The 144,179-nt window shown below is 42.7% G+C and overlaps 3 protein-coding genes across 3 annotated transcripts; 2 read left to right on the forward strand and 1 right to left on the reverse strand.

Moving 5' to 3' along the window:
- The first annotated feature begins 27,573 nt into the window (after nt 1–27,573).
- On the forward strand, nt 27,574–91,740 carry LOC127049933 (regulator of microtubule dynamics protein 2-like). The gene is made up of 11 exons (XM_050951330.1): nt 27,574–27,764; nt 29,147–29,611; nt 35,486–35,681; nt 37,989–38,091; nt 40,314–40,374; nt 55,324–55,399; nt 58,712–58,789; nt 67,158–67,256; nt 72,017–72,070; nt 72,162–72,242; nt 91,023–91,740. Exons 2-11 carry the CDS (start codon nt 29,157–29,159, stop codon nt 91,074–91,076), a joined length of 1,257 nt encoding a protein of 418 aa, XP_050807287.1. The 5' UTR covers nt 27,574–27,764; nt 29,147–29,156; the 3' UTR covers nt 91,077–91,740.
- LOC127050052 (regulator of microtubule dynamics protein 2-like) lies at nt 29,196–91,076 on the forward strand. The gene is made up of 10 exons (XM_050951588.1): nt 29,196–29,611; nt 35,486–35,681; nt 37,989–38,091; nt 40,314–40,374; nt 55,324–55,399; nt 58,712–58,789; nt 67,158–67,256; nt 72,017–72,070; nt 72,162–72,242; nt 91,023–91,076. The coding sequence occupies exons 1-10, from the start codon at nt 29,196–29,198 to the stop codon at nt 91,074–91,076; spliced, it is 1,218 nt and encodes a 405-aa protein (XP_050807545.1).
- A 40,177-nt stretch (nt 91,741–131,917) lies between the features above and the next one.
- Nucleotides 131,918–143,900, reverse strand: LOC127049932 (cytochrome P450 1B1). The gene is made up of 3 exons (XM_050951328.1): nt 140,751–143,900; nt 138,949–139,944; nt 131,918–134,939 (listed from the first exon to the last, which is right to left on the reverse strand). Exons 1-3 carry the CDS (start codon nt 140,768–140,770, stop codon nt 134,348–134,350), a joined length of 1,608 nt encoding a protein of 535 aa, XP_050807285.1. The 5' UTR covers nt 140,771–143,900; the 3' UTR covers nt 131,918–134,347.
- Between the last annotated feature and the right edge of the window lie 279 nt (nt 143,901–144,179).

Here is a 144,179-nt window from a genome sequence, read left to right on the forward strand (position 1 = left end):
CTCCTCCCTTGGTTTTCACACCTCAACTGCTAGAACATGGTCTTATCCTCCCTGATTGAACTAACCTCGTTATCTCTAGCTTGCTTGCATATATATACCTGCCCCTGGAAATTTCCACTACATGCATCTGACGAAGTGGGCATTCACCCATGAAAGCTCATGCTCCAAAATGTCTGTTAGTCTATAAGGTGCCAGAGGATTCTTAGCTGCTTTTACAGATCCAGACTAACACGGCTACCCCTCTGATACTTGAGACTTCTGAAAGGTTGCTGACCCCTGCTCTAGATGCTCCATAACTTCAGAATCTGCTCTAGTGAGGTGGTGAGTACCCTCAGCTCCCTGTGATGTCAATGGAAGTTGATGTACACAATATTGTTGTAGACATGTTGGTCCCAGGATATTAGGGAGACCAACAGAAGTTGGTCCAAGAAATGATATTACCTTCCCCACCTTGTCTTTCTAATAGAAGTTGACATTCACCACCTCTCAAGAGGAGCTCATCACTTTGCAGAATTGGGCCCTAACTGTTAGCATTGGGCACTGCCACACCTCCAGTTAATGAATTACCATTACTATACTTTTGTTTTACAAACTTGTTTCCTATTCATTTAGCAAACTCAGTTATAATATTTCTTCTCATGTTAATGTCTGTAATGCTTAGAGCTAATTGACATTTTTAAAATGAAAAAAGTCCATTGAAAAATGACCATTTTCCAAAAAAGAAAAATCGTTGCAAAAACCTGTTGACAGGAGATCCCCTGCATCATGACCCCAAAGTACAAGGATCCACCCCTTAGTTAAAGAGCCAGTAGTCAAGCTCAGAAAACAACCAGTGCTTTGTGGGCATGGAGTTGAGCTCCATTTGGTCTTAAGTCTGTGGTAACTAAACTTTTCCTGTCATGCCCCCCCCCTTATCAGTAATGGAATCTGTCCAACCCTCCCCCCCATTACTGCATAGTTGGCTCAGCTCAGCAGAGGAGCTTGGACTGAAGGTGGAGCTGCGGGAAGCATTGGAGATGGAGGAGGATCTGGGGCTAGAGGCAGAGTTGGGCTGGGGGCAGAGCAGGGGATGAAGTGGAGCTGTGGCTGGTGCCAGAGCCAAGCTGGGGATGGAGCAGGTGGCAGAGCTGCGTTGTGGCTGGGGGGCAGAGCAGGGATGGGTTGCACTTCCGCCCTGCCTCCTGTGGGGGCAGGGAGGGGCCCAAACATTCCTCCATGCCCTCCTAGGGGGACGCGCCCCACAACTTGGGAACCACTGCCTTAAGTGTCTCAGTCAGACTAGTGCACATTGTAGCAAGCAGCCACTTAGAGCTAAATGTCCTGTACAGAAAAACTACATGAAAAGAATGTTAAGGTTGCAAAGTGAAGTATTCAGGTGTTAGGAAAAGAAAAGGCATAAGGCTGGCCTCTTCTCCATACGTGTTTTGATGCAGTCTTTCATTACACAGAATCTGATTATCCACTATACCCTAGAGGGGCAGCTGTAGGGAGCTAGTTAGGGCTCTATGATTCAGAGCTGGCATGTTCTGGTGCCAGTTATGGCTGCACAGGGGCAGCTGTAAATTATTCCATCAGAGGCTTGAGCATAGCAGACCTCTTCCATACCACCTCCTCCCTGTCCCACCCATGTCCTGAATCCAGAATGCTCGCAATAGGCCTAGGGTTGCCAATTTGGGTTGGATGTATTCCCGGAGGTTTCATCACATGACATAGTCTTTAATTAAAGATTTATCTTTAATTCCTGGAGAGTCCAGGACAATCCTGGAGGGTTGGCAATCCTAAACAGGCCCCCTTTTCACCTTACATCCAGAGTGGAGAGGGTAGGTAGATTTAAGATAGTTTGTCAGATTATTGCCAACAAAGAGTTCCTCTGCACAGGGGCCACTGTCGGCTTCTTTAAAGTCACTTTGTGCTGCGTATGATATATTGATTCTCCCACCGTATCCAGTCACCCCCACACATGCAGTTACACCTAAATATACAAACTGTCAGACAGTCAGACGACTGGTCATGGCTTTAGCAGGAACAGGAAAAGGCACAGTCTGTCGAGAACTACCAGCAGATGGGAGTATCCCCAACCAGGTAGCAATGTTGAGCAAGATGGGGTGGCTGCTTTCATTAGGAGCTTATATATCTGCCTCAGAGTGACCTGGTTAGATGCTTGCTTATGAATTGGCTGGACCATTAGGACTTGCAGAGAATTACTTCAGGTGACTCATCAGGCTTAGAGCACATCAGGTTCACACTCATCACACAGACTATTGTATAATTTAGTAGGAGGGGTACAAATTATAAACATAAAATAATCTCAGATCCCATTTAAATATAGCAGTAGTTCTGTCTGCCTCACTGGGAACTACTTGTGTTACTGGTTTTTGTTGTTTCCCTCATGTTGGTTGACTTTCCAATTCCACGGGTCAAAATGCTGATTTTAAGCTTTGGCAGTACACAAACAGGAGATGCTCTGGTTCTAATTTAGAATCAGCTCTGCAGAACCTATGGAACCAAAGAGGACTCCGTTTATTAAAAAAAACTCAACACTAAAAATGTATGGGAAAATATACCTTCATAGTAAACCCTTCTAGCTGTCCTTACACAACACTTTGAGTTATGTAATGTGGTTGTCTAGAACTGAGCACGTTTCAGATAGAAAAAGCAGTAACACTCTCCTAATGGCCAGAGGTGACAGAAGCTTTGGAAGATATTGATATACCTTTACTATATTGCTTTTACAGGCTTTAAAATTTCTTCAGGGCATTTCCTGCTCTTAAGGGTGAATTCAATTGAATAATACTGAATTCCTGTTTAAAAAAAACGCCAAACACTCCTTTCCTGTAAAGCTTTAGGAGATGAGATGGGTTCTCCTGTACAAAATTGAAGGAGAACTTGCAGTTTGTTGAAAGCCAGGTAGAGGCATTAAGTAAAGGGTAGAGGGGACAGAAATCTTCACTGCCCACCCCCATCCTCTGTTCAAAGTACAAACTGATTGAAAGGGGTCCTGTAGTAGTGGTGGGGGAATGGAATCCTTATCTCCGGACTTTGTTAAAGAGACATACTCTAAGTGTATCAGGGAAAATAAATTACTGGATATTTATCAATATACAATGTTTGCCATAGAATACATATAAATTAAATTAATTTAAAAGTTATAGGGTGGCTTTAGATTCTCAATGGCAACTTTAAAAGATGCAATAATTTTATAACTTTTTGTCCTGTGTCAAATATACTGTATATATATTCTGTTTTCTTTTCCCTTTTGTAATCAGGCAATTTTCAGAAACTGTAAATGTCCTCACTCACTCAGAACATGTCAGAGGCAAGAAATGTCTATATATGTGCTAGCTGGTTAACATCCAGTATTGCGCCACTAGTCATTAACTCTTAGGATTTGTGTAAATTTCAGGTAATGATGGTATTCTAGGATGGCATTTATGTAAACTGCTGGATACGATGTATAAAAGATTTAAAACGTAAAAATACATTGTGTGTATTTTTCCCCTTTTTCAGGAGCAGGGAATTAGCTATCCTTTCAAAAACTGGCTTGTGAGTCCTATTTCTCAATCCTAGAAATAAAATATACTTAAGTTCATCCAATTCATAGAGTGGTAATTGAAAGAACTTCTGGCATCTTAAAGCGAGATTTAAATGTCTAGATAAACTCAGGTGACACGTGAGAACATTATACTTCAAAAGCTTACCATATTGTCAAGCCAAAGTGTGTAAGATGTTCCTGCCTTGCTGCATGGCACACAAAGTAGCTATTAAACATGGATTATCTTTGAAAAGGCAGAAAGTATTGAGTCAAATGAAAATGATGGATGAAGTGATCTTGATGGGGTACAATTGTAAAAAGTTATGTGTAGAACCCAGGAATATCCAAGCTCCAATAAAAGAACAGAGTTTCTAAGGTACGTACTTTATATTTGATTCACTCAGTATTGCAAGGCTATATTGGTTGTGTTAAACTACTTAAAGATTGGAATAGATACTTATTTGTAAATACATTGAAATAAACCACTCAAATGACATGTATTTATGATCCAGCTATGTAAACGTTTCTTTTTTTACTTTTGTTACACACGGTGATGTTGCCTTGTTGGGAACTCTATTTCTGCAATTTCTCCACCTCAACGTAGCAGGTACTAAAATGCTGCTAAAAGCCTCTACTGCAGGCATATTACATTGGTAATTTATTGCATTACCGTATTGTATTACTAGTGTAAGCCCCATTTTAAACTAGTACAGTGTGCTTATATTAGGGTTTTGCACTGGTGTAAGTGCACTGAGGTATTTACACAACTGCAAATGTCACTAATCTAGATGAGCCCTGCTGACCCTAATCTTTCTCTTCCAATGTTTTCAAATTCCTGCCTGAATTCAACTGTGCCTCTGTTATGCATGGCAGAGAAGTGCTAGTCGATTGCATCATCTTCACAGCTGATGCTTAAAGCTGTGCGATTATACAATTTATATTAAGCTTTACTTGTTACAGATGGAAACAAGTTGCAAATTTAGGCCCTGATTCAGGCCTCAAATTAAAATTAAGCACATGCTGGAGCACCCTTCCTATATAGGGACATTTTCCTGAATCAGGGCCTAAGACAGTGGAACTGTTGACATAGCTATGTCATTTGCAGCACAGAACACTGCAGCCATGTCAAAAAAGTTCTTTTGACTTGGTGTGAGATATGTTCAGGGACCCAGTTGTGAATTCTGTGCACCTCTCAAAGTCCTGTTGATTTCAGTAGGAATTTTGGATGGATAAGGAATAGAGAATGGGAACCCATGGATTGCTTTACAACTTTAAAATTCTTCTAAATATTAAAAATGCAAGTTTTTGCAGCCACACAATTTACTGCATTTAAATGTTTTAATAAAATGTTTTGCATCCTTGAAACAATTGTAAAAAACAAAATAAAATAAAAAAAGTGAGATTTTATTATAGATAGAAAACAGTTTATATTACAGTGGAGTCGCATCTTACGCGGGGGTTAGGTTCTAACGTCAGCGCATAAGGCGAAAATCGCGTATAGTCAAAATTACCCTTGAAAGTCCCTTAAATCGCCCATAAATTACAGTATACTGTACATGGTTTTGTGTATACAACCCTGTACAGTAATATGTATAAATGTATAATGTATACAGTAATGTACAGTATATAATAAAGAGTACATATGCAAAATACAATTTTACAGTATTGTAATTTTAATTACAGGGGGTTGTCAGGGCTTGAGGTCGATCCAGGAAACGGAGGTGACGGAGAGCTTGGGTGATGGAGAGCGAGTCGTAGATGAAGTGGATGGCTCTGGTTCAGCTTGCGAAGTTGACTGTGTAAGCTTATCTGCTGCTGGCTGCTTTTCCTTGAAAAACATGGTGATTGGCACCTGTCACTGTTGTCTCTTGAGCTGCTCAAACATTTCTTGATATGGTATCAAATCATCCATAATACTACGTGTGATTTTGAGGCTTCATTCTATAGGATCGTATTCAGAAATTAAATCATTCAAGTGTTTTGCTGCTTGGAACACTTCAGCAAATTTATGAAGATTCCAACTTGCTGGCTCTTCCTGTTCGTTGTCATCATCTTTGTCTTCTGTAGATGATTTTATCAGTTCCTCTAACACTTCATTAGTCAATGTTTCTCTATGGCTCTCAATTAATTCTTCAATTTCTTCCTCAAGGATGTCGATGAAGCCATCACCACCCACTTGCCTGGCCACGTGAACAATGCGTTTCACTTCTTTGTCAATGGTCGGGAAACCCTTAAAATCATTCACACATTCTTTCCATAGGTATCGCCAACATGCATTGACTGTTTCAGGCTTGATTGCATCCATTGCCTGTTTAATATAAGTGATGCAATCGGCAATGTTGAAGGACTTCCAACACTCCATCACATTAAGATTGGGATCAGCATCCATAGTGCTACATATCCGTGAGAATGTAAGCCTCGTGTATGTGGCCTTGAAACAGCAAATCATGCCTTGGTTGAGAGGTTGGAGAATGGAGGTGGTATTAGGGGGGAGAAAGACGACTTCAGTGTCGTTATGTGCAAACCAGAGTGCTACAGGGTGGCCAGGAGCATTGTCTACAATCAGCAACACTTCAAAGTCAAGTTCTTTCTCTTTGAGGTACTGCTTGACCTCCGGAATGAAACACTTGTGGAACCAATCCAGAAATAATGCTGCCGTCACCCAAGCCTTTTTATTTGATTGCCAGAAATCAGGCAGAAGATTTTTGTTCTTGCCTTTTAGGGCATGGGGATTTGCAGCCCTGTAGAGCAAGCCCGGCTTTATTAAATGCCTAGCCGCATTGCCACAAAACAACACAGTAACATGGTCTTTAGCTGCTTTGAAGCCAGGGGCTTGTCTTTCTGATTTCAAAATTTAAATGCGGTTGGGCATTTTTTTCCAGAAGAGCCCAGTCTCGTCAGCATTAAAAACTTGTTCCGGAAGATAGCCCTTTTCTTCTATGATTTTCTTTAATTTTTCGGGGCAGGCTTTTGCCACCTCTTCATTGGCAGATGCAGCTTCACCACTAGTCTGCATGTTTTTGAGGTTGAAATGGTTCCTAAAACTGTTAAGCCAATCTTGGCCGGTTTTGAATTCTTTCTCATCAGAAGGCTGTCCCCCTTTGGCAGGAGGTTTGAACAGCGTAGAGGCTAAGAGCCTTTTCTCAGAATGTGTTGCCATATGATTCATGTCTTCCAGCCATGTCTTTTCAGTCTTCATTAAAGTCTTATCATACACCTGGCTCGTCACCTTAGCAGTTATTGGAGCACTTGATGCCACAGCTTGATGAACTTCTCTCTCTCAAATCTTGATGGCATAGATGCTAGATTCATTGCAGCCATATTTACGTGCCACGTTGGAGACTGACATACCATCTCTCAATAAGTCCAACACAGCCAGTTTTCCTCCAACATTGGAACAGATTGCTGTTTTTTCGGTTGAGCACTAGATGAAGTAGTTGGCTTGCATTTAGGGGCCATGCTGTACAAAAAATACGTATCTTTAAACACTAGAATCACACTCAGCGCAGTGAGATGCTCACACTATGAGAGGCACGCGGGAACTGAGACGGACTGAGGGAATAGCAGATTCACATCTCTCATCTCACGCTCACTCCGGTGCATACGCTCATTGGGTGGAATCGCCCACACTATTTACAGGTATCATGCTGTTTTTCTTTTTTTTGCCAACCGTGTATAGTTGAATTTGTGTAAATTAAATGTGCGTATGATGCGACTCACCTGTGTTTTTTAATCCTGAAGCAACTGTATAACTGAATTCAAAGCCTTCTTAAAAATCTTGAAACAACATTTAAAACAGCAGTGGATAAGCAGTTGCTCTAAAATTCACTACATATTGTGGTAACAGATATTGTCCCACTGAAATTAATACAATTTTGTCAAATTGCATTGAACAAATTATTAATTTTGCAGTCTGCAAGTCTAATCCTGCCATCGCTATCCATGCAGAACTCCAAGTGAAGTCAGTGACAGTTTTGTCTGTGTAATCTGCAGAAATAATCTCTATGATCCTAATTCAGCAATCAATCCCTATTCAGCAAAACACTAAGCATGTTTACTGAATAGAGATGGATTTAAGCATATGCTTAAATGCTTTCCCTAATTGAGTATGAATACTTTATAATATGTAATCACTATTTAATGTGCCTATTAAAGTGCAAAATAATATATTTGGGTATTTGAAAATTTGACAATATAAATTTGTTACTGATATTCCATTTATTATTGTCAGTAAATTTTCTTTTTGAGGTTGGCATCACTAGTCAATCTTCAGATGTGACAAAACTGTTGCTTCACTGAGTTGCTGTATAAGGGCAAAAATTAATGAAAACAAAGAAAACATACGGAGAAAAGCTATATTGCTTGTGTTCCTCCCACTTAATTCCAATACTGACCTCTGCACCAGAAAAGTGACAGCTAATATCACAATATCACAATGGCATTGATAGCACTATTGGGTAAGCAGTGTTACTAAGGCTAGGTGTACACTGGTGGGGGTCGACCTAAGATACCCAACTTCAGCTACGGCATATCTTAGGTCGATTTACCTGGCTGTGAGGACGGTGGCGAGTTGACGGCTGCCGCTCCCCTGTCGACTCCACTTCCGCCTCTCGCCAAGGTGGAGTTCCAGAGTCAATGGCAGAACGATGATGTGATAAATCGATCCTCGATAGATCGATCACTACTCACCAATCTGGCGGGTAGTGTAGACGTACCCTAAGACTGAGCAGCCCATTGAAGTTCAAGAAACTCTCGCTACTTTTTTCATCTTCTGGTAAAGAGTGGATCAGTTTAATTTGTAGCTCATAGTCACCCATGAAAAATGACACCAGAAGATAAAACTGGGTGCAAACGATGGAGGAAAAATAGAAGCCTGAATTTACACAGTGTGACCCTAAGCACCACTGTATTCACACGCTATTGCAATGATGTTTGTAAAAAAGATGCCTTGTAAGGTAACTTTGAAAACTAACAGCACACTGGTAGTTAATATAATTGCAAAATGCATGTGCTAACCTTATATGAGAAGTTATGAATTCCCTCTTTATAATGTTACTAGGCCAGTTTTAAGAAGACAGCCTAGCTTAGGTAAAGGCAATGAACAGGTCTGTCCTACTTCAGTTTACATATGAGCCATAAACAAAACTATTAAGCAAACCAGTGTGTGGTTGTCTTGAGCATGAACTCGAGAGACAGAGATTTAACATTGCACCCGCACCCCAGAAAGACATAAGATACTGAATCCCCAGGACATCTTCCTATCTCTATGAACAAAGACAGTTCTTTGGGAATATAAGGGACAGAGGGAGAGTCCACCTTTTTCTTTCACACCTAAGATAACAAAAGAAACCAACATCTTGTTCTTCTGTGGAAAGTCCTGATGGAGAGAGAGTCAGCCATGCTGGACCAACAGTAATTGGTGAGTAAAACTATCTTAAACAGAAATTGTGCCTTGCAGGATTAAGTTAAACTTTTAAGTGTGTGTTTTCACTTTTATTTGTTTGTAACCATCTCTAGCTTTATTTCTTCTACCTGGCAACACTTAACCTATGTCCTGCTGTTAATAAATAATCTAAGCCATCCCAGTGCTATGTTTGAATTGAAGTAATCGTTAACTCTACTTAATATGGCTAACTGATGGGTATTGTCTCTTTAAAAGAGCAAACGAACTGTATTATTTCTCTGAGTGGCCCAGGAGAGGGTCGGACACTTCCAGGAAGATGGTTTTGAAGAAATTTGGGACTGGAAGTATTTTGGGGTCATCTTGCCAGATGTAACCAAAGCTGGTGGAAACCTGGGGTGTCTGTTGTGTTGTAGCAGACTGCTGGGGTCAGAAGCACTTAACCAGGGCTGCACATCACATAGACACTTAGGATACTGAATGCTTGTCTGTTGGCTGTTGGCATTCAGGCTGTGAGCCGCAGCAGCAGAGCATTTAAGGCACCAGAGTGACTGAGCAGGCGGTGACACAGCCCCTTACAGGTTTGGATTGTACCCCAAAAGGTGACACACTGTACATTAGCACACCAGTCAACTGCTGAAAAATAAAACCCGAGGGACTTGCAACATCCAAAAGTGTCAGGTGCTTCCTTCTACAGAGCAGAGATGTTTTATAGAATTATTTTTGCTAGAAGCAACCTAAATCACAGATAAAAATTATGGTTGTATATAGCAAATATCCCATAACATATTGTGAATGACTTTTGTGACAGATCCAAACCAGTGGGGTACAGGAGTCTGGTAGAGGGCAAATATATAGGTCACTGGATGAGTAGTTTTCTGTTCCCTGAGTGACCAGAGCAGGGGCTGCACTAGAGTAATCAGGAACCTGCTAGAACCAATTAAGGCAGACAGGCTGATTAGAACACCTGCAGTCAATCAAGGCAGGCTAATCAGGGCACCTGGGTTTAAAAAGGAGCTCACTCCAGTCAGGAGAGGGGAAGCCAGAGGAGAGGAAGTGCATGTGAGGAGCTGGGAGCAAGAGGTGCAAGGAGCTGAGAGTGAGAGGGTGTGCTGCTGGAGGACTAAGGAGTACGAGCGTTATCAGACACCAGGCGGAAGGTCCTGTGGTGAGGAATAAAGAAGGTATTAGGAGGAGGCCATGGGGATGTAGCCCAGGGAGTTGTAGCTGTTATGCAGCTGTTACAGGAGGCACTATAGACAGTTGCAATCCACAGGGCCCTGGGCTGGAATCTGGAGTAGAGGGCGGGCTCGGGTTCCCCCTAAACCTCCCAACTCCTGATCAGACACAGGAGAAGTTGACCCAGACTGTGGGGAAGATCACTGAGGTAAGCAAATCTGCCAAATAAGTGCAGGACCCACCAAGGTAGAGGAGGAACTTTGTCACAACTGGTGTCAGAAGTGGGATCTGGTGTGCACAGTGCGGTAGAAGAAGGAGGGTGTTTAAAAAAAAAAGGCAGAGGGTTTTTTGTTCCACCACAATGGATGACTTAGTGCAGGCATTGATACAAGCTATGGCAGCCCAGCAGGAAGCTACCCGTGTCCAGGCAGCCGCCCAACAGGAGGCAGTGCAGCTGCAGCAAGAGACTAATCACCTGCCGATGGACCAGGCTTCTCAAGACTGAGCTATGTTGCGGGAACTGGTAAACCAGGTAAAGACCCCTACAGAGCTGAACCGCGGCCATGATGGGACGCAGATCATACGGGCCAGCCATTGGCTGCAGAAAATGACGCAGGAGGATGATGTAGAAGCATACCTCCTGGCCTTTGAGAGGACAGCCCTATGAGACACCTGGCCTCGAGATCAGTGATTTGGCATCCTTGCCCAATTCCTGTGTGGGGAGGCCCAGAAGGCCTACTATGATCTGCCTGAAGAGGCTGCAGCAGACTACCCCCAGCTGAAAGCAGAGATCCTGGCCAGATCTGGGGTAATGACTGCAGTGCAGGCCCAGCGGTATCACAAGTGGAGGTACCAGGAATACAAAACCCTGCAGTCCCAACTGTATGACCTCATCCATCTCGCATGAAAGTGGTTGCGAACGGAGTCCCGGAGTCCGGAAGAGATACTAGAGGTTCTGGTCATTGACTGATACATGAGGGGACTTCCTCCAGACCTTCGTGCCTGGATAAGCCAGAACGAACCCTCCACCTATGATGAGGTTGTTGCACTGGTAGAGAGGCAAAGGACAGCAAGGGAGCTGAGCCGACCAGTTAAGGAAGAGGCACCCTGGGTTAAACTAGCAGCACCAAGCCCTAGAGCTCGGGTGACTGGGCAACCAAGAGATCACAGGTGGAAAAAGAGAGGGGCTGAAGGCCCACCAGAAGCCACAAAGTGTCGGAGCGCTGAGGGAGAAGAGGATCGTGATGTTAGACTGCCCAAACCAAGAGACCGGGGAATGCCTAGGGCCCCATACAGATGTTATGCCTGCGGGGAGTGGGGACATATAGCTGCACAGTGTCCCAATGTGGAGGAGCCTATGCAGTGTAACCTGGGGAACTTGGCAGACCCATGCTCCCTAATCCACTTTGTGGGGGTCTCACTAACCCCACATATGTACACCAGACCAGTAAAGCTAAATGGGTTAGAGACCACGGCACTGGTTGATTCGGGGAGTGCTATCACGCTTGTTTCGGGGAAGCTCATGACGTGTAGTCAGTTGCTACAGGCTAAGGTATGGGGATAACATGTGTCCATGGGACAGTTGGTTATTACCCCACCATCCCAGTAAAAATCGAGATTCAGGGGAACACTACTGAGGTAGCAGCAGGTGTAGTCCCTAAACTCCCATACCCGGTGCTCATAGGGAGGGAATTCCCAGGGTTTGGAGACTTACTCCCAGTAAGAGGATTGGAGAAAGAGGGGAACCTTGAAGTTAGTGAGACATCCACAGTAGACTGTCAACCCCCAGTCTTCTCTGAAATATCCCCAGTTTTATTTTCTATACCCAGACAGGGTAGAAAGTCGAAAAGGGGGAGGAGGGCAGCTAAGGCCTTGGGAACCCAAGTACTGACTCAAAGCCAGAGGGTCACTCTCGTAGGTAGGCAGACCCGAGCAGCTGAAAAAGAGGCCACCCAGGAGGGAGATGCACCTGAGTCTGACCCCAACCCTAACACTTCTGAACCAGTAGAGGCAACAGAGACTGGGCCCCTAGATCTTGGGCAAATTAGCCTCGGGAGAGGAAATTTTGGACGAGACCAGGCTGAAGACCCAAGGTACGACAACATTAGAAAGGAGGTGACTGAAATAGATGGGGTTCCCATGGAAGGGAAAATCTAGGGACCAGGACCCTACTTCATAATGAAGAAGAATCTCTTATACTGGGTTGCACCAGTACAGGGGCAGAAGGTACAGCAGATCCTAGTACCTGAAAAACACTAGAACACTGTGTTAAGTCTTGCTCATAGTCATCTTTTTGTGGGGCATCTGGGGGTAGAGAAGACCCTGGCACGAATCCTACGACGGTTCTTCTGGCCCGGAGTACATGAAGAAGTGCGGAGGTACTGTGCGTCCTGCCCGGAGTGTCAGCTGCACAGTCCCCATCCCCACCTGAGGGCACCTCTAGTACCCCTTCCCATCACAGAGGTCCCCTTTGAGCGAATAGCCGTGGACCTAGTGGGACCCCTGGAGAAGACGGCTTGGGGCCACAAACATATACTTGTTGTTTTGGACTATGCTACTCGCTACCCAGAAGCCATCCCCCTGAGGAACATAGCCTCTAAAACAATAGCCAAATAGCTGGTGGGGATCTTTGCCCGAGTGGGGCTACTAAAGGAGATATTAACAGACCAAGGAACCCCATTTATGTCAAAGCTAATGAAATACCTCTGTACGCTGCTTCATATACATATCCTGAGAACATCAGTCTACCATCCGCAGACTGATGGGTTGGTAGAAAGGTTTAACTGAACCCTGAAGGCTACGATAAGGAAGGTGGTAAGTCGGGACGGGAAGGATTGGGACACCCTACTACTCTATCTTATGTTCGCTATCCGGGAGGTACCTCAGGCCTCAACTGGGTTTTCCCCCTTCGAGTTATTATACAGGCGTCACCCCCATGGCATACTAGATATCGCCAAAGAGATCTGAGAAGAGGAACCCAATGAGGGGAGAAATATAATAGAACATGTAATACAGATGTGAGACCGGATAGCCCGGGTCATCTCTATTGTACGGGAACATATGGAAAAGGCACAAGAGGCCCAGAAAACCCATTACAATCACCAGGCAAAATTCTGACAGTTCCAACCAGGGGATCGGGTGATGGTGTTGGTACCCACGACAGAAAGCAAGCTTCTGGCCCAATGGCAGGGGCCCCATGAGGTGGTTGAACCTGTGGGGGAAGTAACCTACAAGGTACGGCAGCCAGGACGCCAAAAGCAAGAACAGATTTATTACATCAACCTTCTGAAACCCTGGCATGCACAAGAGGCATGCAAAACTGTCCGAAAAGACTTAACCCAGGAAAACAAGCCTTCCAAACAGGTGAGAGTGTCTCCTGATTTAACACCAGACCAGAAGAATGAGGTGTTTGAGATGATCTTCCGGAACCAAGATGTGTTCTCAACAAAACCGGGTCGAACAATCGAGACATATCACCACATCGTCACATACTCTGGGGCCAATGAGGCCCTATCGGGTACCAGTGGCCAAAAGGGAGGAAACAAAAGCGGAACTAAAAAAAATGCTGGAGCTGGGGATCATCAAAGAATCCCACAGTCAGTGGTCCAGCATAATTGTGCTAGTGCCAAAACCTGATGGCACTACAAGGTTTTGCAATGACTTCTGGCAACTAAACTAAGTATCTAAGTTCGATGCATACCCCATACCTCACATAGATGAGCTAGTGGACCGTCTGGGTAATGCCCAGTACTTGACTACCCTAGACTTGACAAAGGGGTACCGGCAGATTCCCCTTGCAGAAGACGCAAAGGAAAAGATTGCATTCTCTACACCAGAGCGTCTTTTCCAATATACTGTCCTCCCTTTTGGACTACATGGGGCCCCGGCTACTTTCCAGCGCCTCATGGACAAGCGATTACGCCTGCATACCAGTTATGTTGCTGCCTACTTGGACGATGTGGTCATTCATACCCCAGACTGGGAAACCCACCTAGAAAAGGTGGAGGCAGTCCTTGATACTTTCAGGCGAGCTAGCCTTATAGCAAACCCTGCCAAGTGCGCTGTGGGGTTTACGGAGGCCAAATATCTTGGCTCCAATGTGGGAAAAGGTCTAGTAAAACCCCAAGTGAACAAATTGGAAGCCATCCAAAATTGGCCTCAGCCACTTTGCAAGAAACAAGTCTGGGCATTCCTAGGTGTAGTGGGGTATTACCGACAATTTATCCCCCACTTTGCCACAAGGGTGAGCCCCCTGACAGACCTAGTAAAAGCCCATGGATCTGATCTGGTAAGATGGTCTGACGCAGCAGAGGAAGCATTTGCAGACCTAAGGACTGCCCTCTGCAGTAACCCTGTACTGATAGCCCCTGATTTCACCAAGGAATTTATCCTGCAGACAGGTGCATCGGAAGTAGGGTTGGGGGCCATTCTATCACAGATGGTTGGGGAGGAGGAACACTCGATTCTCTACCTCAGTGGGAAACTCCTTCCGAGGGAACAAAAATATGCAGTGGTGGAGAGAGAGTGCCTTGCCGTAAAATGGGCCATGGAAGCATTGCGCTACTACTTGCTTGGGTGCAGATTCATCCTCGGGACCGACCATGCTCCTCTTCAATGGATGCAGTGGAACAAAGAGAAGAACACAAGGGTGACCAGGTGGTTCTTATCCCTCCAACCTTTCCAGTTCCGTGTGCAACCCAGAGCAGGGAGCTGTCACGGCAATGCCTATGGCTTGTCACATGTGCACTGTCTGGCATCCCAAGCTGCCCAACCCTTTGGTGTTGAGCAGGGGGAAGGGATATGTGACAGATCCAAACCAGTGGGGTACAGGAGTCTGGTAGAGGGCAAATATACTGGTCACTGGATGAATAGTTTTCTGTTCCCTGAGTGACCAGAGCAGGGGCTGCACTAGAGTAATCAGGAACCTGCTAGAACCAATTAAGGCAGACAGGCTGATTAGATCACCTGCAGCAAATCAAGGCAGGCTTATCAGGGCACCTGGGTTTAAAAAGGAGCTCACTCCGGTCAGGTGAGGAGGAGCCAGAGGAGAGGAATTGCGTGTGAGGAGCTGGGAGCAAGAGGCACAAGGAGCTGAGTGTGAGAGGGTATGCTGCTGGAGGACTGAGGAGTACAAGCATTATCAGACACCAGGCGGAAGGTCCTGTGGTGAGGATAAAGAAAGTATTTGGAGGAGGCCATGGGGAAGTAGCCCAGGGAGTTGTAGCTGTCATGCAGCTGTTACAGGAGGCACTATAGACAGCTGCAACCCACAGGGCCCTGGGCTGGAACTCGGAGTAGAGGGCAGGCCTGAGTTCCCCCCAAACCTCTCAACTCCTGATCAGACACAGGAGAAGTTGACCCAGACTGTGGGGAAGATCACTGAGGTAAGCAAATCTGCCAAATAAGCGCAGGACCCACCAAGGTAGAGGAGGAACTTTGTCACACTTCCTTCCCCTCAATTCTTCTCATTCCACCACTTTTCCTTCTGTATATTGATACGTTAAAAAGCTATGATTTGCCAACAGTGATCTTTTTCCGTGTCTGGTTATTTTCCCCCCATATCAAAAGCCTCCTGGAGGGGAGAGAGGGGTCTGAAGCCTCATCCCCCTCCCACAAGTTTCAAACCTCCACTCTGAACCACAACTTCAAAGCACTGTCTATACAGCTCTTTTTAGAGCAGTAGTGCAAATCCTGCTAGTCCAACTCTGTCAGCCTGGGCTTGGAGGCTCAATCCTGTGGGCTCCAAAATGCTGTGTAAACATAACCCTAGTCTCCAAGTACTGGACTGTGGCAGCCTTAGAGTAGGGCTACAAGAGGGAAGGGAGGAAATCGTTAGCTCAGTCCCTCTTCTGCATCAGCATAGGTGACAACCAGAATTCTGGTGCTTGCACTCCCTAACTGTTACACAGCTGGGTAAGTGGAGCCAGCAGTACTCCACACCCTAAATTGGGGGGTGGGAGCTGGAAGGTAGTATGGCCTGCTCCCATTGCTAGTGCTTAGAGGCTATTGCTGGAAGGACTGCATGCTGCTGATGAGACAGTTCCTGAGCGCACACCCCAGGACCAGTGGAGGCATTCTGCCTGCCTCAGCATTCCTCACCCAACAGCTTTGGCAACTGCCACTTATGTGGTAGAGCTCAACACCAGCCCTACTAGCTGAGTGAGAATTTAATTCCTTGGATGCAGCATTAACTATAGCCACTGGAAATTTCTGGAAGAAATTTTGCAAGCACAGTGGTAAAACATTCCTAACACATACACCCACCCACATATCTATATACTGGGCATAGAATGTTAGATTACCTCCCCATATAACAACTATGTAGGGTATTCAGAGGAAGCACTATAGCTTGTATTGTTTCTAAAGGTTGGAAACATTACACTTGGCTCTTGGCTGGTCCTATTTCAGCTGGAAGTGGACTAGATAGAGGAGTTGTTCAGGACAGGACTACCTAGTGCCCCTAACAAAGTTTGTTGGTGACATCCCTGTGCTTGGGACAATGAAAATATGTGAGCATATGATGGTACTCCATCTGAAGAACCTAGAGTCCTTGACTGCCAGTCTCATCATCTCACCAATAGACAATGCTGGAGAACCTGAAATACTTAAATGTATGTATTAGAATTAATGAAATAGTTAATAGTATTGTCATTGTTATACTTCATTTTGATGAATGGGGCAATTCATCCCCCTCAGCAAGTTATTGTTTTAGTTTGTCCAGAGAATTGAAAAGACTGCTTTGGTTTATATTCACTTCAAATTCTGAAGATCCTCACTGCAACTGGCTAGAAACTTTTGCATTTAAATAAAAGCATACATCCTTCAGGGACTGACAACTACTGCCACTGCCTAGTTGGAGACAGGCTGAGAACTGGCCTGGTAGTGCTTTAGGTGTCTTTCCAAAATTTTTGTAATTTATTACCTCTGAGTCCCAACATTCATTCCTCTGACTTGTTATTAACAACAGATCCAAGCCCTGCCAGCCCTCTAAGAGATATTTGCATCAGGAAGCCGAGCCAGAGGTCTAGTTGCATAAGAACCAAATGACACTACAACAGTCCAAGTCACACCTCCTAAGGGGTAGAAGCCAGCCCAGCCCAGATGGGAGGACAAGAGGCTAGATCAGACTCGCCTAAGAGAGAGTGGGGTTAATTAGATCAGATGGGTAAGAATGAGTTTGTGGGAGGAGGCAGGCAGGAAGGTGAGACTGGCTCAGCAGGAAACTGTAGTTTGGAATGGCTACCCAATATCAACATGAGCAACTGTCCTGAGTCTCGGAAGGCTCACTCACTTGTGGCTCCTGCAGAGAGATATTGTCACAGCCCTTTTAAATATTCTAAAATTGCACATCAGGGATAAAGGACAGATGGACATCCCATATCTAAGGGCTTGTCTATACTTGAAATACTATGGTGGTAGTGCTGTAGCACTTCAATGTAAACAGTACAGGAGGAGATCGCCTGTTAATCCACCTCCCTGAGAGGTGGTAGCTGGGTTGTTGAAGGAATTCTTCTGTCGACCTAGCGCCATCAACACCAGGAGTTAGGTCGACAACTGCATTGCTCAGGGGTGTGAATTTTTTACACCTGGGAGCAACATAGCTGGGTTGACCTAACTTTTTAGTGTAGACCAGCCCTAAGGGAAAAAGGCTTAGATAATGTGAAACCTTAATGTTATTTCAAAGTTTGAAGCCTTGGAAGATTTCCTGTAACAGATAAGTTCATATATAGCATAAAAAGCTTTCTTGGACTTCTGAAAGGCTATATAATTCTCATACTTGTATGCCATATTCTTAAATTTGTCTTCTGAATAAATCTGCTAATTCAGTCATTTGGAATGCATCCAAGTATTTGCAGCATGTTTTCTGAGTAAGGGTTATTTCTCTGTGCAGGAGGAAATTAGGCCAGCAGTATAGACTTACCCCTTACATTTTCTGTGCCCTGGCCAGCCTGTTAACTTTTTCTTCTCATTTTGAATACACTGTAGAAAATCTTCTATCTTCTGGACAGACAGCTCTTATCTCCTAGGTCAATGAAAATGAACCATGCACGGAGATAATACATTTTGACAAAGATGTCCTTGAGTATCCTGACAAGATGAAGAAATGTATGCAGACAGAAGAACATATTATTTCAAAATAAATACTGCCAAGGCATCAATAACCCTTTACAGATAGTTTCCAGTACTGCAATTTGAACTGTCAGTGCAAAAAAAAAAAGTGTTAATCTGAAGGTCAATGAGCAATCACTCAACCCCTTGTAATTTAGAGGGTTTTTTAAAATTAAGAAGTGCGCTTAGTACATATTTAGGGACATTTGCAGCTTAGATGGATGATGAAGGCAAGTGAGGAACATTCCCCACTAGATTCAAGATATAAAATAAATATTTGGTAATTTGTTAAAAAGGCTTACCTATATGCTTAAAAGACAGTTGCCAAAACAGCAATAGTTGATCAGCTGGCAAGAGAAAGCAGGACAAATGCCCACTTTTGTCAAAAAGTGGGGTCCAGAGGAACATGCGGGAGGTAGGGGAGAGCGGTGATGCCATCCCTGTGCTGGGGGGGAGGCAAGGCTTGAGCGAGCAGCGATGCCAGCCCCAGCCTCACGCGAGGGGCAGGCAGGGTTCAAGCAATCAGCAGGGGCAGGGCTTGGGCTAGCCCTATGTGGTATCCTGTTTTCCCTTTGGGAAATATGGTCATCTTAGTAAACCATCTCCTGTTTGTCACAAAGTGTTAAATTGTCTTGTCACACACAAAGAGGAGACGCTTTGGTCAAGAAAATTAGATAAGATGCTTCAGTCTGTGCTAAGTAGTTTCTCCTCTTAACATTTACAAATAATAAAATACAAATAAAATAGAATATTTCAGATATATTATGTCACAATCTGATATGACTCAACATGATGGGACACCTCATATTATGCATTGCTACTAGTGACACTCTCAAATGGATCCTAACAGCTCCTACCACAGTGAGGTAGAAAGGAGAGGCTTGTTATCCTTACTTGACCGAAGGAGAAACTAAGGCTGAGAAAGGTGAAGTGACTTGTCTTAGGCCATGAACTGCTCAGGGACAATTATTGGAGAGAATCAGCAAGATTAATCAGACACATGATTGGTTATGACTTATTTGCTTGGTCTTAAGTTAAAAGAGAACAAAAGGACCAGAGTCTCCTCCTCGTTACTAGCCTCCGCCCCGCTCGGCCAATCAGCATTCAGACTCTGGGAGCTGGGAGGCAGAGTCCCAAAGGATGGCCCACGTCACTCTTAGAGCACTATTCCAGCCCTACCTCTTTGTGAGGGTAACCTCATCACCCCACAAAACACAAACATTCTTTGGAGAGGGTGGGAAGAAGGGAAAAGGGAAAAAAGCAGCAAGAGAAGAAGAGAAAGGAGGGAGGGAAAGAGGAAAAGGACAAACACCAACATCCCCAGTGATTCTAGGGGACAAAGTCCTAGATAGGAAATCAAATTCTGCCACTTTAACCTAGTGTTTTCTGTGCCTAGAATTCAGCTGGCACCAGGTGGATCAGACTGAACAGATTCCAAACCTCTTGGAGACTCTTACCTTCTAGAAAGGGACGTTAGTTTTCTAGCAAAATGAGTTGTAGGAAAGGAGAAAGCTCTAAAAAAGTTCCTCCTCCCACTCAAGTACACCTCCACCCCGATATAACGCTGTTCTTGGGAGCCAAAGAATCTTACTGCGTTATAGGTGAAACCACGTTATATCGAACTTGCTTTGATCCCCTGGAGCACTGCTTTACTGTGTTATATTCGAATTCGTGTTATATCGGGTCATGTTATATCGAGGTAGAGGTGTACATGAATCCTAATTCTCTTTCAGTCCTCAACAAGAAACCCTGAGGAGACTTGCTGCAGCAAGGCCACAGGGGTCTCTGAGATTGCCCCTGCCCTGTACCTCTGTCCTGCCTGGCTGATGTCAGGGTCTCTCTGTGAGGTCACTGCCTCGCCACCACCTTTGCCCAATAGGCTGAGGTCCTGCAACAGGTCTTTGTGGTGTCACTGCCACACTCACCCCTTCCCTGCAAGGCTGATGTCTGCCCCTGGCCAGCCTCTCTGGATGTTTGGGATGCTCCCTGTGGATCACCCCACTCAATGACAGTTGAGTCTGGGGATCAAGCCGGCTACACAGTAAAGCTTCAGAAGCTGCTCCCTATGCCACACACAGTTTTTCATAAATTAGTGATTTTAAGGTCAGAAGGGACCATTAGAGCATCTAATCTGACCCTTTGCATATCCCAGCCTTCCTGTATAACACAATAGCTAGGTTTTGATCAAAGCACGTGCCAGAAAGGCATCTAGTCTTCATTAGAAGACATCAAGAGATGGAGAATTCACCATTTCCTTTGGTAGTTTGTTGTTCCAATGGTGAATCATGCTCACTGTTAAATATTTGAGCCTTATTTCTAATATGAATTTGTCTGTTTTCAGCCACTCCATCTTGTTATTCCTTTTTCTGTGAGATTAAAGAGCCCTTTAATACTTGATATTTGGTCTCCATGAAGGCACTTAGAGACTTTAATGAAGTTACTTCTTGACCTTTTTTATAAGCTAAACAGATCGAGCTCTTTCAATAGCTCATAAGAAAGCATTTTTCTCCAGCCCTCAAAACATTTTCTGTTTGCTGCATGATCTCTTCAATTTTTCAAAAGTTTTTAAAAATATGGACACCAAAACTGGCTGCAATATTCCAATCTGTCTCACTGATACTGTGTCACCTCCCTACCCTACTCACTACTCTGCTCATATATCTAAGGATGGCTTCAGCCCTGTTCACCAATGCATTGCACTGGGAGCTCATGTTGAGTGGCTTGCCCAGTATGACTCCTAAAACCTTGTCAGAGTCACTACTTTCCTGGATACCACTATTCCGTAGGTGTGGCCTGCATGCTTTGTTGCTAGGTATATTACCTTGCATTTGGCTCTGTTCAAACTTGTTTTATTTGAATGGGTCCAGCTTACCAAGTGCTCCAGATTGCTCTGTGTGACTGCCCTGTCCTCAACATTATTTACAACTCTGCCAGTATTTTGTCACCCACACATTTTATCAGCGGTGATTTTATATCTTCTTCCAGTTCATTGATAAAAATTATTTAAAAAAATAAGTTCTTGAGAGCCTCTTCAGACCCCTAGTACCAAGTGCCTGCTCCCTACAGCACAGCAGGAAAAGGCCATTCAGCCCTAGTGTGACATAGGGGCTAAGCACAGAACAAACACATGCTTAGGAGCTGTGTTATCCATAGGCACTGAGCAACATGTGGAGGTCAGCAGATTACAAATGCACTACAGTCCTATAGTGCAGACAGGCCTCAGCTGTGTCTCAGTCTCCAACCCTGTCAAATGGGGGTAATAAATGAAACCTTGATTATCTCTATTTTATAGCTGTGGAAACAGATGTACACAGAGGTGAAGAGACTTGCTCATGGTCACAAAGCCAGCAATAGAAAACGGCAGGTCTTCCGCTTGCCAGTCCTGGACTCTAGCCCTGATTATCCTGGCCTCTCTGCTCTAACTTTAGACTCAGCCCAACTGGAGGTTTTCTTCTTCTTCTCCATGTCCCTTAACACCACATCACTACAGAAAAAAGATTTTTTGTTAGCATCTGGCTCTACTGCATGGGGATGCCTTTCCAAAAGATGCACATTGGCACAGTCACATGGATGGGTTTGATGGAAGATCCACTTGGTGACACAGTACAGCCTGTTATACAGGAGGTCAGACTAGATGGACAGAATGGTCATTTCTGACCTTAAAATCTATACATTTTCCTGCTGCTAGTAAGATAACTCTTGTAATATTTTTTATCATTTACTTTCAGTTGGAATAATAAAGCAATGCTTATAAACACACTCTACTCAGGGAAATTTATTTATCCAGTATTGGCTCCTAATCCATAACACATAAGCTTTCTTCCTTCGCTGAGCATGTACTTTATCTTGCCTCTTTTCCCACCTCCACCCCACTCTCTCTTCTAACGAACTACCAGCAGTTTGCAGTAATACAGGGTAGAAGCAGGCAGATGAAGAGAGCACGGGAGAGACAGGGTCAGCTAGCAGCAGATACACACTGATTATAGCATCATCTGCTTATTTTTATTAATGAACAATCTCAGAGAGGTGTGCATATATTTAGCACTGGAAAAGCAATTATGTGTCATCTGGATCCATACAGTAGTGTGCTGTTGTAAGATTTCACAAGAGAAGCAGGGTTGGTTGGTGCTTTGATAAGTGACCTCTAAAGAAAACAATGTGCTGTTGGGAGTACTGTGGATGTTTTAGTAGGAGGCACGTCTGTTTGAGGAAGTTTGGAATCAATGTCCCAGAAAGGTGCTGCTGGACATGCAGCTTTTTGGAAGAGATGGAAAATGATGCCACTGACCATGACTCTCGTGCTCAAAAATCCTAGTCTCAGTCTCCTGGTCACATGCCAATGTAAGAAGCTACAATCTGCCTACCCAAACCCTCTTTGAATATAGTACACTTTCTTAAATACCTGTCCTCAACGATTTTCCCACCGCTTGCTCAACTATATCACCTTCCACCCCAGAGGGAGCTGCATTTCAATACAAGATAAAATAGTTCTTCTTTCATAAATCTGATTCAAAACCCAGTGAAGTCAATGAAGTTGACAGAAAGACTCATAATGAGTGTTGGTGCAGGTTCTATTGGCATTAAAGATAGCCTTATTAGATCATAACCTGATCAGACCTTTCCAAGAGTTACTTTGTATAAGAAGAACCAACTATAAAGGTTAATCCTATGGTAAGGTATTCATCAGCCTTCTGAAGATCCCTTGATTATGTCTGGAATGGATTTCAGGGCAGCCAGAGAAGTGAAGAATTCTGGAGTTTAGACACATCTATGATGGGCTTCATTATAAAACAGGAAAATGAATGTAAAGAATTTTTTGGTTTTTACTATAAATTAAATTAATTTTCAAAATGAAGTTGTATCACCTCCAAAAAATTAGAACTTCTTTGTTTAGAAAATGATGAAAGTGGTGGGGAGGTCTTTCGATAATTTTGAAAATATTTTTTCAATGTTTTGTTTAAGCGGGAAATTTGTTGCAACCATTTTTTTCCATGAACCAGGGAGATAAAAATCAATGATTAAAAAAAAAAAGATTTTTTTTAATTTAAATCAGATTTTTTTTATAAAATGCTTTTTGAGGAAAAAACCTATCTAAAGGTAGTTTTAATTAAGACACATTATAGCTCAAAGATATTTCATCATGGAATAGGGATTACAAATTCTACTTCTATAGTATGAGATAATATATCCACGTAATGTTTAAGAAAAGTTTTGTAAATGTGTTCCAATAGATTAGGGACCCAATTTTATGGAGCTCCAGGGGCTTTTGTATAGATTATTTAGGTTAATTTTTCTATCTACCCAATGGGACTAAGTGCTCAGTCTAGAACTTACCAACACAGAGGCTTAGTTCTGCAGTTCTCAAACTGGATATGTGTCTCCAGAGGTAACATGCTTGTAACAGCAAAAATGTTTTAAATAAATAAATAATATAGAGGTGAGAAATAAGACCTCAATTCTATTGTCCCGCTGCAAATTTGCGTACACAGAGTCAATCCCTTACCCCTCTCTAAAAGTGCAAAGATTCTAAAAGTTCAATGAATAGAAGATTGTTGGGGCCGGAATAGATCTGGACAAGGAGAAGAAATCTGGAGATAAATGTGAGAACGGAGGGATATATGCTTGTTTTCTTAAAATATTATACGTTTGCTGTCGAAAAAAAATCCAGAATACTTCATGTTGTTGTTTTAGTTAAATAAAACAATTAAAATGTCTGTCTGGTGATGTTCTCTTCCTAATACACCATGGCAAGAAAATCCTCCAAATATTAATGATTAACCTGTTGAACTGGAGATAGTTGACTTCCCAATGACTTCATAAATATCTGCTTCAGTTACCTTTGGTAAATGAAATAACCAAACAATCATTTATTTTTTGACATAGCTGTAACACTAATCTGAAAAGTTTTCAAAATAAATCACTCTTTAAAAATGTATAGTGTGTACCTTCTAAAAATGAAACTACATCTATCTCTAAGTTGTTAAGAATAGTATTAAGGTTATAACAACCAACAAGAATGCACGAGTCTTCCAGACTAATGATTTAAATCAAATCCATCCTGCCACGAACAGTTTCGGTTTCAACAAATCAGCGTTTTCCAACGAAAGCACCTTTCATCAAGAAATCCTCATCCTGCTCTAGATTCGAGGGTTAGCCCCATTGCTGCTGTGAAGCTCAAAGTAGTCACGACACAAGAACTATGAGCTAAACTATGAGTTCCAAGATGACCTCTGGACACTTGCTTAATACAATCCAACTAAAAGGCTAGAATGCTGGATTCAGACACTGCCCAATCTCTCCTGTTGGAGCTGTTCCACTTGGTATAAATATTCATTGAGCCAGAAACAAAGACTGACTCTATAACCTGGTGAGTAGGAGTCTGAGGACCAAGTCCCTGCACTGGCTGAGTCAGTTCAGGGACTTGAGCTAGGGGCTCCCACAACCGAAAAACCTGTCCCAACTACTGGTTATTCTGGGGTCTCTGTCTCCCTTGTTTTGTTTTGTTTTGTTTTTTGTTGTTGTTTATTTTTTGACAAAATATTTCAAGAGGACTCATTTTCTTCTGCATTGGAATGAAAACGAAACTTCAAAACCTTGCAAATTTTTGCAAAACAGAATTGTTGTTTTCCAGTCAGCTCCAGGTACTGCCCCATATGCACTTTGTGGGTCACTGAGAAAAATAAATACATATTCTATGGCAGCCACTTCTAATGTCTGACAGCCTCGCGGTATGTAGCTCATCATGACAGAATGGGTAGAGGACTGGGCTGGGGCACCACGCAGCCTCACAGTTCAATTCTTTATGAGCAAAATCATAAAATACTTTTTCTTCTTCAACAGGAAGAACAGCTCCCACTGAAGTTAACAGAAGCACCGGACACTCACCCTCATTAGAATTCTTAGAAGTACTTTTGAAAATCAGGCCACTTATCTAGATGCCTCATTTTAGGCACCTACTTTTGAAAATCTCAGCCCACTGAAACAAAAAATTAACTGGTTGCGGCATCTATAATCTTTTATTTCAACTTCGTGTTGCATCTGTCATGTGCTAGTAAATCACCTTGGTAATCCTCTCTAGCTTTACTTGGCTTGCATGAATATATTTGGCACAGTACTTGAAAATATAAATAAAGGTTTGCAAACAAGGTTTTTGCTACACTTGTTTCTGAACATCAACACATGAAAAAGACAATTAGCTAGAAGACTGGCACCATCCTATTCTGTCTAAAAATAGCAGCTGTATTATCTAACTTAAAATTATAACTTTCACTATACTAAAATCCAATCCTTTGGAAATAATATACAGTCAAACCTTGCAATAACGCGCCCCGCTATAACATGAAATCGCATATAATGCAATCATAGGTTGGCTCCCCTTTAAGGCAGATACAATTTAGATAATGTTTTCACAGCACTATACAGTACCAGTGGTCCCCAACACCATTGCAGGGGAGAGAAGTTGCCAGGGACAGAGAACTCCGAGGCTGCGGGTGCCAGTGCTCTCTGTCCCCAGCAGAAATGGGACCGCGGCTTCTCTCCGGCTTCAAGAGGAGCCGCGGCTCCCCGTCTGCCGGGGACAGAGAACTCTGAGGTGGTGGGGAGCCGCGGCTCCTCTTGAAGCCAGAGAGAAGCCGAGGCCCTGGAGTTCTCTGTCCCTGACAGGCGGCAGGCCACGGCTCCTCTCCCCTGCTGGGCACTAGGGGGTGCACATCAATGCACCGCTTTGGGGACCACTGACAAATTGACTGGCTTGAAACCCCGCTATACCGCAACCCCACATTTTGTGTGATGGAAGTTTTTGGACCCCAATCGTCATGTTATAGTGAGGTTTCACTGTACCTAATATTTTCATGAAGTTTCCAAGTCACGTAAGATTTTCAAAACTGATTGTCTAAACTGCTGAGCACTCACAACTCCTACTACTGTCGGTGCAAGTTGCGGGTGCTCAGACCTCTGAGACTATATTAAGACTTGACTGAGTACGGACAGCTCTCATCAACTGGAATTGTCAGTGTTCAGAAATTTTGAAAATCAGACACTTTAATCTCTGTTGAGATTATCTCAGTTCCCACTTATAAAATGGAAATAATAATAATTCTTTGTATCAGAGGTGTAGTGAGGATAAATTGATAAATGTATTAGAAGTGCTCAGATAAGAATGTGATGAGAGCCATAAAAGTACCCTGATAAAGCCATTCCTTGTAATAAGTGTTTCAAATGTATCAGTCGCAGACCAAACTGCAAAGGACTAGGCCTCAGTCTTACAACGTGCTCCATTTGGGTCTGCACCCATGTGGAACCTCAGTGGGCCTCTATGTGGGTACAGAGATCAAGGCATGTTAAGTACCTTGCAGGATTGGAGTTTATGACCCTGATCCTGCAAACACTTTCTCACATGCTTAACTTTACCTCTGTGAATAGTCATGCTAAAATCAAAGTGTGTGTGTTTTACATGATTTGGGCCTTATAAAGCACTTATATGAGGGTGCAATGTAAAAGCCTGTGTGAGAAATGGCACCCCTTTCTCTATCACACCAAACATAAGCGACTTGTCTTCACTTTCAAGGTCCTTTGGGACCTATCCCCATCCCACCTATCATCTCTCATTTGCTATCACTGCTTTCATTGCCCACGTTAAACTTTCAAGCATCCTGTGCTTTCTCGCATGCCACTTCTCATGCTTGGGAGGTGCTGCCTGTAAGTATCTGCAAAACTATTTCATTATCCTTCTTCAAAACCCTCCTTTACTGTGATGCCTATAAAAACTTTAGCGACTAAGCTGATGGCATAAAGAGCATGGCCTGTCATCCTGACCAATACTGTCTCATTGTTTCCTTGTCCTCCCCAGCTAGCTGTCTCTCTTGTCTTACACTCAGATTGTAAGCTCTCTAGGGCAGGAACTGGCTTTATGTTCTGTTCACACAGCGCCTAGCACAATGTGATCATGGACCACATCTGAGGCTCCCCTAGGCACTATGGGAACACGAATAATCAAAAATATATCCCAGGTGATGGGAGGGCCTCGCTGCAGACATCCCTCCGCCGCTTTCCCTTCCCTTCTCGGAAGCCACCTGCGAAGCAGCGCTGCTCCGGCTGGTAGTGCTGTCACTGTAAAGTGAGCGCCCCCCCCCCCGGGTCACTGACTCACCCCCAGAGAGCAGCTGCCCCGGGAGCCCCGCGCAGGGCCCAGCTGGGACGGATGCACCCGGGGAAGCCCACTGCAGTCACCGGGCGGTTTGCAGAAGGCTTCAGCGGGGCTGGGATTTCACCCCGGGCCCCTGGCCCAGCCGCAGGGGAAGCTGGTTCCGCACTGCCGGCCTGCAGCCGCCGCCAAGCAGGAGCCGCCCCGGGGCTGACGGGCTCCGAGCTAGCCGCAGTCCTCAGGCTCTCCAGCCCCGGAGCGGCCCCGCTCGTCCGGCCCATCTGTATCCGGGTCTCGGCAACTCCTGGGCGGCCCACTGCGCCGCGCCCGCCCCCTCCGTCCTCCTAGGTGGAGCCGCGTCTCCTCTACTAGCCGGAGCCCCGCCACCCCCGCGCTGCCCGGTATGTAACCGGGGCTGAACCGACCCCCGCCTCTCCCCGGCCAGGAGGCGGCGCCTCTGGCCCAGCTCGTAGCGTGGGGGCTGCAGCCTGCGGAGCTGCCCTCCCCCCTGCGCCCCTTGCTCAGAAACCCGGCGGGAAGGCGCCAGCTCGGCCAGTGCACCTGCCCCCGCCGGGGAGAAGGGGCCTGAGGGGTCAGTCACGCGCCGCGGGTCGGCCCTGGACTGTGCCCTCTGCTCGCCGCTGCGTTCTCTCTGCTCCCTAGTTACCATGTCCCGGCCGCCTGGTGTGCGAGAGAGGGAGAGGCGGTGAACGCTCCGGTGCCGGGGCAGCTTCCTCTGCTCCCCTAACCCGTCCCTCCTTTCACTCATTTGTGCTTTTAAAAAATATCCTGCCTGGGGGCTGAACGGGCCCTGCTTGGGGTCAGGTGGCAGGTGAAGACTTTGCCAAAGTCTGAAGACCATCCCTCCCGTTCGGCTGTTTTTTGATCCAGGGGGTCAGGAGAAGATAGTGCTTCTACCTCTTAAAAAAATGTATGACTACTTTTGTGCAGGGAAATCTCTAAGCCAACCTTCAAACCCCAAATTGCCCAACTTGCCCTTAACAGAAGGGTAATCCTTCCTTGCGTGTCTTCGAAACGAATTTTAAAATGCTGAAGATACAAGCCATTTTTTAAAGGCTCCATGTATGCACAATAGACATTTTATTAAACTATGTCAGTGCCTGCTGTAAAACTCCATAGTGGCATAGCTAGGGATTTTGTGTATGTGCCAACTAAGGCAGCCTCCTTTGACTGTCACAGTTTCTTTCAGGGCACTGCAGGGGGGCAGATCCACATGCAGAATCTGGCCCTGAGACCCTGATCTTGCAGACCCTTATGCATGTACATAACTTTTAAGCATAAGAAGGCAGGACCATATCTGAAGTTACACAAAAAAGTCTTTGTAAAATCAGGGCTTACATTTGTAAAGTGCTGTGAAAATATAAATCCTTAGGTAAATATTAAGTATTATTAGAAAATGTTGCCGTTTAAAAACCATAGAATTTTATAAAACCAAACAACATAGGTTTCTTCTCTTAAAACAGAAATGTCCAAGGACATTAACTGCAATATTAATGTAACAAATGAAGGCCCCAGTCCTGGACACATGTAAGTGTGTTTGTAGAATGGGGGCCTTGAACACAAGGTCTTTATTGCAACATTGTTGTCCTCATTGCACGTATGTAGTATTTTATTACTACTGAGGCTAATAAATGTGTATGATACCTAAATATATTCTATATCTGCTGCCTGGTATAGATTTAGATGTATGGTTTAAAGGTAAGAGAATATTTCCAACAGAGTGAAAAAGCAGATTTCATTCTCCCTCCCTCTTCATTTTCAGATAAACAGAAATGTCTCACTCTGAAAACAAAGGGCTGATATTAGGCATAATGGCAGGGGCTGCTGGAATCAGCTTGGTACTGGTTTGGTATCACAAGATCCGAAAATCTGGGGCAACTGTAAATTTTCCTGCATTTCTAGATTTACGCAACAGATTTCAATATGAGTTTCATTTTGCAAATCTACATAATGAGCAAGGAACAGTAATGGCTTTACAAGGAAGACAGCTTCAGATACTGGAAAAATTGAATGACCTACTACTGAATGTGGAAGAACTGAAAAGAGAAGTGAAGTTTCTTAAAGAAGCTGTTCCAAAGCTGGAAGAGCTTGTTCGAGATGAACTGCAAGGAAAGACTAGTGTTCGTCGGATTAGCCCTTTACACAGAGCCACCAGAAAAAGAAGAGCTGAGACAGCTTATGGTGCAACAGAAACTACCAGCTCTGAGGAGGCAGATAGTGAAGGAGGGTGAGTCTTTAAAATATTTCATGCATAATACACTTTAAAATTGGCATGCGAACAACATTTTAGTACTATATATGTGGAATTATGTTCTGTAAACAGCAGTCTAATTTATTTATGTTTCATGGGTACTTATTCTGTATCTCAGCATCTGAAAAAGCTTTCCAAATCAGTAGGGCCATCCTACACCCTACTGTGGCTGATTTGCACAGGTCTTCTAGGAATGTCTCAATTTTGTACAGAAAAAAAATCAAAATGAAGCATTTTGGAACACATGGGATGGAATGGTTCAATATTTTGTTTCAACATGACTTAATATTGAAATGTATATTTTCTATTATAAAATTTTAGAGGTCAACATCAGAACAAAATGTTTCAATTTTATCAAAACAAAACAGTTTGACTTGAAACCATTTTTTCCAAAATATTTATTTTGCCTGAAATTTTAAGGGTTTTGGGTGTGTTCGTATTCAGAATGAAAACAGATTTTGAAATCATGAAATTTCCTGCATAACGTAACTTCTGGCTCCTGCACAGCTCTGCTCGTAACCTTCTCATGGAGGCTCCCATATCGGCACAACTTCAGATGGGATGTTTAATAAGAAGCTTCTTCTGAAATGTGTCAAAAATGTTACTCTTGGATCATTTTTTAAGGGGCCTGGTTGTGTCTAAGAGTTTAGTGTTTTCCCTTCAAAGTGCATTATACTCCTCACTAATTGTGTTCAATGCTCCCCATTGCCTGAGAAGTGAGTATACTGTTTTCTGAGTGAGGTCATCATTTGCTGGCCTGGAAACACAGAATGTAAGCTCGGTTTCTGGTTTCACTTTCTATAAGTTTAAACAGGTACAGCATGGGCAGTGACAGTACAGGTTTCACAATATTGCCTTGACAATGCATCTAAATCCTGACCCGAAGGACCCACTTCTAGGGTCAAGAGGTCTCCGGACCATTCAGTCCTTGGCCTTTTTGCTAGGACTGCAGATAAATGCCAGTTGTCATAGAGGATTATGTGGAATTTTATTAACAGGTTACTGAAGTCCTTTATAAATATTTTTCCCTTTTAAGAAAAGGAAAGAAATACTACGAGTTTGCCCCAAGCACGTGTTCTCAACTCTTCAGTGCATAAACTGACAAATCTGCTACACCATTTAGAGACTGTGTGCTCTGAAGAGAGCTCTCTTAATATCCATGCAAATGTGCTCATGGAATGACTGCAGTATTTGAAGTTTATGTAGGCTGTCTTTTAAATTAAAACAGATTAATGTAATAAACTATGATATTCTTGGATTATTAGTTTGACTGTCATAGGAAAATGTTTTAATGACATACAGACTTACCTGAGGCTGAAATAATCAATAACAATTTTTTTTTTTACTAAGTTAACCTGTGAAGGTGAAAATGTAGAACACCACTTTTCTACTGAAATATTTTTATATCTTGAGCCTGAGTGGATACTCTACAGCTTACCATCATGGTTCTTTGCAACAGTCTTTCCTTTACAAATGCTTAATAACTTTACTTACATTGAAAAGCATATACACAATATAACAAAACACTCAAGTGCAAAGCTGACCCTCTTGTCATTGAAATAGTTCCTTAAGATTCACTTTCTCCGTTACCTTTAAGAATCACAGTTATAATAAAATATATAATAAAAATGGAACAGTACCTTTTACTTGAACTATGAAGCTGTGCACGTCTATCCTGAGTCTGAAACATATTGCTTTGAAATCTAAACTTGCTCATAATAGTGCTCTTCACCTTTTGTTACTCTCACTCACTGGATCATTTCTAAGTTTAGGTTCTGATCCTGCAAACACTTATGTATGAGCCTAACTTTATGTACATGAGAAGTCCCATAGACTTCAGTTAGATTACACGCATGGGTCAGTGTCTGCAAGGTTGGCCTTAGATTGCAAGTTCTTTAGGGCTATACTTAATATTTAAGCACATGCCTAAATTTAAGCACATAAGTAATTCCATTGACTTCAGTGGAAGTACTGATGTGATTAAAATTAAGACTGATTAAAATGTGCTAGGTGCTTTCCAATCTTTACTCAAACTTTTAGAACCAGGGTGATATAAAAGGCTGCTAGCTTGTTCCAGTGAAACCAGTCATTGTGCTCTTTTTAGCATTTTTCACATCAGCAATTTTTAATATTTTCTTACTTTGTCATTTAGCAATTGGAAGAATTCTCTACTTTGAAGTAGAACAGTCTCTGATTCAAACTGATCAGCTGCATATAATCCTTGCTTTAACGAGAGGATATCTTTGTTGATTAGTTGTCTTTAAATCTGTGTTTTCTTCTTAGTATGTAATGCTTTCATACTGAAAATGTTGAAAATATCTTAAAGGTGTATAAAATAAATATGAAATAATAGTTGGAGATATACCTCTCTCTGAGAACTGGAAGGGACCTTGAAAGGTCACTGAGTCCAGCCCCCTGCCTTCACTAGCAGGACCAAGTATTGATTTTTGCCCCAGATCCCTAAGTGGCCCCCTCAAGGCCACTGCTCAAGCCACTGAGCTATCTGCTATCCCTCAAGAGAGAATAGTCAGCGAGTAAATTCATAGGTAGATGAGACTCAATATATTTGTTCTCTGAACCTGCAAACAGCTAAGCAGATGCTTAAATTCTGTCCTTGAGTATCTTCATTGCTCTGTGAAAATAGGGCTACTAACATGTGAAGTTATACATGTGTAACTTTTTGCAGGATCAGAGCCATAGATTGTACTCTCTAGGGACAAGTAGTTTTTAACTTGCTATCTGAAAAACTGAAAAGGTCAAGCTAGGAGAAGATTAAAAAAATTGCTGTACTACATCTGGGCTATCAGCATCCATCACTGCTAGGTTTTTTTTGGTGGCTAGTTCTCTGATGGACTAATTGAGTGTCTTGTGACGCTTTTCAGCAAGAATGGAGTTGTAGTATAATACACTACAGCTCTCAAACCAGTGGTTTTGCCTTAATAATGTAACATTGTTTCAGCATGTTTCATTTAATATACCTAGCATTTTTCCTTTGTCATAGATTATTTAAGAGATACTGTTTTCTTTTTTTAAGTATCAAAATGAACAATTCAACAATATCATTAATCTTTATCAAGGGAATGGATTGTCTCCACCACATATTTGTGAGGATTCACAAGCATGGGAGTGCTACATATGAATATTAATACAGACTAGGAGAGGTTGTGTGTTTTTTTTTTAAATGCACTTCCATGGGGTCAGTGGGGGATGATGTGCAACCCCCTGCCCATTCTATGCCAACTCACCCTGTCTCCTCCTCCTTCCTCAGCACAGGCTGTGGGCTGGAAAAGGAGTTCTTCCCATTGGTCTGGGAGGTAAGGAAAGGCACATTATATGGATTGATGGGGATATGATCTGGTCATAGAACATTACTGCTTCCCTGATATTTTTATGTTTTGTTATTCATGAAGCTTATTCACTTGGTATGATTTGATTTGTACAGCAAAATACTGCTCAGCAGTGAGATGCTTATAGATTTTCCAAGTGAAGTTGTAGAAAAATTGTATTTTATGATCTGGCCATCTGGAGCTGTTGCTTGGTATTGTCAGGTTGACACAAGAACCTTTGGAGTTCTCTGGGCTCTCTTGAGTGCTTCTCAGCACAAACTTGACCTTGGCATTTTTTGCTTATATGGGAACATCTTGCAGTAATCATGTTAGTCTGTTTTTCAGCCTTGGACAGAATGTTCTTACAGGGAAAAAAAACAAATTGGGAGATGTTATTTCTGCTAATTATCATTAATGATAATTGATAACACTGAGACCTTTATTCTCAAGAGTAAAATCAAACACTTTTAAACCTTAAAGGTTGTTTGATGTGGTTCGGAAAAGCTTTTAACTCTACACTTTTACAGTATCATACAGGAACATTTATCGTAGAATCATAGATTATTAGGGTTGGAAGGAACCTCAGGAGATATAGTCCAACCCCCTGCTCAAAGCAGGACCAATCCCCAAATGGCCCCCTCAAGGATCAAACTCACAACCCTGGGTTTAGCAGGCCAATGCTCAAACCACTGAGCTATCCCTTCCATTTATAATTACTATTTAATCATTGCTACTTCACACTAACTCCAAGCATTTTCAGTTGGTAGTTAAACAAAACAACCCTCTTTACCTGAAAGTCAGGATTCCAACTGATTTGCGAGATGGTGTTCAACACTGAAGCATGCATTACAGCTAAAAATATACTGCTTTTTTGGTGGTTTATATAGTCATTATATACATCGCTTACATATGCAGTAGCTTTACAACCAGTGCAAAATAATGAAATAGCAACATACTGCACTTTGAAATATGTTTTAGCAGACTACAGTAAATATTTAACAACTTTCAAATCCTGATTTTTGCCATTGGACTTCAGTGATATGAGAATTCAGCTCTAAACTTATATAAAAATTTGTTCTGAATATTTCACTTCTTTTATCCATCATACTTTGCTTTTCAATTTGTCGCTAAAAAGCTTTTATTCCTCTTCTTTCCTATACCAGTGGGATAATCTAAGTTTAGAAACTACCATGCCAAATCTGGCAATTCTGTTATTCAATAAGCAGCTGCATACTTATTACTTTAACTTATCCAAGCAAGCTGTAAATGCACATCATCATTTTAATTCTGGTGGCTTTCTTAGAGTGATTTATTGAAGTCAGGATTTAAATAAAAGTATCAAAAATCATTTAGCTCTATATTTCCAACATACTGTAATGATCTTATTTCTAGAAAATTATTTGTATGTTTTGGTTGTTCTGAGCAAATTTGACTGAATTATTTATTGCTTAGGGTGTGCAATAAATATTAAAAATATGCAATTTTTATTTTATTCTGGTCATGGTAACTTTGAGCACTCTGTGCTTGGTAGCAAATAATTTCCAAAGATTACTGGAGAGATTGTTCCATACGAACATTTTCAAAAAATAGATGTCAACAGTTATTCATTTTTTGTTTTTTTTGGGGGGAGGAGTATGTGTACCTAAATAGATGGCCAGAACTTCAAATGTCTTTGGAGTCAGTGGAAATTGTTGGGTGGTCAGCTCTTTGGAAAATAAGGCTACTTCTTTATCTCTGTGTGGCAATTTTATAATATGATTTTTTTTCTTAGTTGTATTTTCCCATAACTCAGTCAGTGAAGTTGTGGAACTACTTTGGTTTTTGCAGTGTGGGATATTAATCTTCTGAATGTACAAACTATATTGATGTAACTGATAATGCTTAACATGTGAATAGCATTTGACATCATTAAAGCATTTTGCAAAAAATCAATTACACAGCATTTATAACATTCTTGTGGTGTTAGTATTTACACCTACATTTCACAGATGGGGAAATTGAGTCACAGAATTCAAGTGAGTTTTTCAAGGCTACTGTAATGGAATGCTAAACTATATTGTACTGTTCAGGCTTTAGATGTCTGTGCATAAAACCATATTTAAGCTAACCTCAGCCATACCTGGCAGTGCCTTAAGGGATCTTATGATGAACACATCTGATAGGTATCTTGCTCAGAAGCAAGCTCTGTAGCCAGTCCATATCTGGAAACAGAACCATGATAGCTACAAAGACAGTGTCAAAAACAGAATAAGAACTCACAGTATTTCTGTGCTCTTACCACTAGGCAATGTCTCTGACAATCATGTTTTGCAGACTTAATCTTGATGCATTCTGCCTAACTGTTTGCCTAATATGCTAATTATAATGAATCTATTCTCCAGTTCAGAATAGGGATACTGTAAAATGAATGTGAAACTATCAGGAACTGACCCAACTTCTTTAAAGTTGGGGAACTGGCACAAATTGTTCTTGAATGTTTTGTCAATATTTTCAGGCTATATAATTATTGTTTCTATTATTTTAGCTATATTACAGCTCACACTGATACTGAAGGAGAATCTGAAGAAGAAAGAGGATGGATTAGTTTATCTGCAGCATCTGCAAGAACAGAAAAGGAAACAGAATTATTTAATCTTCTGCAGCAGGTGGACAGTTTGCATTGTGGTTCAGATGATGATAAAAAGGAGAGCTTCAGACTGTTACTTGAGAAAGAGGAAAAGGTACTAAGGGATAAATGTACAATTATTTTCATAGTCCTGGCTCTAGGGTCACTACTGTATACATCATCCTTTTTAACTCTGAAATATTAGAACTAAAGTACAGAAGACTAGAAGATTTTGTACAACAATTTACATTAAAAACAAAAATTCTTTCAAAATATCACCACATCAGTATTTTTATTAGGGTAACTGTAAAGGTTTAGTTGTTTTGAACTAAATTTAAACTATATCGAGTTCCAGTTTGTTACAGCTTCATAAGGAACAGACACGTCATGGACTTTTTTTAGGCAGTGGGGGTAGTTTTTCTAGCTCTTAAATTTGTCTATATGGCAAAGTCCTATGGAATTAAATAGGGAAGAAACCAATGGGAGCTAAATAAATTTAAGGAGTGTTTATAGAAGTAACACTAAAAACCAATAGGGAAAGATTCACTGAAGTCAATGGAGCTATGACAGTTTACATCACCTATGGATCTGCCCCCCCCCCCCCCAAATCAAATAGAGTGATCATTAGTGTGTAGTTTTTTAAAGTGTCCTATAGAATTCTATAGGAGGGTATCATGGCACACTCACCTCTTGAGTGCCTTCTAGTGGCTTGGTGTGGTAATGCATGCCTTTCTTGCACCTAGCTGTAGGTTGTCAACCTCACTTGGTGGGTCTTCAGTGGCTCAGCTCTTTAGCCAAGTCTCCCAATCCATATGAATGAATGAATGAACCCCTTCTGGGTTAACAAGGTTCCAACAGGGACTACCAGTGCGTCCTTATTAGTGTCTTCATCAATGTCTGTGGACCCTTTGAATCTAGCCTCTTTATCAGGCTTTTAGTAAAGAACCCCACCAGAACTGTTGGTCTACCTTCACCAGGGCCCTGTTTCTTGGCCCTTTAATTCTAGTCCCTTTTCTTGGGCTTTTAAACTAGCTATGTCCCTTTCCAGGGCTTAGACCACTCCAGCACTTGCTGGTGGGGGACATGGGTCCCTCTACTACTCCAGGTCCCAACACACAGCAGCCATTTACTGCTCCCTCCAGTTTGCTGCTGCTATTCCTTGGGCCTTTTCCTATGCAGCTCCCTTCTCTTTGTCCATACCTCAGAGCTGAAGTTCTCAGAGCCTTTTCCTCCTCTCTGAATGCAAATACCACCAGAACCCTTCTGCTTCTCTGGTGCTTCTGTGACCAGAGAGAAGCACCCTTCCCTGCTCCTCTGGGTCACAGCCAGCAACTGACCTGCTCAGGCCTTGCAGCTCCTTTTATCTGAGCCTGCTGGGCTCTGATTGGCTCCTTCCAAATGGCCTGGTTAAAAAGGCCTATAGGACCCACCTTTGCTGCTCTTTTCCTACGGAGGGTGTAGTAGGACTGCAGGGCCTCCAGCAGGGGGCCTCAAAGGCCTAGTAGACCATGTTACAGAGGGGTATAATTCTCTATTAAATTCTAAAGGATGATTTGAAAAACCCATAGAAAGTTACAATTTTCTGGTAAATTCTCTAGGACAGGGATAGTAAATTATTGTTTGCCAAAGTCCAAATATCTTGGTCAAGGTATAGTCAAGGTCCAGACTCCAGAGAAAACAATAATAATAAAAAAACCCAATAATGATGATAAGTAAAAATAATTTGGGGTCTGTTCAAAAATGTCTAGCAATCCAAATTTGGCCTGCAGTCTGCCTATTTACTATCCCTGCTCCAGGACTTTTCCTTTAAGGTGAACTTGACCTTTCAGCACTTGTGCTCCTATTGAAGTCACTGGGAGTTTTAGGTGCAGTAATTAATACAGTGCCCGCTCTTCATACATTTCTTCCGGTTAGACAGATATTTGTGGTTTTGGTAGTGTTCCTCATTTAAGTAAGTGTAGAAAATAGCAGTCAGACTGGTAGATATGATATTGTCAGTGGATGATGAGATTTTTATTTCATGCACAAAGAAAACGTCCTAATTGGTTACTGCATGATATTTTTATAATGGATTACCTTTTTATTTGTAATAACGAACAGTTATAGAAAGTCCTTTTGTAAAGAAAACAAAGAAAAAACCTGAACAAACCTAATACATGTGTTCCAGCTAAGTGTCCTAATATTTATCTTCTCTTCCTAGAGGAAAAATTCATCTATCTTGTTCTCCAAACATAATAAACATAGTGTGGCAGGAATAAAAATAGCCAAGGATTCACCCATCTTTCAGTGAGGGGAATGAGGAGAGAGAATAAATATGCTGTTAAATTATTTTAACTTTTGTTCAGGGAAACTATATAAAATTACATTTACGTTTTAGTCAATTTAATGGTCTAATATAGCTGCTTTTTCCTTCTCCTTTCAGTTTGGAAACCATCAGGAGTTTCTTTGGAGACTTGCACGAGCTTATGGAGATATGTTTGAGATGACTACAGATGTTGAAGAAAAGAAGAAATACGTTGCTGATGGTAGGGGGGGCGGGGGGGGTAAAAACTAGCTAGATAAAAATTATATCTGATTACTGTAGAAAGGCTCATACTGTGAACTTTTTTTAGTGGCACTTTTCCCTGAAATGTCATAGTCCAAGCAGTTTGTAATCTGGTTTTATAAGGATAGCATTTAGACATTGATGAAAATGTTTTGCATGATAAAACTGCCACATGTTTCACTCTACTCAGTTTCACTCTACTCAGAAGAGGTCCAGGACTGGATTAGAAGGGTTTTTGCCAGTCAGGATTGGCTCCAGTCAGTGCTTTTAATACTTAAATGTGAACCAGACTGAAACAGAACTAAAATAAAAAAAAATCTTCAGCCTGATGACATCTAAATAAATGCCAAGGCAAAGGTGGGGGTCCAGGGTTTCCTTCCCCCCTCTGTGGCCCCACAGTTTTGTAACCTCGTCTCAGGTGAGGAGGGCTGAATATGACTCTTTTGGGAGCCTGGGAATACTGAGGACTAGAAGCAGTGCTAAAGAATGAAAAGCAGAATATGCTGCATCCACTGCACCTAGCCTGTGTATTCAGCATCTCCTCCTGGATGTCCTGTTGTTAGCTTAATCTCATACTGGTCAAACCTGAATTCCTGATTTTTCCCTCTCACTACCTCCTTTCTTCCTCTGCAGCTTTCCAAAGCTCCACCATATTGGCCATCACTCAGGTTCATAACTGGGAGGTCGTCATTTGCCTTCTCTCTCTGGTCCTGCACATTTAAGATGTATCTAAATCCTGCCACCTCTTCGTCTTCAGTATCTCTAGCATCTTCCTTTCTCAATGAGAAACTCTCATCCAGGCTGTGTTGATCTTAACTACTGCAAAATTCTTCTCTCTTGCCTCTCTGACATCCCCATTGCCCCCTCCCTGTCCGTAAAACACACTGCCACTAAAATAATCCTCTTTGCCCATCTCTTTGATTACATCACTCCATCTGTACCTCATCCGTTGGCTCCCCCTCCTCTACTGCATCAAATTTAACTTGTCCTTACTGCCTTCAGAGCCCTACATAGTCCTTCCTCTCCCTACTTATCTCTTTGTCTTGTTCTGAGTTTTCATTAACCCACTCTGTTCCTCCAGGATGCCAGCCTGGACCACTCATTTGACAGCTTCTCTCTCACACACCTCTCCGTGCCTTCTTTCATGCTACTCTTACACATGCTGTGTCCTTTCTGAGCTGCTCTGCAGGGTACCTACCCTGTCTGCCATCACATCTCTTGTGAAGACTCATCTCTGTCTTGATTCCTATAAGAAACTTGCTAACTGACATTGTCTTGCTTCACGACTAACTTGGATATAATTTATATGCACGGTATGTGTTACACAAGTATAAATTTGTTACTCCCTTCCCCTTACTCACTGTCCATTTGTTTACATATCTGTCTGTACAGAGAGCTCCTTTGGGCAGGGATGTTCCCTTCTTTGTTTGGAAAGTGCCCAGCACACTAGAGCTACCAAAATAGATAATAAAATAATAATAAAACTAGATTTATAGCTCATATAATTTGATGCTGCTTGTGATTAATTTTAGCACTTGTTGATGGGAGATAATGATAGGGCAGAGAGAGATGAGAAGCCATGGTGGTATGTGAAGTGGGTCAGAGGTATTCGTGTGATCAGTGGTGTTGTGTCACAGCCTGTTCAGATATTTATCCTGCAATGGCTGGGTGTTCTGAGTTCTGAAGTCTCTTGCAGCATTTTTTTTTTAATTTTTAGCTTGGGAAGAGGCTCAGAGAGAACTGTTTCTAAAGTGGACTTGGCACAGTAACTTATTTTTAATTCCAGCTGGACTGAGGATTGTTTGCTTTACCTCTTGTTTTTATAGTTATTTTTAATAATAATAAAAAGTGTGGCTTCATTGGTTACAGCTAAGGCTTTAGAAACAGCAATCTCATCATCTGGACTCCTACTCAAAATGTGAATTTGGCCAAGTCACTTAATTTCTTCATTCCTGAGTCAAAAGCAGAACCATCACTGTAAACCAGTTGGTTGCATCTGAATTGAACTAGCCTAAGTAAACAAAAGTATAAAAAATACATTTTTATATGTATTGTGAATCCATAATGTTACAATATCCCTCTCAGTATTTAAATGGAAAATCAGATTGGTTTCTTTTATATCTAAAGTATATTATCTCACAATGTAGTTCCTGGCCTAATCTAAGATGGAGAGATGCTTTAGTATAACTTTATCTTTTACAGGAAAAATTGTAGCTGAAAAAGCTATTCAGGTGGATACCATGTGCGCTGATAGCCACCAGTGGTAAGTTTGAATAATGGAGAAATATTGTTTGTATTGTGGTTTTCTGCAAAGTCAGAAAGATGAAATTATCTATAAACAATGTCCACAACAAGTCCTATAAGAGTTACAGGCTTCATATTTTATCATTGCCGATTATTGGTTGGATATCAGTTTTGCAAGTTACCTGTTTGTAACTTTATATGGTTTTATTTATCCAACATAATGCAGTTACATCTAACAATTACATTAAAATATTTTGAGAAAAGCTTGCTTTAGTACATGAAACCTCAGTTTTTGGTGAAACAAGGTACTAAACAATTTTCCAGTAAGTATGACGAAATGCAGGAATGAGTATTTGATTACATCAGTATTTCATAATGTTCATACAAACCACAATTTTCCATTTTTTTTCTTTTCCTAAACTACTCAAAACAGTTGTTTGACATGATTTTCTTTTTGATGTTATTTCTCTTATCTAATTCAAATGTGCCCATCCAAAGCACTAGATGAATTTACAATCTGTAGCAATGAAAGTTAAACAAGAAAGGCCACATTCTGATAGATACTGAGTAGTATCTTTCATTCAAGTATTCCCTCTGGAATCCAGTGTGTTAGACAGGTGCATTGTAATAAATGAACAATATATTCATAGAAATATTTTAGGAATAGCTAATTATGAAAAAAAGACAAAACAAAAAGTAAACAATGTAATGGAAGAGAGAGACAAATGGAAAATTATGGTTTATGTGAACATTTGGAGATATGGGTGTATCCGGATACTAATTTCTACATTTTGTCGTATTGCTTACTGAAATGCTGTTAGTTTGGGACCTCAAGATACAGGCCTAATGTCCATTCAAAATTGAAAATCCTCCCACATCCCCAGAATTAAGACTTTTCCATCACTCTTCCAAACTTAATTCCTCCTCCACACAACAAGAAAGAAACTGTGAACATAGTTAATGACTTGCAGCATTAATTGGAGGTCAACAAATTTGGTTCTGGTGGACCGATAGGGAAAGGAAGCTCCAAAATCATGTCTTCAGATGCCTGTTATTTAAACAAGGGAATTATTTGCTGCAGCACTTCAGCTAATCTCCTTATATATTGTGAGTAGGTGATTTATGAGGTATTTAGGCCTTTACAGGTTTACTCCAATAACATAAATTACACCTGGAAATGAGTTGGCGGCCAATGCAGCAGATCAGACAGATCAAATGTGATGTGCTCCCTGTGGGGAGCATTACATAGCAAATGGACCACTGCTTTCTACACTATAACTATTTTAGTGTCTTACATTTGAAAATTAATATATATTTTTTCCTGTAGCTTGATGTAAAAATTAGGATCATGAATAAAATGGCATATGAAAAGTTGGTACTAGAGTTGGGCAAAATTTGGAATTTTTTTTGCATGAGAAATTCCAAATTTCAAAATTGTCCCAAGTTGACATAAAAAGGTCAAAATTTCCTGAAAAAAGAAGCTTCTAAAAATTTAGTTTTGGTGATATCAAAATGACCTCATTAAGGCACTTTGTTTCAGTAAGGTCAAAGCGCTTTGTGTTGACATTTTTATATTCTACAATAATATTAAAGTAATATAATATAGTTGAAACAAATTGTTTTTACCTTATTAAAATAAAGCATTTATCAAAATCTATCTGTTCCCATGAAATGTTTCAAGTTTGGCAGGTCAGTATTTCTGACAAACATATTCCATCAAAAAAATTTCTGCTCGCTTTAGCTGATGTCTCCTCAGTGCTGCTATTTTATTTATTAATTGTTTACTTCTTTTCTCCTTGCTGATGAAAGTTTTGTTGCTGTTTCTTTCATTCCAGGGTTAGTTTATTAATTATTGCATCAGTTTAGTCTGTCTGCTGCTCCTCTGAGATCCACACGTTGTGTTATCCCTGCACAGGGATTCCTGAGAGAGTTGCTATGCTTTTAAAATGGTGTATTTCCCCCTTCTTTGATGTTAATCTCACCGCTCCTTGATCCAGCTCTGCTTTCTGGCTATGGGCCATTAAAGAGGTATAGTATGGAAGGATAGTTTAGTCTGTGCTAGAGGACATTACCCCTTGAGGCTTTTAATTTATCCTCTCCTCCTTGCTGACTTTGTCATAGTTTAGAAGTAAAATACTGTAATGACAGGCCCCGCTAGCAGGGGAAAATAAGTACAAAAGTAAGGAAACAAAAGGTGTCCCAAAATTAGACTGATCAAAAAAATTGTTCTAGAGGTTGGAGTATGGAAGGAAAGCCCATGTTCCTTAAGCTGTGGTGTCTTGTTGCAGAAAAAAAATTATATATGTTCTACAGTTTCATCCTTGTATTTCTGTCCTTAGTAAGTTTGGACTTTTCTTTTACTATGCAGCCAGAGGTACGGAGGCTTTCCAAAAGTATAATGGCATTGTAGGTTTCATTAGTTTGGAATGATCAAGTGCTCAGCATTGGTGGCGATTTTTAAGGATTAATATGGTATAGACTGTACAGTAGTTTATAATCCCACTTTTTGAAGAATATTGTAATATTTGATATTCCCCTGATTAGTACTGGATAAGGGTTATCTCTAATTCACTTTGCAAATGTGATATAGATGGGCTGCAATAATATTATAGTATAATTCCTAGCAGGCTGCTAAGTCTACGTATCTGCTTTGATTAAGGCCATGTTTACACTTGCACTTATGTCAGCAAAGTTTTTGTCGTTCCAGGGTGTGAAAAAAACACCCTCCTGAGCTACATAAATTTTGCCATCATAAGCACTCATGTGCACATGATGCTCTCCCGCTGACATTGCTACCGCTGCTCATTGAGCTGGTTTTATTGTGTTGACCGGAGAGGTCTCTCGTAGCTACACAAGTGCTACTGTAAGTGGAGACATGGCCTTAGTTTGTACAGTTCTTTCATGTCCTCCTTCATCATTAATTACACAGATGCTTGTAATCTAATAATATGGGGAGGGTGAAATGAAATTTAATTAAACAACTCTGAATTGTACATCAAATTGTTACTCCTTTTTGTGGAAGAAAATTTGTTTTATAAGTTGGCACTAATATTTCCCTGGATTTTATTCTGTTTGTCTATTGGGAACATAAAATATATCTGCCTCAGAGGATTAGGATAATAGGCTTCTTTGAAAGCTTTTCTCAGAAACTTATCTCTAATAATTAGGAGCTCTAATTAGAACATAAATAAATGTCTATATGTACAAGCCAAGGAAGTTCAGCAACCATGAAGTATAATTGATTGATTCCCACCTATACAGATTTTTTAGATTTATTTGACCCAGTAACCATATTCTATATATTACATGTCAACTTGGTGACTTCATTTAGTCTGTTAGAAAAGTTCTATGATATGAGAACAAGTGATGGGCTTTCTGAGCAAAGACAAATATGCCCTTTAACAGAAAAATACTTTCGTGTCTACCTGTCTCTATACTTTAAAGTTTTTTAGCATAGCGTGTTGTTTAGGAGTATGAAAAAAATCACATACTCTACTACTAACATAGCTGTGTTGGCAAAAGCCCTATTGTATTATCTTTTTTAGTTTGCGGAACTAATATATTATTTATTTGGGCAGAAGCACTCTTTTGCTGGTATAAGCAATGTCTCCATTAGGAGGGTTTGCTGGTATAGCTAAGGTTGTTTTTTAATGACTTTCTACATCTACCTCCACAAAAGTGCCTGTAACTGTGTTTAGTTGTGTGATCTGTCAGTGCAGTAGATAATCTTTTAGGCAAAAAGATATCAGTACCAGAGCTTTCAGTGTTTTTACCAGCAGCTTGCCAGGTATTCAATATGCATCTTCAAATTAAACTTCTCAGTGGGATAAATATAGAAAGTACTGACCAAAACATCTTTTATCAATCAATCAGCCTTGGCAATCAATCTTTTTGCAGCTGCTGCTATATCTCAAAATTAATAGATGCATCCAGACTTCAGGTGCTGAGTGTTCATGCTTTATTTTATGGTTCCTGGATAGATCATGAAGTTTTTAGATTATTTGATTAGAGATATTTTAATCTGTTATTTTCAAGAAAACTCTTTTGACAATGAAAATCAAAACTGTAATTTTTGTCTGTCTAATCAGTCCAGTCCCCTTTGAAGAGGGATTAGAACTATAGTAAGATTTTAGTAAAAGATGTAAATGTTGATGATGCCTTCATATGTTTGAACACCTTGCAGCATTTTAACTTGTGGAACTTGTTGCTTGTTTGTGATTGTTTTATGACTAGGAGCCCTACCAAATTCATGGTTAATTTTGGTCAATTTCATGGCTAGGGGGTATAAAATTAGTCAGCTTTAGGTTTTCAGATGTTTAGATCAGAAATGTTACTGTGTTGTAACCATGGAGGTCCTGACCCAACAGGCGGCAAGGGTTGTGGGGGGTCACAAGGCTATTGTAACAGGGTCATAGGATTGCCACCCTTACTTCTGCCTTGAGGCTGGTTCGGGTGCTACCTTCAGGGCTGGGCAGCTAGAGAGGAAGTCTGCTGGCCAGACACACAGCTTTAAAGCCAGTCCACTGCCAACAGCAGCTCAGAAGTGATGGTCGGAGGTATATGGGGTTGGTTACCATATGGTTTTCCTGGCAGTCTCCCGCCCAAGTAGGGGGCTGACAGTTGGAGCAGCAGCATCCGCACGCGGGTGTGTGTGTGTGTCTGTGACAGCTGGAGCTGCAGCTTCCCTGCAAAGTCTTCTGCACTTTTTCCTCTTTACACTGTTCATATGCCGCTGCTCAATCCACTGTACTCACTTCTTGGATGAGGAAGGTTGGTTACAAGCTCTGCAGAGAGCAGAAAGATTTCGAAATACTTTCTGTTTTCACTGACATTTGTTTACACAGAAAGTTTTCTATACTTAACATGGCCAATGTATATGTTAGCCACAAAAGTAACTTAATGCTGCAGTTAATTATTTATATTAGTTTATAGGATGTCGCTGATTACAGAAAGTCTGAGAGCACATACACACAATTGATTCCTGGCCAATGGAAGCTGTGGCAGCCGGCACTTGTGGCAGGAGCAGCGGAGTCCCTGCCCTGTCCCTCTTTGTGCTAGGAACTGCAGGAACACCAGAGCTGGATAGGAAGCCCCTGCCATCCCCCCACACCTGGGGTCCCAGGCCACCTCCCCCAGCACCTGTGGTGCCCTGCACTGTCCCCCCGCCCAGAACACCCACCCCTCCCAGCCTAAGTTTTAGTCACAGGAGTATTTTTCGTAAAAGTCACGGACAGGTCACGGGCCCATGAATTTCTGTTTATGGCCCATGACCTGTCCATGACTTCTACTAGAAATACCTGTGACTAAAATGTAGCCTTGATAAACCATGGTCTCCTTCTTGGTGAAGGGAAATGGTGAATCATGGGAGATAGAGCCCAGTTTATAGAGGAAAATTGGGGTATGAGGCACCTTCTGCAGCAAGGTCCTTTGATTAGTGGCACTCTGGTGGAAATTCTGCAGCAATTCACATAGGTGAATGGGACATAGTTTGGGATTGTGGCATAAACACAGCAGTTGGATGTTTCTGCTAAAATGATCAGTAAGGAAATAACGACAGTTAAATTATCATAGTTAGGTTTCAGAGCTAACACTCAGTTGAGATTAACCGAGCTATTCACGCCTCTGAGAACTATTGTTTCACACTGTGCAGATTCATGAAGATATGACTATTGATTTAAGCTCTCTTAATATTGTCAGAGTTATCTCTGCAGCCGTATGAGATAAAAACAAATATTTTAAAAATAAAAGTTTAGTTTCTAGGGGACAGTTCTGCTACAAATTCCATGGCCACAGAAATGCAGACGGCCATAATATTCTGTTAATGTTGTTTTGGGTACAGCAAATTAATCTGCATTGAATACTAGTCTAAAATGATGTGCCTTTGGATTCCTCTTTGTGTGTTGCTGGGTCCTTTAAAATGTTGGACTATATGAAAATTCTCCAATTTAATTTGCATTCATGTGGGTATTTTTTAAAACTGTTGGTTTTTTTCCAGTGTGGTTGCTTATGTTAGCTGCACATGTGTCTGCTGGACCTGACATTTCCATGGAGCTCAGCTTTATTATTTTTATGAGATCTTACAAGAAAAACTAATGTTCCTGCCAGCCTGAATTAACCAATGTGTTCTCTCTGCACTTGCATGGGGCCCCTATCTCAGGGGGGCCATCCGATGACCGGGAATGGGATGGGGGAACCCTGAGCAGCATTGCATTGCAATGCCACTTGCTCAAATTTTGCCTGGCTGCTCCCCATTGATGCAGAACTGGGCAACCAGGACCAGGAGAAGCTTCCCTAGCCAAGGATGGCACTGATGAATGGCCAGCAAGGTTGCGGGGTAGTGAGTGAGTTGGTGGTGGGCTATGGGTCTTGTGAAGAGAGCAGTTGGGGATGTTGGCGGTGGCAAGGTTGGAGGCTGGAATGAGGTGCTGAGGACTATGTGAACAGGATGTATGTCTGGGCTGCTGGAATGTGAGTGAGGGCTGACAGGTTAAGTCTGGGATGGTGGAGGCTTGTTATGTGGAGTAGGAGGGGCACTCGGAGGTCTGTGGGGAGAGTGGGGCATTGGGTAGTATGTGTGTGAAGTGGGGCATTTAGGAGGTGGGGGTGCTTAGCTGTCTATTTTATGAAAGGTTCAGAACACGCAATTTCCACAGTGCACAAGGCCCCAAAAGTCTTTCTTCCAAGCCTGGTTCCTGCCAGGGTCTACAGTGTAGACTCTGTTGCGTTCCAAGTAAGGAAAAACCGCAGGACTTCGCTTTGCATCTTGGCAGGCTTGCAGATTCTTAACCCGAACCCCACACTTTCACCAACATAAGTAAATGAGCATGCCACTGAGGCTTTACATGTGCCCTGAGACTAATCAGATGCATTTTTATAACTAAACACTCTGTAAATAGTGGTAAGAAAGGCTATAACTTTAGGCTCAAACCCATGATATCTGTAATGTAAAGTAACAGTAATCATAAACAGCGCTGTAAGTCACAGAGCTGAGAGTAACTCTGTAAGACATTAACATCTCATTCAAAGCCAGACTAGAAAAGAAGCCTAGGAGGTTGGTTGCACTGGCAAATAAGCAATCAATGTGTGTCTGGGGCTGTGAATACTGTATACATACAGCAGAGACGGGAGCGGGGAGAGTGCACTGCTCTTCTGGCTGACACAGAAGACTCTGCAGACAGAGTTGGAAAATAAGTGTCCACTGGCGGGATGATCATTGAGAGACAGGACCTCTGAGAGAGGAGCAGTGACAGGGAAAGTGGTGGTGGGGGGGCGAATGAATGGGGCTCCCAGGGCCCAGGGGAGAAATCAGGACTAGCATTTATAACTATGTGAAAATGGGCCCTTCTTTTCCTTGGCTTTGCATGTATTTGAACATTACCCTTTAAATAAAAAGTTTCACTAAATGAGCAAGTGTGTGTGTGTGTGTGTGTGTGTGTGTGTGTGTGTGTGTGTGTGTGTGTGTGTGTGTGTGTGATTACAGTACATCTAGCGAACCCAGGCCCATTGAAATGAGAATGTTTGTTTAAAACCTTCCTAGGAGACCTCAAAGCCCTTCCCCTGTGGGGGAAGAAGGGATGGGTTTCCAGTCTAGGGTCCACCTGGGAGGAAAGGGAAGGAGGGTAGGAACTGGGGTGGACTGAGGAAGGTGTGAGTAGGTCAGGAGCAGGTCTACAGGGTTGTGTATCATTTCCCTGCCTCTGGGCTTAAGGAACATATCTGGTAAAAGTAACAGCCTTTGCTGTGGATCCGCCTCCTGGTGGCCCATGCAGGTGGCTATGTTGCCAGAGTCCCTGGCTGCTAGCTAATGCCTGTACCCACTCATTTAGAGATGCTAGTACAGTAAGTGAAAGTCATAAATTTAGGAGTGTCTCAATCTGATGCATGTATTACATGTCCTAGGAATAAGGTATTCTTTCGGAATGGACCTTTTAAAGTAGAACGCACTGCAGTATGAACAAGCAGATCACCCGTGTCATAAACAGATAGCTAAGGGTTAATGTTCTTTTACCTGGAAAGGAGTAACCTGAAACACCTGACCAGAGGACCAATCAGGAAACAAGACTTTTTCAAATCTGGGTGGAGGGAAGTTTGTGTGGGAGTCCTTTGTTCTTGATCTTCTGCCTGTACTCTCTTGGCTATGAGAGGATTTTTCTGCCTCCTGCTTTTTTAATCTTCTGTTTCCCAGTTGTAAGTACAAAAGATCAGATAGTGATTTATATGGTTTTTGTTTTGTATTTACATGTGTGTACTTGCTGGAGTGTTTTGAAGTGTGTTCTTTTTGAATAAGGCTGTTTATTCATATTTCTTTTAAGCAATTGACCCTGTATTTGTCACCTTAATACAGAGAGACCATTTTTATGTATTTTTTCTTTCTTTTTATATAAAGCGTTCTTTTTAAGACCTGTTGGAGTTTTTCTTTAGTGGGGGACTCCAGGGAATTGAGTCTGTAGCTCACCAGGGAATTGATGGGAGGAAGAAGTCAGGGGGAAAAGAAAATCTCTGTGTGTTAGATTTACTAGCCTGACTTTGCATTCCCTCTGGAAGAAGGGGAGGTGGGGGAGAAATTGGCTCTCGGTACTTGTGTTTCCAGGACTGGAAATAGGGAGGGTGGAATCCCTCTGTTTAGATTCACGGAGCTTGCTTCTGTGTATCTCTCCAGGAACCTAGGGAGGGAACACCTGGAAGGGAGAAGGGAAGGGAAATGGTTTATTCCCCTTTGTTGTGAGACTCAAGGAATTTGGGTCTTGGGGTCCCCAGGGAAGGTTTTGAGGGGACCAGAGTGCCCCAAAACACTCTAATTTTTTGGGTGGTGGCAGCTTTACCAGGTCCAAGCTGGTAACTAAGCTTGGAGGTTTTCATGCTAACACCCATATTTTGGACGCTAAGGTCCAAATCTGGGAATATGTTATGACAACCCGGGACCAGAGTAATAATGGGATATGAGGCTTCTGTACTAATGACTCTACCTTTCCATCAACCATCAGGGATCATTAGGCAAACCCCAGCCTCCTCTCTCTTCTCTTTAGCTGTTCTGATTTGGATAGCCTCCTAAGTCACTTAGATGCTTTGGCAAATATTTTAAACTACATCTTGTTTTATTACTGCAGGAGAATAATTTAGGCCCCTAGCATATCTGCTGAGAATCGTGTTTCTTCTGTCAAGACTTAGGGGATAGATATGTAGAACAAAGGCTCATTCATTCATAAATGTCCTTGTTTTTAAGACAGATATAATCCTAGAATCAATCATCTGCATTTTGTCTGTTAACATTTGGGCTGTTTCTGAACATGCAAGGTAAAATGGACTGAATTAACCTGCTGTACTTCTGACTGTACCAGATGTGCCCTAATATGTCTTAGTTTTGCCTGAATGCCATTAGACCACCTAGAGCACCATCAGGGGAAAGGTTAATTCATTGTATGCTGATCTTCAGGGAGCTCCATGTAGGCAGACCTATCCACCTGCATAGAGCTTCATTTCAACAGGTCTCCATGTGAGCACTGCGGTCTATACAGCCAAAGCTCACTCCAAGATCAAATCCTTGGTGATTGCTGAAAGCTAGCTGATTTTGTATGTGTGTGTGTGTGCGCGCACGCTCGCAGAATAAAAAAAAGTTAACTGCAGGAGAATAATTCTTGTTTTCAATAAGTTTTTTTCTTCTAGAAATCTAGACATTTTACTTTCATTTCCATTTTTCTTGGTTTGTGTGTGTTTGTGTTTTTTCAGTGTCTCTTATACAGTGATTGTACTAAAGCATATTTCCAAGTTCATTATTTGATTTAACTTTAACAGGAACAATGTTTGCTCATACAAAAGTAATTATAACTGTATCTGTTGTTTGTTTAATGAGCATGTTTGAATATGTGGGTATTTGTGATATTAGTTAAGTACCAACATTAACTCAGTCGTGGTGTTGTTATTCTAGGTCCCTAGTCTTTAAAGATTTCCTCTTTATTTTTCCAGACCTAGGTATTATAAAGTTTTATTCTCTTTATATAGTATTTAAACATTTTGTTTTTCACAAATTTTATAATACTGTAGTGCAATTACATTGTCATACCAATGATTACTAAATACTCCCCCCTTTAAAGGTGTCTGCTGGTTCCTAATTGAACCACTAGATGGGGCAAGTGACTGTGGGGTGAAGTGCTCGTAGGAGAGAAGTTCCCTAGCAGTGTACAGCTTTGAACCCTGAACATGCAGATAAATGAATTTGGATAAAAGGAGGCTGTTAATATTTCAATATGTGTAGTAAAAGCAATGTTCCAGTTTTATTCCCTTTGCTAGCTTTGCTAATAAATATGCCAGAAGTCCATATAGGGATCTTTATGCACCAAAGACTTTTTCATCTCACTGTTTATTGTTTAATTGTCCTTGATTTCTTTTATCTAGTGAAACATTTTATCAGGTGTGAAATTATTATTATTTGTCTTAAAGTAACATCCAAATTATTGGGCAGGACAATTGGCACATGTCTCGTTTAGTCCCATGCTTTAGTTTAGTGTTTTAAGGTGCTCCTGTAACTAGCCACTGGTGTCCGGATTTGTTAATCCATTTAGTAGATTATCAATTTACAAATAAGGATAAAATTTCAATTTCCCCACCCTCTTTTATTTGCATTCAAATGCATCCAGACCTGGAAATCTGGAAAGTTATGAATTCCGTCTTTAACCAACCACTATCCACAAATGATTGTCCAATGTGCTTTACACTTTTAACTCTACACAATTAAATAGTTTGTATACACAAATTGCCAGCGTTACTGTTTATTCAGATACAAAAGTGCAAAGTAGAACAATGCAGCAACTATATGAGATATTTCCTCATTTTTAAAAAAGGGAATTATTTAAAATTGATATTTTAGCTTGTTTGTTTTTCATTTGGTGTGTATTTTGTTGGGATCGCTTCATATTACAGATAATCGCTCTAAATAAAAGTACTGCTCTGAACTGGTTTAAGCTAGGGCCCTTTTTTCCTTGTCACGCACAGACAGGAAAATACTGCAAGATGCTGGATTAGCTTGCTCGCTTTTCATTGTTTTCTTTTCCAGCAGCAATCCGTTTAGCTATGGTATGCTGAGTTTATCTGATTAGCACCTAATGAGTAAAGGGGGTAGGAGATATGTCGCCTAGATTTGAGTAATTTATGCCAAATAACGTTTTGAGTACCTTTCACCTCTCTAAATACCTGAACTTTCTTGACCTTCCTAGCTTCATTCCTCCTCACCAGCTCTTTCCCATATGAAATCATGCTGTTTTAGTTGACAGGAGTACCAGTATAATTAGCCAGATTCTGCTCAGTGTACATCCTGCTCAACAGTATTTGACAATCTGTCTGAGGGTCACATGAATTCAGCAACTGTTGTTATGCCCTTGTAGCGCCCTGCCAGGAAATACTGGCAGTATCAGAAATCAACAGTTCATAACATGATTAGTTTTATCATTGATTTTTATAGTAAGAGCATTGGATTTATTTATAAGCAGTAAAATATTTTAGTATCTGTGTCAACAGTTACAGTATGTACATTTAAGAATGTACTCATAGTTCGAACTGTTAAATGTTGTAAAGAATCCAGTAAAGCTGAGATTTAACCATGCTTAAAATAAATGGATACTAACATAGACTGTTTGTCTTTTACTGTCATTTACTTTTTACGTTTTTTGCATAATTCTCACTTTAACTCTATACTTCAACTTATTTTTTCTCTTTTAGATTACTCCTTATTTTTTAATGCATTGTGAAATCTTAAATGTCTTAGCTAAACTCTACAAGATCTAAGAAACCATGTTTATGGATTTATGCTGCTTTATTATTTTTATACAGTGGTGTAAAGTGGCCTTATGGCAAATTAAATCAGGTCCGGGGGTCTGTTTTTCTCTAGATATGCATGCGTGTGTCCATTATAATTGAAGTAATACGTGCACATGACTAAGAGTGCATAAGCTCCTGGAGTTTCAAGAAGATAAGACTATTGTTCAGCTAATACAAACCTAGAGAGGGAGTCCATTTAAAATATTTCTAAAACAGCATATTTTCCCCAATTATAACTTTATATAATTTTTTTGAATGGCCCTAAATGTTCTTTTGAAATGCTAATGTCACCATCCTAGTAATTTATCGTAATTTGAAAACTCTCATAATTATAGGCAGTTTGGAATGAAGGCCTTGATCCTTCAAGCACTTAATGTACATGCTTAATTTTATGCATATGAGTCATCCCATAGAAATAAATGTACATAAAAGATAAACATTCCAGAATTGGGGCCTAAACTAATAGCTCAAGTGGGACCTCACAGCTGCCCTGTTAAAATGCTGCTTGCCTCCAACAATTGATCATGGGCTCATACTGAAAAAGGCAGGAGGAAAAAAACCCAAGGTATGATAGGATGGTTTTTTTTTTTAAATAGGGGTGAATGTTCTTTGTGAAAAATTTTTTTTATAAATAGTTAAGGCAACAGGTCCTAAGATGCACTGAGAGGGGAGGAATGTGATAGAAGTCAGTACATAGGTGACTTGGCTTGGAACCATAGAAAGAGCAGCATTGTCTGGTTTGCTGTAACAGAACACAAATTTTAGGAAATTTTAAAAATTAACTAAACAAAGAATACTAGAAACACCAGAACAACTAACGAACATGAAGGAATGGGTAAAAGAGAGGGGACATTCTGATAAGTGATTAAGATATTTGAAAAACTTCTAGAAAGCTAGGCAGCAGCAAAGAGTGAAAACATTACTTAATTCAGTTACAGCAGAAAAAACCATAAATAAAATACATTAGATTTGAAGTATCTATTTATATTCTGATTGTTCACTCATGAGTGTAAGCACATCACAAAGAGCCGCACTTTTAGCTGAGAATACGCTGGTTATACCCAGTGCTACATCATCAAGTACAGTGGAATCTATTTATATACATTTTCATAATGGAAAATGTCCCTTATGGAAAAGTTAAGGTAGCATTCACAAGTCAAGAAATGGCAAAGTTAAGATTCAGAGGGGTAGCCGTGTTAGTCTGGATCTGTAAAAGCAGCAAAGAGCCTTGTGGCACTTTATAGACTAACAGACGTTTTGGAGCATGAGATTTTGTGGGTGAATATCCACTTCGTCGGATGCATGTACCTTAACTCTCTCCTCCCTTGTACATAAGAACGGCCATATTGGGTCAGACCAATGGTCCATCTAGCCCAGTATCCTGTCTTCCAAAAGTGGCCAATGCCAGGTGCTTCTGAGGGAATGAACAGAACAGACAATCATTGAGTGATCCATCCCTTGTTGTCCACTCCCAGCTTCTGGCACACAGAAAGCAGGGACACTCAGAACATGATGTTGCATTCCTGACGGTCCTGATAATAGCCATTGATGGACCTATCCTTCATGAATATGCAGTCTAGTTCAGTCTTTAATTACATGATCACATATAGTTTCTCAAATACAATATCATAGACTAGTTTCTGTGTAGTTGCATCTTCTACTTCTGTGTGCTTTCCTGTATCTGCCAGACAAACAAAATCCATGAAAGTCATTTATACAGAAGATGTATGTACAAGATCTTCTATGAGCTTTGCACACCATGAACTATCAATTCTATCCTTTGCTTTCGCTCATGTTTCTAACATCCCTATCAAACCTCTTTGGCACCATGTAACTGATCTGACAATCATTGCATTCTTGTAGTAATTAAGAAACTATTTCTATGAACCTTGCTAGCCTGTGAATACATGAATGATGCAACCATATGATTTGAGAGCCAGTCTTGTACTCTTTCAGACAAAGCTGCCAATTGCTGCAGTTACATTCCTATCAAATGTGTGTAGTCCTTCTGGATTTATTAGCCTCTCAGGCATATTGTCAGTAGCAGCTTGATGTGAGGATATGTGTTTGCAGATGAGGATGGTGTTAATATCTCATGGTCAATTCATGCAGTTAAAATAATTGCAACTCATGCCAGCTGTCCACCTTGCCCCAAGTCCATGCCCCTGAGTACGCCTTGGTATGATCACAAGCTCAGTGTTTCCATACTGTCTATAGGGTGAGTATTTGTATTTGCTTGTGGACATCACGGGTTTCCGTCGTAGGTGCTGTCCATGGCCTGTCTTGTCACCCCCACTGGCATTCTTGACATATCACTAACACAACATAGTGTTCAGCTAATCTGCTTGATGCTGCTTAGTTGTGGTGCTGTGTGTGCTGATTGCTCCACCATTGAGATGAAATGATTTGCTCCAGCAGATTCACTGCTGGGTTCAGGTTCTGAAAGACAGGATATGATAATGCTGTTTTCTATGTATAGCGAGTTGTGCTCCTTTTTCAAGCTCGACGTGTCATCTGTGGTAACTTTCACCCTTCTCTATATGCCAGGATAAATGTGTGCTGCTTATGTAACCCATATTAAGAGAGTGTGGCTCTTTCTCCACCTCTCATATCTGGTCCACATAAGGTTAATTAGTTCATTACAGCTGACAGCTAGAACCAAAAGGGTAAAAATTTTCAGAAGTGCCTAATTCCAAACGGGAGGGTGGAGGGGGAAGTGACCTAGGCACTCAGTAGCCTAAGTCCGCTGACTTTCTCCTACGGGCCTACGTCACTTTTGTAAATGGCACTTTGGTGCCTGAGTCACTTGGCACTTTTAAAAAATGTTATCCTTGGTCCTTTGGCTTAAGTAGTGGAAGCTCGTACTTTCAGCTCTGAAGGGAGGTCCCTGGTTCAAACCCCATTGAAGGCCTAAATCAGTTATACTTTCTCGTTGTCCAACAACTTTTTTGCTGCCATTTTATCATGTTTTTCTATTTTCCAAATATTCACAACTCACATTCAATTTTGGGCCAGACAGTAAATCTTCAGGAATATTCTAGCAATGTATGAGGTAATTATGGAAATATTTTATAATTTGATTCAAAGAGATTTGACTAAAACGATCATAAATGTGTGAACTTTATTTTTGTTGTTTTGCTTTCCCCTCCCCCCACAGGTTTGCAATTATGTGCGGCTATATGTCTGAGTTTGACAGTATACAAAACAAAATCAAGAATGGCTGTCTCTTTAAGGTATGTTTTTTGGTAGTTTCATTAGCAACTATTCTTAATTTACTTTCCCCGATAGTATAAAAGGGAGGGTTTTGCAGCAAACTAACAGCCTCAGGGTATGTTTCAATGCCAGTGTTATGATTGAGAAATTATTTGTATGTGCTCTTACCACATATTGTCCATTAGCTTTCAAACTACAAGGATTTAAGTATGACTTCATATATCAGTGGCAAGATTTTTGCTTTATTCTTTGACCTTGGCAAAGTGGGGGAAAGAATTCTGCTGTTGTAATTAAAAAAAAAAAATTGAAACAAGTTTAACACCAAATGCAGCCATTTCCTACAGTGATTGCTGTTGCTTCGTCACCCTGGGGAAGTGATAATTTTGTTTAATGTTTTCCATTTGCAGATACATGTATATTTCACATTCAGAAACATGGGCTATATCACTTAGCATTGTAACATGGGGAAAGGTCTTGCCAGGGACTTTGTCCTTATCCTCCTTTTCTAGCTTTACATCTTTCCCAGGGATTCTCAGACACACACATGGCTTCAATTACCATCTTTACATGGGTGATTCATAAATCTGTCTTTTTGCTCCTGACACATCTCTGGCCCCCCAAGCCTGTATTTCAGCCTCTTTCCAGCATCTCCTCTACAGCAGCAGAGTACACTCCCACAGGGACCCTCAGCCTGCTTCTTGGAGTCCTGGCCCCTAGGATATTGGCAAGAAAATGCTGTGGCCAGAATCCCTGCTTCTATTAGCTGTACCAACCAGTGCCCAGTGTCTTGTGTTATTTCCTTTGTAGCTCCAGTTTTGAAGGTTTCTTTTGATGTTTTATTTTTATCTATTACATGGCACCATGGATGTGCATCACACTTTATAAAACAAAAAGAAGGAACTAAGTCTGCCACCGAAAGCTTACAATCTTAGTTGTAATTGAAAGGTGTCTAAGGAGAAGTTTTGCCATGTGCTATTATATTTTAAATGTTATTTATTGAGGCCCACATGCACCTATACGATCCATTTTGAATACCACCTTGCTGCACAAGTAGTCCCAATGAATGTATGAGATCCAGAAATAGAAGGCTGATAAACATGTGCTGCTTTTCAGCAAGAGCAAGGATAGCAGAATTGTCCCTTATATAGCACTATTCAGCGGAATCGAGGCATTTTACTTTACACAGCAAATAAATAAATAAATAAAAACTAATAAACACCGATACCAAATAAGGCAGTTTGTATCAATGAAAATGCTTCCATAATTAAGGAAGATTGTTAGCAATTGTCTAAATTGAAAGGTGTTATTTAAGTTGGGATGTGAAAGAGCATATTGTATAATATCAATATAGTACAAATCTCGTCTCAGAGAGCATTCTACCCTTACATTACCAAGTGAGTAAAGCCTAGAGTATGTGGACACACAGAAAAGGTCAAGAATAGAAGAAAACGCATCGATCATGAGCCAGATGTAATTACAAGAGGGTCATATAATTAAGAAGTAATATTTGCAGTTATAAAAGGAGTGAGTTTAAGAAGAGTCTCAAATGTTAACAGTACAGTTTTCAGTAAGAATCTCCTCTTTAGAGGTAACTTCTGAAATCACATGAATAATATAGAAACATGGGAATTACAGGGAAAAATAGATTGAAAGAGTAGTATATATGTGAATAGTTTGACAAGAAATGAAATAGGAAGCTCTCAGATCTGCAAGAATATGATCATTTGAGTAGTCCAGATGAGAAGTTACAATACTTTGTACCACTATGTTAGTGACTGGCTTAGTTGAAAAAAATAGAGATGTAGGAAAAGTGAAACCTACAGTATCTGACAATTGAGTTATGTTGAGAAGCAAATGATAAATCAGGGTTGAAAAAACTCCTTCAGGAAATTCCTTTTTCTTGAAATACTGATTATGCAGAAATAATTTGCCTCAAAAAGTGAGACCTGAAAATGGAGAGAGGAGGGGACAGGTGAGTTTGGAAGAAAACATCTTTTTATTGATTTTTATTATCCTTTGTACTGTTTAATTCAGACCCATTTTATCTCCAGAACTGCAGGGCATGGGCGTAGCAGCTGTACTTCAAGTCACATTTCAATTGAAAAGTTAGATCTGTGGTTCAGTTCCTGTCTTAGACATCTATGTCCAATTAATTCTAGGTTTCTGACTATCTGCCGTGGATGTATTTTCATATTATCCACCTCACAGAAAACCAGGTCCTGCTTCTGAATATAAAATGTTATGTGGTGCCATATTCTACACTAGAGGAGGTTACATTTCAGTGGTTGATCATTTGTTCAGGCATACAGTATCTAGGAAGCAAAATAGGAGTGTTCGCATAGGGTTGATGCGCTATACTTTTCTAATACCAGATAGGGATAAAACCAGGGGTGAAAGTAACTTACAGGACTTACCAGTACTGCTGGAGTCCCGAGGGGGCATGGCCTCAACTGGAAGAGGAGGGCCTCTCTAGATTTAAAGGCCATGAGGCACTGGCTGTGGCTGGGAGCCCCAGGACCTTTAAATCAACTGGGGGCTCCCAGCTGCAGAGGTGGGTGGGAGCCCCTGGGACTCAGGGGCAAATTAAAGGGCCTGGGGCTCCAGCTGCCGCGGAGCTCCAGGCCCTTTAAATCCTCACCACAGCTCCAGCTGCCAAGCTGCAGGTGGGATTTAAAGGGCCCGAAGATCCCCGCTGTGGGATTGAATCCCGGCTCCAGCCTGACCGCCGAGCCGCAGGCTGGATTGAAAGGGCTCTGGGCTCCCCGCAGCTGCAGCGGGGAGCTCTGAGCCCTTTCAATCACAGTTCCAGCCCGGCTGCCGAGCCGTGGGCGGGATTGAAAGGGCTCTGGGCTCCCCACCTGCTGGGAAGCCCAGAGCCCTTTAAATTCCCGCTGCGGAAGCCAGTGCGGTCCGGCACGGCGTACTGGCTCTGGCCGGCACGGCGTACTGGACCGTACCGGCTTAACTTTCACCTTTGGATAAAACGAAAGTTTAATAGGTTTGGAGTACATCAGTCTTGTTTGTTTGTTTTTAAAGCTCTTTCAACTGTTCGTTTGAACTTTAGAGGAGTTAGGTCATATTATAAATACAATGTGTCCTGGTACGTTATGTGCAGAGTTGTTAAATAATTGCGTTTGTGGTTTTCTTCTGTAAGCAAGGGTATTGCCAGTTAAAATATTTACAGATCATTAGAAGAACTGTAGCAAAAGCAGTCACAAAAGATAACTTGAATAAATTTGCACTGATTTTGCAATGCAGTTTTAAAGTTTGAAGGCAACTCCCAACCAGAAATAAATATCCCATTTTCTTTCTTTTGAACTTATTTTTAACAGGAGCATCTAGACAAAGCAATTGAACTTAAACCTCAAGATCCTTGTTTATATTACCTAAATGGAAGATGGTGCTATTCAGTAAGTTGTTTTCTATGCCTAACAGCTGACTTGAGTGTGCTGAAAAATGGTGATGTGTTTACAATGGAATACTGTAACTGAAATCTGAGAGAAATGACACATTTATTGAAGTGGAAATGTTGAAATTGTAAACAAAGCATTGCTATGTACTTGTCATGAAATAATTTCTACACACCTGGTTATTAATACAGACTGCCCTCAGTATCCATTGTTATCACACTTGTTAACTATACCACGTACTCTTATTAAAAGCCTCTTGTTTTGAATTTTGTTTTATTATTTACACACCTCAATGAAATGGTAACTAAGATTTGGAGAGGAAGCATGATTGATTAGGTGTTAGGTACAAGCTGCTTTCTGCAAGCCTCTCTATTGTTTCTTTTTCCTTTTGTCTGGGACTTCTTCCATAGCTCAGCATTCCTAGCCTTGCCTCGTTTCAGGGCTTAACTCCCTTTTCAGAGTCCTCACCCAGTCCTGCCCTTCTCGCTGGCCTACAGTCCAGAGGTATTCTCTTCTACTCCCAACTTTTCTTCCCAGCCTTCTCCTAGTCTGGCTAGGATCCTAGAGCTTCCTCCTCCCCACCACTCTATTTTCAGAGACTGATTGTAGACGCTTACTGCAACCCCTTTTCTGCTTTTAACTTCCTGACCTTTTAATAACCACGTAGCTCCTTCCCAGCTGGCACTCATATTTCATTAAATCTGGCTTTTCCTCCCAATGCATCCAGGAACATAACTGGCCTTCCCAGCCCAAATTAGCTCTTTCAGGCCCCAGGTGGGGTACACATCCCATCTTAGTGCTGTAGCTTTGTTAGAGTTTCTTGAAAGTTATACAAACAAATACATGGCTTTTTTATAATAAAGTTTTTCATTGCTCCAGTAATGCAAAGGAGCTGTAAACCTGACCTAAGCATCTGGTTGAGATGGATTTATGGCTGCTTTGTATCACAGGAGTGGTACAGAACAGCTAAAACATACCAGTGAAACTGCACCAAGGCCTCTAATAAAGGCTATGTAAGTGTTAAAAGTTGACTCTCTTGAGTTTTCTTTTTGCAAATTACTCACAATTGCCAGACTCACCCTTGGTTTAACTCAGGTGATTTCAGTGATGTTAAACCAGGGATCAATTTGACCCAACTACTTATACCATATTCTTTGTAATTCTCTTACTCTCATTCACTGGTAAGTGAAAAGCCTATGGAGTTTGTGCTGGATAAATGGGTAGATACATATGCAGACTGTTATGGCATTTCTCAACTCTTATACTGGCAAACATGAAAGTATTTGTGTTGGAAGCTGATAGTTTACAACAAGGAGGCTGTCTGGTTATTTAATTTCTGCCAGAAGTCCTGAGACATTATACAATTACTTAATTCAATTCCATCTTAATATACTGTAATAAAACAAGAAGAACCTCTCATGATATTTAAGTAGGTGACAGTAATATTTTTGCTAAAATTGGATGGATTGGAAAGTTTTATTGAGGACAATTGTATTGTGTTTTTAGTTAGCTATTACCAAGGAAGCATTGAGGGAGGAAATTCTTTAGGGATGCAAGTCTTTTCCAGGCTGAATTTTCAGATTGAATGGGTTTGTTTCCTTGGTAACAGATTCCTAGTATTTGAAAAAGACTTTGAATGGACACAGTTTGCATTTTGTTAATTGGCCGACAGCACTAAGTTCTGGTACTACTGGACCCTGGGAGAAAGGGAGGCTGCTAAGAACTTCTCATGTAGCCTTAAAATCTCCAGTAGAGAATGGCAGTCTGTTCCCTGTCCTCCAATAGTAGGATTTTGTATGAGATTTTTGGCAGCCACCACTTCTGGCAGCAGCCTATGGGTAGCTTTCTTTCCTCCAGAGAGAGGCAGCTGCCAGTCCCCATCCCTTCTATTGATACCATGGTTTCTGGAGATGTCTTCTTGATTATTCCCCTCTTTGTCAGTAGGTTGGATATCTTGGTGACCTCTCCCCCTCCAACATAGTAGGGTTAATTGGGGAGTTGATGACTCCTTGGGCTCTCTCCTCTGAGCACCTTTTTCAAGCAGGGAAAATAAAAAGAAGCATGGGAAAGGGAAACGACCGAACCCTCCTCATCCTCAGATAGTAGAGAACTATCGTCTTCTTCAGACTCCCAGATGTATGACAGACTCCAGTGGGGGAAAGCAGGCTTTTTAAGACAGATGCCCTCCAAAAGCTAATTGTTCAGCCTTCAAAATTGATCCTGATGGTGGTGTGGATTCTATTCCTCCAAGGGACATCAGGAAATGATAAAATCCTGGGATTTTCCTTGTTTTCAATATCTGATTTCCAGAAAGTATAATGGACTCTGAATGGAAAGACCCCACAGAAAGAGAGGCATCACCAAATTATGCCAGAAGGTGTATAAAGTTCAAAGAGGGAGAGCATCCAAATTCTCCTCAGATCCCAAAGGGGATTCCTCCATTTGTAAGAGCTAATAAACCCACTATCCCAGTAGAAGGGACAGGCACCCTCAAGGATCCCGGTGACAAGAAGCTTATGTTTCTCTTGAAATGAGACCATAATGCTTCTTCCCTTGCCCTTTGCAATGCCGTCAGGGTAGCTTCAAGCTATTAAGTTAGAGCCATGGGCTAGCTTCAAAAATCCTAACCTAAGAAAGATTAAAAAATCAATCAGAGGCCTGTGGATGGCTTGTTCTTCTTGTACTGTATTCCTGTGATATCAGCCATGTCCTGCCCTGCTCTCCACTCCCAGGAGGAACCTGTGGTTCTGAACCCAGGAAGCAGACAGTGGGTGAAATTCTGGCCCAATTGAAGTCAAGGGAATTTTGCCACGGCCATTGAGAGGGTCCGCATTTCACCTAGTCTTTCTGAAACTCATCTTGTACAGGCCTCCCCAGCTATCTCACACTCTTTAGGATAACCTCAAACATTGTAATTAAAGGGTTTTTTAAAACTGGAAGAAGTTTGAGTTCAACGGCTCCAATCCAATTCTTTCCTTGGCATCAGTATAGTCCTGAAACACCTTTTAGAATAGAATACACATTCTGGGCCAACTTTGTGCCTTTTATTTTTGCATCACTTCCATGACACAAAGGGAATGGAGAACAACTCCTGTAGGATGGGTGGGGATTCTCTTTGCATAGAGGAAGCGGTTAGAGTATCAATCTGAATGCTTAAAGCTCTGTAGAAGGCAGTAGGATGCTTATGTATTATCCATAATAATAGTACGAAACTCTGTGCACATTAAATATTGTTAAAAATGAAATATTTCCCATCCATACTTTTAAAATGTAGATAACTGTGTTGCTTTAAATTGGTGTTTCTTTTTAATGTAAAAAAGGCAGAGCAAAGCTATTTATTTTAGTTTGAGCAGTGCAAAAGTGCACCCAAGCCAGCTAAAATACCAAACCAGACTCCAGTAAAGTAATTCTTAATAAATCTGGTAAGAAAACAAGGCAACTGCCAGATAGAACTTGTATTTAAATTTCAGCCTGCAGAATTAGGGCAGCAAATTATAAATTCCACAGTTTAAAAACTTGGAAGTTCCCTTCACTATTGCATCATAGTAGAGGTGTGTGTGTATGTGTAAGCAACTCTAGAATTTTGGGTGGTCCAGAGATGTTCAATATGAGCAGTTTCTCTCCCTTCCTTTTTCGTTCCTACCCTACTAATGGGTTCACTGTATCTGGATCAGATGGACCTAAAGATACCAGTAATACCTTCCTCCCACTCTAAGAGAGCAAAAAGCATTGCAGCAATGGGTTGGCTTGAAGAAAGCAATATATTCTTTTAAACTCTGCTGCAACCTCTCTATCCCACTCAATAGGTTTTAGAAAATAAAGAGCAGGTGAAAAGTGCAGTGTGAGGAGGAGGAATCATTTTATCTACACACTAGCTGACATTTTTAAGTTTTAACTCACATGCTGCACTTAGTAGCACGATATTGGCACTATGCATTGCAGGGGAGAAACGCCACGTTGTTTTAATGAACAGGAAACCACGAGCTTGTCAAAGAGTATTTCTTTCGAAACCAGGTCTTTGAAAGAGGCATTGGGAGGGAGAAAGATAATGAAAATTGCTACAGTTCCTTCTTAATATTGTTTATCTGCAGAATATTATTTTTAGTGGTTTCAAGTGAAAGACTTACTGACGACATCATTTCTCAGGAACTGGCTTTTGCCAGAAGACCAGCGAGACTTGGCCAGGTTGCTTTGTCTCCATAAAATGCTACTCAAACTTGGCCAAAACGATTGAGGTCAGACGAGAAAATAGTCTGTACACACTTTACTGTTGTATGCTGGCTACATTAATACTTTGCAATGGCATATTTTATAGAACAGTTTATAATAAGAAATATTAAAAAATTCACATCCCGTGAAAATTTTAAAATTATAGTGGATGGCAGTGGCTAGGTATATGTTAGGATCATTAGTTTTGGATAGATTCTTTTCTTTAATGGAAAGCTATCAGCTGTCAAAATCAGGTGGATAATAGCTGACTGCAGCAGCAAAGAGCAGAGGAGCAACTAAGTAAGGGTTTGAGAGTTCTGAAGCTCTCCATCCCCCATTTTCATTCATCACCAATCATCAGTACTGTAGCACAACAGACATGAATTTTAAAGGCCCAAGTCTTTGGTTGCAATGTGGTGCTCTATCTAAGCTGAAACAGGGTTGACTCACCACATTTTTCAGCTCCTGGTTCTCACATGAATTCTTCTCATCTCTTCATTCTTTGGTCGCATCCCCTCTTCTCTTGCCCCTCTATGAAGGTCATGCCAGCAGTTGCCAAGGAATCTTAGCCCTGGTCTTCACTACGAATTTAGGTCAGATTTAGCAGTGTTACATTGATTTAACCCTGCACCCGTCCACATGACAGACTTTTCTTCAACTTAAAGGACTCTTAAAATTGATTTCTGTACTCCTCCCCCGACGAAGGGATTAGTGCTGACATTGACCTTGCAGGATCGAATTTGGGGTAGTGTGGTCGCAATTTGATGGTATTGGCCTCCAGGAGATATCCCAGAGTGCTCCATTGTGACCGCTCTGGACACCACTTTCAACTCAGATGCACTGGCGAGGTAGACAGGAAAAGGCCCGCAAACTTTTGAATCTCATTTCCTGTTTGGCCAACGTGGCAATCTGCAGGTGAGTGCAGATGTCATCAGCAGAGGTGACCATGACTGAGTCCCAGAATTGCAAAAGAGCTCAAGCATGGACTGAACGGGAGGTACAGGATCTGATCGCTGCATGGGGAGACGAATCTGAGCTTTCAGAATTCCATTCCAAAAGACAAAATGCCAGAATATTTGAAAAAATCTCCAAGGGCATGAAGGACAGAGGCTATAACAGGGACCCACAGCACTGCCATGTGAAACTTAAGTTGCTCAGGCAAGCCTATCAAAAAAGCAGAGAGGCAAATGGCCACTCTGGGTCAGAACCCCAGACGTGCTGCTTCTATGATGAGCTGCATGGCATTCTAGGAGGTGCAGCCACCACTACACCAACTCTGTGCTTTGACTCTGTCAATGGAGTAGCACGCAACAGGGATGCGGGTTTTGGGGATGAGGAAGATAGCTCACAGCATGGAAGCAGAGAAACTGTTTTCGCCAACAGCCAGGAACTGTTTCTCGCCCTGGACCTGGAGCCAGTACCCCCCGAACCCACCCAAGGCTGCCTCGCGGACCCGCCAGGCAGAGAAGGGACCTCTAATGAGTGTACCTTTGTAAATATTATACATGGTTTAAAAGCAAACGTGTTTAATGATTAATTTGCCCTGGCATTCGCAGCCAGTACAGCTACTGGAAAAGTCTGTTAACGTGTCTGGGGATGGAGTGGAAATCCTCAAGGGACATCTCCATAAAGCTCTCCTGGAGGTACTCCCAAAGCCTTTGCAAAAGGTTTCTGGGGAGGTCAGCCTTATTCCGTCCCCCATGGTAGGACACTTTACCATGCCAAGCCAGTAGCATGTAGTCTGGAATCATTGCATAACACAGTGTATGGTCCCTGGTGTTTTGCTGGTTTGCTGGTGTCAATTCTTTATCTCTTTGGGCCCAGAATCGGTGTTCCATGGCATGAACCTGCCCCATTAACACCATGATGTGCACATTGCTGGAGCCCGTACTTTGAGAGAAATCTATGTCCGTGTCCTCATCACTCTTGTCACCACGCTGCCGTCACCTCCTCACCTGGTTTTGCTTTGGCAGGTTCTGGTTCTGCATATACTGCAGGATGATGCAAGTGGTGTTTACAGTGCTCATAATTGCCACAATGATCTGAGCGGGCTCCATGCTTGCGGTGCTGTGGCGTCTGCACTGAAAAAAGGCGTGAAACGATTGTCTGCCATTGCACCGATGGAAGGAGGGGCGACTGATGACATGCCTTAGAGGGAATTAAAATCAACAAAGTGGGTGGGTTTGCATCAAGGAGAAATGCACAGAATGACTCTCTCAGGAACTGAACTCAAAACCCTGGGTTTAGCAGACCAGTGCTCAAACCACTGAGCTATCCCTCCCCTCACTATTCATGGAGGAAGGGAGGGCGGAGCAAATGAATACAAATGAATACAAAACAAATCTGGTCTCTTTCTTATTTTGATCTACTCCATCTCTCTTATACATCTTTGGCTGGCAGCAAATGGTGCAGTATGACTGCTAGCTGTTGTCGTATCCTGGGTATTTGCCAGAAGACGGTGCAGTACGACTGCTAGCCATTGTCGTCTGCTGGCTGCTCGCCAGAAGATGGTGCAGTACGACTGCAGGCAGGACTGGATCTCCATGAGACGAAACTTAAAAAGAGAATGACCTGGAGTCACTCCCATGTCTGCTAGGTGCCCCTGACTGACCTCATCGAGGTTGGCTAAAAGAGCACCCAGGAGATGACGACAACGGCTACCAGTCTTAATGCACCATCTGCTGCCAAAAGGCAATGAGCTGCTGCTGTGTAGCAATGCAGTAGCGTGTCTGCCAGCACCCAGGAGATGTACGGTGATAGTGAGCTGAGCAGGCTCCATACTTGCTGTGGTATGGCACCTGCATGGGTAACACAGGAAAGAAGGCTCGAAACAATTGTCTGCCGTTGCTTTCACGGTGAGGGGCCTGAAGACATGTACCCAGAAGCACCCGCAACAATGTTTTTGACCCATCAGGCGCTGGGATCTCAACCCAGTATTCCAGTGGGCAGCGGAGACTGCAGGAACTGTGGGATAGCTACCCACAGTGCAACACTCTGCAAGTCAACGCTATCCTCAGTACTGTGGACGCACTCCACTGAGTTAATTGTCTTAATGGTCTTAAGTGGAGAAGCACACAATCGACTGTATAAAGTCGATTTCTAAAAAATCGACTTCTATAAATGCGACCTAATTTCATAGTGTAGACATACCCGTAGTGCCTAACTCCTTAGGCATATGCCTTGTCAGTCCTAATCAATTTCAGTAAGCATCAGATGTACGGTTAAAGTACAGATGTACAGGAGAATCATCCTGCTTTTCCTTTCCAGAAACACTAGTTTTCCTCCAAATGTTAGTTGGGGGGAAAACAGGTAGTTCCTCCACTCAGTGAAGTGGCATCTCATTTGAGAAAATCAATTTTTCCATCCCTGTATTGTCATCTCTTTGCTGTTTCTGCTTTGATTAGGGATTTGGCGTCTCTGTTCATTGGGTTAGGTGGTGGAACTAAAAATATTATGGCAGTGACCAACCCACTCACTCTCAAGAATCCTTTCTTGTGACTGCTGGAGTATGCCTAGCTATATATGGGAAGGAAATGGCGTACAGTATATGCTGTAGTCTGACAATGACAACACAGAATGAAGAAAACTCCAGAAGGTCCCTTTACACCAGTCCATAATCCTGGGAAGTGAGAGGCTCCTTGGCATGTGCTATGGGTCAGAATTCAAGCGGACAGCTGGGTACCTACTTAGTGATACCTGTGTCAAATCACTGCACAAAAAATGAACTTGTCTTAGAAGAGCATTAGCTTCCCACATAATGACAATATCAACAATTGCTTCTAATGTTCAGAAATATTTAGTAGATGGGCTGTCAAGCTGTACCCTCTATTTCAACCTGACATTTTAAAAACTGATGTGGGTAGTGATAATCTCATGTCAGTTTAATCAGTATTTTGCACTGAATTTCTCATGATGTGTATATTGTATTTTACAGTAAAAAGGGATTTATTAAAAAACCCTTTAAATTATGTCAAATATTCAATGTGTGTATAAGAGATGACTCTTTGGGACAGTGAAACAAAAATATTTGATTAAAGACTCCTTTTGGTGTTCCTTTGCACACCAAATTGTGTAAGTATACAGTAATACAAGGCAATATTTTGCTTCACAACTGGAAAGTAAGCCTAAAGTATATTTTCCTTCTCTGGTTTTATTATAGGTAGCACAGTTGTCTTGGATTGAGAAGAAAGTAGCCACTACTCTTTTTGGGACTCCACCAGCTTCAACAGTACAGGAAGCTTTGCAGAATTTCCTTAAGGTAGATCCTATCCAACAGTTCTCCAGAGTAGCTATTTACCAAATACTCTGTGTGACTGTTTTCAAGAGATCAGCTGAACAATTTATCTTCAGCAGCTATAAATTCAAGGTTCTATCACATAGTTCTATAATAACTGTTTTTTTAAGTTAGTATGGAATAGAGTGAGTAGCACCACTTATGTATTTATATATTCACTTTTTAAAAATTTCAGTAATCTCCCAAGTTAATTGCTATCAGATTTCATGTCAAAGCTACAGATGCCTTCGAGTCAACAGTAACCTTAGTGAACAGCTCTTATGTTAAGCTAATTTTTTAAGGGATTTGCATAAGTGAGGATGATTTTTATGCAATTTCAATGGAAAACTCTGACACTGTGGCAGTTTCCTCTTTCTAATCTAAACTTTGCATTCTGCAGCTTTCAGTGGGAAATTCTTCCTTCTGTGGGAGATGAGTAATATGCATGTAATATGAAGAAAAATGAATGGTTCCATCACATAGGAGCATGTTCTGTGCATTTGTCTTTGAATTCACAATTTTAAGAAAACTGTGCTCACATGTTAAAGCTGCCATTGGGTAACTTTTATCTGTCATTGCTATTTCTGCAGCTGCTAAGTATAAGACAGGTAACAAATTCAAAAGGGCAAATTTTCATAAATGTGATTACTTAGAATCATAGATTAGGGTTGGAAGAGACCTCAGGAGGTCATCTAGTCCAACCCCCTGCTCAAAACAGGACCAACCCCAACTAAATCATCCCAGTCAGGGCTTTGTCAAGCTGCTCCGTAAAAACCTCTAAGGATGGAGATTCCACCGCCTCCCTAGGTAACCCATTCCTGTGCTTCACCACCCTCCTAGTGAAATAGCTTTTCCTAATATCCAACCTAGACCTCTCCCACTGCAACTTGAGACCATTCCTCCTTGTTCTGTCATCTGCCACCACTGAGAACAGCCTAGCTCCACTCTCTTTGGAGCCCCCTTTCAGGTAGTTGAAGGTTGCTATCAAATCTCCTCTCACTCTTCTCTTCTGCAGATAAGCCCAGTTCCCTCAGCCTCTCCCCATAAGTCATGTGCACCAGCTCCCAATCATTTTCGTTGCCCTCTGCTGGACTCTCTCCAGTTTGTCCACATCCTTTCTGTAGTATGAGACCAAAAACTGGATGCTGTACTCCAGATGTCGCTTCACCAGTGCTGAATACAGGGGAATCACTTCCCTCAATCTGTTGGTAATGCTCCTACTAATGCTGCCCAATATGCCATTAGACTTCTTGGCAACAAGAGCAAACTGATTCATATCCAGCTTCTCGTCCATTGTAATCCTCAGGTCCTCTTCAGAACTGCCTCTTAGCCAGTTGGTCCCCAGTCTGTAGCACAGCATGGGATTCTTTCATCCTAAGTGCAGAACTTTGCACTTGTCCTTGTTGAACCTCATCAGATTTGCTCACCAATTTGTCTAGGTCACTCTGGACGCTGTTCGTACCCTCCAGCAGGATCTACCTCTCCCCCAGCTTAGTGTCATTCACGAACTTGCAGAGGGTGCAATCCATCCCATCATCCAGGTCATTAATGAAGATGTTAAACAAAACCATCCCCAGGGCAGTCTGCTTGATACCAGCTGCCAACTAGGCATTGAGCCATTGATCACTACCCATTGAGCCTGACGATCTAGCCAGATTTCTATCCACTTTATAGTGCATTCATCCAAACCATACTTCTTTAACTTGCTGGCAAGAATACTGTGGGAGACTGTATCAAAAGCTTTGCTAAAGTCAAGGTATATCACGTGCACCACTTTCCCTGTATCCACAGAGCCAGTTATCTCGTCATAGAAGGTAATCAGGTTGATCAGGCATGATTTGCCCTTGGTGAATCCATGTTGACTGTTCCTGATCACCTTCCTCTCCTCCAAGTGCTTCAAAATGGATTCCTTGAGGACTTGCTTCATGATATTTCCAGGGACTGAGGTGAAGCTGACCAGTCTGTAGCTCTTCTCTTTTTTAAAGATGGGCCCTATATTTGCCTTTTTCCAATTGTCTGGGACCATCCCCGATCGCCATGAGTTTTCAGAGATAATGGCCAATGGCTCTGCAATCACATCAGCCAACTCCCTCTGTACCCTCATATGCATTGCACCAGGCCCCATGGACTTGTGCATGTCCATTTTTTCTAAATAGTCCTTAATCTGTTCTTTCACCACTGAGGGCTGCTCACCTCCTCCCTATACTGTGATTCCCAGTGTATCAGTCTGGAAGCTGATCTTGTCTGTGAAGACCAAGGTAAAAAAAGCATTGAGTACTTCAGCTTTTTCCACATCTTCTGTCACTAGGTTGCTCTCCTATTCAGTAAAGGTCCCATACTTTCCCTGATCGCCTTGTTGCTAACATACCTGTAGAAACCCTTCTTGTTACCCTTGCTAGCTGCAACTCCAATTGTGCTTTGGCCTTCCTGATTACACCCCTGCATACCTGAGCAATATTTTTATACTCCTCCTAGTCATCTGTCAAAGTTTCCACTTCTTGTAAGCTTCCTTTTTGTGTTTAAGCTCACCAAAGATTTCTCTGTTAAGCCAAGATGGTCGCTTGCCATATTTGCTATTCTTTCTGCACATCGAGACGGTTTGTTCCTGCTCCCTCAATAAGGCTTCTTTAAAATAGAGCCAGCTCACCTGGACTCCTTTCCCCCTCATATTAGCCTTTCAGGGGATTCTGCCTGTTAGTTCCCTGAGGGAGTCAAAGTCTGCTTTTCTGAAGTTCAGGGTCCTTATTCTGCTGCTCTCCTTTCTTCCTTTCATCAGGATCCTGAACTTGACTATCTCATGGTCACTGCTGCCCAGGTTGCCACCCACTGCTCCTTCCCCTACTAATTCTTCCCTGTTTGTGAGCAGCTGGTCAAGAGGACCACAGTCCCTAGTTGGTTCCTCCTGTACTTGCGCCAGGAAGTTGCCCCCAACACTCTCCAAAAACTTCCTGGATTGTCTGTGCACTGCTGTATTGCTCTCCCAGCAGATGTCAGGGTGATTGAAGTCACCCATGCAAACCAGGGCCTGTGATCTGGAAACTTCTGTTAGTTGTCCGAAGAAATTCTCATCTACCTCATCCTCCTGGTCTGGTGGTCTATAACGGATGCTTACCACAACATCACCCTTGTTGCTCTCGCCTCTAAACTTAACCCAAAGAGACTCAACAGGCTTTTCTCCAGTTTCATATTGGAGCTCTGAGCAATCATACTGCTCTTTTAAATACAGTGCAACTCCTCCAACTTTTCTCCCCCACCTGTCCTGCCTGAACAGTTTATACCCATCCATGACAGTGCTCCAGTCATGTGAGTTACCCCACCAAGTCTCTGTTATTCGAATCACATCATAGTTCCTTGACTGCACCAGGATTTCCAGTTCTTTCTGCTGATTTCCCAGGCTTCTTGCGTTCGTGTACAGGCACCTAAGGTAACTAGTTGTTTGCCTTATTTTCTCGGTATCTATCAGGAGGCCTCCCTGTTGCATCTTCCTTCTCGTGTTTCCTCCCGGTATCCCACTTCCCCACTTAACTCAGGACTTAGGTTTCCATCCCCTTCTTGAACTATTTTTCAGATTTATTGGACAAACACTTTTTTTTCCTCCATATCAAACTTTTTTCATGTCCGTACGTTGTTTAAAAATAAAACAAACAAAAATTCCTGTATTGTTAGACAATACATATCTACATCTACACGACCACCCTGCCTATATAACCAATGCTGATTCTGTTTAAAGGTCACTTCCCACTAAGTCAGTGGAAAGACTCCTATTGACATCAGTAGACTTTCGCTCAGGCTCCACTGCTATAAAGTAACTGTAGTTTTAAGTTTTCTTCTGCACCTGTCTAAACCTGATGATGTATGTTTGTGCATTTTTTCCATTATCTGGTAATATGCAGTCCCACCAATAACAGCGAATGTTTTGGCCTAAGAAATAGCAGTGGTAGTAAATTCCACTGAGATACTTCATAACTACTGTCCTCTTCGTTACCAAATGTTTTGTGAAATGTTCAATCATCATTAAGATTTGCACCTCTCTTATATGTTCAAAAAGGGGTAATATCTGTGGCTCATGTGAAATACATTTCTGAGTACATGTATCTAACTCTGCAGGGCATCAGAAGAGTCTATCCAGAGCTCTTACAACAAAATTTAGCATTAGAGGAGCATAGGGAGTGATGTCAGATGTTTTCAAATATATTTTAAAGTCATCTTGAACTTTCCAGGAGAGAGAGTAAAGAGGAGGGTGGACACAGAGATAAAAGAAGCAAGGAGAAGAGAGGAAGGGTGAAAAAAATTGATACAACAACTGTGCATAGTTCTTGCCCATTTGCCTAGAGTGAGCAATGGTTGCTTGGTTATTTGACAGCAGAGTAAAATAACACTGTTTTTTTATTATTATCTTCCACCTGGTATGAATGGATGAATGCTGTTGATTTTGTACCTGGGATGATGCATTTTCTTGATCCTTTTATGAGCATTTAAGAGAGAGAAGCTCCAGGACTTCAGCAAATTCTCAAAAAATTACTTGTCCAGCTTTTGTGTGTTAACCATAAGAATTTTACATGTATATATATTTTTAAATAGTGCTAAAGAGATTATGGAGCATTGATATGAGATGATTCAGACAGAAGGGACCCAGCCTAAATCTTTGAGGAAGCTTTGTGCTTTACTGGAAATTGTATCTTGACCACATTAGTATCATCACGCTATATTTGTGTCTCTGTTGTTTCCTGTATTTTATTATCCAGGCTGAAGAACTGCATCCTGGATATTCTAAATACAATTATGTGTATTTGGCAAAGGTAACTAAAACAGTTTACTTTAAAAAAATAATTCATAGAATCTGGTATTATAGAAGGCCTGGTTAGTTTTTACACATTTTTTTTCTTTCAGTGCTATAAAGATCTTGGCCAGAGAAGCAATGCACTGAAATACTGTGATTTTGCATCATCATTGTTACCAGTTACCAATGAGGTGAGTACCGAAAGTGGCTATGAGTTTCTGTTGTGATTGTTGTCGTCCTCTCTGGCAGTCATCGCTGCTGTGTCCAAATACACTAGGGTAATAAAGCTACACCTCTTGAAGGTGAAACCCTCCTCCTTTCTTTTTAAGCCAGTTTATTACAATAGTTGATTCCGTCTGTGTGAAATATCTGACAAAGTGGTTGTTTGGGAAGCTTCCTAAAGCTTGCTGTAAAGAGTCTGGTTTATGCCAAAGAATCGACCCATTTGTAATTCATCTATTTGTATTAAACTAGCTTAAGCTCAGACTGTTCTGTCTGTCCCTACTAGCCATGCTTGTATCCACACACTCTGGGGCACCCCAGCTTTACCTTCTGTGGGCTCAAAGCGTAACCCAGTTAATTTAGACACCCCCACCCTTTCCCAGTTCCTAGGCACCTATCCTTACCCAGTTCCTAGAGCTTGGGGCCACCACAGGGCTCAGGGCGTAATCTGGTTAATTTAAGTACCCACCTTTGCCCAGTTTCTAAGGCTCAGAGTGGGTTTGCAGGGCCTTATACCAGTGAAAGAGCCTTGCACAGTAATACCCTTAACTGCTGTTTATTAACAGTTAACAAAACAGAATGCACACACTAAGCATACAATGCTCATCACTCCCAATAAGGCAGACAAACTTTTCCTAGTAGCCAGTCAGGATCAGGTCATCCGGGGCTCCTCTGGCTTCTGCATGATATAGCTGGCAGGCTGTTGAGGTCTGGCAACTCTGATCTTGGGCTGTGTCCTGGAGTTAATTTCCGAAGAACTTCCTTTTGGACCCCAGTTTATAAAGGTAAACTTGAGTCCTGCTTATCTGTACCGTAACCGAAGTGCTCCGGAACAGTATATTTTTCACCAGTCCTAGCCCATGATGAAACAGTTCTTTAACCAGTCAGACCCCACCACCTTAACTGATATAAATCTTGCAAAATTAGTTATGTAACAGATAGAAACAATCGGAGAACCAGACACAAATCTACAGATAAACAATAGAAAAGGGGGGACCATAAAGGCAAACAATAAAAAAGTATAGATTTCATAATCACAGCTGTTGATAAGTGATTCCTTGCCAGACCAAATGCTATCAAACAAAGTTTTCTTTTACCATCTAAATATCTGTTTCTTTATCTGGTGATGGTGGGCACTGTTACAACAGGATCACCCCATATTACATTGTTTTGATGCGATTTAGATGGAATGTGAAGATGTGACTTTCTGCTTAGCTCATGTTCTAATGTGGCTGCAGAAAAAGGCCTCAGACCTTACATGCGGAAAAGTTTTGCCCCATGTCCACATTTGCGCTGCCCTAAATAATTTCGGTCTCAATGACTCTGGATTCTGGATCTCTGGTTCTGTTTCTAAAAGCAGTGTACTCTGGAGCCTGGTGATTCTGCAAGACCACCGGTGCATTGTTGGTCAGTGGCAGAAGGAGGACAAGTTTCAACTTGTCTTCAGCCACACTACTGTTAAACTAGTAAGTCTGAACCAGATGAACTTTACCCACTTTACATCTGCTGAAGAAAGTCTGTTCTAACTGACTATTAGATCCTTTGTTGACCATTTGGAGTGCTTTTCTGTGTGGACACAAAGCGTTTTATAACTACTCTAGAAACTTTAACTGGTTTAAGTTCTCCAGTGTAGACCAGGTCATGGCAATAAGATCCATACATATTCTCTGGTCTCCTGTAGAAGTAAGTTCCATGATTACAGACCTTCCACTGAAAATGTCTTAATGTCCTAGAGCAGGGGTCGGCAACCTTTCAGAAGTGCTGTGCCAAGTCTTCATTTATTCACTCTAATTTAAGGTTTCGCGTGCCAGTCATACATTTTAACGTTTTTAGAAGGTCTCTTTCTATAAGTATATAATATATAATTAAACTATTGTTGTGTGTAAAGTAAATAAGGTTTGTAAAATGTTTAAGAAGCTTCATTTAAAATTAAATTAAAATGCAGAGCTCCCCGGACCAGTGGCCAGGACCTGGGCAACGTGAGTGCCGCTGAAAATCAGCTCGCGTGCCGCCTTTGGCACACATCCATAGGTTGCCTACCCTTGTCCTAGAGTGTCACAAGTTCAGACCTGAGCTTTATCAGCCTAAGGACCTACTGTGAGCATAGTAGATGTGGTGGGACAGGAGAGAGATATAGAGGTGGTTCCTGAGAGGAAATGGCTCTATCCCATTCAGTTCTTGAAGTTAAGGAAATAAGACCTTTCAGTGGCCTCATAGTTTGATTGACAACTCTGTCAAATGTTCCTGCTCAGAAGACAGACCACTGCCTGCTGCACCAAGAGCAGCTTCTGGGTGGGCCTTAGTTTCAGCCAAAGTTAGGGTATATTGTAATAATAAAATATATTAAATATAATAAATTAAGCATGACATTTTCTGGTAATATTTATTGGAACAAATATTAATAATCTCCTTAGCAGTGTTTCATTCTTTACTTAATGCTAAGATATGCCTTGAGTTTATCCTTTTTTTACTAAAGTTAAGAGGATCTCTCCATCAGTTAGCAGTACACAGTAGATCTGACATCAGTTAGCAGTACACCTAAATTGTAGAAAAATCAAGACTACTGGATTCGGGGAACAGTTTGTAACTGAACTGGTTTAAGCAGAGTCAGTTAAGTATGTTCACATTAGTCACAGAATCATAAGACTGGAAGGGACTTTGAGAGGTCATCTGTTAAAGTCCCCTGCGCTCATGGCAGGACCAAGTATGCTGAATGGGTTTAAGTTTTGCCCCCGTGTTCACCCTAGTGCTATCCACATGATGTTGTAATGAGCTCCAGCTGAAAAAGTACAGGAAATCATTTCAGCTATTACACAATAAAAATGCATCAAAATAGAACAGACAGATCGCAGAAGGTTATGGTGGGCACACGATCCCTCGAATACAGCAAGCCAAAAGGATCAGTTCTCTTCAAGATATATGTGAAAACTGGTTGAAGAGAGCTTGAGGCAAACAACACTATGTTAAAATGCACTACAGAACATCTGAACAGCAGCAGCATCTACATGGACCAACTAATGCTCAGCACATTAGTGTGCTTTAGAAATCATACTCTGCAGAGCATAGCACCCCACTGTGTAGACAAGCCTAAGACTGGGGACCAATTGAGCCCCTCTTAGCAACAAAATACTTGTTCAACTAAAACACTTAAATGATTCACCGTTTTTTGTTTTGCATGATTTTAAAGATATCACAATGTTCTGGCCCTGGATTGTTGTTTGCCTGACTTGGCTTTGTTTACATGTGAAATGTTTTGGATTAGATTTAGAAGAAAGTCCAGGAAAAAGAGACATTGGGATCACAGTCAGTAATGCCGTAAAACCAATGTGTGTGATCGTACAACAAGCAAAGTCTGTGAAACAAGTAAATATAATGTAGAGATTTGAAAGATGAATTGTGCCAAATGTCAGCCCCAATTACATCTGATTTAGAATATTGTGGATTGTTCTGTTTATTGAATAAGGATAAGACTATTATTGAAATTGGGAAAATATGATGGAAAAGCTCCTGAAATGATTCAGGGTTTGGAGATTAAGGTGGGAAGAATATCTAGTCAGATTAGTTTGGGGTGGGAAGAGATTGTACTAAGAATGCAGAGGCTCATGGAAAGAAAATAGTAAATGGATATCAATTAAGTATCTAAAGTGGAAACAGATCTGAAAATGAGGAGATTATAGATTGAAGATGGAGAGGAGGAGAAGTAATTCAGGCAGAATGTATTCAATGTGAAGGTTACTTCAGTATAATTGTTCAGTCTTGAGGTTCATCATCTGCCATGTGGCTTAAGATGCTGTCACAGTCATGCTAGAAATCTGTCATTTCCGACTGTAATCACAGCCATTTTCTCACGTGAGTAATTCAGCAGGGGAATTCTTTGATTATACTCTTTTTTTAAAAACTAATTCTTGTTGAGAAATATGTATATTGACAAAAAAAGCAGAAACATAATATAATACAGTGGACAACACTATTATTCTATCTGTCGCTCAAGCATGTAACCTGGGTGTCATCTTTGATTTGAACTTCTGTCTAGGTCTTCATTTCCAGACTGTGTCTAAGTCCTGAAGATTCTTTCTGTGTAACATCTGTGTAAAATGGCCTTTCGATCCAGCCAGCCAGCTAAAACCTTTGTCCAGGCTCTCATCCCGTGTCTCGATTATTGTGGCATCCTTTTCTCTGGCTGTCACAAATACAATCTTGTCCCACTGATGTCCTTTCAGAATGCTACTACAAAGATCATTTTCCTAGCCCATCAACTTTGACCATGGCACCGCTTTCCTTGCATCTCTTCAGTGACTCTCTCTCCTCTGTCATATGAAACATAAGCTACTTGTCATTAGTTTCAAGGCCATTCACGACCTATCTCCCCCCGATCTATTATCTCTCATTCACTAATGAAAAGTTGACTCCCTCCTCTGAGCAACCCATGAGGCCAGCCTCCATCGCCCACTTGTTAAATTTTCAAGCAGGCGCCTGTGTGCTTTCTCCCATCCTGCCCCTCATGCTTGTGAGACGCTCCCCATGAATATCCACAAAACTAACTCATTATCATCTTTCAAACCCCTCCTTAAAACTCTACTTTGCTCTAGGGCCTACAAAAAGCTTGACTGCAGTTAGGCAGCTGGTGTGCTGAGACCGCTGCCTGTCATGCTGATAAATATTGTCTCATTGTTTCCTTGTGCTTCTCCCCATCTTGTCTATATCCACCTGTTGTCTCTTGTCTTGTAATTAGATTGTGAGCTTTTTGGGGCAGGGACTGTCCTTTTGTTCTGTGTTTGTACAGAGCCTAGCACAATGGAGTCTCAGCATTGCGATGTCTAACATTTAAGTCTCCTGCCACCTAATGGTATTTATTCAGTCTCAAGTTAGGCAGCTAGGATCCCTATACAAAGCATGAGGAGAGTTAGAAGCTAAAGAATGGGAGTCACAAAGGCCAGTATGTGGACAAGAAGCTGCCTAAACTAGCCAGTAGGAAATACTGCGGAGAGAGATGTGTCCTAAGCCTCAGTCCTCAAAGAGATTTAGGCGTTTAACACTGGGCCGGAAGGAGGTGCCTCGTGTACTCGGGATTCACAGCCATGAACGCTCTCCTGGAGTTAGGTGCCTAAACCAAGTCATTCTCTTTCTCACAAAAAAATGGAGAAGGTGGGGTAATAGTGGCCCCCTTATATCCAGTAGCCCAGTGGCTAGAGCGCTCACCCAGGATGTGAGACCCCAATTCAAATCCCCACTCTGTCTAATTTGCATCAGAGATTTGAACCCAGGTCTCCTCCCTCTCAGGTGAGTTCCCTAACTACTGGTTTCTGAGGTGGGAATCTATCCTGTTGAAACTGTTCCACTTTGTATGAAATAGTTAGATATTCACTGGAGCAGGGACTGGAACCATCAGGTGAGTGCCCTAACCATTGGGCCAGAGAGCTGTCTCTCTCTGTTTAAGTATTTCCTATAAATTGGAACAGTTTCAAAAGTGAGACAGAGTGATCCACCCCAGAACACCCTAAAGCCCAGTGGTTAGGCCCACACCTGGGAAGGGAAAGAGATCTTACTCCACATCAGGCAGAGTACGGACTTGAACCCTGGTCTCCTAGATCTTGGGTGAGTGTTCTGAGTATGAGGGGGTTGCTGTTGCCATCACCACCTCTTCTTCTTGGGCTGCATTTTTGGTGGATGAGTGCAGGCAGTCTGATAGGTGGCTTCTGGGAATGCCTACCGGATTGAGCCCTGCAGGCGAAAGAGGCAAGGGAACACCTAGTTTGTGGGTTCTGGTGGAGTATAGTCACCAAGCTGTTTGGCGTCATCAGGAAACTTTACCAGAGGAAACTTAGGTGCCTAGCGGGTTAAGCAGCAATTGAGTAGGTGTTTTGAGGATCTGCATTTTGGGTTTAGGTGCCTAAAGTGACAGTTACATGCCTAGATCCCTTTGTGGATCCAGCCTTATATGACAAAGTCCCTGGAGTGGTGCAGCAATGGGTTTTAAGGAACAAGCACTTAGAGCACTTTATGGTGCAATTTACATGGCTGCATAAACACTAGAAATAATAGTCAATGATGGCCTGATTTCTCGGAGCTGCTGAGCACTCACAGCTTGCACTGAGTTTGGTGGGGGCTACAGGTACTTAGCATCTCTGAAAATCAGGCCATTATCATATTCATGTTTGTCCCTAATTAATTTTGATCTTAGAAAACATAGGCCCAGATCTTCAGCTGGTTCAAATGAACATAGATCCCATCCAAATATCCTCTTTTTCTCTGCTCTCCCTGTTACAATATGCACTTATGCCCAGGGGGCTGCTTCCAGCTGGGAGCATCTCTAAATAGACAATATCCCTCATGAAGGAAAACAAAGATTCAGTGGGCCAGTATCAAACTGGGAGTAATTCTTCAGAGGGGGCACAAGAGAAGTCTTCAAGTAAAATGACAAACTACTTCTCAAAGAGAATGTATTATCCTTCAGGGTCATTGTTCCTGTAAGTCCCTATATCTTGAGGTTTTGGAAATGAGCAACTTGGCATCTCTGAACAAGGGGCCACAATCATGTACACAGTCTTTTTTAAAACAAGAGAATACAGGAGTAATGTCACAAACTAGATTTGGGGGGTAAATTGGTGGTACAGCACTATATTAGATTTCTTTTCCTTTATCGCTTGTACTAAACAGAAAGCTTTGAGGAATCATATGGTCTTCCACTGGTCATAAATCTCATATTGTAAAGGGGTGTTGAACAGTTAGATGTGCCTGAGACATTACGTTGTCCTGTTGCTCTCCAGGTGGATAACCTCAGGGTCCTGGGAAACATTTGCCCTCTCAGTGAAACAGATCCTAATGTTCAAGGCTGTGAGTGAACTCTGGTTGAATGCATAATGGCTAATCTGTTTGGCCAGTAGTCATTACGCCACCATTAGTTTGAAATGTGGTTTGAGAAACCTGTGAATGTGAAAGGCATTATATAAATTCTGTCCAAAGTAGATGTGGTGAACTACCAAAATGAAAACAGTACTTGTTGAAATCTTGGGAGAAAAATGCTATAATTTAATTTGAAAATATGAACAGTCATTTGAAATTTAAAAAGGAGGTCTGAGTGTGTGTGTGCATGTAGTATTAAAATACAGTTCTCATCAGGCAAAGGAGGCCTAGTGTTGCAGAACTGAGAACACTGATTCTTTGTTTTTAAGAAAGAATCTTGTATATTGTCAGTGGTGAAATTTGTAGCAGCAAGAACCTAAACGTATAATTTTAATATGTGCAAATATAAAAAGAAAAACAGGAAAAATAACTAGCTTTATATCCTACATGTGGGCCACAGTGAAGGTACCATGCTTGCCTATTGGGAACAATGAATTCATTGCTATGCAGTATAATAAAAGATTTAGTGACATGTTCCTGGAAAAAATTGGAAGGTTCCACTCATCCATGGCCTCATATAAAAATAAACATGAGGGACTATGGTTATAAACGCCTGCCTCCCCTATCCCCCCAAAAAGAGTTGTAGTTTCAGAAGAGCTGAAAACAGCAAAGCAGGAAGAGCTATTCAGTTACACTGGGAGATTTATCAAATCCAGACAAAAATTATATTAAACTGGAGTTAAGATTGAGACTATGTATTAATATTAATGGTGGTACAATGTATCAGAATACTGTAGTTATCAAAAAACTATTAATAAAAACATAGGAAATTCAGAGTTAAGGCTAAACATCAAAGAAACAAGATGGACGAGGTAATATCTTTTATTGGACCAACTTCTGTTGGTGAGAAAGACAAGCTTTCGAGCTATACCTGAAGAAGAGCTCTTGTGTAGCTTGGAAGCTTGTCTCTCTCACCAACAGAAGCTGGTCCAATGAAAGATATTACCTCATCCATAATCTCTCTCTAATTCCTGACACCAACATGGCTACAATAACCCTGCAGACATAAAAGAAACGCACATTTGAGTGTTATAGAAATGCACAATGAAGACATTGTCAGGAGACAGGACCATAGGCAGTCATGCCTAGTGGTCAGAGTCCAAATGCCAGAGCCCTGGGTTGAGACAAGCTCAGAACCAGGGTCAAAGGTCAGAACTGGAGTCAGAGGCCAGATGACAGAGCCAATGGTAAAGACTGAGTCAGAATCAGGAACCGGAGCTGAGGATCAAAACTGGATTACCAAGGGTCAGGGATGGCAGGAGCAGGTCTGGTTCTGAGGTAAGAACAGGGCTGGGACAGGATGGGAACAAGGCTAGATGCAGGGCAGGATTTGGGCTGGAGCTGCGGAGGAGCAGGGCTTGATGAGAGGCAAGCACAGGGAAGCAGGGAGGCATGGGTGTATTTAAAAACTGGCCTGCTAGCTTCCTGAGCTAATCAGGCAGGGCAGTCCTTCAGGCAGCCTAGCTGGCTCATTTGCGTGTCAGGAATACTGCAGCTGCAGGGCCTTACTCCTGACAGGCATCCACTGCCTGATGACCTTAGTAGGTGAGCAGGTGCTAGAGATTAACTAAAGGTTACAGCAGCTCTTGCAAATATTAAAAAGTCCATGAGGAGGAGGCAGATGGGACTGGAAACAAGGATTAAGATCTGGAACTTGTGGGATCAAGAGTAGAGGGCAGATGAGTCAAGGTACCTAGCTGGGAAATGTGAAAGTCTGAAGAATTCCTTGATATTGGGCAAGAATGCAGCAACAGAGGAAGAACTCAGGCTGTGAGGTTTTTTTGTGTATATTAATCACCATGACAGACCTCCCTAGTGATAGATTCACATTTTCAACAGTCTGCATAGGAAAGAGCTAAAGACATTCACATATATATTTTTGCACGATATATAAGTGTGTGTGTATATATAAATAAAATAAATGAGTGTGTGTATGAGAGAGAGAGAGAGTTGCAACATCCATCAGTTATTTGACCCCTTTGAAAGTTTGATGTTCGTAACACTCCTGTATCATCTTAAATGTGCTTTTCCCAATCTCAAAAACTGTTCACTCTTACTAGATCTTGCCAAAATATTTCAAATAAACCTAATTTGAAATTTCTTTGAAAAGTTGTTTCGTAGATATGGCATGAGAGTACAAAAGTACCAAATGTTAAGTGGAAATTACCTTTATTGAGCATTTGGGATTGGGGGGGAATCAGGTTTATTGTCAAAAATAAGTCTCAAAATCAACCATAGAGCGGCTGCCTCTTTTCCATAATCCTGCCATGGGAAGAGAGCTAGAAGTCTTGGTGAACCACCGTGGTTATATGATTGGAGCAGAAAAGGAGGGCATTGGGTTATATTTTGTCTGTGGAGAAATTGATACCAAAGGCATTAGATATTGATTTAGTTGCGGATTCCATTTGCACTGAATGTGACTGTCTGAATTTCAATGAAGGGCCCAGCCAGAATAGGCAGTCCTGAGGGCGCCATGATTTACTCTTACAGACTAACAACTGAAACATGCCGCTTAAAAACAGACCATATGTTATAAGGATCTAAATTTATAAAACAAAGGAAGGTTAACACCTTCTATATTCTCCTCTTTTTTCTTTTTCTTTTTTTTTAAAACTTCTCTCTCATACATTATAATCTACATGGTGTTTAAGTTATTGCCAAAAGGCTTGACTTTTTCTATTGCTTACATTCTTCATAGTCCAAAAAAATATGTGGAGAGATGACCTGGATATTTGCATTTTTTTGATTGGGGGAACACTTGTGTGGTGATTTTTTTACATATGAATAACCTATCCTACATTTATGTATTGAGTTTAACATGTTATGATGAAACTGATGATTAGTTTATTACTAAGCACTCATGGCAAGATCCTTTCAAATGTAAGTAGGGTGACTAGACATTCCAAAATTATCGGGACCATCCCAATATTAGGGGCTTTGTCCTATATATGCCTCCTGCCCTGAAAAAAGAAAGTCCCAATTTTTCATACTTGCTATCTGGTCACCCTAAATGTTTGAACATAGTTGTCTATGCAATAAAAATATTATGAATTGCAGCAGTCTCCAAAGCATGGGCCATGTTGGTGCAGCAAGGACTAGTTACGGACGTGTAGGAGAAATATCAATTGAGATGGCAGCACATGCCAGGACTGAAGGGAGGTGCAATTAGTTTCATTTTCCTGAAGGGAGGCTCGGCTTTCAAAAATTTGGAATATGCTGCTGCTAACTGCTAAAATAAAACCAAATTAATTGGTGAAATTTGGTTTTTGAGGTTGGACAAAGAGTCCGTCAGGATATAAAACTTTACATAACTAATGGTCAATATAAATTGAACCTTAAGTCATTTGTAGAAGATATACCTTTGCAACACAAATCCTAGAAATAGCTGAAATATGAGTTTTCAGTCATTTTGATGTTAATTTTTTTAATAAAGTGTAATTAGAACATGCAGCATTACGAACAGTCAACTGCATGTTTTTCATTTTGTTGGCATTGATAATTAGAAGCCTTGAGAAATCGTGGCTCATTTCCAGAGGAAGACATTAGAAATATGTGAGACCGTAAAACGCCCTGTCTTGTGACATACAGTAACAAAGTAGAAAATTGCAAGTGGGTGACTGCAGTGATTTATTGAAATATCTAAGGAGGAAAGCAATATTATGACATTATATTTAAACTGATGACTACTGCAGTCATGCTTATGAAGTGCCTGTGGTAGTTATTAAATTGGGAACAGGAAGCATTTAGTTTGTATAATTAAATATATTATCCACAAGAGATTTTACTCTAATTGGCCACCATTGTGTGTGATTGGGTCTCTCTTGTACTAAACTTGAAGGTGTCTCACGGAACTATATAGAAATTGTATAGCTATAACCAGAAGTCATGAGTGGTTCTCAAAACATGGTAATGTCAATGCTGTCCATTTAATGAATATTAGAGTATAGTTTTGGACCCTGATAGCCAAACTCTGAACTGATTAAACAAGCCTTGTAGCCCCATTGACTTCAGTGAAGTATTACATGATGGATAGCAGTATAGAATTTGGCCCTACTAGCACAAAGTTATGTTCTGGTTAACTGGTGCACCCATTTTGCAATGTTGCCATGGTGTGTTGACACCCAGTGATGCACAGTTGGGACTTTATCACTAAACACACATAAGTATCCATTGTGCTGAGTATTTCATGCATGAGGTGGGAGGTAAAATAAAGATTTTTATCTTTCTCTCATATATTTATTTGCAGTTAAAGAAAAACATTCAGAAATTAGCTGCAAAACTAGTGCCAGCAAACCTCTCACCCCAACAACCTCTTCTCCCATTCCTGTTCTCAACAATCTCCCTTTTCTCTTTGACCCCTTTCTCAGCTGCCTCGCTTTACTTTTTTTATCTCTAATCCATCAGATGTTTCTCTCCCTTACTAAATTCCCTGAAGTTGATGGACAAAAGAGAGACATTTAAACAGGAAGGGAGTGGGGGGAAGTGGTAGATGAGCAGTTTATGGCCCACAGAACATATGGAGCTCACATTTGTTTGTAAAAAAATACATTAGAAGCATTTAACCAATGTGTGTTTTTCAGTAGAAAGTCAAAGTTGAAAATGGCAATTGGCTCTAGCTGAGTAGGTACGACCAATCTTCAGCCTAGGAGTGAACAATTGAGTCTCTTGCCAACAAACTGCTTTCCTGGTCTGACTAAATCCTCCAAAAGGAGATCAAGACCTTTCCATCCTCCCAGCTACAAATGAATCAATATGATTGTTCATCCCTGGAAGATCAGAGATCCAGTAAATTTCTAAAATGCCTTAAGGGAGAAAGCTGTGCAGATGTGGGAGTAGAGGATCACTGGTCCTGCAACAATCAGTGATCTCCTCCTTTACCTCCACATTGGGCCTATGCGTGGCAGATTGACCGCCCTGGAATCTGAGCTCTTCCTCCATAAAGCAAGGTCACAGTCAACAGCTGTGCAAGCTTCTCTTCCCTGCCAATGTGCCACAACCCTCGTCAGGAGGGACCGCATATAAAGATGACATAATAGCTCTGTTTCTATTCTGTGTTTGGTTTCTTTGTTGTTATTGCCAGCAAAAATCCCAATAGTTGTGCTTTATGATGTGTGGTCTCTTATCACTTGGAGGGAACTACTCAGTTCACATAGGCCATCAAATAGTCTTCATGCTGTTACCAGTCTCTTCTTTCAAGTAGTTTTTAGAGCAGTCACATTTTGGTTTCTTTCTCTAATTTCTTTTCTTAGCAGCAGAGGCAGAAGCAGGAAAGATTGCCCAACCTTTAGCTCTGGGTGCGTTGCAACTATCCGAAAAGATTGCCCAATGTATTAGTCTTGCTTTTCTTCTAAGGAAAGAAAGAAATATGCAAGACTATTTTGGAGATTATTTTTAAATGGGATAATTTGTGGTGTGAATAAAGAACTCAATCTGTCTTTGAAATACTGAACAAAATTCACCAGGATATTACAGAACCTGATTCTGTATTTGTAGCTTTGGGCTGAGAGAATTGTGAAAAGACTAGGATTAAATAGAACTTTTTTTTCCTAACTGTAGAAAGAAAATGCCTGTGCAGTTACTTCTGAGTGTAGCCTTGAAAATCATTCTGAATTCCATTGAATAAACAGTCATAAATTTGTAAACCTATTATACTTCTTCTGAACCAAGATTGTGGCAGTCTCTTGACGTGAGGATTGTGTGTTTTCCAACTCTGTATTAAGAACCTTAGAACAGACACTCTGAGGGGGTGCAGTGGCATGGAATTTAAGAGGTGCAGGATATAATGTGATATTTCTTCCTGTTATTAAGAGTATTTTGGCAAGAGTATACAGGCTGTACAATACGTGCCTTTCAAGACTCTGATGAATTATTAGGTGGATAGTTTAGCCTATTGTTGCCAGTGAGAGCACATATTCAAGGGACTTGTACAGCTAACATATTAATGCCTTATTCCGGCCTGATAGTATAATATAGTTTGACATTTCTTGCATATGTTTTCTATCAGTTTCAAATATTTCTCTTTATTCCACCATGTCATTATAGACAACTAACCAAAATAAAGAGGAGCAGGAGTTTATTCACCCATAAACTATATTTTAAAATGTTCTGTATTTTGTTCCAGTTCTTTGATTGAATAAAGCAGTGATCCTGAAATTAAGTGATTACTTCACTCTTTTGGGCTGCAGAATTTTCTTTTAGAAACTTTCCTTTGCAGAGTTATCCTGATTGTTGAAGAAACCATGGCTTCTAATTTTGGAAATACTGGTACAGAACATCTAATGTGTGCATGCCTATGCTTGGTGCATGTGAACCCCAAACCTATGTATGTGAATCAGGTGTTTTCACCTCTACTTCTTTGTGTGCATCATGTAAAGACTTTTAAAAATGTAGCTTTATCTGAATTGATACTGACTTTGTGAGTTGAAGATGTGTGCATGGGCAGGGAGAAGCAACACTCAGGTAACAATTTTCAGGAGAAATGTTTCAATAACTAGAATATCATATTTTAGTGCTGATATTTTGTATAAATACACCCCACCTTTGCATAATGGATTATATTTAAAGGCCAAAACTTAGTCATTTATGACCTTCAAAAGAATTCTGTTGGCCAGGTTTTGCCTTTAGGCACAGCCTTGTATAAGCTGTTCGCATGTATACTGCCCTAAGAGGAGCCCAAAGTTCTTTCCCTGCTCCCCACTAATTTCCAAGTGAGAGTAATCTACTGTACTATAGCAGTAGCAGATTACTACCTTTTGCTCCCATGCTGCCTGAACTTCCTGGCTATAGTATTGTGGGAGGGATAGCTCAGTGGTTTGAGCATTGGCCTGCTAAATCCAGGGTTGTGAGTTTAATCCTTGAGGGGGCCGTTTAGGGATCTGGGGCAAAAATCTGTCTGGGAACTGGTCCTGCTTTGAGCAGTGGATTGGACTAGATGATCTCCTAAGGTCCTTTCCAACCTTAATATTATATGAAAACTGTATCACTCCTCACTCACATGTACAGGGGAGGGGGAGCTACCAGGCATGAAGCCCCTTCTCTTTCACTCCATGCCTGGAACTGGGAGGAGGGGAGGACAGGGTATATTGACACATAGGGTTAGGGCAGGATCTGGCCCTAAATCAGTAGGTATGTTTCTCACATTTTTTTGATAATTGGATAATAAGAGTTCCAAAGAAGAGACAGAGAAGCATCCTTTGGGTATGTCTACACTACGAGATTATTCCAATTTTACAGAAACCAGTTTTTTAATACAGATTATATAAAGTCGAGTGCACACGGCCACACTAAGCACATTAATTTGGTGGTGTGCGTCCATGTACTGACACTAGTGTCGAGTTCCGGAGGGTTGCACTGTGGGTAGCTATCTCATAGCTACCCCATAGTTTCCGCAGTTTCCCCCGCCCCTTGGAATTCTGGGTTGAGATCCCAGTGCCTGATGAGGCAAAAAACATTGTTGCGGGTGGTTCTTGGTACAGCCTCACCCCTCCCTCTGTGAAAGCAGCAGACAACCGTTTCACGCCTTTTTTCCTGGGTGAACTGTGCAAACGCCATAGCACAGCAAGCGTGGACCCTGCTCAGCTCAAGACCGCAATCATGGACGTTGTAAACACCTCGCGCATTATTGTGCAGTCTATGCTGAACCAGGACCTGCAAAACCAGGCAAGGAGGAGGCGGCTGAGGCAGCGCGGGGATGAGAGTGATGAGGACGTGTACACAGAATTCTCTCAAACCACAGGCCCTGCGCTTTGGAGATCCTGATGGTAATGGGGCAGGTTGTAGCCATTGAACGCCGATTTTGGGCCCGGGAAACAAGCACAGACTGGTTGGACCGCATAGTTTTGCAGGCTTGGGATGATTCCCAGTGGCTGCGAAACTTTTGTATGCGTAAGGGCCCTTTGTGACTTGCTTTCCCCTGCCCTGAAATGCCAGAATACCAAGATGAGAGCAGCCCTCACAGTTGAGAAGCAAGTGGCAATAGCCCTCTGGAAGCTTGCAACACCAGACAGCTACCGGTCAGTTGGGAATCAATTTGGAGTGGGAAAATCTACTGTGGGGGCTGCTGTGATGCAAGTAGCCAAAGCAATCATTAAGTTTCTGCTACGAAAGGTAGTGACTTTGGGAAATGTGCAGGTCATAGTGGAAGGCTTTGCTGCAAAGGGATTCCCAAACTGTGGTGGGGCGATAGATGGAACCCATATCCCTATCTTGGCACCGAAGCACCAGGGCACCCACTACATGAACCGCAAGGGGTACTTTTCCATGGTGCTGCAAGCACTGGTGGATCACAAGGGATGTTTCACCAACATCCACGTGGGATAGCCGGGAAGGGTTCATGACGCTCGCGTCTTCAGGAACACTACTCTGATTAAACGGCTGCAGCAAGGGAATTACTTCCCAGACCAGAAAATAACAGTTGGGGATGTTGAAATGCCTGTAGTTATCCTGGGTGACCCAGCCTACCCCTTGATGCCATGGCTCATGAAGCCATACACAGGCAGCCTGGACAGTAGTCAAGAGTTGTTCAACTACAGGCTGAGCAAGTGCAGAACGGTGGTAGAATGTGCATTTGGCCTTTTAAAGGCGCGCTCGCGCACATTACTGACTCGCTCAGACCTCAGCCAAACCATTGTTATTGCTGCTTGCTGTGTGCTCCACAATCTCTGTGAGAGTAAGGGAGAGACCTTTATGGCGGGGTGGGAGGCTGAGACAAATCACCTGGCCGCTGATTATGTGCAGCCAGACACCAGGGCGATTAGAAGAGCACACCAGGAAGCGGTGCGCATCAGAGAAGCTTTGAAAACGAGTTTCATCACAGGCCAGGGTACGGTCTGACTGCTGTGTTTGTTTCCCCTTGATGAACCCCCCCCCCCGATTGACTCATTCCCTGTAAGCAACCCACCTTCCCACTTCAATTATAGCTTGCTTAAGGAAATAAAGTCACTATCGTTTAAAAATCATGTATTCTTTATTAAAAAGTCATTATAAAAAGAGGGAGAGAACTGACAAGGTAGCCCGGGTGTGGTTTGGGAGGAGGATAGGAGGGAAGGAAAAGGCCACTAAAAAAATTTCAAAGTAATGACAGCCTTTTGGTTGGGCTGTTCACGGGGGTGGAGTGGGCGTGTGCACGGAGCCTTCCCCCACGCGTTCTTACACGTCTGGGTGAGGAGGATATGGAACATGGTGAGTGGTGGGGGTGGTTACACAGGGGCTGCAGCAGCACTCTGTGATCCTGCTGCTGTTCCTGAAGCTCCACCAGACGCCGGAACATGTCAGTTTGATCATGCAGCAGCCCCAGCGTTGCATCCCGCCACCACTGATCTTCCTGCCGCCACCTTTCATCTCGAGTGTCTCTCCTGTCCTCACATTGGTCCCTCTTGTCCTCACGTTCACTGGCATCTTTCCTGTAATTTGATACCATGTCGTTCCACTCATTCAGATGAGCTCTTTCATTGTGGGTCACTTCCATGCTTTCCGAGAACATTTCGTCTTGTATCTTTTTTTTCCGCTGCCTTATCTGAGATAGCCTTCGGGATGGAGTAGGGAGGCTTGAAAAATTTGCAGCTGCATGAGGGAGGGAAAAAAGGGAGAGAAGTATTTAAAAAGATACATTTTACAGAACAATGCTTATACTCTTTCACGGTGAACAACACTATTCACCTTACGTAACACATGTGATTTCACTACAAGGGCGCATTTTGCATCTTAATATTGAGTGCCTGCAGCTCTGGCGTTAGAGATCTCACAGACGCAGGTCCAGGCAGCAGAATCCAGCTTGCATGCGTCCATGGTAAGCCGTTGTCTTTCTGCTTCTGCAGCCTTCATATACACAGTGCCCTCCTTTCCCAAATACCAAGCAAATCCCGTTCAGTGCTGCTTCTTTCCTGTTAACATGCAGCAGCAGAAACCACCACCCCCATCCAATTCTCTGGGATGATTGCTTTACCCCTCCCCCCACCGCGTGGCTGGTATCATGGAAGATCACTGCTAGCCAATCACCCCGCCTCCCCTGCCTGGTTACCTGCAAGGAAGGATTTCTTTTAAGCAACAGGCAAGCAGCCCAGTAGGAATGGCCATCTCTGTCCCCTTAATTAAATTCCTGAATTTCAACTAGGTTACCATGAACGATATCACTCTCCTGAGGATAACACAGCGAGATAAAGAACGGATATTGCTTGAATGCCAGCAATCACCAGGACCATATGCAGCTAGGCTTTGTCATGCAATGATACCAGATTACTTGCTACATGCATGGCATGGTCAAGTGTCCTACCACAGAGGACGGAATAAGGCTGCCCTGCCCAGAAACCTTCTGCAAAGGCTTTGGGAGTACCTCCAGGAGAGCTTCATGGAGATGTCCCTGGAGGATTTCCGCTTCATCCCCAGACATGTTAACAGACTTTTCCAATAACTGTACTGGCCGCGAATGCATCCCAAGTCCTCAGGGCAAATTAATCATTAAAAAACACTTGCTTTTAAACCATGTTTTATATTTACAAAGGTACACTCACCAGAGGTCACTTCCATGGCTTTCTTGTCTGGGATAGTGGCTTGGGAGGGCTGGGAGGGTAATTCCGTCTGGGTGAGAAAAAGCTCCTGGCTGTTGGGGAGAATGGAGTGCTGTGTGCTCTCTGCAAGCTTGTCCTCCTCTTCCTCCTCTTCATCTTCCCCGTCCGCAGAATTCTCAGCCATGGCTGAGATTACCACCCCCACCTCAGAATCCACAGAAAGGGGTGGGGTAGTGGTGGCGGACCCCCTAGAATTGAATGCAGCTCAGTGTAGAAGCGGCATGTTTTCGGCCCTGCCCTGGACCTTCTGTTTGCTTCTTTGGTTTTCTGGTAGGCTTGTCTGAGCTCCTTAACTTTCACATGACACTGTACTGAGTCCCTGGTGTGGCCTCTCTGCATCATAGCCTTGGAAATTTTTTCAAATGTTTTTTCATTTCGTCTTTTGGAACGGAGTTCCGTTAGCATGGAATCCTCTCACCATATAGCGATCAGATCCAGTACCTCCCGTGCGGTCCATGCTGGAGCTTTTTTTCAATTCTCAAGAGACTGCATTGTTACCTGTGCTGATGAGCTCTGTGTGGTCACCTGTGCTGGTGAGCTCTCCACGCTGGGCAAACAGGAAATGAAATTCAAAAGTTCGCAGGGCTTTTCCTGTCTACCTGGCCAGTGCATCCGAGTTCAGATCGCTTTCCAGAGCGGTCACAATGGTGCACTGTGGGATACAGCCCGGAGGCCTTTACTGTCAATTTGTGGCCACACTAATCCTAATCCGACATGGCAATACTGATTTCAGCACTGCTCCTCTTATCGGGGAGGAGTACAGAAACCAGTTTAAAGAGCCCTTTATATTGATATAAAGGGTCTCGTTGTGTGGACGGGTGCAGGGTTAAATCGGTTTAACGCTGCTAAATTAGGTTTCAATGCATAGTGTAGACCAGGCCTTAGACACTGTATATTCACAGCATACAAACTTCCACACACAATATAAAGCCAAATGTCTTTTGACCCACACTGTACCCGTAAAAGTGTGGGCCTCCCACCACTGGTTCCACGCTAAGGATGTTACTGGTAAGGCGGAAGAGCTTTGTCAGAGCTGTGTGAGGAAGGCTGCCATGGGCTCTATTGCCTCCCACCCTCGTTTTACTTTTGTGATCCCTGAAAAAGAAAAATTAACTAGTTATACGATTTGTAGTTTTAGACTTTCCATGGCTATTAAATTTATGTAGTATCTTTTGTTAATAGCGAAATGTGCATGAGCACGTATTAGCATGATAAAACAAACTACAACAAACAGGGCATTCCGCATCTAATTGCATGTTTTTGTTTGTTTTCCTGTCTTAGGATAAAGAGGCCCAGAAAGATTTAGAAGCTTTACTTCCAATGCTGCAGCTGTGACGAAAAGCACTTCTAGCTCTTCATGCTGTGATGATATTGTAGAAGAACCATAGAAACTAATCACTCAGAGTCTGATCCAAAGCTCGTTGAAGCTAGTGGAAAGACTACCATTAACTTCAGTCATTTTTGGATCAGGCCTTGTAAGTGGATGGCAGTTTGGGTATGAAAATGATGCATTCTATCGTTTTGATTCATAGCTTTATTTTTAACTTTTGGATCTACAGTTTGTTTTAAATTTTTCTTGCCGGAAGTATAGTCTCTCATTATGAAATCCACTGCTGGCAATGGACACCACATAGGCAAGAACGCCAAATGCATTAACTATGTTCTTGGAATGATTAATCAACTAAACTGCAATGCTAGCACAGGATTATATGGAGCAATTTATTTGTTTCTACATTAAATTATGTTTCTACCAATTGATCTATATAAATGTATATGAAGGTACATCATAAACATACATATGTGTGTGCCTCTGCTTTTATTCACAAGAAATGTATACGACTGATGGAAGTTAAGGAAAAAGGGATAGTCTTAAACTATTTTTACTTTAGCCTATTTTTGATTTTAGATGGAAATGTGAAAACTTTATAAATCATGTTTTAAAGTCATATTTTATGTTACTTAAAAGGAAAATATTAAAAATTGGACCAATGAAATGAAATATTGTGGTTAAATCTGTTAGAATTGTGATACATGAGTCCCACCAGGTAGATGAATCCTGGTCATTTGTCTTTGAATAGTAGCCTGTTGCGGTATTGTCAGTCTGGCTTTGAGAGCCCCTCCCCGCCATGTGTAACATTTGTTGATCTTTCATGTCATTTGTGTAATGTGGCTTATGTATACACATATATATAAAAAGCGGTGACATGCTTCTTCTGCTTAAGCAAACCAAGAGTTTATGGAATAGCAGGAGTCTAAATAACACAGGAAAGGCAGAGAGATCATTTTGTTCAGGATCTGATCCAAAACCCACTGAAGTCATTGAAAAAAACGCCAATTGCCTTTAATGAATTATGGATCATGATCTTAATCTAGATTAAAGTATGTGGCCAGAACAAGAAAATGTTCCCATAAATGAAACATAAATACAGGTGAATATACAAGCAAGAGCAGGTGAATATATGAGCAAGAGCAAGCATCATTTCAAACAAAGGGCCATATATTCTCCTTTATGTTTAAAACATCCAGGAGAGGAGCACTGACTTCCCTAGTTTCATGCAATGTTGTTGCAGCCATGTTGGTCCCAGGAGATTGGAGAGAGAAGGTGGGTGAGGTAACATCTTTTATTGGACCAACTTCTGTTGGTGAAAGACCTGAAGGAGAGCTCTGTGTATTTCAAAGGCTTGTCTCTTTCACCAACAGAAGTTGGTCCAGTAAAAGATATTACCTCACCCACCTTGGTTGCCTAGTTTCATCACCTTTAGGGAGCTATTGATTGACTTCATTAACCTCTTGGAACCTTTAGACAGTGCAGAAGAGACAGAGCCACTACGAGTCTATAGCTGTGACCTCTGCTTATCATGCTGACTAGTATTATTGTTTTCTTGTGCTCTCCCAATCTGTTTGGATCGCTGTCTCTTTTCTTATGCTTAGATTGTAAGCTCTTTGGGGCAAGGATTTTTTTGTTCTGTGTTGTACAGGGCCGAGTTCAGTGCTTTACTGCAATAAAAGTAATAGTCTCAGATATTGCTTGCTGATCTCCATCCTAGTCATGGATCAGGGTTACCTTGCAATAGGGACTGTACATTCATATAGTAAGAGACAGTCCCTGCCTCGAAGAGCTTACAGTCTCAGTAATATTTTGTAATATTAATTTGGTAGTTCATATGTCATATCAACAGTAAGTATGTCATAATGAAAATTTTACATTTAGAGAGCTACCATCTTTCTTTCTGCAGAATCCCAGAGTTCTTTACAGAGCTTCACTAAATTCACTAAACTACCACCTCTCAAAGCAATGTAGAAGCTGTTCAAAAGCATTAGGTGACAAAATAGTTTAGTAAAAGTGAAAACTTTTATAGCCAATTGAATATATTTTTTAAAACTCTTGTAATATTAAAAATGTCACCAAAATCATGGACGGGAAGCTACCAGAGAAATGTAGGTAGAATGGTTTTACTATCTATCTACCAAGTTCTGTCTCTGTATAGATCTTTGCATTTTTTACTTCTGCCCCTCACCATTGTATCTGAACATCTTCCATGTAAAGTTGTTGGAACCAGTGAAGTCCCTTGGAATGTCAGGGAGTTTTGGGGATTTACCTACAAAGGAATGTATGTGGTCCTGTGATTTTTAATGGGCACAAGAAGTCACAACCTACACTTGAATTCTTATCCAAAACACAGCAACTCCTGGGTACAGTGACCACCAGTGATCCTGGTTTTCCATGATATAACCCCCCAAAATTCTCCACTAAAAACACACAAATGCATGTTTTTTTGTGTTTAAAATGAAAACTGACAGCCAGAGCCCCACCGCCTGGGGTTGACAGCCAGAGCCGAGCTGCCCAAGGCTGAAGTGTCAATTTCCCCTGTTTTGGTGTATGCACTAGTGGCCTGGTACATGATGATGATGATTTTTGTCACAAAATGTAAAAACTAAAGATTTTCTGTAAAAATGCAAATTCTATGTTTTTCCATGGCAAACAGATTTATAGGATCCCTTGTGACCACGAATACTATGCTCCAACATTTATTCAATACCAGCTCAGCGGAGAGAGATCAGTACCTACTTAATCACCATCATCACTTCCTGCGCAGCACCTGAATTTTCTTTTATACATAAAGTTATGCTGTGATTTTTTTAGTGCTTTATGTACCACAGATCTTCTCAAGTAGACCTTGAAACAAATCTAACTGCCTATGAGATCATTCCTGGCAGTGTATAAAAAGCAAGCTTTTCTCATCCATTGTATGTCTGTGTAACCCCTGCATTACGTCACTGGTAAACAAAATACTAGAATGAAGAATGAGAAAAGGTTTTTGTTTCCTTAAAATAGTGTTAGGCCTTTTCAATAAAATATTTTATTAAATTTCAGTAAACAGACTAATATTCTGGAACTGTATTAAGAGCCAATGTAGTCCAGGGGTAGAGCAATAGACAAGGACTCAGGAGCTCTGGGTTCCATTCCTGGTTCTGTCAGTGATCTGCTGGGTGAGCTTAGACAAATCACCTCATCTCTGTTTCCTTTCCCATCTCGTCTGCCTAGATTGTAAGCTGCCTGAGAGAGGGACTGTCTGCTACTCTGTGTTTGTATAGCACCTAGCCCAAATGAGGCACTGCTGTCATATAAATAATTTTCACTGGGTACCAATGGAGCTGTAATAGAAAAAATACATTTAAAGGGTTTCAGATGTGAATGGGGATTAACTTTTCCAGCCTAACAAGTAAAGAGAATTGGAGTTGTGGTTTCCAGTTTATAGAAGGAGATGGCCAGTGTGGTGGATAGAATTTCAACACCTGGATGTGTGAGAAAGACTCTTTCTTCTTCGAATAGTGTCCCTATGGATAGAATCATAGAACTGGAAGGGACCTCGAGAAGTCATCTAGTCCAGTCCCCTGCATTCAAGGCAGGACTAAGTATTATCTAGACCATTCCTGACAGGTGTTTGTCCAACCTGCTCTTAAAAATCCCCAATGATGGAGATTCCACCACCTCCATAGGCAATTTATTCCAGTGCTTCACCATCCTGATAGTTAGAAAACTTTTCCTAATATCCAACCTAAACCCACCTTGCTGCAATTTAAGCCCATTGCTTCTTGTCCTATCCTCAGAGGTTAAGGAGAACAATTTTTCTTCCTCCTCCTTGTAACAACCTTTTATGTACTTGAAAACTGTTATCATATGTGTGCCGCCCCTCCTCCCCCTCCCCCGTCTTCTCTTCTCCAGACTAAACAAACCCAATTTTTTCAATCTTCCCTCATAAGTCATGTTTTCTAGACCTTTAATCATTTTTGTTGCTCTTCTCTGGACTTTCTCCAATTTGTCCACATCTTTCCTGAGATGTGATGCCCAGAACGGGGTTGGGCTGCAGGAGGGGTGTGGGGTGAGGCAGGGGGCTCAGGGAAGGAGATCTGGGTGCAGACTCCAGCCTGGCGCCGCTTACCTTGAGTGGCTCCAGGGTGGCAGTGGTGCTAAGGCAGGCTCCCTGCCTGCCCTAGGCCTGCGCTGCACCACGGTTCTCCGTTCCTGGCCAATGGGACCTGCGGGGGTGCGGGGTGTGCCTGCAGGCGAGGACAGCGCGTGAAGCCCTCTGTGCCCTTCCCCCCAATACCCCAGGGGCCGCAGGGATGTGATGCTGGCCACTTCTGGGAGCAGTGCAGGGCTAAAAATCCCATGGGCTGGATTTGGCCTACAGGCCGTAGTTTTCCCATCCATGAGCTAAATCATTGATGAAGATATTGAACGGAATCGGACCCAGAACCGATCCCTGTGGGACCCCACTCATTATGCCCTTCCAGCATGACTGTGAACTACTGATAACTACTCTCTGGGAAGAATTTTCCAACCAGTTATGCAACCACCTTATAGTAGATCCATCTAGGTTGTATTTCCCTAGTTTGTTTATAAGACGGTCATGCAAGACAGTATCAAAAGCCTTACTAAAGTCAAGATATACCACATCTAGCACTTCCCCCCATCCACAAGGCTTGTTACCCTGTTAAAGAAAGGCATCAGGTTGGTTTGACGCAATTTGTTCTTGACAAATCCATGCTGACTGTTACTTATCACCTTATTATCTTCTAGGTGTTTGCAAATTGATTGCTTAATTATTTGCTCCATTATCTTTCTGGGTACAGAAGTTAAGCTGACTGGTCTGTAATTCCCCAGGTTGTCCTTATTTCCCTTTTTAAAGATGGGCACTATATTTGCCTTTTTCCAGGATGCTCCACTTCAGGTGCATGTATGCTTCTCGAGCCCTTGATCAGAGATTTTTAGCTAGCAGTGCCCATTTGGCCCACATATGCTCTCTATGCCTCCTTGTGGCAGACAGCAAGGCTATATAGGGGCATGTGGGTGAACCATCCTCAGTTCTTTCTCTGCTTCTTCAGCCCAAGACAGAACACTAGTGTGTCTGCCTATTCATATCCTAATGAACAGGTGTAAGGGGGCTCCCATTTCTGCCCAAAGACTTTCAAAATGGATATTGGGTTGAGTCTGCAGGTGCTCAGCCCACTCGCTGGGGGTGAGAGGACATTTAACCAGATCACAAGTGCCAGCTACGGCTTTTTTGAAGAATACCTTGGTATCTGAGATATGCAGTGCCACTACCAGGTCTTCAGTCCATCATTTTCAAAGCATTACACCCTGTTCTGTGCCATCAGATCTGATGTGGTACTTAGCTCTGCAGTACTATCTTCAGTTCTGGATCCTGTTCTGAAGCTCCTTTCTCCTTCTGGGGATACTGTTTGGAAATCACCTGAAGTGGAGCATCGCTAGGGGCACTACTTGAAGAAAAAGGAAATGTTACTCACCCTGTACAGAAACTATAGTTTTTCAAGATGTTCCCCCTTATGGGTGATCCACTACCCATCCTACTCCCCTCTGCTTCAGTCATTCCCTAGGGGATGACTGAGAAGAAAAGGAACTGGGGGTGGTTCACCCACACTCCCGTATATAGCCTTGGTCTTGATGTCTGCCACTAGGAGGCATAGGGCACATGTGTGGGCCGAACGAACACTGCTAGCTAGAAATTTCTGATCAAGGGCTCAAGAGGTGCATGTGCACCTGAAGTGGAGCCCCCATAAGAGGGCACATCTCGTAGAACTGCGGTTACTGCACAGGGTAATGTATCCTTTTCAATGCTCAGGAGTCAAATAAGGGACAGGATAGTAAAGTTGGTACAAGTTATCCAATAACTGGTTTCCCAAACTTAGGAACTCAGATGTTCATTTTTTTCATCTTGCAAATGCTGGAGAGGATCTTCTAGGGAGAAATAAGTCTTCTGTAAGACAAGATTATCTCTTGATATCTGGGGTGGGTAATTTCCAAAACACTGGGTCAAATCATATAATGCCTCTCCTTCGGTTCACAATATAAAGAAATATATTAAATTTTAAAGCAATACCTAAGGTTATCAGCTCTTCAAAATAAAAAACCAGGATACTTTTGTAGTAACATTTTTAGTATGACAAAATATTCATATAGTGGTTAATGACATTACCCAGTGGGTTAGATCACTTACCTGAGAGGTGGCAGAGCCTAATCCCTTGTCCTTATTAGGCAGAGGGAGGTACTTGAACTCGGGGTCTCCAGCTCATAGGTGAGTTGCACTAGCCACTAGGCTAAACAGATGTCAGCCTCAGCCTCTTCTTCCTACCCCGGTTTTGTAGCAGTAGATGCCTTTCTGTTTCAATCTGAATTTCTTTTTGTTCTGGATAAATTGATTTTTAAAACTGTGCAAATGAGAATGGAAATCTTTTTAGCACACGCACAGGCATTGTAGCCAACACTGTCAAATGTGGGTGCCTAAAGTTATCCCCCTAAGTCCATATCTGAATCCTGATGTAAACCCTGTGTCCTGCAGCACTAGAGCAGGGGTGGGCAAACTTTTTGGCCTGAAACTGTATGGAGATTGGGTGTCGTATATTAAATTGCTCCCCATAGGAACGTGCTACTTATGGTGGACTACATATGGCTGCCAGTCCTGTGCTCCGAGCGGCTTGATAAGGGGATGGGGAGGGTGGGGGTTGGAAAGGGGACAGGGCGTCCCAGGGGGCAGTCAGGGGACAGGAAGCGGTTGGATGGTGTGGAGGTTCGGGGGTGGTGGTCAGGGGATGGGGAATGGGGGCGGTTGGATAGGCATGGGAGTCCTGAGGGGCATGTCGGGGGTTGGGAGTGCAGATAGGGATCAGGGCAGTTGGGACAGGGGAGGTTGGATAGGGGGTGGAGTTCTGGGGGGCAGTTAGGGGTAGGGGGTCCTGGGAGGGGGCAGTAAGGGGACAAGGAGCAGGGGGGGTTGGGTGGGGAGGGGCGCAGTCAGGGGGCAGGAAGTGGGAGGGGGCAGGGGCTAAGCTGTTTGGGGAGGCACAGGCTTCCCTACACAGGTGTAGTGTATTAAATTGCTCCCCACAGGAATGTGCTTCTAACGGTGTACGCTACTACTCTGGGCTGCCAGTCCTAGTGCTCCATAAGTAGTGCATTCCTATGGGGAGCAATTTAATACACTACACCTGGTGGCTCTCACAGCCATGCTGCCTGGCAGGAGCTCGCAGCCCCACCACCCAGAGCACTGGCGGCACAGCTAGCTGAGTCTGTGGGGGAGCAGCTGGGGGCAGCTCAAGGGCTGGGCAGGATGGTCCCACGGGTGGTAGTTTGCCCACCTCTGCACTAGAGAGCTGGGAGCTTGCTATTAGCATCTGTTGGTGAAATGGGAGAAGAGCAGCCCAGAGCTGCTTGAGAACTCATGGATATGGACAGAAGCTTTGTAGGTGAGAGAGCTCTGCTAGGCTAGCATTTGTTGGTGAATAAGAGGGAATGACTAACCTTCACCACACTGATGCCCAGTTGGGTAGGGGAGCTTTGAGAGAAAGAGAGAGAGAGAAAAGGGTTGCATCCTCTGAGGGGAGGGTGTCTCCTGATAAGGATTCTGTTAAGGGCCCTGTGTTCTGCAGAGACCTCTCTAAACACCTGAGACAGCTACAAAACAGTGACTAGTGCACAGCTGAGACAGTGGATGGATGCTCTAGAACTGAGGTCACGTTGAGGTAGTAGATAGTGCAGAGTTGAGGTGGCTTGGGCTGAAATTGCAGAGAGCAGCAGCCTGCTTGAGAGACTTCCTATACAGCAATCAAAGCTGACCTCACTCCAGCTGGGTCAGGTGGTAAAGCCCCTGGAGCAGCACTGACGTGCCAGAATGTTTGGATACCAAAAAACCAGGACAACAAACTGTGAGTAGGGGAGCTGGGGAGGAGGAAATGGGTAGAATGTATAAGCCACTTCCAAGTGCAAGTGGAGATCTGAGGCTGGGAATACTGTTAAAACAGCCTAAGGGGGTGGGAGTCTTGCCTAACAGATCTTGTTTGCTGCCTCTCCCAAGTTCCTTCGGTTGTTCATCTCTTCCTTCCCTATCAAGTTCTCTATTTTAAACCCCTGCAGTATTGCTTATCAAGGGCACCCAGGGTGATTGTAAGTAGTTGCCTGGGTTTCTGGGTGGGGGTTCAAGCTGGAGATGTTTGTTTTCAGAACAAATCTCCAGAAGATTGAACCTGGCCCTTTTTGCTGTTAACAACAGTTGGAACATGTTACCCTTAAGTAGTTAATTGTTTTTAATTTTTTTTAAGGGGCTAACAGAGGAATATGGAAGCTGTCAGTAGGGATGTTACCTATAGGCATGATAAGGGATTTCATAAAATAAATACTATGTCCTGAAAAGGAGGACTTCATGGCCCCAATTCTGCAATTTAGTTCCATGCAAGAAGACACATGCTTGTGTGGAGCCCATTGACTTCAGATAGGTCCCAGTGGCATTTTCAGGGGGCACAAGAGCCTATCTGTGTTGAATCAGTTACAGCACTGGGGCCCTAGTTAATGAAATGAGCCATTTCAGATGTGGATGATTTGCTCTCTCTCTTTGCATAGCCTTCATGTATATATGAGGTGGTAAGCGGTATAACAGAATGAAGCATTTGAAAAAATGTTGCATATAATTAAATGTTCAGCACTTTAATTTTTAGCAGAATTTCATGTACACTAAAAGTCTTCTAAAATATAGCACAAGGAGAAGACCTTTCATAGTATAAATATGTTTGCCACTTATTACTGCCTTCTCTGAAAACAGTTAATTAACATTAAACAAATATTTATGCATTGAGCTCCAGAATGCTAATGTGACTATTTTACAGTTTATAATATTTTTGTGTGGGATTTGTTTATTTGTGTTGTCTTATTTAATCTCTTATACTTCTGTTTACTCTGGTTAATTATATTCTTCACTAATGGACCTTTATAAACTACTGTACCATTGCAGGTCAGATCCTCAGCTGATGGAAATCAGTACAGCTCCTCCTTGTAGCTCTATTAACAATTGAGCTATGCCAATTTAGACTGGGGGAGGAGGGTCTGGCCCATTGACCTCAATTAAGCTATGCTAATTTATACCAGCTGAGGATCTGGTTTGCAGTTCTAAGAGAAAACTATTCTATGAGAAGCTTTGAAACAGATGCTAAATCTGCTGAAGTATTTTACAAAAATCGAGAGTAGTAGAAATTTGTTGAGTGAGGGAATATTTCTCCTGATGAACAGTGTGTCATTGAACAATAGCATACAGTGAGGCCTTATTTATGTTGTGTGTTTGAGTTTTATTGGATAAAAATCAAGGGCCTAAATGACTTCATTGAAATCAGTGTAACTCCATTGGCTTCTGTGAAAATATTTCTGATTCACACTGGTGTAAATCAGATCAGATTCAAGTCCTTAATCTCTGCTTTACCTCTAAATACTGAAATGAATGCATAAATATGAAAAATGGATGAGGACTACACTTTTCACTTAACACCATTGAACAGTGGAATTGTGATAAGTTTGACTTGTGCAGTAGTTCATCTTATAGTTAGACAAACATTATTTGGCCCTCTTACGTTTAGAGGTTTGTGAACCCACTTAATGTGTAAAGTGTTTTCCCAAGAGACAGGCAATGACAGGGCATCATGTAGGCCATGTGCAGTGTTGGGTAGGGAGAAAGTTAAAACCACCCTATAAAAAGGGAAGAAATGGCAGCTGACTGCCTTAAGTTCAGCTGACTGTAATAGAACTCAGCCGTGGGGTCCACATGGAGATAATTACTCTCAGAGGAAGATTTGAGCAGGTTGTGGACTTTCTGTTAGAGAAGGAGAAGGTGCTAGCTAATAGTCTCAAAATACACACTGATTTTGCTATAGGCCAGTCAGTTTCTGTCACTGGCCACTCCTCCCCTTTTATTTATTTATTTGCAGGGAAGGACGGAAGAAGGGTAAATGCTGTTACAAATCAATGTGTTAGTCTTCCTCTGCTAGGGACCTGAGTTCAGATCCTAATCTGAGTGCAAAAAAGAAAAAAAAATTTTTCCAAAGCCCACTAAAGTCAATGTGAAGACTGTCATCGACTTCAGTGGACTTTGGATCAATTCTCTAGTTCTTAGCAGGTGTATCCATAATGCATATCACTAAACCACCACACAATTCAGCATGATTATAAAAAGTCTCTACTTAAAGGGGGCCTGGAAGTTGCACAGCAAATGTACTGTAGTGGAGGATTGAGCTGCTGTAGGAGAGGTGCATGAGGAAAGCTTACTCAGCACTTTCCCATTCATATGCCTGGCTTCCTTCATCTTCTTGAGATCTGAATTCACTCTCAAATCATTTTTTAAAAGAAAATGGTTACAAAAAATATAGTGCAGAGGGTATGGATCCAAAACCAATTGATGACCCTGAAGCATAGAAAAAGGCTAAAACATCTGTCCTCCAGAATGTCCTTTTGGAATTGTTAATTTATACTCTTTGGAAGGATAAGGTGGCTTGAAAAAAAGTATTTTCTACTCTTGAGAAATTCCAATGCCTCTTGAATATTCCCATCTTGCATACAAGGCATTAGATACAAGCACTTTAAAATGCCAGTGTCTTTCCTTAATTTTGGTTCCATTTTTTTTGCTGAGTTCCCTTCCTTGCAGGAAATTATTTCTAATTGCTTAAACATGGCTGCTATACATTAGGAATTGCAGCCTAGGTAGGAGCCTGATAAAATTGCAATCTGTGCTTTCAGGGCAGTGCAGAGTCCTTCACTACTTCCCTAGTGGTGCATGGCTCTCAGGAAGGGAGCAGGTGAAACCTCTAGAGAGCAGATGCCTCTAATCCCTACCACATGCTAGCCAGCAGACCAGGCTAGCAGAGGGGGAGTATTCCAAACCTTGTGAAGGGGTGTAGCATTGTGCAAGCTTCCTCTGTGCATTGGAGAGCTCTGGGAAGCAGTCTTCTAGTGTTCCTCTGCCTGCCTTCAGGCAGTGTGGCTCTGCCACAAAAATTTCCTAAATCAAAAGCCAGGCTGTAGTATCTGCCCAGTATAGGATGACTAGAATGTGCATCTGTATCCCTCTTCCCCTCTAAGGAGCTAATAATCTCAAGATTGTAATCAACGACCACTCCGCTCCAGCTTTCTTGCCAAACCAAATGGTATTTTCAGTTGAGTTCCAAGTAAGAAAGAGCCAAAATATAACCTTAAACCAATGAGTTTAGAGCCAGGATTTTAAGGGTTGTTAAGTGATTTTGCACCAAGCAGACGGGCAGGCCATTCAACACTAACTGCATGCCTGTCAATAAGTTTGTCCTGAGACAGATGAGCCTGTGCCCAGAAAGAAATATGTCCATAAAAAATCAAATCCTGGGCAAAACTGTGTAAAACTTGATGGTTTTAGTTTGCAGGATTTCTGGCAATCGCCTGTATGTTGTTGTCTGTTTGCATCATTCCCACCCCCTGAAGTTTGGCTTTGACTTTTCCCTGGTTCCCCTGACACACTAAACAGTCAGAAAACACAGAAGTGAAGAGTCTTAAAGTAAAATTTGCTCTCCTGCAGCCACATGCAGAGTAGTTTTGATTACTAGTTAGGCTACTTAATTTATATTGTATTTAATACATACAGCATGGGCAATGCAGTGGATGAGGTGCTGCACTAACTGATGTAGTTTCTGTATCAGTTTGGATCCTTAATCTTGGTTGGATTAATTAGGGGTATTTTGATCAGAAGCTGTTTGACCTGGAGTCATGTCATCTCTCTCCTTCTCCTCCCTCCTCCCTACCCTCCCTTGCCCCAGTGACCTGTCAGGTAGTGTTTTCATACTTTGTTACCCAGAGTACCACAGTGCATTTTTCTACAGGAGATGTATTAAGTACTTTTTAAGTACTCCCCTTTAGAATCTTTGCTACAGGCCAGCAAAAGCCAGCTGGTGTTTTGGAACACCCCAGAGTGCAAAGCAATTATAAAGAGGCAGTCACGAGATTGAGCCAAATAATTTGGGGTGGAGAGCTACAAAGCCCCGCACTGAGGTATCCTAGTCTGTGGCTGGCCAGCCCACCCTGGCTCATGATTTTTATTCAGAGATGGTACAAATTTAAAGACAACCCCTTTCTTCCCAACAAAAGCCATTCTTGCAGGATGTGGGGCATGAGAATAGGATATATAATTTTGTGACTACTCTCTGAATGCAGACTGGCTTTATTCTAAGTGATATAAAGGTAACTTAACCACAAACTAACAATCTCTCCCCTCTCTGCCTTTCCCAAGAAGATATAGTGAAATTGTAGCAGTCTAAAAAAGAGCAAAGAATCCTGTGGCACCTTATAGACTAACAGATGTTTTGGAGCATGAGCTTTTGTGGGTGAATACCCACTTCTTCAGATGCATCTGAAGAAGTGGGTATTCATCCACGAAAGCTCATGCTCCAAAACGTCTGTTAGTCTATAAGGTGCCACAGGATTCTTTGCTGCTTTTACAGATCCAGACTGACACGGCTACCCCTCTGATATGTAGCAGCCTAAGAAATCAGACAAGGCGACTTGAAAGAACAGGCTTCCCCCTCAAGATTCCAAGTGCTGAGTGGTTTCTGCATAACCTTGTTCATGGTATTTCAGCCCAAACCAGGAAGTACAGAGGCACTTGAAAGGTTTAAGACAAGAAAGATTAAGGAAAGTTAATCCAAACATGCCAACCTCCTATTCACTCAACCCTTCTATAATATGAGTGAACAGTGTAACACTGTTGCAAAAAAGGCAAACATTCTGGGATTTGTAATTAACAGGAGTGTTGTAAGCAAGACACAAGAAGTAATTTGCCTGCTCTACTCTGTGCTGATTAGGCCTCAACTGGAGTATTGTGTTCAGTTCTGGGCTCCACATTTCAGAAAAGATGTGGACAAAGTAGAGAAAGTCCAGAGAAGAGCAACAAAAATGATTAAAAGTCTAGAAAACATGACCTATGAGGGAAGATTGAAAAACCTGGGTTTGTTTAATCTGGTGAAAAGAAGACTGAGAATGGACATAACCATTTTCAAGTGCATAAAAGGTTACAAGGAGGAGGGAAAAAAATTGTTCTCCCTAATCTCTGAGGATAGGACAAGATGCAATAGGCTTATATGCAGTAAGGGAGATTTAGGTTGGACATGAGGAAAAACTTCTGAACTGTCAGGATGGTTAAGCACTGGAATAAATTGCCCAGGGAAGTTGTGAAATCTCCATCATTGTAGATTTTTAAGAGCAGGTTGGACAAACACCTGTCAGGAATGGTTTAACTAATACTTAGTCCTGCCATGAGTGTAGGGGACTGGACTAGAAGACCTCTCAGGGTCCCTTCCAGTCCTTCATTTTATGATTGTAAGCTGTTTCCCCTCTGGTTAGCAAGAGAAACTAAGGCTGCACTACAAGATCAATATTTTCTTCACAGTGCAAACCATCACATTGCCAAATACACCTCTACCCAGATATAATGCTATCCTCGGGAGCCAAAAAAATCTTACCACGTTATACTGAACATACTTTGATCCACCGGAATGTGAAGCCCCCCTTCTTGGAAGCACTGCTTTACTGCGTTATAGCTGAATTTGTGTTATATTGGGTCACGTTATATCGGGGTAGAAGTGTACTATTTCTTTGCCTGTCACCATCTGAAACTAGAAATGTCTCATTCATTAGACATTTGGTGAAAATTTTATTTTCATTAAGGCCCTGATCCAAAGATCACTGAAGCCATGGAAAAGACTCCCATTGTCTTGAGTGGGTTTTGGATCATTTCCATTTATTTATTACCTGCCTTGGACAGTTAATCATTTTGTGTAATTGAAGTATGTGTCCTTTTTAATTATCCATCAAAGAGTATTTTGGCAGTTATAGCAACAAGAAAATAGAAAAGCACTGAGAGAACAATAATATCTTTACAGCCCAATTCAGGAAAGCACTCCATTTTCAGGAAGTCAAGAGGACTGAAGCATGTCAGTCCTGAATCAGGGCTTTGGTTTTTTGCTCCTGTTTTGTCCCGAGGTCTTGTTTCCCTACTGACAGTCTAGTTCAAATGATGGGTTCTTCTGGCTTGAGCCTCCTTTGCCTGATGACTATAAGATTTATGGAGAGGCAAAAGCAGCTCAGTGAACAGTTTTATTTCTGCCCACTTTGTTTCATTTCCTGTTTAATCTGGGACAAGGTGGCAGACCTTATTAAAGACATGGTCCAAAGTCTACTGAAATCACTGGAGGTCTTTTAATTGACTTCTATAGATTTTGGATTAGGCGCCAGCAGAGTGGAAATAAAAATAGATATGATGGAGGAAAGCCCTGTGAAATTACTCACCCATTCATTTATGGAGAGTAACTTTTTAAATGAGTGAGTAGTATTTTTCATTCATTATTTCATAATCATCATGGTAAAAGGTGGGTTGTATGTATGGGTTTCTTTTCCTATTTTGTGAGGTGGCTTTAATCCATTCAACATATATATTTTTAAAAACCCATTAACTACCAGAACAAGACGTCCACTGCACATATTTCTTGGGGAGACGATGAGAGAACAAACAACACTTGATAGATGTTAAATCAAGTTGCTTAATGCACAAGTGGAAGGTACTCAGAGACTACTGTGATGAGTGCAGTATAAGACTGAATATAGAATGGACTAGACATCATGAATCCCTCTAGGGACTTTGCTATTGATTTTCTGTGGAAGGCACTCAGATACCACAGTGATGGACATCCCATATAAAATTCTAAGGTGGAGAAACAGATTAGGAATCCAAATGCAAATTAGAAAAACTACAGAGCTAAATAAGAACTGAACTGAATGCACCTGGCAGAGAGAACCTGGGCTTCCCTTCCATCCCCCAGCAGGCTGGTAAGTAAGGACAGACTCACACAATGAAGCACAAATCAGAACGCTTTCTCATTGGCTGAATTTACTCTGAGGGCATAGTGCAGTTTGTAGCAGCTTCTGAAAGCTGCAGTTTCCAAATTAACCCGTTCATGGGCATCACGTACACCACAAAATTGTCCTAATATAGGTACCTGGGATGGGGGGAAAATAGTGGACTCCTGAGGTTTTGCCTGCCCATAATCTCAGAAGCAATAAAAAAGAGAGTTGAAAAATCCCTCCAATTTTATCACAGTATGTCTCCAGAAATTAACTGTGAAGTATTTTTGCTACTCCAGCCAAATGTTTGCACTGAAAGCTGTTTTTGAGACTTTCTATCTGTGCCTCTTGCCATATTTCCCCCCATGTTAATGTGCAGTGAAGCATGTCTGAGAGCTAGATTTAAAAAAAAAAAAAAATGAAATCCAGTACTAGAGTGGTTTTTCTAGAAGCAACAAACACATGAAAGCACCTAGTTCTACCCCAGCATGGGTAACAATTTAGCTATTCTGATAGTATTGATAGTAGAGAGAAACGAAAATATAGAAAGATGTTGTGAGGGAAACAGTGTGCTGCCTGTGCAGCTGCTGAGCAGTTAGGTATGCTGTTCTCTGCCTGATGTTTTTTTACTACTAAACGATAAAACATTTTGTTAACTCTGTGCATACTGCAGTTGCTGAACTCTTTAATATTCACATTATGAAGTCAGGAAAGCTAACATAAAATTATCCGTGTACACCTCTACCCCGATATAACGCTGTCCTCGGGAGCCAAAAAATCTTACTGCGTTATAGGTGAAACTGTGTTATATCAAACTTGCTTTGATCCGCTGGAATGTGCAGCCATGTTTAACCATGGTTTCCTGACATGATGGTGGACATAATTTGGTCTGGTCTACACTGAACCATGTTACAAATCTCATCAGCTAATATGCTTGTTGACCCCAATCCCAGGGAAGGATGGGCGTGTGGGTTTAGGGTGCTCACTGGGGACTGGTGAAACCTGGTTTTGATTCCTTGCTCTGCCAAACTTTCTATGTGTGACTTGGGCTGTGATCCAAAAACATTCTTAGGTGCCCAAGTCCCATTTTTAGGCATCACTGTGAAACACAAAATGCCCACTTGGCAGCTTCCTGACCCTACAGGTGCCTAAATTCACTCAGCGCTTACATTTTTTCAGTAAAAATTCCCTAGGCTCCTGTGTGTCTGTCTCTGGGGATGCACACTGCTTCTTCTCTCTGGGCACCTATCTGCCATCTAAGCCCCAGAGTGATGCACAGGCCAGAGAAGAAAGGACTTTGGCCACCTGAGTTGTGTGTGGGGAGTTGGGGATGAGCAGAAATCTGGTATGTATGCTCAGAGACCACTTACTAGATGAGGCCCCTCAGGTGAGTGCACACAAACTGGGGAGAGGGGAGGTGGATGGAGAGGAAGCAGCTCTCTCATAACATCTAGCCTCATGGATCGGTACTGACCCAGAATGTGGGAGACCCCCAGTTCAAGTCCTCCCCCCCCACCGGGGGAAAAGGAATTTGAACAGAGATTGGTCACCCCTCAGATCACTATCCTAACCACAAGGCTATGGAGTCCATTCTAACTTTCTCTGTCACAATTAATATTAACTATTTTGTGTAACTGAAGTGGAACAACTTCAGTCGGAGAGATTGAGGGAGACCCATGTCAGAATATTCCATAGCTTAGTTAAAAAGAAACAGCTAACTATACCAGTTGCACGTGTCTCTTTCTGTGCAAATACTCAAATGTAGTTAGCAATGTTCCTGCTGCCCGTTTGTGTGGAGATTATGTAGGGTTTTGGTGGTGGTTTTCAATTTTAATGTAATGGTTAAGGGTGAAACCTTCAGAAATGCCAAAGAAGCATGAAAATCAGCATGTGCTCCTAAGTCACTTAGCTGCTTTTGAAAGTCCCTCTTTAATGTTATAACATATGAAAACCTTAGGACATATTGGCCCAGTCATCTACCAACAGTATTATTTCTGTTTCAACTCTTTCCCGTATACTAGAAACAGATGACTCCCATTGTGCTAGGTTCTTATTCTGGGTGTTGAGAGTTCTGTCCTTTTAATGTAACACGTTTTCAGTTCCCCATCAGGTTGGGGAAATCAGTTGTGAATTGCCTTGGCCAAAAGTAAATTGAATGTTTTCCATTCACTGTCACCTGAGTAGCTACCTGATTAGAACCCTTTAGCTGTAAAGGTTTAGAAATAAAGTGGAGCCATCACTGAATAACTTAAATCTGTATGTGATCTATTGCATGTGAACAAAGAGACCAGAGAGGATACCTGCTAATGTAATTCTTACAAGCTCATCAGTGGAGTGTGACATGGAACATAAAATGTGCCTCCTAAATTGGTGTGAGTTTCATAGAAAGATGGAAAAATGCACTTTTTCCTGTGTGGTTTAAAAGAAAAAAGAATTAATAAAGTTGTTGGGTTTTTTAAAAAAAACCCATGTAGACAAATAAGTGGTCTGTGACTCAAAAACAGGCACAGTCAGAAAAAACGTTTCCAGCTGTGGCATATAAAGCATGTGAATATTCTTAAAATCTACCCCCACAAAGCAAACAGCAAGATCTTCTAGTTCCACGAGACATTAGTAATGTACAAACCACCAAAGTACAAATTGATGCTGTTGTTGACTGTGGCAAATCCTTACTGTTGTGCCCGGCCTGGGCACAGGGTAGATGTGTATGGAGAGGTGAGGAATCCCCCTCATCAGAGCCCCTTAGTCAACTCTGCTATACACTGGTGGGACCCCCTGACATCCCAACATCAACCCCTTCCTGAACCTTAGTTGCTCTTTGCAAGGGATCCCCAGAGAATGGGTCTTTTCTTCACACAAGGGCTGCAAACCCCTTGCATGACCCATTCAAATTGGACCTCCCCTTCCACAACAGAACAGCTCTTGCTAACAGTGGCAAGATTTGTCTGTACTCAGACCATCTCCAGTTTGCAGTGTTGACAGTGTGTTAAAATGGCTTTTTACTTGGAACTGAACTCCTTGGCTCTGGTAGCATTTGGGAGGCAACAGGCCCAGAGCCCCTCTACCACGTTCACAGCATCACTTTTCTGAGGAGAGTTGTGCTTTCACAGCTAAATAAGATAAGCAAGCCATGGATTCTTATGTCCCAACTCATGTGGTAAGACCCACATTTCAGCAGTTTTCATTTTGAATGATGAACTGTGATATCTTGGAGCTTAGGTGAAGAGGTTCTGGGCTGGGAGTCAGAAGACCTCGAGTTCAAATCTTCTCTTTCACTGCTTGCTTACCTCCAACACATGTGGTCAGTACTGAACTAAAGCAATTCAAAGCCCAAAGAACAGCATAACGGGGCTCTTAATGGCACCAACCCTGCAGCCTTGCTCACACGCTCTTGGAGACTAGAAGTGGGGTCCCCTTCCATGCAGGTATTGGCATAAGACCCCTGAGGAGCAGCATTAAGGGTGGTAGCAGGGATCCACTCTCTGCCTCTTTCCCCACCCACTAAGAAGCAGAGGCTGCAGCAGGAGACGCCCTCATTACTTACCTGAGCAGTTGGCATGTATCTACTTGGGTGGGGGAGCTAAGCCCTTTGTACTCATCTCTTCCTGCCACACACACTGTCTTCTGCGTTTGTGTTAGTGGGAGTGGTGGTTCCTGGAACTGACATTCCAGTGAGATAAATGGAGCAGTTCACGTCTCCTGGAGCTGATACTTCAGGCTCTCAGTAGACTCGGGCAAGGATCACTCCATTAGTTACACTTGGTTCATGTTTTTGGCTTTTCTTCATAACCTTGAGGTCAAGAAACTTACATTTTTTTTCAAAAATGAAAATTTAGCCTGATGTAATCACATTCAGGAGCTGGGTGTTAAATTTTTCACCACTTGGTGTTTCTAAGTTAAGACCAGATGGCCCTCTTAAGGAGACCAAAAGTTTGACAAATTATTGTCAGTGAAGGAATAATTGCATGAAATTCTATTAGCTGTATTATTCATGAGATTAGAGACTATCATAATGTTCCCTTGACCTTAAAATCTGTGCATTCATATTATGCCACGAGAGAAATCCTCAGCCAGTATAACTGGAGGGTGACTAGGGCAGGGATCTGCCTACTGGTATTCATATCAGGCTTCCCAGTGTTCATACAGTTTAGACATGCTCTAACATGCAATTGTTCGTGGTGAAAATCTTCCTGTGCAGACAACATGCACCAGGCTTTCATGCTATTTATGTCATATGTAAGATCTATTATGAAGGTTTCAATGCGACTTAAATGATGCATAGACCTTCTGTGGTCCCTCTGAATGGGATAAATTTCTTCGTATTTTTTATATCTGTCTTCAAATGTCAAGAACAGTAGTTACAAAACCAGATGTTTTTATGCATATGCATGGATGAATATTGCTTTTGCAGTATGCTAGGAACACTGTTTTTTTGTGTATGTGATAATCCTATCTTATTATGACTTTAGCAGAGCTGTCCAATTTCCCTGTACTCAAGAACAAGCATTATTCTCATCCCGTTTTAGATTAATCATTTTATAAGCTAAAAACATACTAGGTTGCAAATAGCTGAAGGTAGCCTGGAGTCAGGTGCCTTAGGCCAATTCTTGCAAGAATGAGTTAGCTGCCTGCCTAACACCACACACAATGAGGAGACAGCAGCTTTCTTTATAACTTGTTAGCCCAGCGGGTAAGGTACTCACCTGGGACATGGAAGACCCTGGTTCAGTTCCTCCTCTGCCTGATGAGAAGAAGGGATTTAAACAGAGGTTCCCCACTTCTTCAGTGAGTGCTCTAGCCTTGAGCTATAGAGTCATTCTCTCTTCTCCCCCGGCTCCATTTAATATTTAATTATTTAACACACAGTGGAACAGTTTCAACAACAGACCTGGAGAGAGAGCCACAGCAGAATAGTCCATAGCTCAGTGATTAGGGCACTTACTGGAGATGTGAGGAACCCCTGTTCAGATCCTTTGTGCTCATCAGGGAGAGGGAGGAATTAAACCAAGTTCTCACACATCATAGATGCGTGCTCCAACCACTAGGATAAAGGTTATAAATGAGGCAACCTCCTCTTCCTCCACCCCACCCCTTTTGTGTGGAGGGAACATTGGTAAGAATTTGCATAGGCCATTGCTTTGATTCTTAGTATGACTACCTAGGTTTACAACTCCATTGCTACGGACAGGTGAAATATAATACTTCATCTTTGGTGAGATAGTTTTACAACGTTTACATTTAGCAATGGAAATGGTAAATCAATAAACCACACTCTTAAATACAAGAGAAACTGCACTGTACCTTATGAACCTTCTAAAATACTTAGGGTGAATGCACTTCCTAGAGTATAATGTATAAAATTGGTTGCATCAGTTATCTATAGATATATGTGAATATGTACAAGCATCAGGAAGGGTATAAGGAAAAGACTCAGTCTTCTGACACAAGTCATTGGGTACTGGTCTTATTAAAACATCATGAAGCTTAGTTTGGGGTTTTGTAGATCTTCATTTTACTGTGGTTTAAGACAATTCTTTTGAGCATGTGATTTTAGTCCTGAGCAGCAAGTGATGAAGGCAAGGAAGAGATCAATAGAGACAGGGCTGGCTCTAGGCACCATTGCTCCAAGCATGCTCTTGGGGCGGCACTTTCCAAGGGATGGCACTCTGGCTTTTTTATTTATTTATTTTTTTTTTGCTTAGGGTGCAAAAAGCCCTGAGTGGAGGTGAGCTGTGGGGGGTGTGGGGAGGGCCACAGGAAGTAACCCTGGGGTGGGAGCAGAGGAACTGCTTCCCCCCCCAGCTCACCGCCTCCCCAAGCACGCTGCTGCTCTGCTTCTCCCCCTGCCTGGGTAGCAGGGGAAATGCGGCATGCCTGGGGGAGGAGGCGGGGCTGGGGATTTGGGGAAGGGATTGGAATGGGGCGGGGAAGGGGAGGAGTTGGGGTGGGGCTGGAGGGGGCATGGGAAATTTTTTTTGCACAAAAAACTTGGAGCTGGCCCTGAAATAGAAATGAGCAAGGGAGCAGAATTTAATTTCTAATTGCATTTTTCTTATTTTATTTGTTTTTATCTGAATTGCTCCTGCCCATATTTGAAGTATATCTTCATATATTTAATGGATACCCACATTCAAATTATACAGCAAGGAAATGATTTTAAAAAACCCTGCAAATGTTGATCAGTCAAACAAATTTTTACTTTGTAGTCAGAAGGTAAAAAGACAAATTCCAGAGCAACACACGTTTAGCATATTTACACAACAGATACACATGGATACACAGAAACACACATGTTCATGGTAATAGTATTAAAGTAACTTCTTTTGGAATGACAGGGAGGAAAACTTAAATGTTGAAATATCACAGTTCAGTATTCAACCAAATGACTGAGTTCATGTGCCAAACCAGCACTGGGTAATCAAGTCCTGGTTTCAATCCTTATTTGAAACAGAAGGGCTATTCTGCTTAGTGTCAGTGTGGTAGGAATTCTGACAGTGAAGCTAAATGCCTACAGTTCTCTATTTCTCAAAGGGGAATTGTCATCATTCAAAATTGTAATAGTGCTAAAACTGATTAAAAGATGAGGGAACTTTCACTGTTGGAGACATGTTCACACCTAAAGATTCCTCCATTTGTTAGGTCCTTTGCTCCTGATGACACTTGTCTTGCCCTCAGGATCAGGAAAGCTCTTGGTTCCCCATGTCAAGTGGTGAATTTTTCTCTTGATTGTGCTGGGATTGCTTTTTAGGGGAGATTAGACAGTGCATATGGTTCTCATTAGTTCAGAAAATTGAACCATCTGTGGAAGTCATGAATGACTTGCTAGGACAATGCAGGAGCACAAAAGCCTCTGATGGATCATTCTGGGCCAAGAAATCCCCTGCATTACTCAGAAGGAGCAAATGTGCATGAAATCTGGTCTGGCATACCAGAAGAAGGACAATGGTGGCTATGTTACATGTCCTTACCCTCTTCCTACACCAGTGGATGCTTCTCCAGGGAACAACATGGGTTTGGGGTACATCAAGCAGCCACTCAACATGGTATTGTTACCCCTTTTGACAGAGCAGTTAACAAATTTGGGTTTTTGCAGGTTGTTCCAGTTGGGGAGATAAATTGATGGATATAGCCAAGTAACTTCTTTAATGCCATCTTTTTATTTACAAAGATTATGTAAAGTCCTGTTTGATTGCAACTGTGTTCAGAGAAACAGCGGGAGACGGTTTCTCTGCTGCTGTTCCAAACCTGCCTTTCCAGCCAGCACTCTGTGCTCAAATAGCTTTCTCTCTTAGCTTTCCTTCAGGGCCCCCTTACCAGCATTTCTTGTACTCTCTGCTTGGCTGCTTCTGTGTCTCTGCCCTCCTTCTCACGCTCTCAAACACACCCTTACCCAAACAACAACTGGCTCAGTCCTGGCCTATGTAGATCAAATTTCTGAATGGCCTTTGGTGCGTCCTTGTTTCATCTGGAGATGTGGGCTTGTGTTTGGGATGGAGGCAATTGAATTGTTTCAGTCACATGATTACAATGATTTCCTTACATTTATCCTAAAGGCAAAATGGTGGTTACACTTGACTCATACAGGCCCCTGGCAGGCAGCATACCTCCCGCAGGATACAGGCCCCTGGCAGGCAGCATACCTCCCGGGATGAACGGTCAGGGCGACAGATGGGTGTCTCCGTCCCCCTCAGCAGAGAGTCTCCAACCACCACTACCCTACGTTTCTTCTTATCAGTGGTGGCAGCAGACCTCCTAGCCTTAGGGGTACGAGGCTTCGCCTCCTTAACTGTTGGGGGTGATTCCTTCTCTCCTGTATCAAGAAGAGCATAACGGTTATCTATTACCGCAGCAGGGGTGGAGCACTGCCCGCTGCCAGAAGTAACCAGCTGGCTGTGTCCACCCTGAGCCATCTCCTCCTCCACTGGTGTGTCAGTAGTCCTGTGATCTGGGACAGCTACGTCAGCTGTCTCCACATGGATACTGTCCAGGAATTGCTCATGGATATGGATGTTCCTCAGCCTAGCCACTTCCTCCTGTAGCTCTCCCACCTGCTGCCTGAGAGATTCCACCAGTAGGATGCCACCCCCAGCCTGGATATCAGTAAGTGGAAATTGCAAATTACAGTCTTTGCAAGCCCACACCAGAATCTGGGTAAAAGCATCCATGCTCTGGTGCTCTGTCTGGCTACAGGCGCAGGTGGAGGAGACAGAAGCAGTGCTGCCACAGGTGTTGCGGGTCCTCCTCGCCATTGTAAGCCTCCCTCTGTCAAACTCTCTCAAATTCCCATCTGCAGCTCCCAGTCCGCTCTGCTCTGCTTTAAACAGAAAGGTTTAGGATGGGGCTTGGTTTATAGGTTCAGGGGACCAATGGGTCATGGATGAGACCGACACAGGACCCCCCCCTCCCTTCCAAACTCCCTTGCGAAACTCCCTGTTAGCAGCTCCTGTTCACTAAGCTCCCTGGTCGCTTGTGCGCAGCTTTCTACAGCCCTGGCCTGAGTGAATGCCCCGCCCACTGGTTAAGGCTCAGCCAATTACCAGAGGCTTCTAGCTTTCAAACCTTCCTTGGTAGCTCCGCCTCCAACTGCCAGCTACAGCACACGGTCCTTCAAACAAACAAACCAAACAGACTGACAAACACAAGCTCAGCACACAGCAAGTAACCCCCAACCACAAACACACAGACTGCAGACAGTCACTTACCCCACAGATGCTGTATGTGCTCCTACTTCACCTGGAGAACTCCCTTGCGAAACTCCCTGTTAGCAGCTCCTGTTCGCTAAGCCCTGCCCTGTTTACCTCAGAAGCCTGTCTGAGGTAAACAGGATGAAGTTCAATAAAGATAAATGCAAAGTGCTCCACTTAGGAAGGAACAATCAGTTTCACACATACAGAATGGGAAGAGACTGTCTAGGAAGGAGTATGGCAGAAAGAGATCTAGGGGTCATAGTGGACCACAAGCTTAATATGAGTCAAGTGTGATACTGTTGCAAAAAAAAGCAAATGTGATTCTGGGATGCATTAACAGGTGTGTTGTAAACAAGATACGAGAAGTCATTCTTCCGCTTTACTCTGCGCTGGTTAGGCCTCAACTGGAGTATCGTGTCGAGTTCTGGGCACCGCATTTCAAGAAAGATGTGGAGAAACTGGAGAGGGTCCAGAGAAGAGCAACGAGAATGATTAAAGGCCTTGAGAACATGACCTATGAAGGAAGGCTGAAGGAATTGTTTAGTTTGGAAAAGAGAAGACTGAGAGGGGACATGATAGAAGTTTTCAGGTATCTAAAAGGGTGTCATCAGGAGGAGGGAGAAAACTTGTTCACCTTAGCCTCCAATGATAGAACAAGAAGCAATGGGCTTAAACTGCAGCAAGGGAGATTTAGGTTGGACATTAGGAAAAAGTTCCTGTCAGGGTAGTTAAACACTGGAATAAACTGCCTAGGGAAGTTGTGGAATCTCCATCTCTGGAGATATTTAAGAGTAGGTTAGATAAATGTCTATCAGGGATGGTCTAGACAGTATTTGGTCCTGCCATGAGGGCAGGGGACTGGACTCGATGACCTCTCGAGGTCCCTTCCAGTCCTAGAGTCTATGAGTCTATAACAAGGTATAACCCAATCCATAATAGTATGCTCTTGTAGGACACTGGCAAACTTCCCAAGGATGAAGTTAATGCTGCTCCAAAGAGAAGCCAATGGGGGAGAGTGAGAGTGTGTGTGTGTGTGTGTGTGTGTGTGTGTGTGTGTGTGTGTGTGTGCGCGTGCGCACACAGTGTAAACTGAAAAAACAGAATAAAGGCTGGTCTACACACACTTTTTTTTTGTACTGCTACAACTTTATCAATTTAGAAATCAATATAGTTAAATCAGTACAGCCTGCTAGTGCAGACACATATATATCAGTATTTAAAGGTGCTTATATCAGTGTAGCTTATTCCCTAGGGGTGTCGCCTCTAGAGTAGTTTGTTTTCAACCCGTGGACTAATACTTCCAAAGGGTTCTGCACCTCCATCTGAAATTTTTTTTAGGGGTCTACAAATGAGAAAGGGTTGAAAACCACTGCTCTAGAGGAATATATTATACCAGCATAAGCACCTTTATACTGGAATAACTGCTGCCGCATTAGAGGATTGCACTGCTTTAACTAGAGCTGTTTTTAAACTATACTGTATGCTACTTAACAAATATAGTAAAGATGTCTCCGGTTGATTTCTTCCTATTTTCAAGATTTGACCTTGTTTTATTTTATTGAACTTTTTTTTAATTTTCTGACGTGCTTTTTCTCAGGATATATTAGCGAATTTGCAGTCAACTCGCTGTGGCAGGTGTACTTAGAAGATGCTGGCACTTGGAAGATGCTGGCTTGGCAAGAATACACAAGGTGTCAGGAGAGAGACCTGAGAGAGAGAGCTTACAGAAAACACTTCCCCTTTGTTCTTGTGCCACTTGGAAAGGATACCCAGGAAGCTTCTCTGCAGGGCATATTATTCTGCAGAGTAGGTACAGCTTTACCTCCTCTCTGCCAGGAGCAGAAAGATGAGTGTAGTTCTGACACAGAACAAGTGGCAGCATGACACTGTGTTCCAGCAGCTGTATGCTTGAACGAACTTCACCAAGGGAAGGAAAAGCCATGTTTCAAACTGATTTCTCTTTTTGCTTAAAAAAAAAAAAAATCTTCTTGTCATTAGAGTAACTATGAAAGCTGCTGATTTAATCTTCAGTGGCACTTTTTGCTTGAGTCGAACAACAGAGAATCAGTCCATGGTTCATACCTTTTATGGTTTTCTAAGTACAGTAGAAAAACTAATTAACCATCAATTAAAATATAAAAGAGTTAAAATATAAACTGTGCTAGAGAGGCCTGTTTCTCTCTCGCACAACATTCAAGAGGTACACAGTACCATTTCTCAGTGCTCTGCAGCAGATTGGACATCACTCATTTTATACAGTCAGAATCTGACATAAGGAGCCTGCCTTTCAGAGCCTTTCTGTTCAACAAGGAAGGTAGAAATGACTTCTCCATTTCAGCCACATTATTATGATTACACATATGTACAAAAGAACTTAAAGTGTTGTCTTGATTCCTCTCTTGTGGGAATGATTTAGATTCACCCTTAGATATGGATTAGATGGCAGTCTTCTATCTCTAGTTACTGAACCATTGAATCATAATATCACCAAGTGTCAGATGGGATGGGGGTGGGGAAATAAGTGGTGGTATTTACCAGAGGCCCCTCCCCCCCAAAAAAAAAGAAACTCCATCCACCACTGAAAATAGACAACTGAGTCTGTCACCCACCATCAGTTCATTCTAACACTCCCCTCCATATAGCTATTTAATTCTTCCCCTTCATACATACCCCTGATATAAACCTGTCTACACAAGCCCATATATAACTGTTGCAAATCCCCACAGAGTAAAGATCCTGTCCACAATTGGTACAGACCTCCCCACGCACACAGCTTCCCACACAAATGATAGACTCCACACACAGGAGGGAGCACAAACTGCTCCATTTGATGAAGGACAGTGGCGTAATAGGCCCCAGAGGCAAGAATCTCCCAATTCTGAAATCTGTTGTCCCTCAGTACATGGAGCAGCTTCGAATGACCAGTGTAGGTGACAGGAGCAGGACAAGGTGGCAGCAGGCTCATAAATGTGCTGGCAGAGGGTATGGGCATACCACAGCTGTTTCCAGTCCCTGATTGTTACACTTTATCTCCATTTGAAGTTGGTGCTTGTGGCTCCTTTTAGCTTCTCTTGAGTGAGCTGGATTCTCTCTCTCTTGTGCTAGTGCTTCTCTGCTCAGTGTTTCAATCTGCATGGCTGCACTGCCTGGACAGTCCCCATTGATACCCTAAGTCTCTCTCTCAACTAGGTCTTGGTGGTTGTTCGTTCAAGGTCTATCTTCATCTTTGTTGTAGTTTTCCCAAGTCCTGGGCTGATGACCCCATTCACCTCTCCTTCCACTGATTGTGAATTGTTCCCCAGACCCTGCTCACCTGGTTCCTATTAGCCACTGAAAATCATTTTTCACCACAGATCTGGTTCTTTAGCATTTTGTCACTTGTTCTTCTCATTCTGGATCTAATCTTGCTCCCATTGAAGTCAATGGAAGTTTTGCTTTTGGCTTTACTGGAAACATGATAGTGCCCTTGGTTAGTATGCGTCCCTAGTTTCTGCTGTATGTATTGCTTCATCTTACATGACTCCCTCTCTTGCATGTATGTTGACACAGTTCAGGAGCTACTGATTTTTCCAAGCTACAGGCAGCCCTGTAGCATTCTCAGTATCTTCCAATTTTTTATTACCACTGAACCCGATTCCCAACCTCAACAGAAGGCACGATCGCTACTTTCAGGAGCTGCCCAAGACACAGAAAAGCAAGCGATAACCCTTCCGATGAGAAGAGGATGAACATGCTGGAGACTGACCTCACAGGCTCTGTGAAATCACTGAGTCCTTGAGACCTTTTATGTTAATTTTGATGGAATAAAAGGACCAGGATAGTCAAAGGCATTAACGTGACTTTGCCATTATTCAACACTAAATAGTCTCATGTGGTTTGGGGTTCTGAGTACAAAGACATGGGTCTGCTGAGTCCCATAGCGCAAACACTAATAAATTCACACAAATACTTGGACAGCTATTGATTAGGATACAGAGCAGGAAAAGAATCAGAAACAAAAGATAAAGCATTTTGAAATTGTGGTTAGGCAGAACAAGCATAGTCAAAGTCCCTTCTTCAGAGAGGCTATTGTTTAGTCCATTGATTTTTTTTCAACCTTTTTTTTTCATTTGTGAATCCCTAAAATATTTCAAATGGACATCCAGACCCCTTTGGAAATCCTAGACATAGTCTGTGGACCATGGGTTGAAAACCACTGGGTTAGTTTCTTATTTCTCTAGCGTTCCTTCATGGTGGGGAAGAAAAGGTTAGTTTTAATTTGGGTGCTCCACTCCAGGTGGCAGTACATCCCGGCGCCGTTGATCAGAGATCTTCGGTAGCAGTGACTGGTTGGGATGCACACACTCAGGTGCTGTCATTAGGGTCTGCCTGAGCACACACGTCTTGCACCCCCCTTGGTTCCTTCTCAACCGTCCTTGGCTGAAGATGGGTCTCGGGGCAGTGCTAACCTCTTCCCTGGTCACCGAAGGAAATAAGTAGATAGAAATAGTTAGTTAGACTTATCCCAGTTTCTCCCTTTCCTTTAGAATAGTTCATTAGCTTATTGAAAAATTCCTCATGTTAGTCTCCCATTGAGACTTTCCCCCAGGCAATCATACTTCCATGATGCCAGGGTCTCCAGGCTTTAAAAAATGCAGCTCCTTCAACGACTCTATGCTGTGGTCTGACGGGCTCTCACTCTGCATGAAATGCCTCGGTGAGACATATGTCCCTGCTAAGTGTCTTCACTACACTAACCTTAAAACTAGGGTTCGGCGTGACAGAGACTTGCGCCTAAAAATGCTCCTGAAGGAGAAAGGCAGTAAACCTTCTCCCTCACGCTCCCCTGCTAAGTTGGAATTGACTGGGAGCGCAGCTTCACCCTCTCAAGTGAAGAGGCAGGAAGCCCCGATGTCTCCACTCAGAGACACTCAAAGGGGTAAAGGATCTCCTGAAAGGTCTTTACTCTTGGTGCTGACAGCGCCAAGATCAGGCACCTCCGGCTGCCCCAGCACCTCAACAGTGACTCGTGTGGGGCACAAAGGCAGGGACCCAACTTCTCACAGCGGAAAGCTCCGGTCCCCCTGCACCGACAATAGACTCGGTGCTGGCAGTGCGTTCTACCCCAGTGCCAACAAGAGCATTGGCACCAAGCCTGCCTGTCATTCTTGGCCCAGACATGGAATCTCTTCAGGGCTTTCACAAACGCTCTGTGGCTCCAGCTAAAGCCAAGCACAAATCGCTACGGGCAGCTGCTCACACTGAACGCTCCATGGCACTACAGCCCACAATTTCTACACCAGACTGATATTTCTGTGGCCCCTGAGACGGAATCTCCACTCCTTGACACGGAGCGCTCAATCTTTGAACAGAAGCTCTTGCGACCAGACCTGGCTGCTTTCACTGACAGTGAGAATGACATACAGCAGCAGGCAGAGTTCTCCCCACCTGATTCTCCCCCTCTGCTCTAGCCTTATCTCTCTTAGGGCACAGTGCATCATAAGAACCAGCCTCAGTTTCCCTATTTCATCCCCCTGTGGATGGGACCCCAATTTTCCTACCCTGTGCCCTGGCCTCCATGGTACCCATGGCTGGCTCCTGCCATCGCTCCTCCTTGCGCCCCTTCCATCAGACCGCAAGCTCGTTCCGCACCTCTCTCACCAGCTACATTGACATCTAGAGCTCCTGAACCCCATCTTGAAGATGTGGGCTATGAACCCTTGCCAGATTTACCGGCTCCTGCCTCACCATCAGCCACAGATGAAGCCCTCCTGCTTCCACCTCCACAAAGGGTGAATGACTTTAAAAAATTCCAGGACCTTTTCAAGAGGGTGGCACTCAGCCAGGATATTCCTGGAGACACAACATAGACTCCTCAAAATCCTCCAACTCTCTGTGCCCTCAAAGATCATGCTCCCCATCAACAAAGCCCTCCTAGAACCAACTAATACTCTCTGGCAGATCCCTGCCTCCATCCCACCAACATGCAAGAAGGCTGAACGTAAATACTGTGTTCCCGTGAAGGACATAGATTTCTTATTTCCCACCCACAACCCAACTCTCTTGTGGTGGATGCAGCAACACACAGAATAAAGCAGCCACAATACTGGCCCACTCCCCAAGACAAGGACCTCAAACGCATTGACATCCTGGGCCAAAAGGTTTATACCTCCTCCACTCTACAATTTAGAATTGTAAATTATTCTGCCTCCCTCGCAGGCTATGACTACAACAAGCTCTTTGATTTTACCTCCCATATCCCGGAGGACAGGAGAGTGGACTTTAAGTATGGCCATACTGGGTCAGACAAAAGGTCCATCCAGTATCCTGTTTACCAACAGTGACCAATGCCAGGTGCCCCAGAGGGAGTGAACCTAACCGATAATGATCAAGTGATCTCTCTCCTGCCATCCATCTACACTCTCTGACAGAGTCTAGGAACACCATTCCTTACCCATCCTGGCTAATAGCCAGTAATGGACTTAACCTCCATGAATTTATCTAGTTCTCTTTCAAACCCTATTATAGTCCTAGCTCTCACAACCTTCTCAGGCAAGGAGTTCTACAGGTTGACTGTGCGCTGTGTGAAGAATAACTTCCCTTTATTGGTTTTAAACCTGCTGCCCATGAATTTCATTTGGTGGCCCCTAGTTCTTATATTATGAGAACAAGTAAATAACTTTCTCCACACCACTCATGGATTTTATATACCTCTATCGTATATACCTTAGTCTCTTCTTTTCCAAGCTGTAAAGTCCTAGCATCTTTAAGTCAGTTCTTGTCGAAGGTCAATTAGTGTCCAGAATGGAGCTAGAAGCATCCCTGAACGTGGTGGACACAGCAGCCCACACCACTGCCATTGCAGTTGTGATACGCAGGTCTTCCTGGCTGTCAGCATCCGGTATCCCCAAAGATCTGCAGACCAAAGTGGAGGAGCTTCTCTTTGATAAAGACAAACTTTTTTCCAAAAAACCGTGACAAAGTCCTTCACACTATGAAAGACTCTAGGGCCACCCTGCACACACTGGGCGTATACCCGTCCCTCTTCAGGAGACAACAGTATCAGCCTTATCAGAAACCCCGTGCACAACAATATCGCTGGCCGCCATCCAGACCAGTATGATACTGGGAGAAACTGCAACAGACCTCCTAGGCGCAGACAAAAACCATGCACAACCAACTACTTCCCACCCATTGGGAAACAAACAGCAGTTTTGAAGTGCTGGTTGGGGGTCTGCATGACCGCTCCTTGACTCCGCGCCTATTTGCCCATTTGGCCACTGCTGCCAAGTTTTGCACCTTTTCTGGCAACAGATCACCCAGGACTGCTGGGTCCTGGAAATAGTTCAGTCAGGTTACTCCATCCCTTTTCATATCTTGCCACCCATCCTTCCCCTTTCCCATCCCTCTTCGGGGATCCCTTTCATGAGCACCTCCTCCATATAAAGGTGGCTCATCTTCTCCACCTAGGTGCAGTGGAACATGTAATGACGCAACATTGGCGAAAAGGGCTCTACTTCCCCTACTTTCTGACCCAAAAGAGAAGTGGGGAATGGAGACCTACACTGACTGAACAAATTTGTCCATGTACAAAAATTCAAGATGGTCATGTTGGGCACAATAATACCCACGCTGGAACAAAGGGACTGGTTTACAGCCCTCGAACTACAAGATGCCTATTTCCATATATCCATTCATCCAGCGCACAGACGTTTCCTGTGATTCACACATGGACACAATCACTTGCAATACAGAGTACCCCCATTCAGTCAGTATCTAGTAAGGAGGGCTTTAAACTAGGTTCGACGGGGACAGGTGAGCAAACCCCACAGGTAAGTGGGAAACAAGACCTGGGAGATGGGTTGGAAACAGGAGGGAGCACGGGCTATAATGGCAGAGAGAAAAGAGGGTCAGGGCAAAGCTGGGAAGCAAGATCAAACCAGTATCTTAGATGCCTATATACAAATGCAAGAAGTATGGGTAATAAGCAGGAAGAACTGGAAATGCTAATAAATAAATACAACTATGAAATTGTTGGCATACTGAAACTTGGTGGGATAATACACACGACTGGCATGTTGGTGTGGATGGGTATAGTTTGCTCAGGAAGGACAGACAGGGGAAAAAGGGGGGAGGTGTTGCCTTATATATTAAAAATGTATACACTTGAACTGAGGTGGAGATGGACATAGGAGATGGAAGTGTTGAGAGTCTCTGGGTTAGGCTAAAAGGGGTAAAAAACATGGGTGATGTTGTGGCCTGTAGTAGACTCCCAGCACCTAATCAGGTGGAAGAGGTGGATGAGGCTTTTTTTCAAACAACTAACAAAATCATCCAAAGCCCAAGATTTGGTGGTGATGGGGGACTTCAACTATCCAGAGATATGTTGGGAAAATAACACCGCAGGGCACAGACTATCCAATAAATTCCTGGACTGCATTGCAGACAACTTTTTATTTCAGAAAGTTGAAAAAGCACTGGGGGGGAAGCTGTTCTAGACTTCATTTTAACAAATAGGGAGGAACTTGTTGAGAATTTGAAAGCAGAAGGAAGCTTGGGTGAAAGTGATCATGAAATCATAGAGTTTGCAATTCTAAGGAAGGGTAGAAAGGAGTACAGCAAAATAGAGACAATGGATTTCAGGAAGGTGGATTTTGGTAAGCTCAGAGAGCTGATAGGTAAGGTCCCATGGGAATCAAGACTGAGGGGAAAAACAACTGAGGAGAGTTGGCAGTTTTTCAAAGGGACGCTATTAAGGGCCCAAAAGCAAGCTATTCCGATGGTTAGGAAAGATAGAAAATGTGGCAAAAGACCACCTTGGCTTAACCACGAGATCTTGCGTGACCTACAAAATAAAAAGGCGTCATATAAAAAATGGAAACTAGGTCAGATCACAAAGGATGAATATAGGCAAATAACACAGGAATGCAGAGGCAAGATTAGAAAGGCAAAGGCACAAAATGAGCTCAAACTAGCTATGGGAATAAAGGGAAACAAGAAGACTTTTTATCAATACATTAGAAGCAAGAGGAAGACCAAAGACAGGGTAGGCCCACTGCTCAGTGAGGAGGGGGAAACAGTAACGGGAGATTTGGAAATGGCAGAGATGCTTAATGACTTCTTTGTTTCGGTCTTCACTGAGAAGTCTGAAGGAATGTCTAGTATAGTGAATGCTTACGAGAAGAGGGTAGATTTAGAAGATAAAATAAAAAAAGAGCAAGTAAAAAATCACTTAGAAAAGTTAGATGCCTGCAAGTCACCAGGGCCTGATGAAATGCATCCTAGAATACTCAAGGAGTTAATAGAGGAGGTATCTGAGCCTCTAGCTATTATCTTTGGGAAATCATGGGAGACGGGGGAGATTCCAGAAGACTGGAAGGGGGCAAATATAGTGCCCATCTATAAAAAGGGAAATAAAAAAAACCCAGGAAACTACAGACCAGTTAGTTTAACTTCTGTGCCAGGGAAGATAATGGAGCAGGTAATTAAATAAATCATCTGCAAACACTTGGAAGGTGGTAAGGTGATAGGGAATAGCCAGCATGGATTTGTAAAGAACAAATCGTGTCAAACTAATCTGATAGCATTCTTTGATAGGATAACGAGCCTTGTGGATAAAGGAGAAGCGGTGGATGTGATATACCTAGACTTTAGTAAGACATTTGATACGGTCTCGCATGATATTCTTATAGATAAACTAGGAAAGTACAATTTAAATGGGGCTACTATAAGGTGCGTACATAACTGGCTGGATAACCGTACTCAGAGAGTAGTTATTAATGGCTCCCAATCCTGCTGGAAAGGTATAACAAGTGGGGTTCCACAGGGGTCTGTTTTGGGACCGGCTCTGTTCAATATCTTCATCAACGATTTAGATGTTGGCATAGAAAGTACGCTTATTAAGTTTGCAGATGATACCAAACTGGGAGGGATTGCAACTGCTTTGGAGGACATGGTCAAAATTCAAAATGATCTGGACAAATTGGAGAAATGGTCTGAGGTAAACAGGATGAAGTTCAATAAAGATAAATGCAAGGTGCTCCACTTAGGAAGGAACAATCAGTTTCACACATACAGAATGGGAAGAGACTGTCTAGGAAGGAGTATGGCAGAAAGAGATCTAGGGGTCATAGTGGACCACAAGCTTAATATGAGTCAACAGTGTGATACTGTTGCAAAAAAAGCAAACGTGATTCTGGGATGCATTAACAGGTGTGTTGTAAACAAGACACAAGAAGTCATTCTTCCGCTTTACTCTGCGCTGGTTAGGCCTCAACTGGAGTATTGTGTCGAGTTCTGGGCACCGCATTTCAAGAAAGATGTGGAGAAACTGGAGAGGGTCCAGAGAAGAGCAACAAGAATGATTAAAGGCCTTGAGAACATGACCTATGAAGGAAGGCTGAAGAAATTGGGTTTGTTTAGTTTGGAAAAGAGAAGACTGAGAGGGGACATGATAGCAGTTTTCAGGTATCTAAAAGGGTGTCATCAGGAGGAGGGAGAAAACTTGTTCACCTTAGCCTCCAATGATAGAACAAGAAGCAATGGGCTTAAACTGCAGCAAGGGAGATTTAGGTTGGACATTAGGAAAAAGTTCCTAACTGTCAGGGTAATTAAACACTGGAATAGATTGCCTAGGGAAGTTGTGGAATCTCCATCTCTGGAGATATTTAAGAGTAGGTTAGATAAATGTCTATCAGGGATGGTCTAGACAGTATTTGGTCCTGCCATGAGGGCAGGGGACTGGACTTGATGACCTCTTGAGGTCCCTTCCAGTCCTAGAGTCTGAGTCTGAATCTCTCCACAGCATCAAGGGTATTCTCCAAGACCCTAGCCATAGTCATGGCCCATCTCTGCAGACACGGAATCATACTTTTCCCCTACTTAGACGACTGCCTTATCAAAGCCAGCTCCTATGACAAGACGTTACAAGCGACAAACTTTACCATCTCCCTCTTCCATAGTCTAGGCTTTCAAATAAATTTCCAAAAATCCACCCTGATACCGACACAGCAGATAGAGTTCATTGGAGCTCACCTAGACTCAATTCGAACCAGAGCCTCACTTCCACCCAACAGATTCTTCACTATTTATACATCTCATACACACAATCTCTGTTCACCCCAGAATACAGACACGGACCTGCCTACAGCTTCTTGGTCACATGGCAGCCACTACTTTGTGGTCAAATACGCCAGGCTGCACATGAGATGCCTTCAGGGTTGGCTCAGCTCCAACTACAAACCCAGCAGGCAGTTTCTGCATAACACTGACTCCACCACCAAACGTATTGGCCTCCCTATATTGGTGGACAAAACCAGAGAACCTATGCATGGGTGTTCCCTTCCACACTCCCCAGTACTCATGCTCACCACAGACACTTCCCTGATAGGTTGGGGAGTGCACCTAGGTGACCACAAGGTACAGGGCCACTGGTCCCTATCAGAGACACTTCTGCACTTCAATCTTCTAGAGCTCAGAGCCGTCAGGTATGCTTGCCTTCACTTTCTTCCCACCATAAAGAACAAGTCCATCTGAGTTCTGATGGACAACATAGCATGTATATTTTACATCAACAGGCAGGGAGGAGCATGATCATACTCCCTACGTGCAGAAGCCTTCTGGCTATGGAATTGGTGCATACAACATCACATAGAAATCCCTGCTTCCTACCTGCCTGGGTGTCACAACAATACTACCGCCAACACACTCAGCAGACGCTTCTCTGAGGAACACGAATGGGAATTACATCCCACAATACTCCAACAGCTCTTCAGCCACTGGGGCACTCCGTCGATAGACCTGCTTGCCGCTCCTCAAAACCGCAAATGCCATCTATTTTGCTGCAGAGCGGGACTCGGGAACGCATCTCTAGGGAATGCGTTCCTCATTCCTTGGAACAATTCACTCATGTACGCTTTTCCACCAGTTCCACTGATACACAGGGTTCTACACAAGATCACAGAAGACAAGGCCCGGGTCATACTTATTGCCTCAGCTTGGCCCAGATAGACATGGTATCTTTACCTGCTATGCATGTCCATCTGTCTTCCAAGGACTATCCCCAACAGACCAGGTCTCCTCTCCCAGAACTGCGGTCAACTTCTCCATCCGCAGCTCCAGAAACTCCATCTGATGGCATGATTCCTTCATGGTTTCAATCCCACAAATTAGCCTGCTCGGAATGGGTCCAATACATCCTCCTGCACAGTAGAAGGGACTCCACTCATAAGACTTACCTGCAAAAGTGGAAATGCTTTTCCATCTGGTGCTTCCACAGATGCCTGACACCTCAGACTGCAACCCTCCCTCACATCCTAGACTATCTTTTCAAACTAAAACAGGACGGGCTTTCACTCAGTTCTGTCAGATTACACCTCGTGGCCCTTACCACCTTCCATGACACCCTGGACGGCTATTCACTTTTTGCCCACCCAACCATGAAACGCTTCCTCGTGGGCCTGCAAAATCTCTACCCTGAGATTCATTCACTAGTAGCCTCCTGGAATCTCAACCTAGTTCTCCACGGTCTCATGAAACCTCCTTTCGAGCCCCTGGCTACCTCATGCCTGCTCCACATATCCATGAAAGTGGCTTTCTTGGTAGCCATAACGTCAACGAGAAGGGTTGGTGAAATAAGCGCCCTGATGGCCTACTCTCCCTACACCATTTTCTCTAAAGACAAGGTTACTATGTGACCCCACCCCAAATTCCTCCCCAAGGGGGTGTGTCCCTTCCACCTTAACCAGCCAGTACACTTACCTGTATTCTATCCGACTGGCTTTTGCATTCTATCTTGACAGAACTAAACCATTTCATAAATCCCCTAGACTATTTGTTTCTACTACAGAGAGATCAAAGGGTGATGCAATCTCTAAGCAAAGACTCTCCAAGTGGATCTTGGACTGCATCAGATGCTGCTATCAGACCCAGATTGTTCAGCCACCAGAGAGTGTTAGAACTCATTCTGCTAGAGCAATGTCAACATCCATTGCCTTCCTCCACAATGTACTTATTACAGACATATGCAAGGCAGCCATGTGAACATTTGACCACACATTTGCCCAACTTTATGCTATCGCATGGGATACCACGGCAGACGCCATAGTCAGCCATATGGTACCAGCCACGGCTCCAGGCACCAGCGCTCCAAGCACATGCCTGGGGTGGCAAGCTGCAGGGGCCACCCTGCCAGTCCCTGTTAAGGCAGCAGTCAGGCTGCCTTTGATGGCTTGCCTGAGGGAGGTCCACCAGTCCTGCAGATTCGGTGGCAATGGGTACGCCAAAGCCGCGGGACTGGTGGACCTCCCGCAGGCATGCCGCTGAATCCACAGGACTGGGGACCTCCCACAGGCAAGCCGCCGAAGGCTGCCTGACTGCTGTGCTTCGGGCAGCAAAAAAGCTAGAGCCGCCCCTATATGGTACTGTCTACCATTATCCCTCACGCAATTCCAAAATCCCACCAACCATAGTGGGTACTGATTCACATTCACCTGGAGTGGAGCACCCACAGGGACTGCACTCAAAGAGAAAGTTACTCACCTTGCAGTAACCGAGGTTCTTTGAGATGTGTGTCCTTGTGGGTGTTCCACTATCCACCCTTCTCCCCTCTACTTTGGAATACTAATCAGACAACTCCTATGGAAGAGAAGGAACTGAGGGGGGTGCGGGACGCGTGTGCTTAGGCAGACCCTAATGTTGCTGCGAGACAGCACCTGAGTGTGTGACTTCCCAACCAGGCACTGCTACCGAAGATCTCTGATCAATGGCACCGATATGCACCGTCCCCTAGAGTGGAGCACCCACAGGGACACACCTCTCGAAGAACCTCAGTTACTGCAAGATCAGTAACTTTCTCTTCTTCTGTTCAATTCTGAATTGTAAATGATCATTTTCCTTGCCTTTGACAAAACAGACACAAGTAGGGGAGGGGGAGAGAGAGAGAGGATACTAAATGTGGGGGAAATTCGGCTTCTGTTGATCTTGAAGTACAAGGCAACTAGACAGTCATGTGGGGGCAGCTGTTGTTCTGGACTCTGCCTCACTTCTGCAGTCTGGGATGTCATCTGGCTGGTCTGGTCAAGTCACTCTCCTTCACCGGTCTGTCTCAGACTGGGCAGAAGTAGATATGCCATCTCATTTCATTATGCTTGTGCCATGAGGTACAGCTGGTCTCAGGATCAGATGAAAAGCTGAGTGAGTGACAGTTGGGAAGGGAGACAGTGAGGGATAGAAAGGAACGTACAAGGGGAGGAAAGACCGAAGGGTCTCACATGTATATGGCTGATGTCCTCATTGGTGCAGCAGTGGTGGTCAGAGGTCCCCCACTCATGTGTTGAGGTCTGGGAGTCATGATGACCCTTCAGGCTCATAAACAAAGGACAGTATCTGGAGTGAAGTGAGGGGCCTATCAGCCTTTCCCCTGGTAATCCCCCAAGAATGCAATCCCCATTCAGTTTCCCCACCCCAAGGTCTCTCTTTATGAACCTCAAAAGCAGATGATGATGGGCAGGAGAGCCATGTCACAATTCCTGATTTAATTGCACCTCTGACCCCTTAGGGGCCACCTTGAGGCACCCCAATTAGGTCTCTGGTCTGCAGATGTCACCTTTCTGGGGACAGAATTCTGCCATTCTCGCCTTCCTGACTGGGTTTTTAGATTGCAGACTCCTGCTCATGTGATCACAGTGAATTGTGGATCTGACTTCAGTTCAGCATCTGCAGTCCTGTTCTCTCAGAGGCAATGAAAATGTTATTCATTGACTGACCAGCTTTCAAAAAGCCTAGTACTCTTGATTCAGCACAAAAGCATTATAAAGAAAACTTACCTTTATCAATAGCTTGTATATATGCCTGACTTGCCAGGTGATCACCCATCCTCTACAAGAAGACCCTGGCATGTTTTAAAGTACTTTGGGTCTCTGCCCACATTGTTTCAGCAGTGAAGATTTGCATTACTTATCCCTAGTGTCTTTACTTCCTGCATGCTTACAATTACTAGCAAAGCCTTAAAGATACACATAACATTAATACAATAGTCTTTGACTATTCCATTTCCAAAGCATCTGTCACAAGCCCATGCTCTCATTATTTTGACACCATAGACCTACTTTCCAATAAACCCATTTTGATCCATTAATTTCTGGTTTTGTTCTTCTCTTGTTTACCAGATATACAACCCAAGGAATATGTTGAGAGTGTTAGGAGACTTTTGCTTTTTGTTATGACTAATCCAGTCATTCTGTCTCCCTTTTTATACATTTCTCCATCCACGCTTATTGTTATAGGGGATTGGGAAGTGGGTTTTAAAAAGGTTCTGACTGTTGGGGTCATAATTGGGGTAGACTTGCTAGGCTCTCATTTTTACAACCCATCAAGAGGATTTCAAAAATAACTTGGGGATTTGAATAAGATATTTCTGTAATGTATTTGTTTAACTTTGACTCACTTTTCTGCTTGTTTCTATCATGATACAGAACATTCTCAGAGCAGCACCTATTTTTCTCTCATTGCCATAATGACAGCCTGTCACTGGTTAGGGAGGTAATGACATATGCCATTAGGGAATCTGATGGGGGTGTGACATGTCTGCTGTTGGATACATCCTTGCCCAATCTAGAATCATTGCTACAGCCATTGTCATTTTTAAACTGGGATCTGGTGGAATTTAACAGATAGATTAGCACTTTGCTTGGCCTCACTTCTGTAAACTGGGATTGCTGGCCTAAAATGACATGATTTAGAAGTTTCTTGTTGCCTGTTCAGCAGCTGTAAATTCTACCCCCACATCTTTCCTCAGGCTAGCTGAGAACTGGCAGTAACAGGCAGCTGCTGTTGCCCTGTATAAACCTTAAACCAAGTTCCCCTGGCTGCATAACACAAGAGAGGGTCTGTTAGCACTGAAGAAGCAACAAGGAAGAGTAAAAATGTGCCAGTTAACCTTGAAGAGGGAGTCCGAGTTCCAGCTTTGGACAGCTGGCTAGCAAATATATTCTGCTATGAAGCACAGACATTAGATGGGTTGGTTAGCTGGAAGACAATGGGCAAGGGAGTAGGAGAGGAGAGGAGACAAGAAAAGCAGTCAGGAATAGTGGAACCAATGAAAGGAGGGAGGAACCAGAGAAGGAGGAACACAAAGTGGTGTGACAGATTGGGGAAAGGTGAACAGGAGGTGGGGGAGATCGGGGAAAGGTGAGATGGCATTGAGAGATTGTGGCAGAATTAACAGGGAATGTTTTTCACATAAAAAATTGTGGGGGAGAAAAAAATAGAGATTGTGAGGGGGAAGTTCTGGGAAGACCAAGAGGTGGGACGGGGACCCAAAGATAAAAGGAGAGGAGAAGAGATGGAGAGAGAGGAAAGAAAGCAAAAAGACTAGAAGAATAATAGCCTAAACTGATTCGACCTTAATCTCAGGGGAAAAATAGACTCGGAGATTTTTTTAAGGTCAGAAGGGGCCATTATGATCATCTAGTCTGACCTCCTGCACAATGCAGGCCACAGAATCTCACCCACCCACTCCTGTAACAAATCCCTAGCCTACGTCTGAGTTTTTGAAGTCCTCAAGTGACCTGTGCCCCATGCTGCAGAGGAAGGCAAAAAACCTCCAGGGCCTCTGCCAATCTTCCCTGGAGGAAAATTCCTTCCCGACCCCAAATATAGTGATCAGTTAAACCCTGAGCATGTGGGTAAGACTCACCAGCCAGCACCCAGGAAAGAATTCTCTGTAGTAACTCAGATCCCACCCCATCTAACATCCCATCACAGACCATTGGGCATATTCACCTGCTAATAATCAAAGATCAATTAATTGCCAAAATTAGGCTATCCCATCATACATCTCCTCCATAAACTTATCAAGCTTAGTCATGAAGCCAGGTATGTCTTTTGCCCCCATTACTCCTCTTGGAAGGTTGTTCCAGAACTTCACTCCTCTAATGGTTAGAAACCTTAGTCTAATTTCAAGTCTAAACTTCTTAGTGTCCAGTTTATATCCATTTGTTCTTGTGTCCACACTGGTACTTAGCTTAAATTCCTCTCCTTCCCTGATATTTTTCCCTCTGATATTTAGGTCTTTGCAGTCTAGCAGGGACAAAGCAATTATTTGGCCTGACTAACTCGGGGGGAGGGAGGGGCACACCATCATTTGACTTTTCCCAGGTTAAGCATGCAACATATATAATTTTGTTTATCCAAATCCCAAAAAAATGAAGTATAAACTCAGCAGATTTATTGTAAGAATAATTTTTATTTAATATTTTGGTAATACAGTGATCCACCTTAAAATTAGCTGTTTAAGAACTGCATACATTCTATCTGCGTATTAATAAACATGAATAATTTTACAGTGATAGTATGATGCACATATTTGACAAGCATTTATACTGTGTATCACCTGATCATAGACATCCACACAAATCAATTTTGACTGTGTGAATGACAGTCATGTTATGACAGATACATATTTTAAAGCTTTTGGGAGAAGTACAAAATTACAAAAAAGGTATTTTTTACTGACATAAAAACAATGATCCTTGAATTAGAATAACTATTCTGTTGAAGGTTACAGTCTTTTTTATGGACATATAAAAGTATAAGTGAAAAATGTGTTGATCTAGTCTAGATCGGAGTATGAATATGTTAAGAATTTTATACAGCATTTCACAGATATAGGCTAAGTTCTGGGATATCAAAGATTTTATGTAGTCCACAAAATACCTGAAGGATACCCCTTTTTATTTTAATGTTTAGTTTTGAAAAACATGGACGTACATTCCCTGCAAAATCAGAGATTTGAAATAGCTGAGTCGGGTGTGTCCCTATTACCTAGGTTTAGGGGGCAATGCTTTAAAGACTGTGATACAGATTCCTTTGAAGTTAATAGCAAAGCTCCTATGTACTTCAGTGTGATCAGGATCAGACCTTCAGCGTTGCTTCCATCCACAACCACTGTGAATTTTGCCATTGCTGTCAATAGGGGGTAGGATTGTCACCTACTGTATAATATACGACACAGTCCTTCAAAGCTTTATTCATGTGAGCAGTCCTCACTCCATCAGGTAGTCCCATTGATTTCATGTTTATAGCACCAGGCCCATATTCCTCTATATACCATAGGGTCTGATTTTTGCACTAGTTTATGCACCTTAAGCAATGTGCTGAGTGCCCCTAACTCCCATGGATTTCATTTAGAGTAGAGGGTGGTTTGTCTCTCACAGGAGGTGCCCAACACTTTGCAGGGTCTGCACTTTTATATATTAAAAAGCAGGTTCTCTGAGTGGTGTTCATTATCCTATATAACCATTACAGAGTGGTTCAAGACTGAAATACTTCTCATGTATGTTTTACTTAACAGCTGCTCACAAGGCTATTTGAAATTTAAGTGTTTTGTGGAATAATGCAAACTACAAAATGTTCAAATTATCTTGATTGGGCCCCAATAATTGTATGTAATCCAAACGTCCATTATTTTATTTCATGTCCTTACCGGAAATAGACCACATTAATAGTACATGATGAACATCACAGGCATAATTTTAACTCCAGCTAATAGACTGATTATAGGACCATAACTGTATTTATTCCACGTTTAATCTTAGTGGCACAAAAGTTCTAAGGCACAACTCCTCCTGCAAACCTATGTGAATTTTAATAGGACTGCTCATGTGATTAAGTGTTGGCATGTGCCTAAAGATTGGCAGAATCAGGCATAAGCTTTTAGCTGAGAAAATAAACAGTCCACCATAAAAGGCCATCCTTAAGTAGGTTTTCCTAATGAAAATATCTGTTTTTCCTTTGATCGGTATCTCTGCTTCTGCTTATGAATAAATTAATGGATTATATATCATATCTGCCATTTGGTGACTTACCACTTTTAATCTTTCTGTTTGAGATGTAATGAATTTCAGTACATTCCATTTGTTCACATATAGATTATGAAATACATTTCAAAATTCTGTTGTGCTCATAAACAAGTCTTTTTGTAGTCATGCTTTAAATACTTTGGAATGTTAAAGGCAAGCTTGGCATTTTACCCAACTTCATTTGAAAGTTTATCATCAAGGCACTGAAACACATCCCAGCGCATGTCCCAGGATGCAACAGGAGCCCACGGCAGTTCCCTGTATAGGGCACTTGCAGAATCTGGCTCCAACAATCTAGGCATCTTTCTCCACACAAGATTTCACTTTGGGATGTAGAGTCTTAGAAGGCAAATTAGGGCTGAGAGAGCTGCAATGAGACATGGAAAGGGTTCATAGAATATCAGGTTTGGAAGAGACCTCGGGAGGTCATCTAGTCCAAAGCATAACCAATCCCAGGACAGATTTTTGCCCCAGATCCCTAAATGGCCTCCTTAAGGATTGAGCTCACAACACTGGGTTTAGCAGGCTAATGCTCAAACCACTGAGCTATCCCTCCCCCCAAGGAGTGGCTGGGACACTCCAGCCAGGCAGTTAATGAGGAGGGTGTCAAAATAACTGTGTTACCCAAAAACAAATTTACTTTTTAAATCACATTTTTTGCCTGTATTTCAGTACTTTATATATAAGGCTCCCGTGACACGCGCGCTCTCTCAAATTAAAAAAGAGGACCTGCTTAATGCTTGGGCAATTCCACTCCCCAGTGTTTTGTGGTACTTGGTATATTACAAAGAGCTCATCAGTGCAGCATATTATTTACTTTATTTTAAGTCTAAAAAGAGAGAGGCGGGAGCATCCTTATATATTTTATTCAAACATCAGTGTTCATAGATTTGCTGATTTATCTGCTTGCAATCTTTGGACAGCTTTATCTAGCAAATCCATAGTTTCCCTAAGAGTGACATTAACTGTAAATGGCTTAGGTTTAATGGTCAACCCATACGTGAAGCCCATTTTAGAGTCCTCATTTGGATTAGCAATAAAATTGCACTGGTGTACCAGTATGGAGGTAAAGAGAAAGAGCTGCATCTTGGATAACTCCTCTCCAATGCACCTACGTTTACCCAATGAGAAAATCATCACATTGCTAGTAAGATCTTTGTTAATGAATCCATGCTCATCCAGGAATCTTGTTGGATCAAAATCCTCAGGGTTGGACCATTTTTCTGGGTCATGATTCACTGACCATTGATTGATGAATATGACCGTATCTTTAGGAATGAAGTAGCCCATTATGGAGGTGTCGACTGTGGTGGCATGTGGAATAGTGACTGGCACAAAGCTGCTGAAACGCATAGATTCATAAAGGAAAGCCATAACATAGGGCAAATGAGGTTGATCTTCTGCACAGGGCAAGCGATCTCTGCCAACAATCCTATCCACTTCTTCTTGCATTTTAACCTGCACCTTTGGATATCTGTTGGGAATTAAACATATATATACACAGGTGTGGATTATATTTGCATAGATGACATTTTCAAACAGACTTTCTTTTTGAAAGAATCATATTTAATTAGAGCTGCTCACATTTTTTTCACAATTTTTGTCAAATACAGTTGTCAAAATAAAATTTCATAGAAACATTGATTATGACAAATGTCTAGTGGGAAAAGGTCAATGATTTGTTTCAATAGTATTATCATTTGTTTAATTTAGACTGCTATATTAAAATTTTATTTTATATTACATTTAATATTTCATATGTGTATTGTATATTTTAATGCAATATAAAAGTTGAAACAATGGATTTAAATGACATGAGATGAATTATTTTTTAATTTTAAATTTCAGCTTTTCATTCTAAATCATAATTATTTCCCCTCCACACCTCCATACCCCCAAAAGTAGGAATTTCTCACAGAATTGAAATGCTGTTTCTTGACCAGCTCTATATGTAATCTCTAAATCTGTTTACATTGGTGTTTGAATTAACACACGAGACTACAGTATATTACACATGGATTAGAGCTGTGTGTAGTATTTTTTAAAACTAAAATATTTTTCTGATAATTTATCAGAATAGGAAAGTTCACAAGCACTTGGATCTTTGTGGATATTTACTATGACGAATATCAAAATACACTTTTTCATGGTACTGCATTGTATTTAGGATCACTAGCAAAACATTATTCCAGATTTGTTATATAAACTTGGAGAAGGATCTCCAAGTGAGAAAGATTATAAAATAAATAAACAAGCAAAAACATTGTAGAAAGAGGAAAAAATGGGCTGATCTCTTTTTTTTTTTTTAAGCTCTCTCATTCCTTCCCTCTCTAAACGCAACAAAGCTCTATTGTCTTCCTGCATCTATAATTTTTTTGAAGCCTTGATTTTTAACTCATCAAGTTTGGGCTTTTCATGTTCCTGTATCTCTCCCTCTCTCTCAGTATGTCTGCATGAGACAAGGTGGGTGAGGTAATCTTTTATTGGACTAACTGTTGGTGAGAGAGAATTAATTGGAATTAAATTTGCAAATTAATTTCAATTCAGCAGTGAAGTGTTCTCCCTGGTCACTCAATTACAGACCTAAGAGTTGCAATATTACAACAAAAAAACTTCAAAAACAGACTCTAACGAGAGACTGCTGAATTAGAATTAATTTGCAAAATGGACACCATTAAATTAGGTTTGAATAAAGACAGAGTGGGTGGGTCATTACACAAAGTAAACCTATTTTCCCATGTTTAGTTCCCCCCCCCCATCACCGCCCCACACGCTGTTCCTCACAACATCTTGTCAACTGCTGCAAATGGACCATTTTGATTACCACTACAAAATTTTTTTTTCTTCTCTCCTGCTGGTAATAGCTCACCTTAACTGATCAGTCTCATTAGTGTGTATGGTAACACCCATTGTTTCATGTTCTCCGTGTGTGTGTGTGTTTCTACTGTATTTTCCATTCCATGCATCCTGTAGTCCACAAAAGCTTATGCTTAAATAAATTTGTTAGTCTCTAAGGTGCCACAAGTACTCCTGTTCTTTTTGCAGATACAGACTAACATGGCTGGTACTCTGAAACCTGTTCAAGGTGAAGTGGCCCATTAATACCTCTGTAGTTATAAGACAAAAGGGGGAATTAGTGGGTTACAGATTGTTGTAATAAACCAGAAATCCAGTGTCTTTATTAACACCATGATTTTTAGTGTCTAGCAAAGTTATGAATTTAAGCTCGCAGGCTAAAGTGTTGTGAAGGTTTCCTTTGAGGATGAGGCCTGAGAGGTCAGATCCCTTTGTGAAATGTATGCATGCATGGCAACGTCCAAATGTAAAGTACTCCAGTTAGAATGCCAAACAGGTTATTTAAACATTAGTAATTATACCCTTACTCTTAAGGTGTTAAGTATGTGTGGCTTTTAAGCAGCAGCTAAATCGATGAGCCTAAGGAGATAATCATTTGCACTTTCTGTGGATGTTCAGGAAATGCTGGGAGATGAAAAGGAGGGAACACCAGTTTCTTGCTATTTAAATACTTCTTCAAACCGTAAGATTTTTGCTGAGTCCAATCATTTTCAGCAAGGTGAATATTATGGTGTGTTTATAGGCACACGCTGCCGAATGGGTCCACCTGCTCTAAAGCATTGAGATTGTTTGTTTGTTTGTTTTTCACTAGTTATGCAACCATAATAAAGGCACCCGCATTATAGGAGCAATAACAAAATAGAAGGTTTGTAAACCAGCGGGTGAACTCTTTTTATCTTGTTTAAGTAGATATTATCCTGTTCCTACTATCTTTGATCTTGATCTGGTAGAATCTGTTACTTTTGGGTTTGTTTTGTTGCCTTTTTGCCAGCCTGTATCTTCATGTAACGTTGTAGTGCATTGGGGTTTGGGTTTTTTTGTTTTTGTTTTGTTTTTAATCTTTAGTTTTTGGCAGTTTTCCCAGAGCTTCCGTGTGAGTTAATCACGAACAACCAAGGTACTCTAGTGCCCACAAATACAGGATTGTTACCTTATGTGTACTTTCTACTAGAAACGAAGAGCTAATAAACAGATCAGTTCAGTCTGATGCTTGCACATCCCTGGCAATCAAACAATTCACCTCTAATAATAGGCCAATTTGTTCATGGAGCATATTTAATACATTAGATTTCGGTTGCAGGAGTCACTCCAACTTGTCTGTCTTATGTCACACACAATGTTCTGTACAGCTAGACCTATTAGTTTAGAAGCATTGTTTATTTTAGTTGGCTTTTATATATGGATCCTTTCCAACAGCTGCATCTAATTGTGTTTGAGGAACTGGAGTGGGGAAAGCAATAGACGCACTATGTGATCAGTGACACAACCTCACTGTCACATTTCAGAAGCATGGCAGGGGAGAGAAGAAAACTGGTTTGTTTTTTTAAATGAAAGGGATGGGGTATATTTTCCCAGAACGCTGAAATTTTGAGTGGCAAGGGGAAACTTTATTCTTTAGACTTCAATTAGCAGGATGTAGCCATACCTGGGTCTCATAAACTGATATTAAACACACCCTGCCTAAAGGCAACAAAGAGCCAGACTGGCCCAATTCTGATTTTTCTCTCTACCTCCCCTCAAGAGAGATCAGAATCAGGCTCTGTATGTGTAAGTTATTTTAACCTGTGCTGGAAGTTCTTGCCTTTAACAGGGGAGGTTAATCCCATGTTTCCCTTGGAGGATTTTTTTTTTATTATTATTTAATAAAGCTGTGACAAGATCCTCACATTGGGCTTCCACAAGAAAGCCAGGAGGGGATCCTGCTGCTGGAAAGAAACAGCTGCAGTCAGGATGATGTAGCAGCAGTAGAGAAGAGGGTCTAGGATCATGCACTAAGAGAGACTCTGGGTTTATGCCTGTTTGTGGTAGGTAAACAGCTCTACCATTACTACCAGCAATTCCTATTTCTTATATAGCACTCTTCAAAGTCTTTTTAATGTATTTGTCCTCCCACCACCCCCCTGAGGTAGGGATGCAACATTATCCCAGTTTTACTGATGGGGAACTGAGGCACAAACTGATTTAGCTAAGGTCACTCAACAGGGCCATGGCAGAGCCAAGCACTGAGCCCAGGTCTCCCCTATCCTGAGCCCCTCGACCCTCCTTCCCCTCGGAGGGGTCGAGGCCGAGGCCTGGAGGGAGATGAGAAGGGATCGGATCTTGGCCGAGCAGGAATGCTCGGTTCATGCTAGTTGCTGAGATGCCAGAGTTTGGCCGTGGGTTAGGGACAGGGAGCAAGGCGGGCCACGGGCTGGGCGGCCGTCCCACTCCCCTGGATCGAAGGTGACCAGATGTCCCCGTATTAGGGACTTTATTTTATATGCACAACTCTACCCTCCCCCCCCCCCCGAAAACGTGCCCCCCCCTTCACACTTGCCCCCTCCCCGCCGCGTTGGGTGGCTGGTGGCTCTCAGAGCTGCTGGCCCAGCCCCGGGAGCCTGCCCCAGCCCCGACCCGAGCGCACCCACCGGATGAGGAAGATGACGAGCCACTGCATGGCCGTGGAGAGGGTGTCCTGGCTGGCCCCGAAGATGTCGGTGACGGTGGCGGGCACGTGCTCGAGCGGCAGCCGGGGCTGCGCCTGCTGGAGGCGGATGAAGGCGTCCAGCATGTCGCGGGGGGCGGCCCCGGGGCGCAGGCTGCCGCGGTGCTGCAGGAACTTGCCCCGCACGAAGCCGTAGAAGTCGCGGTTGAGCTGGCGGAAGGCGCAGTAGGCGGCGCGCACCGGGTTGGGGAAGCGCTGGAGCCAGGGCAGCGCGTCCACCAGGCTGCCGGCCCCCACCGTGCGGCCGAACTGCTCGTTGCGGCCCACCAGGCGCAGGAACTCGGCGTCGCCGTGGCTGTAGCGGCGGCCGAAGCACAGGGCGCTCATCACGTTGGCCACGGCCACCACCAGGCTGCGCGAGGGGTCCAGGAAGGCGCCGCCCGCGCTGCCCCGCAGCAGCAGCGCCACCAGCGCCCGCGCCTCGCCCAGCAGGTGCTGCTCCAGCAGGCGGCGCGGGGCCGGGCTGCCGGTGGAGAAGGCCCGCACGGTGGAGTGCGCCAGCCGGCGCTGCAGCTTCCACAGCTCGGAGTAGCCGCCGAAGGCCAGGCTGCGGCCCCCGGACACCAGCTGGAAGGAGGGGAAGCGCGGCCGGCCGGCGAAGGCGGCCCCCTGGCGGATGAGCGCCCCGCGGATGGCGCGCTCGCCGTTCAGCACCACCACGGGCCGGCTGCCCAGGCGCAGCTGGAACACGTCGCCGTAGGTGCGGGCCAGGCGGGCGAAGGTGAGGTGCGGGGCGCTGCCCAGCTGAGCCGCGTTGCCGATCAGGGGCCACGGGAAAGGGCCCGGGGGCTCCAGGCGCCGCTGCCGCAGGAGGAGCTTCGCCAGGTGGATGGCGGCGAGCAGGGAGAGGAGCAGCAGCAGGGCGCTCTGCAGGGGCGGGATGCTGGAGAGCGCCTCTCCCAGCCGCCGGAGGGCCATGCTGCGGGGAGAAGCAGAGATCAGCTCGGGCTCTGAAAGAGGGTTCATGTGCCCGCACCTGCCGCGCAGCAAAAGGCGGGGGCAGTGGGGGGCTGCAGATGTGCCGGCTTCGCCGGGGCGACCAGTGTAAACGGAACAAGTCCTGACACCGACGCCAGCAAGCGATGCTCATCATGTCACTGTGGAGCCTGAGAGGTGCCTAGAAAGCGCCTAGCGCGCGGCTGGGTGCGGAGCGAAAACCGCAATCCAGCACCATGGGCGTTTGAGAGCTGGGGAAGCGCTCGCCCCGGCCGAGAGGGGAAGTTTGCCTCCTGGCGTGCGGACTCCCACGGCAGGAGAGGGCGAAGAGAGGAGGATGCGCTCGCTGTAAGGAGCTGCCGCGACGTGGAAGCTGCAAGCAGCTTCTTCCGTATACAGGTCGGGCAGGTGTTGCCAGCAGTCACCGCACGTCTGTGCCTACTGCAAAATAAATGCGTCTACCTCTTTGGGATCTGCGCGCAACGCTCCTAATTGTCTTTGGAAGGAAACAGTGAGAGACTGTATATCAGGACAAGCTTTCCCCTTTTCTGACTTGAATTAGCGGTAGGCGTGAACTGGTAACGGTCAGTAAGCACGCATGGGTTGAGGGAGATGGGCACAGCCCCAGTGATACAGGAATATCATTCACACCCAAATAGCAGTTACCAGTGTGGTCACCCAGAGCTCCTATACAACGGTCTAAACGTGCTTCACATTTTGTCTTTTAATTTGAGTATGGGAGGAGGGGAAGGGGGGAGGCAGCTTTTAAAAAATCCCTAATAAACTGACCTGCTGAAAAATGCTTCCATCCGAGATTTCTGGGCTCCAGTGGGAGGATCCGGGCAGCCTGTAGCAGCTGTGATCCGTGCAGTTGGGCAGCCCCAGCAGAAGACTCAGCACGCAGAGCAGCAATGAGGTTCAGATCCCAGACTGTGGGAAACTCATTAGAAGTCCAGGTTCTTTTCATCCGGAGCTTGGCAGGTCATGTGCAGGCAAATGCCAATTGCACCCGATCCTGCATCGTGCGTTGTTCTAACCTTCCAAGCGTGTTAACCCTTCAGAGCTCGCACTTCAACAGCCTGCCTCGTTCAGACTAAATAGACATCAGCCAGGTGTGATCCCCGCACACAGCCCTGGTGATGAGGCAACCAAAACCTGCTGGAGAAAAAGAGCGACTTACAGGACAATTTAGTTCCCCCTGAGTTGAGCCGGAGCCCGGCTGGGCAGCCTCTTGGCATTGGCTCTCCTGGCTTCACCTCCACCAGCAGCTGCAGCCGCCAGCCCGCAGTTAGCCTTTCCCGAATTGCCTGGTACAGACAAACCACAGCTGCCCGATTCTTTCCTACGGGAGCCGGTTCTTTGTCAATTGCCTTTGGCCCCAACCCATCTGGACTGGCTGAGCCTTCAAGGTTTCCTGCCTTTTGGTGAACGTTTAGCAAAGCGGTTCCAGTTGAACGGCTGGCGGGGCTGTGAGATCGCGGACTTCTGTGGCAGGAGGGAAAATCTTCATCTTCAGGGTTTATGAAGTTGGAAAGTTTCCCCCTCCTCTGCCTGTCGCCTCCCAGTTGCGTGCGGAGTTTGCATTGCGTGAGCCTGTGGTGGAACCCTCCAGCCATCTCCTCCCCCCGCTCTCCCTCTTCGCAGTACCTGACACCAGCTTAAAGGGGAATAACGCGAAGCTGGGCAATGCAGGCGCCCGGCCGCGTGCAAGATTAGAAAGAAACAGCTGTAGCACGGGGAACCAGGCTGATAGCTTTACCACCTGCTGAAGGGAGCTGTTAGTTCCCAGAAGTGAGTTATTTCCTCGGTGAGAGGATGAATAGTTCGTTCCTGTTCGGTTTTGCTCCTCATCAGAAATCTCTGTAGGTCACTGAGATGTGTCCCCTCTCTGGCGGAGGGTATGGAGTCTCGGCTGGAAGTAGCCTGCACGTCTCTCCATTCGTTCGCTTACCTCTGGCTGCTCAGGGAAGCCCAGGGAGTTTTTGCTATTGACTTGAAGGGGAGCAGGATAGGGCAAAGTAAAGGGAACAGCCCAGATGTTTCCTACGGTTCCTTCTTGAGTCCCATTACAGTTTCTATTTGTTTGTTTAGGGAGTTTTAAGAGGTTGACAAATGCTTGCCATGAAATATCAGATATAATACAATAATCATTATAACACTGGGCTTTTGGTTAAAGAGGTACAATGATATAGTCATCAGATCTCTCTATGTTACTATATTGCAGAGTGAGCATGTTAAGACACCCAAAAACATGTCATTTCTAATTGTTTTATTAGACTGACTAAAATCTCTGATTACACACTTAGCAGAGCAGACATGTCTATCGCATGTTCATATTCAAAAGCAAATGTACTGTTCCCCTTTTCAGGCACAAATAGTGATCTTTTCAGAGGTATATTTTCCAATGTTCCAATATTATTGGGATGCTTTCTACGATTTATCGAAGGGATTATTTCCTTGTAGACACATACAGACAGAGTGAGAGAGTTAAGCACTATAATACATTTAGGATGTATTCCATTCTTTCTGTAATCCATTTTAAATCAAGAAGTCCTCAGAGATACCTACAAAAAGGGGGTTCTGCGTTTCTTTTCAAACTGCTTTTTAAATATTCTTAAACTCTCTCACACAATTTGCCCCAGGCTAACAAAATAGATTACAAAGCATGGCAGCTTTGAGTGGAAAATATCATCTTGGTAGCGTTTAGAGTTTCATGAGATTAGAACATGGCATCTTGTCCATCTGATAAGTTATTTTTATTTTGCTTTACTATTTATTAATTTGTTATAAAATGCACATTTTGTCCACAGCATTATATCTGGGTTCATATTACAAACATTTTAGCAGACTGTTACCAACAGTTGGCATTGATCAAACCCATCTCTCCTTCTGCCACCTCCATCAGCTGAGTAATGAATGACCTAATCCTATTTCCACTGAAGTCAGTGCACACTTTACCATTTATTTCAATGGCAGCAAGAATGGATCTGTTAGGAGCTGGGTGAAATCTTGTTATGGGTGGAGTTAAAACCTCATTGAGATTAATAGGTCTGACTGCACCCTTCAGTTAACATACTGTAAAGATAAACCTCATCTAAGACAAAAGGAAAATGTGAACACATCCAGGAATTTTTGCTATGTAATGTTAATGTTCAGTGGCATGGATGTATGCTAGAGGGAAGAACACACAGAAGCTGAGACAGATAGGTATCTGACCTGGAAGAAACCTGAGTAGAGATTTTTTGATCAGAGGTGCAGGCTGAAAAGAGTGTTCTTGGTGCTGTGAGCCAAAGAAGTGCTTTCCTACTATTTGATTCCTTCTGCATTCAGAGACACAGAAGTTTGCATGTTCTTTGTAAATAAACAAAACTGCATCAAAGAAATCCTTATCATCAATTTCTACTCTCAGCTGGAACATCCCCAGAGCCCCAAATTTTGACTACATGCTCAAGTCAAAAAGAGGCAACAGGTCCTATATCTCTGTCCTGCCCTCCTCCCCCTGAATTAAGAAAAGGACAGTATGTGTTTTGCATCGAATCCCCAGGTCACCAAACTCCAGTGCTGGTGGACTGCAAGAGGGAGAAGATTTCCAGAATCAAGGTTAATTTACCAAGGACGCCTTGCTGTCTGCACCCAGGAGCTTAACACTGGGGACAAAGATCAGGAACATCCTGACCCACCGGAACAGGACACTTGAAACAGATACCCAAAGAAGCTGAATCCTGGGCCATTCAGAGCACTTTTAAATGGCATTTCCTACTGTTGAGTGCCTCACTTTGCAGCCTTAAGATTTTTTTCCTGTTGAACCTCCAAATTAGATTGTATGTATAACTGCTCACCCTGGGTGGTCAGCAGGGGTTGAACCAAGGACTTCTCCACAAAAATCATGAGCATTCACTGTTCAAGCTAGAGGACTCAGATCTAAAAGTTCATGTATTATTACAAGCCTAATTTATTTTTTTTTTCATTCTGTAATAAAATATATATCCTCTCCTTTCATTTTTCTTTGGTCTCTGAGAAAGTTGAGAGACTTCCAGGAGTCATGGATGTCGAGTCCTACCATTGATCAATGTTTGGGGAAAAGAAAGAGAAGCAAGGCAAGATATGAAACAATAAATATAATATCTTTTTTTTCTCATTTATATTGAAGTGGTCCCTACTGGCCAACCAGGTCTGGGCCCCATTGTGCTGGGTGCTGTACAAATATGTAAACAGTGA

Source organism: Gopherus flavomarginatus, chromosome 4 (assembly GCF_025201925.1).
Source record: "Gopherus flavomarginatus isolate rGopFla2 chromosome 4, rGopFla2.mat.asm, whole genome shotgun sequence".
Classification (NCBI taxonomy): domain Eukaryota; kingdom Metazoa; phylum Chordata; order Testudines; family Testudinidae; genus Gopherus; species Gopherus flavomarginatus.

Bases quoted from the DNA above. Each gene is read 5' to 3' on its own strand.
- LOC127049933 (XM_050951330.1), top strand. From the start codon at position 29,157: ATGTCTCACTCTGAAAACAAAGGGCTGATATTAGGCATAATGGCAGGG. The intron at 67,257-72,016 runs GTAGATCCTATC...TTTATTATCCAG, and splicing joins CTTTGCAGAATTTCCTTAAG to GCTGAAGAACTGCATCCTGG. The intron at 72,243-91,022 runs GTGAGTACCGAA...TTCCTGTCTTAG, and splicing joins TGTTACCAGTTACCAATGAG to GATAAAGAGGCCCAGAAAGA.
- LOC127050052 (XM_050951588.1), top strand. From the start codon at position 29,196: ATGGCAGGGGCTGCTGGAATCAGCTTGGTACTGGTTTGGTATCACAAG. The intron at 58,790-67,157 runs GTAAGTTGTTTT...GTTTTATTATAG, and splicing joins ATGGAAGATGGTGCTATTCA to GTAGCACAGTTGTCTTGGAT. The intron at 72,071-72,161 runs GTAACTAAAACA...TTTTTCTTTCAG, and splicing joins ATTATGTGTATTTGGCAAAG to TGCTATAAAGATCTTGGCCA.
- LOC127049932 (XM_050951328.1), bottom strand. From the start codon at position 140,770: ATGGAAGCATTTTTCAGCAG. The intron at 139,945-140,750 runs GTCAGTTTATTA...TTCTCCCCGCAG, and splicing joins ATGGAAGCATTTTTCAGCAG to CATGGCCCTCCGGCGGCTGG. The intron at 134,940-138,948 runs GTGGGTGCGCTC...AATTCCCAACAG, and splicing joins CTCGTCATCTTCCTCATCCG to ATATCCAAAGGTGCAGGTTA.